The following is a 144,179-nucleotide window of genomic DNA, read 5'->3' on the forward strand; positions in this document are numbered from 1 at the left end:
CCAGAGGTGGTCATCTAATCTATGCAACAGCCGTCGTCACGCTTGCTTGCTCAGAGTTTACTGGTCAGCAATCTGAAAGCAGCATAATTGCTAATCCCATAGCAGACGACCCGAGCGCTCAAATTAAATCAATAATCAAAAATATACAATAAAATTCCATCAAGGCAATGGAACCACCCCGAAGCAGCCTTCAAGGTCTGAAAATCGGCATTGTTCTAAACGAGTGCTTTTCAACCTTTTTGAGCTCCATACGCACTTAAAAAAAATCATTCGCACCAGCCAGCCGGAATTTATTACATAAAAAGAAAATGAAGAAACTTATCACTTTTGTATTCGAAGAGCTTCTTGGAGGTACATAGCTTCATTATTTTACATTCAGCGTGTCGTATTATTGATTAATCAAGTAGGCCTACTAAAATCACTGCAGTAGAAAAATCACAGATATCGCACTCCCGTTGTTCCTGATTTCCTTCGAAGCTTGAATGGCGTACCCAAGAACAATATTCACTTGCAACAATATCACTTTTCCACAAAATCGACATGTTACGTCATCGCGATGTGAACGTGTTCGCATGTAGAACACACAAAAGAGTGATACTGCACTTGAATCGTAGCATCAATGTTGCGACTATCACCTTTGGTTCATTTTCTGACAACACCCCAAAAAGATGCTTCACCGTACTAAGGTATGTTAGCCGATTGGATGGAACGGTGGGCGTTAAAAACAGGAATGCATAGCTATGCAAACCCACCCAATCTGAGTAACTGATGACGGTTATTTATGGATAGGCTTAAGCTTCATTCACTTCTTATCTAATCTATGCAATACCCCAGGGGTGGGCAATTATTTACCTCCGCGGGCCAAATGAGAAAAATAGATACGTTGGCGGGCCGAGTGAAACAAATTAGCTTCTCCAGCGTATTTTAATTTTATTTCTAAATTACATTGTTAATAAATGCTGCTCAGTGAATGAGTTGATATTAGACAATGAGAGTGACAAAAATATCTATTAGCTATCAGGATTCGAAACAATGTTAAACATGATACATTTAGCTCTCTTTTTAACCCCCCATCCACGTTATTCTATTAAGAATCTCTAAAACAGTGGTTCTCAAACTTTTTTAGGCATGCCTCCATTTATGACAGTGAACAATTTCGCGCCCACTTATCATGATATCACAAAATATTAAAAAGTGCAACCAGAATGCTATCAATCCCAACGGATAGTTTGATTGCATGGAAGATTATGGCTGTTGATGAGAGAAGTGTGAAATATCAAACTCGGACAATACACAGAGCAACAGCTATATCCGGTGGTATATCGCGCATGGCGCGAATTTTGTTTTCGAAAAACTTCGCCTTCGCGCCTCCCTTTTGATGCTTTCACGTCTCCCAGTAACCCAATGTATTCACGTCTCCCAGTTCGAGAGTCACTGCACTGAAATGTACATGCAATAGTACAAAGCTTATATTCTTGGTCGCTACCTTCCGAGCAGTGTGCTGTGTGCAGGTTAATTAGCATTGATGTTGAGCGAAGCTTGCAGTTTTTCTGAACGTCGCCCTCCCGTGACCGAGAGTTTCGTGCTTTTGTCATAAGACCGACTTTAATTAAAATCCTTCATCTCGGCGACATGATCGACAGACACTGAAAGGATGGTTTTATCCCTGACTCCAGTATGCGAATATTTAGTACTTTAAATTCTAAAACTAAACCTTTGAATTTCAGATTTCGGCTTTCTTTTTTTTGGGCGTGCCCGTTAATCCTTTATGATCCTTTAGATATGATGACTGATGACTGATGAGTCACATAGTAATCTCAAGCACTGATTGACTTGTTTTACGAATTAGGGATTTGGAAACACCACGTCACAAATTGAAACACATACCGTATAATGTGTTTACTGTTTAGTCATTCAAAATGCAAGTTTTATGTTTTGAATTCCAAGCAACCTTTCGCGGGCCGCACAGAATAGCTTCGCGGGTCGCATTTGGCCCGCGGGCCGCACTTTGCCCAGGTCTGCAATACACAAATCACCATATTTTTCAGGAACAACGTGCGGCATCCTTGTGTTATCTATATAGGTCAACGTAGGCAATTCCAAACCTGGACAACAAAAGATGGAACCACCACTTCCCCAAATCTTCTGAAATTGTGTATATACATAGATGAGTTAATTTTGAACACAATAAACTTTATTTGAGGAAAATTGAACTCCGGGGTCAAAAGTTACGTCATTTTGAAAATTGACGATTTTCTGCTCTGTAGCATTCAGGTTTTATCAATGTAATATTCGAAAAGGTGTAAACAGATGTTGGATTGCAGTTGAGATTTGGCACTCAGTTTTCTGAATAACTAGTCTAATGGTCTATATTCCCATGTGGTATTAAATGCCATCCGGTGTAGGGTGAAAGCTTAAATTGAGGTGAAACATGATCGATGGTCTGAAATCGGTCAAGCGTTACACAATTTAGAAAGCGAATTGTTCAAAACCCTATAAAAATATTCAGGCGAGTAGGGTATCATATGAAAGCTGGCTTCAAGGAAAATTATTCATAGCTGTTTCATTTTGGTTTTTGACTGTAAGGTGGTAAAATTGCAGTCTAAAGAGTGCACTGCCTTTGTACATGGAGATGCGTAAGTTTGGAATATGGTAGACAGATGGTTCCCATACTTTTTGACTCAACGCAAGTTATTTAGCTCAACTTATATTCATCACTCTCCCTACCGGGGTAGTAATTGTTGGTAACCGAGTAGAAGTAACGCCGTAGTTTCAACTTGAGTACAAGTATAACTAATGACTTCCAAGACATTATGACAACCTCACGCTTAGAGGGGATGAAATCATGCCCCAAATCTACTTTCTAGTTTACAAAATCCCAAGTCTGACAAGAAAGTAGTGTCTAAAAAGTGTCAAGTAGCCTAAACACATAATGGCGCGAGTACTCAGGTAAAATCGTACTTAGGTAAAATCGTACTTCGTTGATGACCCCCTCTGTATATCGGTCCAACCAACTCAGAAACATCCCCTAAAAAAGACTAGCATTGTCTCTTTTTCATTGACTTCGTAATGTTCTGAACTAATTATTTGCTTCATTGAATTTAAAAATAAACCTGGACAGAAGTGGGATTTATTAATTTTTGATTTGCATTCAATACCCAGATCATAAGAAGTTGAAGAAAAATGCATGTCAATCTCATCAGCTTCAATAACTGCTGATACTTTATGCCCATGCCCAATGCCCATGTCTTTTCCTCTACCTCCATTGCCACTTGTCTAGACAGATTCCGTGCATCTACGGAATTGCGCTTTTTTGCTGAACGCAAAATGAAATATCATTTTCGAAGCGGACATCGGACTAGTCAGTGGTCAGATCACCTGCTGACATTTTCTGTTGGTATGAAACCACACTGCCTTTTACCGCACGGCCAAATTTTATGTAGTGATCAAGTGATCCTAATTGGGTTCAGGCTGAATTCTTGACTAGAACATCATCAATTTCTTATCTGCCCATGTTCGGCTCTCTTGGGATATTCCATCAGATCATCAATTCGTATACATGTGATAAAGCCATGTCTTGAAACCTAAGATATTTGCAATGTGCCACACAGTAAAGTAATCCAATCCAGGTAAGCAATCGAGTAATCCAGGCCTCGAGACAGTTTGTTGCATCATCACTTCGAGCTGATGCTCATTTTTCTTTGGGTAGTGGCACTTGGCAACATGACAGAATGATCAAGAACTTGTAATATAGGTATATAGGTCTAAATCAGGGGTGGGCAAACTTTTGAGCTCGCGGGCCGCATTCAACATCTGAATCCATTCGCGGGCCGCACTATATAAAATGGGATGAACCAAAACGCACTATTGGTATTTGATTATATAATGAGGACATGGAAATAATATATGTGCTTATTTAAAACATACCAAACATTGCTTTGATGATATCGTACACGCGTCAGAAAGATAGTGGCGAGATTTCATAGGCTGGTCGACCTCAATAACCAAAACTATAGAGATGAAAGTCGGTAGTCCCGATTCTTAGAACAGGATGGAAATTTAAATGTGTGAGCAGCGATCTGTTCATAGATTCACTAATTGCACTTTTGGTTCAGTTCCAGGACACATGATGCTCACAGAATCATAACCATGTTAGTTTCAAACACGCTTCTACTATGTGTTAGATAAAATATAAATGCCCCAATTCTACGCATACGAATCTACCTAAGACACGCCCGAATCGGTTTTTATACGCACATCACTGAAATAATCAAAACTGGATCGAGTGGCCAATCTGAAATCCCACTCGTAATCCGAATTATATCAATCTCGTTTAGGATTTCTGTGCAGTTTAGCAGTTAAAACCTTTCAAACTGTGTGGGCCTTGACATCGGGCTGTCGCGCCAGAAATTAAACAGAAAAAAATAATATAGGAAGTAGTTACCTTAGAACAGTAGCTCTCAAACTTTTTAAGACACGCTTTATGATGGTGAAATATTTCGCCCCCCCCTCATCGTCATATCACAAAACGCCACCAGATTGCTGGCAAACCTAATGGATAGTTTGATGGCATGGAATGTTACGACTATAGATGAGAGATTTTAAAATGTGAAATTTATACTAAATACAGAGCAACAATTATGAAATTGTCGGTAAATCGCGCGGAGCGCGAAAATTTTTTCAGTTGAGCTCAGCTTCGCGCCCCATTTCTGATGCTTTCTCGCCCCCCAGTTTGAGAATTATCATGGTGAAATATACTTAGAAATAGTTTAATCAAGTCCCTGCATTATTTCGATTCTTAGTAGGCATTTTATCAATATTTAAAAACAATCTTTAGACTCTCGCGGGCCGCACAGAACGGTGTTGCGGGCCGCATGCGGCCCGCGGGCCGTAGTTTGCCCACCCCTGGTCTAAATATTTTGAATTGGTCAACTGAGAAGCAATAGAACGTTTAATGTATATATTGTATGTAGCACATTGTAGCATGTATCACATCTATATATTGCAATCGATATCAATTATCAAGATATTGCAATGATTACCAACAACTATCACTACAATACAACTTAGTATACTATCCACACCTAACTTGATGCTGCAATAAATATCACGCAGTCGATCTCCTTCCATGTCGAATTATATGTCATAAAATCATAGTTGAATACCAAATAACGGCTAGAATATCGATCATTTTGACGCAAGGAGTCTACATAGTTCTTGAAGCAAAGACATCCAACACATTCGAATCTCTGCGCATTTACGTAACACTATTATGAAGCATTTACAACCCGAAAACAATATACTATATCCGAAATACCGGTACGGTACGTTACCCAGGAATATCTGCATTAGATTGACGAAATTATTCTAAATCCTCTCTGAAGGAGTGACATCTAGCACAGGTAAATCTCTGATCTCTGACGACAAATTTCAGAAACGTTGACAACCAGAAATCAACAGTAAACTATGCGATATTTAGCACTGAAGTAGGTGCACGAGAAAGTAGCGTGCTAACCAATTTCTGGTTGCTATGCGCTACGGGTCACGTGACCCAAGTCCGGCAAATAGCCTTATCACGTATTAACGAACGCATCGAGCAAGCCGCTTGACTTCCGTGGATACTTTCCACCTCCCCTTTCAGCGGCAGTTCGTATCACGCCTATATAGTGAGTGGTCATCTCATGACCAAAGAATGTGGAAGGACAAGAAGTGCGAGGTCTACATTCTATGGTCGTGACTGCAAACCTGGTCAGTGGTCACACAGTGCAATCATATACTGCGTTTCCATGCACGGCCGACGGGCTCGTTTTTCAGAGACTTGGCAGACGAACGAAAGAATTTTTGTTGCACAGCACACCCACATCGGCCGACTAGTAGGCTATCGAGTGAATACTAGGACTGGGCACAATGATTCGAGTACTCGAATCTGAATCGAGTATTAATTTTAATGATTCGAGTCGAGTAGTAGAAGACGATTTTTTCGAGTACTGAAACTATACGCTTCTCGCCATTGCAAGTTAATTTATCAACGAAAATTGTTATTTTGATATTATTTTCCACTTGAAACCTTGATTGGCCTATCGCAGCATACGAAAATATATATAGTACAAAGCTACGAACGTTCCTGGAAATAACACATTTCCGAAGTCATATTCATTTCACCATAGTGTCCTATATGGTGTCGACACAGGCAAATCTCACGCCTCAGTGAAATTGTAACACGTCACAATTTCCATTTGGCTACAGGCAATTTGTCGGTCATTTTTGACCGGCTTGCCGAGCATTAAATTTGGTAAAACGGGTATCAATCGAAAGCTGACTCTGCACTGATTACGAAAATATGTAGTATTTGCTATTCACGGCTGCATTTCGATTACTTATGTAGTCGGGTCGCATTCACATGCATAGTCGTACGAACTAGCTGAAGGCCAAATACCCACGTTGAACTGTCCATATCGATAATTGTCCAATGTCCATTGCCAGTAAACTCCGGACTAATCCAATGAATTTCCTTACTTTGACATTCAGAGCACTATCGGTAGAGTATCTGCTCTTTATTAAAAAAATATAACTCTGAATGTCAAAGTTGAGAAATTTATCAACGGGCGGGTAAACGGTGGGAGCAATATGTAGCTATTCTCATTAATTTATACCCAAGCAACAGCTCTTGGTTTCAAATAGGTTGTTGTAAATTAACATATAGTCTTCAGGGGTAGTGATGAATATAAGTTGAGCTTAACAAGGTGTGTTGAGTCAAAAAGTATGGGAACCATCGCTTTACCATATTCCAAACATAAGAACATCCATGTACAAATGCAGTGTACTCTTGAGATTGCGATTTCTCCACCTTACAGTCAAAAAACCAAAATGAAAAAGCTACGGAAAATTGTCTTTGTAACCAGCTTTCATATGATACCCTACTCGCCTGAATGTACTTATAAGGTTTATCTCAATTCGCAATCTAAATTGTGTAACGCTTGACCGATTTCAGACCATCGACCAAGTTTCGCCTCAATTTAACCTTTAACACTACACCGCATGGCATTCAATACCACATGGGAATACAGACCAATATACTAGCTACTCAGTAAACACAGTGCCAAATCTCAACTGTAATCCAACATCTGTTTACACCTTTTTGAATTTTACATTGATAAACCTGAATGCTGCAGAGCTGAAATGAGCAGAAAATCGTCAATTTTTCAAAATGAGATAACTTTGACCCCGGGTATCAATTTTCCTCAAATAAAATTTATTGTGTTCGAAATTAACTCATCTATGCATGTACCAAATTTCAGAAGATTTGGGAATGTGGTGGTTCCAACTTTTGTTGTCCAGGTTGGGAATGGCCCGAAGCCAACACGTCATCGCGGACGTTTCGCCCATCTCACCTAGTTCGGCCAAGTCACGGTTGGATTACACATGGTCATGGAAACACGGCCGACCTGTACAACGCATGCGTCATGGCCTTTCGGCCGTCAGTCGGCCGTGCATGGAAACGACGTAATAGTGTCCTATATGGTGTGGACTGTGGTTACAAGCACGGCTCACTGCGATTGGTCTACGTCACACTTTCCATTTGGCTAAGGGTACCTTGACGGTAATTTTTGACCGGCTTGCCGAGCAATAAATTTGATATAACGGGTATCAATCGAAAGCTACCGCGATACTGATCGCGAAAATATAAATTTTATTGTGCTCGTGGTCTTAGAACAGGGGTTGTCAGCCCTTTCTTGGCCGTGGCCCATTTTCCGGTTTGAAAATGTGCTGTGGCCCACCTCTAATCTTAAAGTCATAATCCTGCTCAATGCGTGGTAATCGACGGCGCCGATATGCCAATTTCTCTACAATATGCGCATTTTTTTCTTATTTACTGATGAAATTAAAATATAAACATGTCGAGGCATGAAGTCGCGAAATTTTTTTCAAGTTGAATGAATATCTTCCAACAAACGACCAACGAAATAATCTTGGGCCCCTTCTAGCTCCCCCGATTGGGGGTTTGGATTCGGCAGTTTCGGCTCTGGTAGATCATATGCTAAAACTTTATGATCGTCCGCTGCTCCATTCGCTTCGCGATCGCAATGATCGGATTCCAGCATACACTGTGTGATTGGGATTTTAGTTCCACTATTGAGGGGAATAGTATAATCATTCTGGGCCAGCTTCAAACAATTCATTGGTGAATGGGGTACTACAGAGGAGTGGAGAAAGATTTCCATATTATGCATGCTGTACAATGTCACGTACTGAACCAACTGAAGTTGCGATGTCGGAATATTCCATCCAGTGATACTATCAATTCATGTGACTCTTACATTATGTAGGCTACATTGATTTCCAAGCATGACATTTTAAACAGACTCCAAATATTATTGCGCTCCGCTGAATCCTCAATCCATTACTATTCGTTGCGGTGGTGCAGTACACCTCCACCAGAAGTTTCTAATAATTTGCAATTATGGCCATTTTTAACTTACAATAATACGACCTGCCGCAGTACAATAAATCTATACATCAATTACCCTTGCACACCCCTTTCAACGGCATACAACATTATGACCCTGCCGGAGTACTTGGTTACTTCAGCATTACCTTCTAGGTATTATATACGCGAAATTATTTTACTTGCTGTTAGCCATAGGTAGTCACAGCCAGTGGAAAAAGCCGCCGTTTCTGCCTCCCATTTTCGACTTGAAATGCTGACTCCATATGTACCACTACGTCTCATCAGAGTCGGATGAAAAGCTTTATGTAGCCTACGTATAATCAACTAATATGAATCTATTTTTTAGCGATTAACACAACAAATATTACTAACAAGTGATTTGTGGTACAGAACTTCAGAATAACGCGAAACAATAACTTCATATTGTTAATTTATTCGCTAAAAGCTTTTCGACTAACTCTCATCAGTAGCGAACGTTAGTGATGGGGTGAATCAAATTCGAAATGTAAGAACTATTTTGTCTGTATGACGTAATAATAACAAAAACAAACAACTAGTAGACGGGCTAGATACGGTAGTAACGGTACAAAACTAACGTTAACGAGTACATATTCGGTTATAAATAACCGAAAACACAACACATAACATTAATGAAATATTCCAAGAGTGTAGAGGCGTTCCTTCTGGCGACAGAGAATCGGCTTTCGTAGCTTTATGATCGTAGATTCCAGGACCTTTAAATGAAACAGAGAACGGCCACGAGCAAGTATAGAAAATTGACTGTCATTGTAATGATCAGCACATTCGCACGTCTCAGCGCTTGCAGCAAAGAATTCGCCAGCATGTCCCACGGCAAATTAGAATAAATAATGTTTCTCCAACTCCTTCATCGCAGTCTGTTGACACACTGCGTGATTATGATCAAGTTACTGCTTGTAATTCGGCTATTGGACAGCATCTCTTATCCCATCCAGAATGTGCTGATCATTACAATGACAGTCAATTTTCTATACTTGCTCGTGGCCGTTCTCTGTTTCATTTAAAGGTCCTGGAATCTACGATCATAAAGCTACGAAAGCCGATTCTCTGTCGCCAGAAGGAACGCCTCTACACTCTTGGAATATTTCATTAATGTTATGTGTTGTGTTTTCGGTTATTTATAACCGAATATGTACTCGTTAACGTTAGTTTTGTACCGTTACTACCGTATCTAGCCCGTCTACTAGTTGTTTGTTTTTGTTATTATTACGTCATACAGACAAAATAGTTCTTACATTTCGAATTTGATTCACCCCATCACTAACGTTCGCTACTGATGAGAGTTAGTCGAAAAGCTTTTAGCGAATAAATTAACAATATGAAGTTATTGTTTCGCGTTAAATATTACTAAACTTACATTATTTCTAAAATTTTCCAAATAGCTCTGTGGCCCACCTCAAATGCTCTTGTGGCCCACCAGTGGGCCATGGCCCACCTTTTGAGAACCCCTGTCTTAGAACCTCTCAAAATCAGCCTCGAATGTTGCATTGTAACGGAGTTCGGTATTGTGACGCAACCATGCCATTTGAGCAGCTCAGGAGCAAGTGCGCACGAGAGTGAGAGTGTGAATGCTCAATCGGTTGCGCAACAATGCGCCAATACGCTTGCAGTTTGCGCTGCTCCTACCTGCTCTCAGACGGCCTGGTTGCGTCACAATACCAAACTCCGTTACAATGCAACATATTTGAGGCAGATTGAGGGAGGTTCCAGGACCACGAGCTAAATAAATTTATATTTTTGCTATCAGTACCGCGGTAGCTTTCATTTGATACCCATTTTATCAAATTTCGCGCTCGGCAGGCCGTTCAAAAATGACCGTCGAATTGCCTTTTCTAGCCAAATGGAAAGTATGACGTACACCAATTTCACAGAGCCGTGACGTTTGCTTGTGTCCACTCCACACAGTCCACACCATATAGGACACTATGGTGCGATCATTGCGCGGAGCGATCATTGTTGAAATGCACCGCATTGTTTTGAGATTACTGACATGACTCTTGCGCATACTAAAAATATGATAAGTGTCATTTGACACAGACATTTGACAAGACTGTATAGATATTCTGTTTCAATTTAGCAACTTTGGATGCAGATTTAGCGACTATTTTTAGTCAGTTTGTTTCAAGATTTAGCGACATCTAGCGATTTTCAACACCAGTTTTAGCGATTTTTGTCCGCCCGGAGTTGGCAACAGCCGCAACACTGTTCAGTGTTCAGAAGGCTACATGTCGGCACTACTTGGCTATTGCCCCGTGGATATACTCAGATATCGCAGATATCGCAGATATCACTACTGTGGATCAGAGTTGGATCAATTACATTATTTCAGTTCAATTACAATTACAATTATAATTACTTTCATGAATGTTTCAATTACATTACAATTACAATTACTCCATGCTAGAAATATCAAATTACAATTACAATTACAATTACTCCTTGCATGCATCAATTACATTACAATTACAATTACAATTGCTGCTGTTGAACATTTAATTGAATAGTCATAAATTCAACCGTGGTCCTTGACAACCGTAGCGTCGTATTTAACAACAATTCAAGTCTAGTTCAGATTGTGTAGTAATAATTGCGTTGATGTGCGTACATAGTATGCTATGTAAGATGTCACTGTGACGTAATGTAAGCGTGTTTTGTATGCTAGGTAATTATGGCTCACGTAATTGGAAATGTAAAATGTTATTTACCTAATTTCCTATGGGTTAGGATTGAGGATAGGGTGCAGTATGTCGTTGAAAAAGTATTATAATATATGCATGTGTTGGATTTGCGTATATAGTATATAATTAAAGAAACAATATTATTTTTATCGAGGGACGTAGGAATTAGGATGAGGAGTAAAAACAAAACCGTGCTTTGTCAGATAAGACGTTATATAATATCCAGTGGTCTGGTTAGTTAGCCAGACGAAATAACGATGCATCATCGTGATCTGAAATCGTATTGTAGATTGCCAACCCACGGATAGATGAGCAATATGTGAGTCACGGATGAATGTACCGACAAACGTACTGAAAAGTCGGCTAAAACCAGCAAACTTTATAGTCCTAGAGCTGGCGATCCATGCGTCCAAATTTGATGCATCTGGTCTTCATCGTAAGCTATTGATGTACTAATTCCGAAAATACAAAATAAAATCTCGTCAGGGCAATGTAACTGCTCCAAAATAGCCGTTTAAGGCCGACTGTTCTGAAAAGTGAGAGCGCTGCAGCAGCATGACTACAACAATTACCAGTTACGCCCATAGCGATTGTTCAGAACAATGCCGATTCCCAGACTTTCACGACTATTTTGGGATGGTACCATTGCCTGGAAATATACTTTTATTGCGGAATCAGTGCGACACTAGCTTTCGATTACGACCATACATATCAAATTTCGACTCTTGGATCGCCAGCTATGGGACTATCAATTCTGCTGCTTTTAGCCGGCTCAGTGGTTCGCTTCTCGGCGTATTCAATCGTGAGCCACGTGTTGCGAATCCATCGGTTGGTTAGTAATTTAAAAATTGTATGGAATGGCAGCCGAGGCCAGCATAGCGGTAAAAATAAAAATAAACTCCGCCCGCAAGGGCGCGGTCAATGGCCTTCGCGAATGGATCCACAAAATTCCTTGTCGTTCGTTTAAAGAGAATGCATTATAAGTCAATTGTTTTATGTTGTGCTTGTCAGGTCTCAATAGCAATTTAATGTAATTGAAATTGTAATTGAGCAAAATTTTTGTCAAATTACAATTACAATTACAATTACACAAAATAAAAATGCTTCAATTACAATTACATTACAATTACATTGAAAAATGTAATTAATTACATTCAATTACAATTACAAATTACAATTGATCCAACTCCGCTGTGGATACACTCAGATATCGCAGATATCATTGTGGATATACTCAGATATCGCAGATATCAGCAAAAATCGCAGACATCGAGGTCATATAAAGGTCACGCTTCGTTTAGAGCGCAGATATCACGTCTTAAGCATGTCTAGGTAGATTCAGTGCGCAGATATCAGGTCCGGACCATGCCTGGGGGAATTTTGTGCGCAGACATCAGCTCTGGAGCATGTCCGGATACAAATAGTGCGCAGATATCAGGTCTGGACCATACCTGGGCTCTTTTGGTGCGCAGATATCAGCTCCGGAGCATGTCCGAATACTAATAGTGCGCAGATATCAGGTCTGAACCATACCTGGATTCTTTTGGTGCGCAGATATCAGGTCTGGACCATACCTGGATTCTTTTGGTGCACAGATATCAGCTCCGGAGCATGTCCGAATACAAATAGTGCGCAGATATCAGGTCTAGACCATACCTGGTGCTGTTTCCTGCATAGATATCAGGTCCGCAGCATGTCCGACGCCAAGCGATACGCAGATATCAGACCCGGAGTATGTCTGGATACAAATATTGCGCAGATGTCAGGTTTGGACCATGCCAGAGCGTATTTCTTTCGTCGATATCAACTCCACATCATGTCTGGATGGAAATGGTCAGGCCTGGTCACTGGTCAGAGCTGACCAGTAACAGACCACTTACAGTTATTTTGGAGTCCTCAGGCAGATTTTGCCTGCTTGCATCACTTAGGCTACTCAGCTGCAGGGGTGTCAAACTCAAGTTGTTTCGCGGGCCGCATTCAAACCTTCAGAACATAGGGGATTAGGGGTTCTATTCAAGCGACACGTTTAATCGCAAACAATGGAATTTGCAAAAATACAAATATTGACTGGTTGAATATAGTTACAAACTGCTAAAACAGGGGCTCTTACGACGATATAAGCATATTTCTATGATCCCCTTGTTTCAGTCGTAATCTGGCGTTAACTCTGCGTATGCGTTGGGAGGAATACAAGAGATTTAACTGTAGACGTGGCCGTTGGAATTCGGTTCATTTAAATCGCGATTCGTTTTCCTCTGGTGTTCGGGAACCTTTTAAGTCAGAAGTGATACAGTAGTGCTGCGAACGCAGATATTTGAATTACATTTTTGTTACTACTATATTCTCCATATATTCATGCATGCAACGATTTCACATTGGCGTTTTCGCTCCTGTGAATAACTAATTCTAGGTCAATTTTTCCATAAAACTCTGAACTCAGTGTTCTCCATTTTGGCTTCCCGGAATTGCGGGTCAATGTCACCGAATTTTTGCTAATACTGCTAGAGTGAAACCACAAAATAATAGTTAAAATGTGGCCTATGCACATATTTGACCTTTGTTGCATTGAGGGATTATTTAATAGAAGTTTCACGGACTAAAAATCTCAACATTTGTTAGAAATATGCGGGATAATACAAGAATTTTTCCATCAACTCGGAATTTTTTCGCAGGACGGATAAAATCGTCTGGTCGTATGTTTCACACCCCTGCTCTAGTGGTTATATATCTTTGTACTACATCCAATTTTACTTGACAAAATTTTAAGGAAATAATAATACTTTTTTACACTTTGGATTTTGTATAGTAGAGAGTAGTATTGACACATGTTTCTATCACGTTTATAAGAATAATTGTCATAGCCTCACACTCCTTGCGAAAAGAGTGTGTATTCACACCCGAAGGGCGGAGAAGAGTGGTACAAGAAAACATAACCTAACTAAGAATTATATAGCGGTCATAAATCCTACGTGCCTATACGTGCATACCATTATATGTTCAATGCTCATATAGGTGCTGATATCTGCGCACCATTTGTATCCGGACATGCTCCGGAGCTGATATCTGCACACCAAAAGAACTCGGGCATGGTCCAGACCTGATATCTGCACCCTATATTTGTATTCGGACATGCTCCGGAGCTGATATCTGCGCACCAAAAGAGCCCAGGTATGGTCCAGACCTGATATCTGCACCCTATTTGTATTCGGACATGCTCCGGAGCTGATATCTGCGCACCAAAAGAATCCAGGTATGGTCCATAGACCTGATATCTGCGCACTATTTGTATTCGGACATGCTCCGGAGCTGATATCTGCGCACCAAAAGAGTCCAGGTATGGTCCAGACCTGATATCTGCACCCTATTTGTATTCGGACATGCTCCGGAGCTGATATCTGCGCACCAAAAGAATCCAGGTATGGTCCAGACCTGATATCTGCGCACTATTTGTATCCAGACATGCTCCAGAGCTGATATCTGCGCACAAAATTCCCGCAGGCATGGTCCGGACCTGATATCTGCGCACTGAATCGACCTAGGAAAGGAAAGGAAAGGACGTAGTTTATTTTTGTCCTTGATGTTTTTGCGGCATATACACCGACTCATGATATACATACACACGATCTGCGCATATGCATACCATGAGTGCATGATGTGCATATGCCGCTGGACAAGGAAGTGCAGATATAGCCTTTACGACTTTCTAAGTCATGCACCACCCCTCCATGCTATCCCAGTAATGCATGAGCGCCAAGCAGGGTAGCCATGGATACCAGTGTTACTAATCAGGTCTTTGGTCTGACCCGGCCGGGAATCGAACCCACGACCTACCGATCAAGAAGCCGGACGCTTAACCATTACGCTATCTTGATCGGCGTGATATCTGCACTCTAAACGAAGCGTGACCTTTATATGACCTCGATGTCTGCGATTTTTGGTGATATCTGCGATATCTGAGTATATCCACAATGATATCTGCGATATCTGAGCATAGTCTTTATAAGACTTATAAAGGCTATGATCTGAGTATATCCACAGTAGTGATATCTACGATATCTGCGATACCTGCGATATCTGAGTATATCCACGGGGCCCTTGGCTATAAAGGCTATTTGACTAAAGTTGCTAGAATTTCGATGTCCATGTCGGAGAGTTATAGCATTTAGCAATGCCTGTGTAGGTGTGCATGCTACATAGCACACTAAAGGATTAATATCTGATAAGGTTGTCGCGACTATAGCATGTCTGTTTGTATCGCTGTGAGTATATAGCGTGAGGTGACAGGTGAGGAGATTCGAAATATACCTATAAATCGTATATCGAAGTTGTCCCAGACATGCGCATTAGTAGGAGATCACCCACCGCATAGTAGACGAGCTGCGAGCACATAAGTACAAAATCTGTATAAGGCAGGCGGCGATGCAAATTGGAGTTATAGGAAATTAATTACACTGGTCAGCACATATTTTTAGTCAGACAAAGTAAGAGTGGTTTTGAGGGTTCTGAAGAGCACTGATTCCGAATATGGCCTTGTTTTTTTCGAATTGGCTCTTGTTTTACAGATAACCCATGGGGCTATTTTGACCAAAATCTCCCATTTTCGCTGCATTGGACCATTGGGCTATAAAGTTTGGAAATTCAATCTACTTAGTTATCTTTACACACAGAAGACTATTTTAAATCGAAATATAGCAACAGTACTATATTTGGAGATATTAGATTTATCATAATTATAGACTTTCACGGATATCATGTACATAAATAAACTCCACTCGTGTATATACCGTAAGTATTCACTAGATACTCATTCAATCAGTTTTACGTCAACCACCTATTGTAAATTTGAAATAATCAGTTAGAATATAATAACATAATATATTTTGAAGCACAATTGTTTTTTTTGTACGATTTTCGCCTGTCAGCAATTTAGTGCAGTTTCTCGAAAGGTTCCAGCAATGGTCTGCCATAATATGTTCATCTCATCTGCCCTGATATCTTTCTTTTGTTGTTTTGATGTCTTGGTGGAACCTCTCCCCTTGCTAATCAACAAGATGATCAGGAAATATATGTCATGTCATATGTCAATATATGCCAATGTTTGTTCCAAGTTTTCCATATGCAGATTCGAATTTTCGGACCAACTGTTTGTAGTTGAGTGCTTTCTGATTATCTAAAAAGTTTTATTTACTACATCTTAGGAGAAATTCCATGCAGTGAGCTCCTTCCTAACATGAAATTGGAATCTTCCATCGGTTTTCGAATCCGAAATCTATCAAAGATTTAAGCTTCTCGTTTGTTAGGGTTTCTAGGTATACCGACTTTGTTGACTCGGCGTAAAATTATCCATTTACAAGTCGAAAGATATGAGACGCATATGAGTATTGTAGTTGAGCTGTTCAAGGTCAAAATTTATAGCTTTATACTCCTCTTTAATCTTGGTAGAACGAGCCATTGATACCAGAGAATATGTGTTTCCGTTGTGCAAAAGTACAATTTTTAGGCTAGACAAACTGCTTTATCGACAAACACATATTTCACGTCAGATCATGTTAATATTGATAGAATGACTGAGAACGACATGAGGGTTCTTCATAGTCAATTATCTATTTATGCGCAGTATAATATTGAAAAAAACTACAATTTTTTTCTTACCAAGTGAAATATTCGAGGGTAAATACAGTAATTGTGGGCTTTTTTATGGGTATAAATATCTTCTGAACAAGAGCCAATCTGGCAAAATTAATGTGATATTCGCAACCTCAAAAACCCCAGAAACGGCTCTCAGTTGTTCTGCCAAAAAAGTTTTTTCTCATTTTGTTGACTAGTGTCATTGGTAATATACAAGGCTGATGTATTAAAAAATTCGAAACTAATAAAGGCGCATGATGCAGCCTCCTCAAGGATACTGTTGAACACTCTGAACAGTATTTCCCATTTATGCAGGATCACACATGTAGGCCTATAAGCAAAAGTCCTATGTTGGGCGGTTTGGGTGATGGCCCAGTACGGAATTAGTATTGTATTGTTAAATATACAATTGTGATGTATAGGCCTACCGGTACTCATCATAATTGCCGGTTCGTCTGTCTTCTAGATGTGACAAGAATGAAATAATCTGTTTTAGGGATTTCGTGGTCAGTATGATATGTAAAATGTCCACATGTTGTGAAAGATTCTCTGTATTCAGCAGTTGGCGCCACCGGCCATGACCTCTGTATTTTTACATCATGGGCTACTGCATATACTGTATCAGATTTTCTGTTTTGTATTCTAATTTTGATCGTGAGATAATCTTCACTCATAATGCTAAGAAAACTTCTAGTGATATTTCATACAGTGCCAAAAGCTTTATATTCAATTATTAGTCGAGGGAAAGAACACATGTTGGCTACATCTTGAATAAACTGTCATTCTGATTTCGACACGGTTTAACAACTATACCTTATGGACTGTTTATTATGTGAAATTTAATCTGTTGGTAGGCTAATCATGCAATGTAGCACTGTGCAGGCAATCCCAGATCAGAGTACTGTAGTTAACTGAAAAATAGGCCCAAGGCCTGTACATGAAACAGACTCCCATTCATTACAAGAACAACAACGCATTTCTCAACTTATTCAAAGGTGTTATTGTTTACAATTGTTTACACTTCTCTGCTAGTTCATGAAGAGTGTCAGCCGAAAATAGTCAGGTGTATTTCAATACGAATATACAATTCAATTCAATTGTATATTCTAGGAGCATCTGGTATCCAAGATTCTAATGGTGAAGATTACGGCTTCGTGATCGGTAGGTCGTGGGTTCAATCCCTGGCCGCGTCAGACCAAAGACCTGATTTAGTAGCAATGATATTCATGATTTCCCCGCTTGGCGCCCAGCATGGGATAGCATGGAGGGGCGGTGCAAGACTTAGAAAGCCTTACAAGGCTATATCTGCACCTTCCTTGTCCAGTGGCAAATGCATATCATGCGCTCATGGTATTCATAGCCTATGCACTGATGGTGTGTATGCATAGCATGAGTCGATGTATGAGCATGAGTCCTTTCCAGTTTCCAAGGCCAGACATCGTTTTTGTTTAAGAATATTGACATAATTTCTTTCAACAACATTAACTTGCCTTTGCTGTTAATGTTCCTGATGTTAACATATATTTAATTAAACAATTATTTTTGTTAAATTGCTGGTTTTGAGAGTTGATTATAATTGTGCTACGTTCCAGTTCTAGATCTAGTTTTTGTTATAAAACACTTTCTAATCATAATGGCAAATATACCGGATGAAGAAGTCCACGATGAGGAGACCGTGTTGAAAATGCGACAAAACCAGGTGACTGACGAGTCCCTGGAAAGCACCCGTCGCATGGTCGGACTTATGGAGGAAACTCAAGACGCCGGAATTAGAACCCTTGTCATGTTGGATGAGCAAGGAGAACAACTGGACCGTATCGACGAGGGCATGGATCAGATCAACCAAGACATGAAACAAGCTGAGAAAAATTTGGAAGGGCTTGAGAAATGTTGCGGGTTATGCGTGTGCCCTTGGAATAAAGCTAAAAATTATGAAAAAGGTAACGATTACAAGAAAGCGTTCAGTAAAAAAGAAGATAATCGTGTTGTAAGCGACCAGCCGGGCGCGAGAGTACAAGACGAGCGTTCCGCGGCTCAAGTCGGCGGCGGATTCATCAAAAAGTATAACAAAGACGACGCAAGAGAAAACGAAATGGAAGAAAACTTAACCCAAGTGGCGGGAGTAATAGGCAACCTGAAACATATGGCGCTGGACATGGGTAACGAAATCTCGTCTCAAAACGCGCAGATTGATAGAATCAATTTGAAGGCGGATGCCAATAAAGGCAGGATTGATGTCGCTAACGAAAGGGCCGCGAAAATTTTGAAGGATTAAGCTCGGATGTAGGGATTCTGTAAAACTTTTGCTTCAACCACGATCGTAAGACGTGATAATATTATTAATCATAAAATAGCACAATTATAAACTGCCCTATGTTTTGCCTATGTAAAGTCCTCAGTATTTTCTGTAATTTTGCAATGTTTGTATAACTGTGACTAAATTTTACCAACAACTAACTTGCCATAATGTAACACGATAAAAACATGTAATGATATCAGTTTGCTGGCATACAATACATTCCGTTAGCGATAGGGCTGGCCACAATGATTTAAGTACTCGAATATGATCCAATATGTATTCTAATAATTAGAGTTTAGTGAAAGAAGATGATTTTCGAGTACTGAAAATTTAGGCTCCTTGCCACTAAGAGTTAATTTATCAACGAAAATTACAGTTTCGATCGTAATTTCCACTGTGGTAGCCTTGAAACCTTGAACGGTGATACAGCAGCATGCAAAACATGCAATACAAGTTGGTGTTGGTTAATTTTTTGTTTTGAGCACTCCATACATGATACATTGGCCTATGATATATTACCTAGTTCTGAGTGTGATATTATTCTTGTCACTGCTTGGTAAATGATTAGACATGCATTTCCGTGATCATCACAGTATTAGGTAGCTGGAATTGAAAATTGTAGGAACCCGTCATCCTGACGAGGTTACTTTCTATTTCTGCGTTTGGAATACTTCCAAACATAGATACTAGCAGCGTCACTGCGCGGATAAATTAATTGCTACAGTCAAACTTCATGGTGCTAAATGTCTATCTTGTAGCGACGTTCAAGTGAGGTCAAAATCAATTGGCTGGCATACATCCTGTTTGATGATAACCGTAGTCATTATTCATATATCATTCCACTGTTCACTGGTACTGTATTAGTAGTACACAAATTGTTATTTTACCTCAGACGCATTGCATTTCATGAGATTACGCAAATTATGTTTCTGTTTTTCTCCTGGTTTGAAAGAAAGTGGGAAAAGTCTAATTATGTATCATTGCATGGATATGTTACTTTCTGTATTTTCTATAACATTTTTAACATTGCATCTGTTAATGCTCGTATATTTACACTCTGTTTTGCTTTGCCTATGTTGGTGTTACCGTCACAAGATTGCAGATTGCAGTAATGATTTCGGATCTTCAAAATATGGCTTTGAAATGAGTCGAAGTATAGAAATATTGATTTGGTCAAGATTTGTGAGGCCACTGTGGCATTGTATTTCATTTGATCAATCAATGCATGCCTGCTGGTAACATTTTCTTATAGAACTTCCCAGTTGTCAATCATTTAATATAGATCTATAAATTATTTCCCTGCTGTCATCGCCGATATATGAAGTCTTTACATGTCTGTTGTTTCTTTTGTTAATATTAAATTATTCTCGTTCTTTGGATTTATACTTCAAATTAGGTAAACATGCTTGTGTGATAGTGTGTGTATTCACTAACGAGTAAATCTCTGTTTAAGGTAAATAGACAACTAAAGTCTGTATTGCGCATGTGAGGATACTGCGACTCGTAAAGGCTGTCTTGATGATTGCTGAAAAGTCAAGTTTCTTGCAATCCTAAGTGAAGGTCCTGTCTCGCGGGATATCTAAATGCAAAAAGTCTTTCCTTGTGCATGAATATTAAAGTAAGGTGGCTGTCGAAATGAATTGATTTATATTCACTTCTAGATAATTTCTACACTGTGGTTTTCATCGGGCTATTTCTAGGCACTCGAAGGAACCAAACTTGGTTCATTCAACTCCTTCAACGTAGATCTGTTAATCAATGCTGGATTTCTATTCGGGGTACCGGTACTCTCATTATTTTACCTGCTGATACACATCATCCATCATCATCATGCATATGTTATTTTGCTGTTGAATCTCTCCCTAATATATTCTATTTTGCCATTACCTTACAGAATTTTGCACCAGAATTATGAAGGGTATACGAGCCGGCTACTAGTAAGAAATAAACACATCTGGTCACTTTCATCAGTGCAGATGATAATGTTTGGAAGGCGGATTGTGGAATCGTAATTTCAACTGTTATTTCTTTGGATACAATTGAATAATGTATTCATATTGAAATTCTCCGGTTGATGATTACCCCTGGCGAGTGTCAGTCAGAAATAGTGGGGGAAATATTTCAATATCAATATATAATTCAATTGTGCACAAAAGATAACAGTTGAAATTGCGATTCCGCAAACATTTTCCCAAAAATTGCTCCTAACCAGTTGCTGACGATTGCTCTTCGCTAGTGTCAGCCGAATATGTTCGGGATTATTTCAGTGTGAATATCTTATTATTCAATTGCATGCTGTAGTTCTGTACATCCAAGAGTCTCTTCAACTGTTCTTCTTTTGCTGCACATGTGATTTCAGACTTCTCTATAGCCATACTTAGAATCCTTTCCTCCGTGAAGGTACAGTTTCTGCCGTATCGACACTAATTATAATCGGATAAAATATGGCGGACGATGATTTGCGTAACGAGCTCGCGGACTTGCAAATGCGAGGTAACCAGTTAACGGACGAATCCCTGGAAAGCACCCGTCGAATGGTTGGACTTATCGAGGACACTCAAGATGCCGGGATTAAAACACTTGTCATGTTGGACGAACAAGGCGAACAGCTGGACCGTATCGACGAGGGAATGGATCAAATCAACCAGGACATGAAACAAGCTGAGAAAAACTTGGAAGGGCTCGAAAAATGCTGCGGATTATGTGTGTGCCCTTGGAATAAGTCTGCAAATTACGAGGACAGCAGCGGTTATAAAAAAGCCTTCAGTAATAAAGACGGAAATCGAGTTGTAAGCGGTCAGCCCGGTGCGAGGGTACAAGATGACAGGACCAAGGCCCAAGTCGGAGGTGGATATATCAAGAAAATCAACGAAGATGACGCTAGAGAAGACGAAATGGAAGAAAATCTGACGCAAGTAGCCGGAGTACTCGGAAATCTAAAAAGCATGGCGTTGGACATGGGCAACGAAATCTCTACCCAAAACGATCAAATCGATCGCATCAACGTAAAGGCGGAGGCCAATAAGGGCAGGATTGATGCGGCGAACACTAGGGCTGCGAAAATTCTCAAGAGTTAGACTGATCATCGTTACTTGTCATACGATGAAAACCAATTAGCCTATACAATGTTATTGAAGAGCAGCTCACACCGTATTGCAACTGAGGAACGTAAATCATCCAAGTGTAGTTCAAACTGATCCAGTGTTTATGTAAAATAAGTGTACACGTTCTCAGTGGTTTCGGAAATTTTCTAATTCTTGCAAGTGATGCCCAAATTGTATAGTAACTTAAAATGGTGACGTAATGGTCATGAGTGCCTACTGCCCAGATATTCTGTATGCGGCACTCGGCACGCCTTCAATTTTGAGCAGAACGTGTTGGTATATTGTATGATTTAAAAATGTAATCACTATCTTTTAATTGACACGCAGATTTGGACATAATATATACAGGTATATACAATACATAGGGCATATTATGTGCGAACACCAATTGGAATTTGTTCAAATTTTGCAAATAGTAAAACCGCCAACAATACTTTTCTATATCTTGAATTGGTGAATGCATCAAATTTAATAAAAACAGTGCCTGAGCAAGTCGATGCAATATTGCAACCCATTGTGCTGATGTATGAAGACGAATGCTGATAGCGATTGATCCGTTTTCTTCAATAGCACTCATCAATGGTATGCTTCCTTTCCTACTATCCTTGCCCTGGTAGATATATATATATGTGCTCGCTAATAGGACTGAAGTAAAATGTTTCCCCTCTAATTACAATATCCTATGCTTGAATGGAGTTGGGGTATGCTGTGTTGTAGGAATTGGATAAGGTAACTTCAATTCTTTTACTGCACAACTGCGTCTCATACTTTTTATGCCTTCGTGTGCCTGACGACTATTTAGGTTGTTACATGATTTACATGGTTGTAAAATATTAGTCGCATCTTTGAACTCCAAGTGTCGCAAACAATGCATGTGTTTTTAGGATTACTGGTTTCTTCAAAAAAATTGAACAGGAAAACGAGTGGCTTATTGTTTGAATATTTTGCATGTGTGTTCATATCTTTTCACCTCTTGTTATTGCCTTACACGCCGCAGATGTCTTGTCTGATGCATGCCATATATTTGAGGGACAATTTGTTGCTGTGAGTTGCCAGCTCTAATTGTTACATTGTTGGTGACCACGTAAGCATAACCTCCTTCAAATAATATGCAATATAGTTTCATGTGTATGCAATATAATATAGCCTATACTACTGCTAATGTGATGCCGATTTCGATTCCAATGTAGGCATACTCGAACCATATTAGCATCACATGACTCATTACATGCCTTATTAATGTACAGATCGTATGTGCCTTATTCGATTGTTCTCTTTTGTTGACATTATCGTTCCTTTGACAACTTTTTAAAATTGAGTAAACATCCAGTGTGTATATTGACTAATTAGTAAATCTCTATTTCAAGATTATTTATGTAGTGAGATGTGCTTTGCCCACAGTGGAATTACAAACGATGAGGACTGTTTTGATGGTTGCCGAGAAGCCGTCGTTGGCCCAGTCTATTGCCAAAATCTTGTCTCACGGAAAATGCAGTTACAGGAAGGGAATTAGCGGATCCTGTCCTATTCATGAATATGAAGGTAAGATTATGAGATTTGTTGATATGAATATTTTTCAAGAATATTTGCATAATGTGGCTTAGGCTACCTTTGTCTACTGATCACAACTCAGACTAGGATATTTTCAGATTTTTGCTAATTAGAATTAGAGCTGCACATTTATTTTCCAGAATTAGAATTGAAGCTACATGTATTTTTCCAAATTATATCAGAATTTGAATTTCTGAACTCGCGAAAACTTGGGAATTGAATAAGTTCAGTTCATATGAAATCAGAGTTCAGGAAAATCAGAAATTGAATATGCTATTCAATTGTAAATTGAAGTTTTGCACCTCCAAGAAACTCATCAAAAACTAGAAATTAGATTAGAATTCGAGTTGAGAAACATTACACAAATTAGATTAGAATTAGATTGTCGGCATTTCACTGCAGTTAGCCTAACTAGAATAATCCAGTTGTCCAAGCCTGCAACTGTCACACTTTGCAGTGATTTCCTGTTTCAGTTGTAAAATTTCCGGATCCTGCATGGAATAAGCAGATTGATTTGTTAACGCAGTGAAAAATTGAACCTTATGTCTGATGATAGTACCTGTTCGTTAGGGCAAGATGCCGAGATTAAAACACTCGTGATGTTGGACGAAAAAGGCAAACAGCTGGACCGGATCGACAAAGGAATGGGTCTAGTCAACCAGGACATGAAACAAGCCGAGAAGAATTTGGAATGGCTCGAGAAATGTTGCGGATTATGTGTGTGCCCTTGGAATAAGTCTGCAAATTCCGAGGACAGCAGCGGTTATAAGAAAGCCTTCTGTGAAAAAGATGAAAATCGAGTTGTAAGAGGTCAGCCCGGTGCGAGGGTACAAGATGACAGGACTAAGGCTCAAGTCGGAGGTGGATATATCAAGAAAATCAACGAAGATGACCCTAGAGAAGAGGAAATGGAAGAGAACCTCACCCAAGTAGCTGGAGTGCTCGGCAATCTAAAAAGCATGGCATTAGACATGGGGAACGAAATCTCTACCCAATACGATCAAATCGATCGGATCAATGAAAAGGCCAATAAAGGCTGGATTCATGCGGCAAACACGCGGGCTGCAAAAATTCTCAAGAGTTAGACTGATCTCGTTAGTTGTCATACGATGAAAACCAATTATATACAATGTTATGGAAGTGCAGATTACAACTTATTGCAACCGGGGAACGTAAATTATAGTTCAAGCTGATCCAGTCTTTATATAAAAATAAGTGTGGACGATTCTAATTCTTGCAAGTGCTGCCCAAATTGTATGATAACTTGGAATGGTACCGTAATGGTCGTGAGTGCCTACTGACCGGGTATTCTGTATGCCAGGGGTGGCCAACCTTTTCAGCCAACGAGCCACAGGAGATTTACTAGCCACTGCGCAGGCCACTAGAATGTTGATGCCATTTTTAGTCGTCTGATAGGAGCGAACCGAATTAGGTAGCGGTAAAAATCGGACTTATATTGCTGCGCATCAATATCGATAACAATTATGTCATGAAGTGTGTGTACCTTGTGTAAGTACATGACCTAGCCGCGCCAAATTGATGAATGAATTCGGTCAATAATAATGTTAGTTGCATATATATGTGGGTCGCCTCTTTATAGCGCTGGCTCATTTGGCCAGGACAAGATTGATCGACGCTTGGACATATCAATATCGAATATTTCAGTAAACATGCGTCTATCGTTTTGTGTGAAGGTTTTATCGTCGATGATTTTTCTGCGAGTGCAGACGCGAAATCACATGCTGTACGACACGTTCACTCCTAATTGCGAGCATCCCAACAGCCCAAAGTTCGCGGTCAGGCTAATCAAATTTTCGGTTGGTCTTGAAGGTCACAATAAATTACCTGGGAAATTAGTTTTTTGATATTGTAACTAATTTCGAGATTATATCGTGGGCCACTCAAAACCTCTCGGGCTACATTCGGCCCGTGGGCCACGGGGTTGGCCGCCCCTGCTCTATGCCTTCAATTTTGCAGTGTGTGTTTTGAGTGGAACTTGTTGGTAACTAGTATGATTTCGTGTGTATACAATACATATATACTACTGCCTAGTTCGATTCCAGTGTAGGCATGCTCGTACCATATTAGCACCACATGACTCATTACATCCCTTATTAATATTCTATTGTTCTCTTTTATTGACATTAACGCTCCTTTAACAACTTTTTAAAATTAAGTAAACATCCAGTGTGTACATTGACTAATTAGTAAATCTCTATTTCCAAGGATATTCCAAGATTTTTTATGTAGTGTGATGTGCTTTGCCCACAGTGGAATTATAAACCATGAGGACTGTTTTGATGGTTGCCGAGAAGCCGTCTTTGGCCCAGTCTATTGCCAAAATCTTGTCTCACGGGAAATGCAGTTACAGGAAGGGAATTAGCGGGTCCTGTCCTATTCATGAATATGAAGGTAAGATTATGAAATTTGTTGATCTGAAGATTTTCAAGAATGTTTGCATATTAGGGCTTACCTTTGTCAGGTATCTTGCGCAGCGAGTAGTTCAACATAGAATGAAATTGATGATCGTGATATTTTTGTTATATTTGTATTTCTTCAATAAAATATTATTTCTTTTGTGCTAACTATGCCCGTCGTCCATGTTAGAGAGCACAGCGTTGTACTGACGCAGAGGTATCGAAACGTGGTTGTTATACTAATTTTGAAAAGTAGCCCGCGACCCATTTTGAGTTGGCAACCCCTGCTCTAAATTAACTTTACGTAAATACTTCTGAATCCATGGGGTAATTCAATTTGAGATTAATCAAAAGAGATTGGTGAATGGGTGTCTCTTTTTCAGATTCAGATTTTGCTGAAATTTGGCTTAAAACAAATATATTATAATAATAATAATAATATAATTTATAGAGCGCCGAATATAACAATATGTCATTACTACACTAGGGCGCTGTACATAAAAGGCAATAAAATGTAAAAGTAAACGATATGTATAAAAGACGAAGTGCATAGTTAGCTGTAGGGCGGAATGAACACTACTCTAGTTCGAACGCTCGTGTGAATAAAACGGTCTTGATTTTGCGTTTGAAAACAGGTGAAATATATATCTGAGTATACATCAATTTCTTTTAAATGAATTATAGAAGTAGTTTTCAAGTTATCGCATGATCAAAACAAGCTTTTTATGTTCATTAAACCGTGAAATTGAAGTATTTTTAGGCCGGTTTGAAATTTTCTGTAAATAATCTATTTTGATAATAGGGAGTTGTTCTCTTTGTTATGTTGTATAAATTGAGCTATTCTATCATGCAGGACAAACATTTACTGATTTTTGCTCGACATCCCAAAATGTAACTCATTACCCGCAGAAACCACTGAAGCATAACAACAGTATTTCAGCGATCTCTCTCATTTCTGTCTCCTTCAAAATTTTTGAAAATTGTGTCGTATGAAAGCTGTTACAACAAAGAGTTTCTAGAAAATGAGTTGCATGCTGGAGTTTGTCTCAAGGTAACACCGCAACTACCCAACTAGAATGTCAAACATAATTTTTCAGGAATATAACTACATTTTAATGACCTGAAATATACCTCGTTTTCACAACTTTGTAAGTAAATATTACATAAAAACTTATTTTCAAGGGAATTTATGTTACAACAGCATTATATCCAACCCTTTATAACTTTTTTCCAGTAGACAGAAATGAGAGGGAGACTCCTGAAATATTGTTATGCTTGAGTGATTTCCAGAAGCACCTTCTTTTAGCTTGAGCTACATTCTGGGCCGTGCACCAAAAATCATTGATTCCGTACTTGCATGATCGAATAGATCAATTTATGTAACATAAGAAAATGAACAACATTCTGAGGTCAAAGCAGCTCATTTACAGACAATTCCAAAAATGTGTAAAAACAGTGAACAGTCCGTCAATTTCTCGGTTGAACAAGCATGTAAAGCATGTTTTTCATCGTGCGGTAACTTGTGAACTACCTACTTAAGTAATTCATTTCAAATATATTGCGATTTAGCCGGATATACTTCATGATGTTTAGAGTCAAATTTCAGAAAAATCTGACACTGTGTAGAGACCAAATCCATTTTAGGTGGACCTCGCATGGAATTACCCGAGTGTCAGTCAGGTATATGAATATATAAGTAAATTGTGCACAAAAATCGCAATTGAAATTGCGATTCCTGAACCCATTTTCCAAAAATTATCTTCTTACCGTTTGCTGACGATTACCCCTGGCTAGTGTCATCCGATTGAATTCGGGTTTATTTTAACAATATATTATTCAATTGTATAGAAGCAATGACAGTTGAAATTGCGATTCCTCAGCGCTTTTTTCGCCCCCTTTTTCGAATATTAGCATATGCGCTAATGAAACGACAAGAGTTATTCATTTAATTCTTTACTAGTCGCTGACAACTAGGCCTACCCCACCGACAAGTGTCACCCGAAGATACTAGGGTTCATTTCAATATGAATATAATATTCGATTTGATGCTGAAGTTCTGTACGTCCAAGAGTCTCCTCAACTGTTAGTTTTTTACTGCACGTGTGATTTCAGTCTTCTCCATAGCCATACTTAGAGTCCTATCCTCTGCGAAGGTACAGTTTCTGGCGTATCAACAGTCCACTAATTATCATCGGATAAAAAATGGCGAACGGTGATTTGCATAACAAGCTCACGGACTTACAAATGCGAGGTAACCAGTTAACGAATGAAACTCTGGAAAGCACTCGTCGTATAAAGGATTGTCTGGACACGCAAGATGCCGGGGTTAAAACACTCGTCATGTTGGACGAACAAGGCGAACAGCTGGACCGTGAAAATCGTGTTTCAAGCGGTCAGCCCGGTGTGAGGGCAAAAGATGACAGGACTGAGGATGAGGATCAAGTTGGAGATGGATACATCAAGAGAATCAGAGAAGACGAAATGGAAGAAAAACTGACCCAATTAGGCGAAAAGGTCAGCAATCTAAAGAGCAATTTGGAAAACTTGTGCAACGAAATCTAGGCGGAGGCCAATAAAGGCAGGAGTGATGCGACGAACACGCGGGCTGGAAAATTCCAAAAGAGTTAGACGGATCTCGTTAGTTGTCATACGATGAAAGCCAATTTTACAATGTTATGGAAGTGCAGATTACAACATATTGCAACCGGGGAATGTAAATCATCAAATTATAGTTCAAACTGATCCAGTGTTCATGTAAAATAAATGTAGACAGTTGTCGGTAGTGTCAGAAATTTTCTAATTTTTGCAAGTGCTGCCCAAATTGTATAATAACTTAGAATGGCAGCATAATGGTCATAAGTGTCTACTGCCTAGATATTCTGTAGACAGTACTCCTTCAATTTCGCCGTGTATATTTCGAGTGGAACTTGTTGGTTAAATGTGTTCATACAAAATATAATCACTATTTTTGAATTGAGGCGCAGTTTAGGACATGATATACACTGGTGTATATATATTATGTGCGAACACTAATTGAAATTCGTTCAAAGTTTGCGAATAGTCACACTGCCAACAATAATTTTCTATATCTTGAATTCTTGAATGCACCAAATTTGTTACAAACAGTGCCTAGGCACCAGTCGATGCAACATGGCAGCCCATTGTGTTGAGAGGAGCACTGATAGTGATTAGCCCATTTTCGTCAATCGCACTCATTTATGGTATGCTTCCTACTATCCTTGCCCTTGCAGATATAGGCTATAAATATATATTATCGTAATATATAAATGTACTCCCTACCTACTAGGATTGGTTTGTTGAAGTCAAATATTTTCCCCCTAATTACAACATCGTCTGGTTGAATGGAGTTGGGGTATCCTGTGTTGTAGGGAATGGATATCTATCTTCGATCCTTTTACTGCATGATTTTCTCTCGTACTTTTTATGCCCTACTGTGCCTCATAGCTATTTGGCTGGCTTGTTTCATGATTTTCATTGATTGTAAAATGATAGCCGGATTTAGAAACTTCATGTGCCGCAAATAATGCACATGTTTTCAGGATTTGTGGTTTCTTCAAGATATAGTACAGGAAAGCGAGTGGCTTATTATTTGAATACTTTGCATGTGAGTTCATATCGTTTTATTTCTGGTTATTGCGTTATACGCCACAGATGCCTTCAATATCGAATGTCTGATGCTTGCCATATAATTGAGAGACAATTTCTTGTTGCGAACTACCAGCTCCATTTGTGAAAGTGGTTTGTGACCACATACGCATACCTCCTTCAAATGATATGCAATATAGTTTAGTGTGTATGCAATATAATATATAGTACTGCTAATGTGATGCCTGGTTCGATTCCGGTGTAGGCATACTCGTACCATTTTAGCATCACATGTCTCATTACATAGCTTATTGATGTTCAATTTCTCTCTTTTGTTGACGTTAACGCTCCTTTAACAACTTTTTAAAATTGAGTAAACATCTAGTGTGTATATTGACTAATTAATAAATCTCTATTTCAAGGATATTCCAAGATTATTTGTGTATGTGTGATGTGCTTTGTCCACAGTGAATTATAACCATGAGGACGGTTTTGATGGTTGCAGAGAAGCCGTCTTTTGCCCAGTCTATTGCCAAAATATTGTCTCAGATTTTTCAAGAATATTTGCACAATGTCGCTGCGGCTTACCTTTGTCGGAATTACAACTCGTTAGTTAGTTAGTAGTAGATTTTTCCAAGTTAGATTGGAATTAGAATTATAGCTACACATTCATTTCCCACATTCAACTAGAATTAGAATTGTAGCTACACGCTTCCTTCCAAATTATATTAGAATTAAGATTAGCGAATTCACGAAAACTTGGAAACTGAATCAGTTCAGTTCGTATGAAATCAGAGATCAGGAATTAGGTCAGGAAAACCAGAAATTAGAGTTTGTGTTGAGGAAAATTTCACAAATTAGATTAGAATTACATTACTGGCGTTTCACTGTAAATACAGTAGCCGAACTAGAGTATTTCAGTCACAGCAATTTCATGTCTCAGTTGTAAAATGTCCAGATCCTACATGGAATAAGCATATTGATTTGTAAAGGTAATGAAAAACTGAACGCTATATCCAATCTTTTGATTAAAGCTTGGCACAGTTGTTGGAGAACTCGGATCCAAATAGACGAATAGAGTATTTATTGCAATTGTATTTGTAGAGAGACGCTTTTTTAGAGTGCTTAAATTATGTTATTATCGAGAATTACCGTTTATTACCAACTACCAATTTATTCTTACCATGGAAGCTTCGTAACATCGATTGATTGTATCACGGTCATTCAAAACATGTAATGCAAAGCTACGCGTGTTGATAGAAATGACATGTCTATGAAGTCGCGATGAACCCACAACATTGCCACAAAGTGCAATAAAATAGGTATGGTCGGCAAGATACATGTTATCTTGATTGTGTTGTATAAATGGCATTATTGTTTTTTGCGTTGCCATGAAAGTTGTGTATTTCAACTTTCCAAATCATCTATGCAGTTATCATCTGGAATGCATTACTACAACATATCTGTGGATTGCCTTGAGCTACTTCATTACCTCTTGTCGTCATACCTCGGACAGACATTGCTTCATTGATTTTCCACCATCTTTTAATTTTTCTTTTTTTTCAATTTCGTTTTTTAACTAGCACTTGTTACAGCCAGACTGTGTAGAGGCAAGTGCATCTGTTGTGTGATCGGACTAGTTATGTATTTTGGTTGGATGAGAAATAAATTCTCTCTCTCTCTCTCTCTCTCTCTCTACTGATGATAGTACAAGATTCGTTACTCAAATAGTCATTACTTTCAGACAATTTTGACGGCGGTCGATGCAAATTCAAAGTCACCTCGGTGTGCGGGCACGTTATGTCGTTGGATTTCGAAGGGCGCTTCAACAACTGGGAAAAAGTGGACCCGGTCGAGCTCTTCAGCGCCCCGACTCTGAAGAAAGAAGCCAATCCCAAACTCAACATTGTGAAGTAAGTAAGAGCGTTCTACTCAGTCATAAATTTATTTGCTAAAAAAGGTGTGTTTGCTTAGGTTTTTGGAGAAGGAGGGGCGGGACGTGGACTACGTTGTTCTGTGGCTCGATTGCGATAAGGAAGGTGAAAACATCTGCTACGAAGTGCTTGGTATTGTTACGCCCGTTATGAATAAAAGTGTGAGGCCACTTTGATGTATATTAATTCATTCATATATTGCATGATACGTGCACAGGGTTGTGCAAAATAACTTTTTCCCAGATTCTGTAGATTCACTGATTAAATTTGGTTGGCTGAAAAACGCTACACACCAAATTTGGCTCGATGCCAACTTGTAGATGTGAACGCACATTTTGAATTTTTTTTCTTCATATTTTATGATAAATTCTAAATTTACAGACTCTTGTGCATTCACATCTACCGGTTGGTATCGAGCCAAGTTTGGTATTCAGCTTCTTTTTGGCAACCTAGCAAAATAATCAGTGAATTCTCGGAATCCGAAAAAAGAAGTTATTTTTGAACAACCCCGACGTACACGGCCAGAATATAACCCTTTCTTTACATTAACAGCCAAGTTCAGTAATGAAAACACTCTTGCATGTTCCCACTTGAACAATACAGAACTTAGCTTCCTGTCCGAATGAACACTTTGAAGCCGTCATTTGGTGCCCGTATTGCTATTATTTCCTTTCTTATGATTGCACACTTCCAATCCATGAATGTGATGACCTGAGAAACCCAATCGGGGGTATATTAAGTGAACTGGACACTACACCGTAGTGATGCAAATTTATGAACATTTGGTATGACAAAGTTGACACAAACATTTTACAGTTCTTTGTCAGAATATCTACACCAGGGCCATTCAACTAATTATCAGAAAGGTCTGGTCGCAAAAGTTGAAAATTTGTGTATGTAAATAATTTTCAGTCGTACAATGTATCACGGTATTCCTACATAGAAAATCCGCTAAAGTGGTACTGGCAAAAGCAACAAGTCTTAGCTAGTGGGAGACATTTTATCTTTCTTGCTACTTCTTTAAATCTTGGTTCTTCAACTTTTCTGAACATATCGGTCGCTGTGGAATCAGTAGCTTACGTCTGTTGATTTCAAAGTTTGCGACCATTTTTGAAATTATTAGAAAATCATGTTTTTGTAGCATTTTCGTAGTTTTTCGGTCAAATCTAAACCACGTTTATGTTTGTCACATTGTTTCAAAGTTTACCGTGGCTAAGGTATTGTCGAAATGTATAAAATGGACATAAGCTACTATGAGTCCAGAGCGATTGTATATTCTTATTGAAATCTGCAGTAACACAGCAATATGTTTCACGAGCTACCCTCGGTTAACAAAATGCTCGATATATTTTGATGTACCATGAATTATTGATTCCAGCAAGTCGATACACCGTAGAATCGTAGACGACCATCGTCGCCCCTTCAGGATGCCAATGTCGAAGTCTATTTCAGCGTAATAATTAGCAACCTTTATGCCGAGCCGTTTTTATTTCCTCTATGCAAGGTTGATTCCGGAGATTTGAAACTCCCGTTTTAATAATGAATGAGGTTGTCACACTTACGCTCGAAAAGCCGTATCAGAATTCACCGATGCGTAATTGAACGAAACCTTTTCGATTTTCAGGGCGGTCGGAAAAATGTATTCCGAGCCAAGTTCAGCGCTATCACAGATAAGGATATCCACAGCGCCATGCGTCAGTTGGGAGATCCAAACTACAACGAATCTCTTTGCGTCGATTCGAGACAGGAGCTTGATCTGAGGCTGGGATGCGCCTTCACACGGTTTCAAACTCGCTATTTCCAGGTGATTGCGTTATTATTAGAATTGAATAATATATTGATATTTAAAAACACTGGAATTTTCATGACGCCACACCAAGGTAGTCCGTGAACTACAAATCTGCAACTGTTGGACTGGGAATAAAATGGGAACTACTAAGAAGCAGTAGTCTAAAAAGTTATAATCACATGAGTAATTACTGCAAATAGGCAGAACCTACTTGAGTACTCTACACTCACTGGTGTCCAGAAGCAGCCTTTGGAGTTTGTTTCATGTCCAAGCATACAGCAATGACTACAAAGGCATTCAAATGAATGCGTTTAAGTTTTCAGACATAAGCTTCAAGCTAGATGCCGTATCTTTTGAATATCGGCGAATGTAATATACGATAAGCCAGTGGTTCTCATCCTTTCTGGCCTGGACTAGCGAACCTTCAATATAATCAAAATTAACCCAAATTGCAATGTTGACGAATGAATGCGGCTACAAATTATATTTGGAAACTTCATGTAATGCTGCCTTTTGATATTAGACGTGTTATATACATGGTTCTATTGAAGTTTTCGAGTGCAAGTGCTGATAAAACCGATAAGTTAATAAACGAAATGCGAATATGTTGTTTGTTAGTAATTCTGTAGTTAATGGACAAGCGTCCAGCCTCTTCCATTTTGGAATTGAGATATAAAAGTCTAATATATTTGGTAGACCGGCAGGAAACTCTAGTGATAGCATTAAGTCGTTTTGTTTGATTCAGGGAAAGTATGGAAATCTGGACAGCTCGCTTATCTCCTACGGACCTTGTCAGACACCTACCTTAGGATTTTGTGTCGACCGCCATGACAAGATTCAGTCTTTCAAACCCGAGAAGTACTGGGTTATGAACGTTGAGGTGAAAACGTCGTCTAGCGGATTGGTGAAGCTGGACTGGGCCAGGTGAGTTGCGTGAATGCGTGGTATTTGATTAATAAATTTAAAACTGAATAATATATTCGTATTGAAATGAACCCGCATATTATCGGCTGACACTCGACAGGGGCAATCGTCAGCAACTAGCAGAGAATGGGGATGATAATTGTATATCAAAATTCGTATCACAAAATATTACGTTACAAGGATGAAATTTCAAATAATCAGGGCGAAGAGAGCGCTGAAGCTCAATGCACTAATTACTTCAAATGTTTAAACATGTATTTTTCGAGCTACAAGAAAATTAATGCTAGCTACACGTCATGCAAAATAATTTTGTATTTCTGCAGCACGACTATTTCGTAGGCCTTCGTAATCATTGCGAGCCTCGATCACTAATTGATGGAAATTTCATCCATGAATATTTGTAGCATTGTGCAACTTATACAGCTAACCGCAGTTTCAAGGCTCCAACGGTTGAAATAGGGTATTGAGATGAAGTCTTTAGTTTTTAATATATTACTTTTTTTGTGAATGCGTGTATTTTCATCACTCGAAAAAATCTCTCTCGGCTCAAGATTCGAGTACTGGAATCGTTGTGTACAGCCCTATCCATAACATAAAGTGCATTTTCCCTTATGGAAAGTTGATGAATAATTCACAAATCCATCATGCCACCTTGATTTCAAATCTCCTAGATTGTGTAATACCGTACATTGATTCTCCAGTCGCTGGTAATGTTTGCAATATGTTTACTCGGACCGTTTTAGCTTGCAATTCTTTAATTGTGTTTCGCTATTTCAAATCATGCGGGCGAAACGAAATTGTGGTGTCATTTCGTGATTAAAATTTGAATTTCTAATGAAACGGTGCCTGCGATTCGACAGTTGGAATCAATATCGGGCCCCATGTTTTGCTTCCTTCTGGCGTGAGTAATAGCCAAGCGATTTTGATTAGTTTGTGATCTATTTTATTGATTTTCTCGATTGCGAGTGCATATGAGTCGGGGATGTGTCATTGGCAAGTATAGTGTGAAGCAGGGTCGTCAATAACTTATGCTTTTCCTTCCTGACCGATTTTTTGCATACCGGATATATTTTTCATATCCTGTCATCATCACTCTTGGGTGTTCACTGTTCAGGTAATATTGCAGAGTGGTAGCGATATGGCAGACTGATTGAATTTGCGTTAATACTTCAATCATAAGGTGAACTCCTGATACTGGCTTTAGGGATGGAGAGTATTAAAGTTTGACCTGAGAATTCGTGTATCACCTGTTAACAGTAGTAACGACCTGTAAAGTTCAAAAATGTATTTTTTGCAGACACAAGAAAAATGGACCCAATGGCAGTTCCACTGTTACACATCATCTGTTAAATTGTATTGAATGTTTATGATGATCACCAACTCAGAGAAATGTTATTTCAACGAACATAATTATGTAGCTTATTGCAAAACTAGCTTTGAATACAGAGATTCCCACGGAGGGCGAAGTAACGAGACTATATTTCTGTGGTTAAATTTACTCCGAGTGTGACGAATGGTGTGTACCGGTATTAGGGTTCTTCAAAAATACCTTTTTTCCGGATTCCAGAGATTCACTGATTAGGTTAAATTGTTAGGTTGCCTAAAAAAAACGCTGTACGCCAGATTTTGCTCAATTGCAACCAGTAGAAGCCGAGGCAGAGCCAATTGCAAATTTTGAATTTATTATGAAAATATAAAAATAATTATTTTCAAATTGTACTGTTAACCCAATATAATTGTTAAGTGGCCTAAAAGAACGATGTATAACAATTTTTGCTCACTTCCAACCGGTAAAAGCGAAGTTATTGCGGTTGAAAGTTTCGGATTTGTAAAAATTTGACAGTGGAAAATCCCAGAATTATGAATGAAAAACTCACATACCTTCGCTTCTACGAGTTGGAATTGCGTCAAATTTGTTTAGCATCGTTTTTGCAGACAGCTCAACAATTTCATGGCCCGGTTGACAGTAAAATTTGAAAATTTTTATTTTATAATGAATTCAAAAGTTTCAATTGGCTCTGCGTCAGCGTTTACTGGTTGGAATTGTACCAAATTTGGTGTGCAGCGTTTTTTTAGGCAACCCAACAATTTAATCAGTGAATCCCCGGTATCCGAAGAAAAAAAAAGTTTATTCTTGAACAACCCTAGTGTATATTTATGTAACAGTACCCGAAAATATTAACTCTCACCACTTTAATCGAATAATTATAATTGATTATTAACAATTGATACTCAACCCCGATTCTAGTACTCTAGTCTTAATTGGCTCGATATTCCACCAACATTTAGTCTTTTGACAACAGCATCACATGTAAAATCTCTTATACAGAGTGCGCCTTTTCGATCAAGACATCGCTCAGATGTTCTTGAATCTGGTGAAGGAGAATAACGTTGCCGCCGTGCAAAATGTCAAAACCAAAGAGAAGCACAAAGCCAAACCGCAGGCCTTGAACACCGTGGAACTGCTCAGAGTCGCGAGCGCGTCGCTCAATATAGGACCGCAACAGACCATGCACGTAAGGATATTTTCGCTCTTGGTGTGCAGATGGGAAGTGTGGCAGTGCATTAGTTTATATGTTGAAATGTCGCAGTATTGCGAGTTTGTGATAACGGTATGGTTAACCATGATGAAAATCCAATAATCAAATATCTTTTCTCGAGCTACAGTAACAGTGTTATTGTAATGATCGAGGTGTAGGGGAAATGAACACACAGACACATTGGATCCGGATGGTTTGGAGGTATATTCGAGAGCGGCTTTTCTTAATCTGGGGGGTCCGCAAACTAGTTTTAGGGGTCCATGAATGTTAAAACTGCACCGATGAAACCACATTGTCCTTTACAAGATATGTCGTTATCTTTTGGCTTGTGTACTTGTATTGTCTTATATTCATATGTCAGAATAGCAGCACGGACTTTATGAACACCAATAATTGTACTGCAACTGGAAATCAGGTTGTTTCTTCGTCACCGACTTCCCCAAATTTTGCGGTTTTGTCCACAGAACCAGCCAAAAGATTGAGTGGTCCACGCTAGCAAAAAGGTTAAGAACCCGTTTTCTAGAGGATATTCACAGATACTGAATATAGAGAATTGTTTGTATTGTGGTAATACGGCAGTAGATTGACAGAATTGAAATCTGGAGACCACAAGCTATATTGAAAAATTTTCAAATTCTTACCATTATCAAGCATTGACATTTGTTGGGTATATCTGTTCGTTCGATTTGCTGAACTGATCCTTAACAAATTCGAGTACATTTCACTGCCGAATTCTGTTTTAAAATGAAATTAGCGGGATTCACAATGTCAACTAATGAAAAACCATCCAAGTTAAGTTTATGCACCACTAAAAATGTCCTGGCGTACATTAGAATCTTTGGCTTGACCAATGTGGTGGGCTCGCGTCTTTAGTTGTGTTTTGCATTTCCTTTCATGGTTTGTAAGAGGAAATATGTTTGTGTGTGTGTGTTTATAATGCTTGTCACCCCCTAATAGGCTACCATTATTGCGGTTTGAATAGTGTAGTTAAATTTCCAGTTATTTTGCCCTTCATGCAAGGGACACTGTTCAAAAGAGGAAATGTGGTTTATGTAGCTTGCCAATATGACAGTGCGTACTAACCTTTCAATTGTAATAGAATTGTATTGGTGATACTCGTGTTCCATTTGAAGTGCCAATTGAAAATACAAATGAAGTAGCCTGTGTTCGACCAATGTTCCATTCAACAAAATATTCGATATACTGGCATTGATTTACAAACCCAACTACATCACATTGAGTCTTTTACTACAGTTTGGACTGAAAATGATTCACTAATTTGTAGCATATTGATCTAGTTGAATTTTTCAAAAGTTTTCCAGACTTTCCTTGATTTCCCAGTCAAATGTAGAAGTCGATTTCAATAAAGCCTTTATTAGTTGGATTTATGGAGTTTTTATGTTTGTGATGGTATACCTATAAACTTACAAGGTATTGTATCTTGTTTGCTATCAAAAATGCCAACTAAGAATAAGTACGGTATGCTAAGCAGAGAACGTAGCAATTGAATAACATATTCAACATATTGAAATGAACCCGAATATTTTCGGCTGACACTCGTCAGGGGTAAGCTAATCGTCAGCAACTAGTAGAGAATTGAAAAGGACATTGTGTATCAACAATCGTATCATCAAATATGGCGTCACCGGCATGGAAGTTAGAACAATTGAGGCGAATACATGTCTTGAGCTCAATCTTGTGTTTTTAAAATATACACAAACTGCTTATGTTGACACAAATTGCGATGTAGCAATTGATGGCGAAGCATACAGCGCTTCCAACTCTTCTTAGTATTAGTTTCCTCAAAATAGCCATAGATTTTGAACGTTACACATTTCGTAACGCCATTGAACAGTGTGAACACTTCTTCGTAGATTCACGCTGGGTTGTAATGACTGGAGTCGGACTTTATCATTGTCTCGAGTCATTGCGCATAACTTGGCCGAGTCATGTGACTCAAGACTTTCTTTACGACTTCAAGTTTCATGTATCAGGACTGATACTTGAAAAATAGGTCCAGAAACTATTTTATCTGTATGAATATTGAATAAATATGTTAAGAGTCAGAAAAGTGAGCATATTATGAATGCGAGGCGTTCGACATTACGCGGGAGTTTCACAGAAGTGATTTAAGATAACTTGAATTCGATTACGTACTGTGAACTGTATGACCTGGACTTGGACTCGAGTCTCAACACTATCACTCAGATTCGGTCCGTTGCTCTTGTACTCGAACGTGACCCGGGGGGGAATTGAGAATGACTTGATTTTAGTCGAGTCAAAAGCATAAAGTGAAATTGACTTGCGACTCGGGACCTTGTGACTTGGTAACACACTTATGTTATTTTATTGCTCTGTCCTAGATTGCGGAGCGGCTTTACACTCAGGGCTACATCAGTTACCCGCGTACCGAGACGACCCATTACCCGGAAAATTTCGATTTCAACGCCGCCTTGTCGCATCACAAAACCCATCGGATCTGGGGGCAGTACGTTCGCGGTCTTCTGGAAAACGGATTTTCGAAGCCCAGGAAAGGGACGGATGTGGGCGACCATCCGCCGATTACACCAATGAGAAGCGCCACTGAAAGTGATTTTGGTATGTGTGGCGCGGTGTGTGTTGGTAATAGTTTGGTAGCGTGTAAAGAATGGGTTCCTCATCAGTGTTGGACAATAAGAAATTTCAGCTTTTCTAAATTAGATTGGAATCAGAATTATAGTTACACTGTTTTTTTTTAAATAAAATTAGAACTAGAATTACTGAAGTCGCGAATACTTGGAATTGATTCAAGATCAGTTCGTATAAAATTAGAGCTTATTCTTATAAGCATGAGAATGGCAAATCTATGTACAGCAAGCTTGGCTCATTTCGCACACGCACCCTTTCCCAAGCGGTCAAGTTACCATAAGATAATGGTGTCCGATGTATCGCGCATAGTTGCTCATGATAAAGATATCTTTTATCTCGAAAGTGAAACTCCATGACTCATTTCAACTGGTCTGGAATTTGACATTTGTAAGGCGATTACGATTTCACTTTTGTCTTTTGTCTCTCTGATGGAAAATTATCTGTCGCTGTTATGTAAATATCATGCCGGTTTCCGGTAACTGAATGAAGCAAACTTGCTCAGGTATTCTTGGTTGCTGACATTGGTTGACAATGGCTATTTAATGAGAATGGTCTGTTGCTGTAGATTTGGATAGTCGTTGTAATGATTTTACCTTATTTATGGTCTGCCCTTAGTAGGTGTCCTGTTTTCCTAAGCATATCGCAAGTGTTTGAGTTGAAAACTTGTTAGGAAATATATTTTTACCGAAAATACCATAATGTTGCCAGTATCTCCTAAACCAGGGGTCGCCAACTCAAAACGGGTCGCGGGCCACTTTTCAAATTTCGTAGCGGCCGCGGGCCGCATGACTTCAATATCGATATAAAGTAGGCAACCACGTTTTAAAACTCTATGTCAGTACAACGCTGTGCTACCTAACATATTCGATGGGCATAGTGATCACAAAAGAAGTAACATTTTATTAAAGGAATAAAAATAGAACAGAATATCAACGTCATCAATTTCATTTTATTTTGAACTATCAGCTGTGCACGATAACTTGAAACGCTTTTGGGGGCTGGCGAGATACGTTACTAGATGAAAGACCATCTCCACGTAAAGCTTGATCTTGTGAAGAAGCCCTAAGCCAGTGGTTCTCAAACCTGTTTAGACATGTCCCGCTTTATGATACTGAAAATTGTCGTCCCCCCTTATTGTCACATAAAAAAATGCATCCATAAAGCTAGCAATCCGCCCCGACGGATAGTTTAATGGCATGAATGGTTATGAATGTTGATGAGAGAGTTCTATAATATGAATTCGGGACTGTACACAGAGCAATAAGTATAAGTATGGACCGGAGGTAAATCGCGCGGAGCGCGAAAAATTTTTCAGTTGACTGCAGCTCCGCGCCCCTTTCAGATGCTTTCACGCCCCCACAAGGGGACGCGCCCCACAGTTTCAGAATCACTGCCCTAAGCCGTTTTCTAAGCGTATCGGTCTTGGCAGTATTTCGGCCATTGCAGGTCAATTTCAGCATTTGCAAAATGTTTTCTTAGCTTTCTTCCGAAATCTCAAATCGAGCCGCGGGCCGCAAAATATGACCTCGTGGGCCGCATGCGGCCCGCGGGCCGCGTGTTGGTGACCCCTGTCCTAAACGGTCTTTGCCACAGCTAAACGAATACTCGCGTTTAATGTTACTGTGAGAGTCTTGTGCCGTAATTACCTTATGCATTTTACAGTGTGGTCTGAACTTCAAGATTCAAAGAGTTGTTCTTAATTTAACAAATTCAAAACTAGATTTAGTGTTATGTGAGCTGTGACGTTAGGGATATTCCGGTAATTTATTTCCCAACCATTCCGAGATACTTAGGATAAGATTCAAGGATAAAATGACGTGATCCATTTAAATATTTATAGCATACGTAATTGTCGTTGTACGCCGTTCTTCTAAATGACCTTTGCAATAATTAATTTGCAGACTACGATGGATGGAGATTGTACGATTACATCACGCGGCATTTCTTTGCAACGCTGAGCTCCGATTGCGTGTACTTGCGGACTGAGGTGTCGTTTGCGATAGGCTCGGAAACTTTTCTGTGTTGCGGAAACGCCCCGTTGAAACCTGGTTACACCGAGGTAAATAGGATTGTAAATTCTTGTCCGCGTGGCTATGATGCATTTCAAAACTTGATGTGGAAATTGTCCTCATACACAAATTTAGACGAACGATACTGACCCCATCATATGCTTCTCGTTCACGTTGAATACAAGTAGTGTATTCAATGCATGCTATTTGATGAAACTTGCTAGGTTGGTGAAAAACATATTTTTTATCAAATTCTACTGGCTATTTGATAAAGTTTCTAGGTTGGTTAAAAGAAACGCTACACGCCCTACACATACACACCAAATTTGGCTCAAGGGGGGAGCGGGAGACTACCCCTCGAATTTAGAAACAGTGAAATGTCTATAACATGAAAACTAACGTCGGAGCTATCTATCTGAAATTCAGGCACAAGGTGTTTTGGTGGACATTCTAATTTTGATAAAAATTTGGCGTTATATGGCCGACGATTTTTTGATTTGTATCGAATTTTGTGATTCTTCATATCAAAAGTTTTCAATAAATTTGTTCCCTAATGCTCTTTAGGGATTTAAATAGATCTAATGCACGGGATAGTACTTTTTTACAGCCCAACTAGGGGTAACATATGAAAATAAAATCTTTTTTTTTTTAAATTGTAAAAATGGCATTTTTGGACTTGATCGAACAAATACGAATGGACCCCTTCCCCATACCCCGAAAAAAAAAAGTACTATCCCGTTCAGCATGCCAAGATATGTCTATTCTCAAGTTGATTGGATGATTTTTTCCGCTTCAAAAATGGTTATCTGGATATCTGTGGTTGTACTTTGCTACTAATTTCAGAACTAGATTAGATTCATATTACCTTTTCTCTGGTTGTCAGCTATTGTCTCGTTTTGTTGACTTTGATATGATGGACGGTGGAAATTGCATTTTTAATCCATCCAGCTCCGAGGAGCCATTGCCGGATCTATCTCATATTCAAGTTAATGGGATTAGGGCCGCTTTCAATTATTCATGCATTCTGCATTTCTGTCGTGAAGAAACTGTATAGATGTGGCTTTCTTCTGTAATTAGTCGGATATTTTATCAATCCATTCCTTTCTGAGTAATGACTCTTGGAAGTTCTGTCGTCAATGGTGGTTGCTGTGTAGTGGGTAGCCTTCGTAGGGTTTAGGCTGATCTATGTAGGTACAACTGCGGTGGTAAGTCTGGATTGGACTGGGCTGGACTGTTTGTTGTTTCGAGACATTTGACTGTTGTCATTGAATGCCACTGCTATCATATATAGTGGTGATAAAACAAGCGTTTTTAGGACTTTAATAAGCTATCCGGGCCCTACGATAGGCCCCGAGCTATCCAAAGCACCAGACAACCCATACAACCCTGTAGATTACTAGTCGAGTTACTACTATTTCTAGGGCTGAGCACTATGATTCAATTTCTTCCAGTACTAAAATTATATGCTCCTTGCCACTAACAGAGTTCATTTATCAAGGAGAATTATAGTTTCGATACTATTTTCCACTGTGAGAGCCTTAAAACCTCAATCGGGCGCACCGCAGCATATGAAACATGTATTACAAAGCTATTCCTGTTAGTGGAAATGACTTAATGACTTATTTTTGATGCTGTGATCGGACCACCGCATTGTCACAAAGTGCAACGAAGTAAGAATGATCAAAAAGAGATCAAATTACTTTAATGTGGCATGTAACTGGAATTGTTTTCTTTGTTGTTGCTAAAAGGTACGTTATCGAACTACCCAAACCATCCATATTGTTATTTCGTCATACTGAATTCAGAATCGAATCTCTCGGGTACTCGATTTTGCCCAGCCATAACAATGTCCAAGATCGTACTGGCCACGTAAAAACTGGCTGCCAATCTCCATCTTTCTGTCAGATCATGCCAGGGCAGTCTATTGATGGGAGCCAGAACGTGCCGACATTCCAAGTTGGGGAGGAGTGTCCAATCGCCAAAGTTGAGCTGCAGGAAAAGCAAACAGGTTGGGCTAAATACGGGATGCATATTCCGTTTTAAAATCGGCATATAATGGAACAGAGTCCAACTGCGTTACACATATATGTAGTGTGGATAATCTTCCCAATTTACATTCTCAAAAATAAGATATGAAGCGATGTACCATGAAATTATTTTGAGTCGTTTTTGGTATGTTGATGCTCTATCTGAACACGGAAGTGATTGTGGATTTGCTTGGAATTGAATTCCTCCATCTTGGCAACCACGGAAAGTACGGTAGCTTATAGATTATGTGTTATTGTGGGACTGACGATTACCCTGACGAGTGTTAGCCGAAAATATTCGGGTTTATTTAACCCTTTGTAACCGGCCAGCCTGCCGACCAAAATTTTACTGCATCCACATAAAAAACGATAAAATGTCATCCATATGGCTTAAATCGACGCCCAATATATTGCCGTGAACCTGAAGTAGCCGCCTAGCGGTCTGAGATACTCTCACGGCTCAGACGCCAGAGGGAATAGCGTTATGCGAGAAAATGTTCTCGATTTCTTGAAAATGAAATGCAATTTTGTTCTTCTATATCTCCTGACGTCATACCTAGGCCCTCTCTTAGTATATGACCACCTGATTGCCTTCCGCATGAATCTCTACGTTCCAACGAGACATTACAGGCTACTATAGCGCTTCATAGCCCAGCGCTATGATCTTGGAAAGGTAGAGATGATAAGCACAATCACGCGGCCGCCGCCGATGAGTAATCGATTACGTAATCTCGTATTCTCGCTGAAGGCAACGCGGGTCCATTTCTACATAATATAGTAACTGCCTCGGCAATTTTGCCGTTAGTATACATCTCCATGCTATTGAAGTGTTATCAACCCCAGTTGCTTGTTATATGTAACTTGCAACTGCAAGGGATCCGTAAGTATACACATATTGACTTATTCGACACTGTCCGGTGCCCATATACGCTCGGGAAGTCATTCCACGCGGTACATTGCTTTATTTTGCATCAATTTGAACTGTATTCTACACGGCTAATGTTCCATGAATGATCAACAGTAGTCATAGAAGCCAACAGTAACTTCGTTTGCCATCTGAAACAGATATATAACTGCCTCTATATGATGTTGTTATCACAGGCTCGGGCACAAAAATAGCCCAACTCGCACGCTCATTTGTGCGGTGTTAGGGCTGGTGTCGGCTTTCTTATACAAAACTAAGCTCCATGATAGGGATATTGATGAATATGCCAGGATAATGGCTAACCATATGTATAGTTTGCTATTGCCTAAAGCAATTCTACATCTGTTTGAAACCCCAACGAGTCAGGTCATCTTATGCAGCCATGATTTTTACGAAATAAGGTATGGTTCTTTCACGTCAATTTGAAACATCTTCTACGTGCTAATCTTCGACATAAGGACTGTCATAGAATAGTATGACCAACAAGTCATAGAAGATAACTGTAATAGGGTATATGACGTCTAGAACGGGAGATACAATGGTTTATATTTCAGGCGATCACTCACGCTAACATCATTACAAATTCCATCTTGCGGGAAACATTTTTCGTGTTCAATCTGCATTTCAAGCAGGATATACATTGCAACATTAGGTTATACATGGTCTGATGTATGCGTATTTATAAGAGCTATGCATACAAACCGATTGTAATCGTTTATGACCAATACAGGTCTAGCTATCTTGGATTAAATATCGACTCCGCTGCGTTAAACAGTCGCGGTCTAGTATACTAGACTGCCGGTCGCAAAGGGTTAAATACGTATGTATTATTCAAACATTTATTGTAGGGATTAGAGAATTTATCTGTTATTACAATCGATACACTTGTATTGTAAATACTATCACATCTCACAAAGCATGACGGCATGTGTAGAACATATTTAACATATTTCCCTCTGCAATAAGCAAAGTCGGATGCAGGAAATTGCCAAAACCATGAGCAACACTTACGTCATCCTAGAGACTAGAGCTAATCTATTACAATGTTACATCTGAATTGCAAAATTCAAGAAGTTGGACGCTTGTTCGTTAATTAGAGAAATGAAACGTCCAATCAATTGGAATGTATTTTTCTGCATTGTCTTGTATTTTTCATGATCTACTTTGGACTTACAGTACGTCACAATTCTGGAATTGTTGTGCCATACTGTTTAAAAGTAACCCACGATTTGTTTAATGTCAGTTATGTGTGAAAGCTAAGAAGATTTTGGTACTGAATCGTTGAATTTCAACAGTACAGTTTAGCGAGATTATGGCATTATAATAACTAGGCTAGCTAACTGCAAAGTTTCATTTCTTTCGAAGGAAACCGAACTATCAATGTCAAGTTATTGGTTGTTAACAGGACTTTTCCATGCAAAAACATCAATAGAATCACACATAACTCGGGCAATATCAAGACGGGGACAGCAACTTAGTCATTAAACTATACATTGGGTTTATTTTTATTTTTGAAGGTTCTGTGGTCTGCAGATTTGAAATTTTACAGGCCCCAAAAATAAAAAATTTGTGCATATCATGGCTCTAGGCAAAGTTGAACAGTTATTATTGGGCATATTTCAGGTCCGCCGGATTACCTGACCGAGAGCGAAGTGATAACGTTGATGGAAAAGCACGGCATCGGTACAGACGCCAGCATACCGACTCATATCAACAATATCTGTCAAAGGAATTACGTTTATGTCTCCTCCGGAAGGCGTCTGGTTCCTTCACCTCTTGGTAATAATCTACTTTGTTTCTTCGTTTGTTGGGCTATCGAGTTGTTTACGCCTGAGCGTTATGCATTTCCTTGATGGATGTGAGCAGAGATTCCTAAACTTGACGCTATCGGACACCAAGGGACGATTTTGATTTTGAAGATTGTGGAAATACTCGTGGGGCAATATAAGGGGCACTGAAGAAGAATGTTGTAGCAGACTAGCAGTATTCTATTGTAAATTAAATCTTCACATTTTGCATCCTATAACGTGCGAAACATGATGACTTTGAGCGATATATTTCCACGTATTCATTGGTGATTATGATTAGTGTATAACGTAACTTAAGTTCTTCATCCCCTAACAGCACACAGTTGCATTTACCATAGTTATAAAGACTAGGTGTTTTCTGAACAAGATAATCTTACAAGACGCAGCATTTCCAAATCTGAGAATTTGACCCATTACATATTTTGAAACCGAGAGGAAAATTTCAGTACTAGTGGCATTGTAGACCCCCTACTTTGAAGCTTTGGGACACACTAAGAGTTAATAACGTTATAGGCAGGTGTTACTAACGAAGCACTTTACTTTTTGAGGTACTCAAGTAAGTCTCGTCTACTTTCTCGTGTGGTCAGCTGTCTTGACTACTTTCACTTCTACTTGAAACTAGTTTTGTCGTGGAATTTTTATATCTACCTTTAATTGAGTTGAAATTGGTCACAATACTTGTACTTGAGTTGAAGCTGGCTACTTTGACCATCTCTGGTTATTGGACGCTTCAGTTGTGTGGTTTCATTATGACATCGAGAATTGCAGCTATCCTTGGAGTTCACTTTACGTAGACAAATTCAATTGGCATGGATGCCAAGTACTACAGATAGCTAATTTGAAAAGTGGCTTAGTCACTTGGACAATGGACAATGGACACTTGCCAGTTGATGCAAATTCCTCATGGCCCGATGACTATTCTCACCAGCAATTTACGATTCATATCATCGATGATGATGATTCACAAGCATTATTCATTGTGCAGGCACTTCCTTGCAGGACTGCACTATTGCAGATCGGGTGACTGGTTTGGATCCATGTAGGGAATTGCTGTCAGTAAAAGATTCATAATAAGAAAATTTGAAACTGTTCTTGTATAAAAGCCCAATTAAAATTATTCAGAGTATCGGTGGCCAATGCATATTATAAGTCGTGATGTGTCACAATTGTATATCACTCTCTGGCTAGGCGTTGTTTTCATAACATTCGTGATGCAATTGTTGAGACGCATTAATAACTGGAGCTTGGCTGACCCTTGTAAATTTTGCCGAAAAAATATGCCTAGTTTAGGTTGCTGCACACGCCGTGAGTCGAGGTGTTGGAAATATTCATCTTCGATCCCAGCCTGGAATCATTTCAATCGATACTCCACTGGGTCTAGTGCAGGGGTTTCCAAGCTGTGGTGCACATACCACTAGCAAATTGGGACAACTATATAATTCTAGTCTTTTTACACTAATTAGAGGGAAATGCCGGTATTCCAATTCTAATCTAATTTTAATTACTAGTTTTCTAGTTACCTGTCCACTTGTGGCACGAGAAGGATTTTCGGGTGGTACGCGAGTAGCTTCCGTTTTTGACACAAAAACCTGAATTCACGACTTTTTATTTTGTTTATGTGGGGTCGAATAATAATATATTCATATTGAAATAAACCCCAAAAATTTTCGGCTGACACGCGTCAGCGGTGATTGTCAAAATCTAGTAGAGAATTGGGAAGAACATGGTATATCAACAATCGCATCACAATGTGCAATGTTGTTTTCAACTCTCTAATACCAGTTGCCGGCGATTGGCCCAGACGAGTGTCAGCCGAAAATGTTGGGGTTTCTGAAATTTCAAATTTTCAGCAACCTGATAGGTCCGTGCGTTTTCAGGTATCGTGCTGGTCCACGGTTACAAAAAGATAGACGGAGACTTGGTGCTACCAACTATGAGAGCAGCCGTCGAAGAGCAATTGAATCTGATCGCTGCAGGTATGGCCTTTGATAGTTTAAGCTTTTTAAACTACTTTTAGCTTTTTGTGGCTTTTGAATACCGAGTTCTGGGACAGTTTTTATGCAAATCAGGGTTGTAGCCAAGTCACAAGGTTCCTAGTCATAAGTCAATCTCACTTTCATAGTTTCGACTAGAGTCGAATCGAGTCATTTTCAATTCACCACAGTGTCAAGTCCAAGTCAGCTAGTAGAGGGTCGAGTCCGATTCATAGTGTTTTGACTCGAGTCCCGAGTACAAGTCATTATGTTCAGTTTTCAGTTCAACCTACTTTTTCAACTTTGCTCGAGTGATATAGAATTGCTTGCGTACTGTACACGGTTTCTGGCACTATTTTCAAGTATCAGTCTGACTGATAGACGAAACACCAATAATGCGGTAACTTTACTATGACTCGAGTACAAGTCAAGTCAATATAAAAATTGACTCGAGTCGAGACATTTTACGCATTTGAAAAAATGACTCGAGTCAAGTCAAGTCACCAAAAAATCGGTTTTGCCCAGTTTTGGATATTATGCAATGGAACTTGATTTTCACTCATGCAACTACATGTTACTTTTGTGTTAATTGTTTTTATTGTGTCGTTCTGACTTTGTTTTGTTCTCTCTCCAGGCAAAGCCGAGTACGGGGAGGTTCTGAAGCACGCCATCAACATTTTTCGGCAAAAATTCCAGTTCTTTGTTGAGCAAATCGCAGGCATGGATCAACTGTTTGAAGTTTCTTTTTCGCCGCTGTCTGAAACCGGGAAGCCACTGTCAAGGTCGGTTGCGGCGTAGTGACAATTGGAATATCCTGGAATGTGATTGTCCCGATATGTCAATACCGAGAATGTAACTTTTATTCGACCACAAATAAAATAATTCCATTTCCACACCGCATTAAATGCAATTTGGCATCTTTCAAGCATTATGTCCATTATGGCTGTTCAAAAATAGCTTTTTTCATATTTTTGGTGGCTACACACCAATTTTGACTCAATTCCAACCTGTAGAAGCATTGCTATAATTAAGAGGAAGAAGTTTCAGGTTTGTTGAAAAATTGAAATTTTACTGGCTAGACCATGGAATTCGTTGTTAAGCTAAAATAAACAGTGGAAGCGAAGTTACTGCACTAAAAAGTTTTAATAGTATTTACGGTCACCAATTATGCAGTATCGATCTACTCACCATAAACACAATTTTATCAAATCCAAAATTTTCTACTGCGATAACCTAGCTTCCATTGGTTGGAATCGCGCCAAATTTTGTCTACATCGTTTTTCTGGGCAACCCAACAATTCCATGAGGGTAGACAGAAAACTTTTCTATAATATACCCAAAACTTTCATCTGTTGGTTGGAATTCAGCCAAATTTGGTGTACAAAGCTTTTTTTAGCAAACTTAACAATTTTATCAAGTTGTCAGGGAAATTTGAAAATTTGAACCGCCCTAATGACCAAACCTAGTGTTGGAGCTCAGGAGCTCCTATTTCTAAAGATTAAAATGAAGATGCTCCAGTTAAACCTTAAACTTGCGTGGTTGAACTTGTGAGCAGCCCGTAAGTCGGCGATCCGCACGTTATTAACAGTAGCGTCTTTCAGGTGTGGAAAGTGTCGTCGCTTTATGAAGCACATATCCGCGGCGCCGCCCCGGCTGCACTGCAACACCTGCGACGACACCTACAATCTGCCGCCGAAAACAAATGTGAAATTGTACCAGGAATTGAAGTGCCCGTTGGACGATTTCGAACTGCTGCTTTGCTCGACGGGTGGGGCTTTTGACTTTGGAATTTGATTGTTTTGCAAACTTTCCTTTACCCACCTCAAAAAATATTCAAGTGGAGGCAGTCTAAAATCATAACTACTCGAGTACGTGGTAAGAGTAGGCAAAATCTGCTTGAGTACTCCCCAAAAATTTGATGAACTGTAAGAGTGAGCATGAGACTTTGGGTGAGTATTCCAGTGTCACTCGTTATGACTTTAACAGTGTGAATGGTGTGGAGAGTTCAAATATATCACATTTATGCGACCATAAAGAATATAATTCCTGTTTTACATCGAATTTAAGATAATTTGGTATCTTTTCGACCGTACCTATTTCATCGCGCTTTGTGACAATGTTGTGGTTCGATCACGAATTTCCAGGTATGTCATTTCCAGTAACGTGTGCAGCATTGTTCGACATGTTTCTTAGGCTGCGATACGACCAATAGGGCTCTTCAAAAATGACTTTTTTTCTCAAATCGTACTGGCTACTTGATAAAATTGTTAGGTTACCTAATTCAAGCCTACACACCAAATTTGGTTCAATTCCAGCCAGTAACCGCTTTGCTACAGGAGAAGAAAGTTTCTATTTATTATATAATAATAAATAAATTTGAAAATTTTCTGTTCACCCCATGAAAGTGTTAGGCTGTCTATAGAAACGATGCTCACCAAATTTGGTTCAATTCCAACCAGTGGAAGCGGAGTTCTTGCCGGCGAAAAATTTGGATTTGAATAATATAGTATTTACGGTGAGCACAACTATAATAAATAAACAAAGAATTGGTCACCGTAAATACTATATTATTCAAATCCAAATTTTTCGACGGCAAGAACTCCGCTTCCACTGGTTGGAATTGAACCAAATTTGGTGAGCATCGTTTCTATAGACAGCCTAACACTTTCACGGGGTGAACAGAAAATTTTCAAATTTTTTATTATTTATTTTTATATAATAAATATAAACTTTCTTCTCCTGTAGCAAAGCGGTTACTAGCTGGAATTGAACCAAATTTGGTGTGTAGGCTTGAATTAGGTAACCTAACAATTTTATCAAGTAGCCAGTACGATTTGAGAAAAAAGGTCATTTTTGAAGAGCCCTAACGACCAAGCAAGGTTTCAAGGCTTTTACAGTGCGAAATGCTATCGAAACTATAATTTTTGTTGGTAAATTAACTCTTAGTGGGCAAGGAGCTTATCATTTTAGTATCAGTAACTTGACTCGGTAGGATTAATATTCGATTCAGATTCAAGTACTCAAATGATTGTGCCCAACCTTAGTGATAATGACTCGGCTGACTCAAATCACAGTATCACTTACTTTCAAGGAACTCAAGCGAAGACCTACTCGCTGTGCCCGTACTGTTTCAATCACCCCCCGTTTCGCGACATGAAAAAAGCCTCCGGCTGCAACGCTTGTACGCACCCGGCGTGCGTTCACTCTATGCTGTCTCTCGGCGTTACCGCGTGCACGGAATGCGAAACCGGGGTCATGGTGCTGGACCCCACTTCACGCCCGAAATGGAAATTGTGTTGCAATAACAGTCGGTGTGCTGCCGTGATAGCGCTTTTCAAGAACGCGCACAAGGTACGTACTCGAATCGGCGTGGAAAGTTTAGATTAAGTATCTCTACTTTGAAGGCATAAGTCAGTTTGATCGAATTTTGGCTTGAGTCCAGATATTGAACATCAGATTTTCAAAGTCACTCGACTCGAGTCTACTCCATCTCAAATTTTCCGATTTCAAGTCAATATTTTTGGTTTGTGTTGTTATATTTTAATGTGCATACTTGATGGAGACTCTCAGAACTTCGATATACTATTTATATGCGAAGAGCTTCTTGGCGGTACAGAACTTCAACATACAATTGAATGGTGTATTCATATTGAAATGAACCCGGATATTGTTGGCTGACACTCGTCAGGGGCAATCGTCAGCGACTAGTAGATATTTGAAAAGAACTTTGTATATCAAGAATCGTATCACCGAATATGACTTCACTGGCATGAAAATGCGAAAATTGGCAAACTGACAGAACGGATGTGCATATGCATATCCATAATTGCATGTACGCTAGACCTAGCCAAATTAGTCAGCCTTGGTGCCATGCCAATTCTACTGCAACTACTTGTGTGAGATAAGTCACGTCAGTTATTTTTGTAAATTGTTGAGAATACAACCGAAGAAATGATGCCCGAGTAAGGAGTCAGTGTTCCAGGCCTGGTTTTGCCTAAAAAACTGGAAGTCGTTAAGTAGAAGTAGTAGTCTTAAATCATGAAAACTCGATGAAGTAGCGCAAGTCTTGAGCATTTGACTGGGACTTGCTGCATACAAATCAGTACACGTTACATCAGTCATAGTGAGACGATATTTTGTTCAGGTGCGGGTTGCGGACTCCAAGTGCGGCCATTGTAATTCCTTCGAGATGGTCGTGGATTTTCATAAAGACACGACTCCGTTGGAAAACGGTGAAACAAAGCACACCGGTATGTGCTCGTTGAATTATTTCCTTGTGTAAAAGTGGAGCTGATGTTTTTTACCTGCTGCCTCCTACATCAGTGTTTAAGGGTGCTTTTAGGATGATCGTTAGTAGATTTAAATAACAGTAGTTCTGGTTTGCAAGACTGGACGAGTACCGGTACTCAAATTTATTGTAGTGACGAAATGAGGTACGATTTTACGAGCAGTGAAATTATGCCCTCCCCGTTGCCTAGGGTTGTCATATTTCGAGATTCGGAAAAAAGGACACTTTTCAAAAATTCTGAAAAATGCGGCACTGGAGAAGAAAACTCAACTTGTCGACCGATAGTACTGTGTGTACTAAAAAATATACAAAAAAGGTCATCACTTTGGCTAGACTCCCGAATTTTTTACGGTAATGTGTGGCGTCGGCTAGAAAAATAAAGAAAAGGTCATTAGTTCGGCTGCACGCCTGTTTTACCCGATTTTTTTTTTTTGGAAGTTTGACGTTCGCTGCGTCGGGTCGAGCTTTTGATCGCATTTTAACATCTTCTCTATATAAAGAAGACAAATTACCAAAAGAGAGTACATTTAGGCGTCCGAGGACACTTTCAGTTCATTGAAAAAAGAGGACGGATCCTCTTGAAAGAGGATGTACGGTAACCCTACCGTTGCCATAAAGAGTTGTTAATCAACTCGAATAACAGTATCGGTAATTTTTTTCCAAACCTGGACCTCTTAAAGTTACGATATTTTAAGATCTGAAAGCTCTAGTGACGGTATTTTCGCGATAGTTTTGTGGTGTTGACTAAAAAAAGGTGATTTTGATCGACTGCCGCTATTCTACAATTCTGCCCGGAAGTCTGCTTTTTTATGGCATTTTTAATACTTTTTCTGTAAAAGAGGACGTTTAGGCGTCCTCTCAAAAGAGGACAAAGCCTCTTAAAAGATGACGTAGGGTAACCCTACTTGAAACCATAGTAGCATCTGAAACATGTCATAGTAATCTACTCACGTTTGTAAAATTGACATATTGGTGAAGTCTTAATCAAAATTGATGTGAAGATGCACTCTGCAATATGAATTGCCCGCTTTTGATGAACCACTGCTACTTTCTTTTCTATATCGATCAATCCATTTCTCCCTTGTCAGGTTGCATTTTCTGCGACGAAATACTCTCCGGTTTGATTCAGGAGAAGAGGGCCAGGACCATGGCCAAGACGTCGGGCGGCCGCGGTCGAGGCAGGGGCAGGGGAAGGGGGCGAGGCAGAGGGAAACCGCGTCAGCCGAAAGACAAAATGTCGCTGCTTGCCGCGTACTTCGTTTGACGCGGAAATGTTTGTTGTCAATTGATGTGCCAATCGTAGTTTTGCGGGCCGATGGTTGGTTACAAATTCTTTATAGAATGTCTCTCGTGTTCAGTCGTGTAGGTTCGTGCTTGGTAGATAGCGGAGATTAGCAGTGGACAGCTAAATAATATTCAGCTTTATATTAGATTAGGTTAGAATTAGGATTATAGCGAGTTTTCTTCAAATTACCTTATATTTAGAACAGGGGTCACGAACACGCGGGCCACGAGGTCATATTTTGTGGCCCGCGACCTGGTTCGAAACTTCAGAAGAACGATTTTGAAACGCTGAAATTTATTTCAGTATAAACATATTGTTGTTGTTGTTGTTCAAAATATGCTATTATCATGTGCCCATTATCAATATTCCTCTCTTAGCTGATACGGCTTCTATGGAGGTAGAATTTACTGATGTGATGAGCAATTAGCATGTTGTCTTGACGTGCAATGGCCCATCACCGACCGAGCGAGATAGTGTAATGGTTATGCGTCCGGCTTCTCGATCGGTAGGTCGTGGGTTCGATCCCCGGCCGGGTCATACCAAAGACTCGAAAAATGGTATCCGCAGCTATCCTGCTAGGCGCTCAGCAATCACGGATAGCATGGAGGAGAAAAAACGGGGGCGCAGACTAGATGACCTCATAGGGCCGTATCATAACTCCGTCGCCAAAGCATCTCGATGGTGCAGGCGAGAAAGAATATCATATCTCTCTCTCTCACTGCCAAGACCGCGGCGCTTAAGAAAACGACATCGGGCTCCCCGAAAGACGAGGAGATAGTTTTCCAGCCAGTACCGTGTCTAGAGAGAGAGAGATATTGGATTTTCTTTCGCCTGCACCATCGAGATGCGATACGGCCATCTAGTCTGCACCCCCGGTTTTTTCTCCTCCATGCTATCCATGATTGCTGAGCGCCTAGCAGGATAGCCGCGGATACCAGTTTTCGAGTCTTTGGTCTGACCCGGCCGGGGATCGAACCCACGACCTACCGATCGAGAAGCCGGACGCACAACCATTACACTATCTCGCTCGGTAACCCCAATATCGATTCTTTAGTCCAGGCGTGGATAATCTGCGGCAGTAGAAGGAAAGTTACGCGGCCGTCGACACTTATTTCGAGCAGAATGTTTTGGCGGCCGTCAATATGCAAATTGAATGATCGAATTCACTCCCTAATTATTGTGAGGTTTCAATTATTCTTATTATCGCTACACGCGATTCAATACGAGTTGATTTTTGATTTCAATATTGTAGTGTCCTTCGTAATTTTAGCCCCACAGAACAGATGCGAACAGCAGAGGAATATGATGCGCCCCATGAAGAAATACCAATTTGTAATCGTGTTCTCTCCATCGCGAAGGAAATTTGTTTCTGGTAGGCCTACGTCTGACACCCCCGCATCAATTCCACCGGTCAATTTGATCACATGGGCGGAGAAAGGATAAATATTTGATACTAATATTAATGTCTAATTTCACCCCGGGATATGAAGACATTTTCGTGCTCGGAGCGCGTCGCCCCAGCTAGAGGCCACAGCGTTGTATTGACGTAGAGCTATCAAAACATGGTTGTTAAACTGCGTTGCCTATTTTTATATCGATATTGAAATCATGCGGCTCGCGGCCTCGACGAATTTGGAAAAGTGGCCCGCGACCCGTTTTGAGTTGGCGACCCCTAATTTAGAGTTATTGAATTCGCGGAAATTTAATCAAGTAGGGCCTACACTTCATATCAAATTCGAGTTCATTCAAATACGCACGAGACTGGCGAATGTCTGTACGCCAAACTTGGCTTCTGTACAGTAGGGTTGGTCAAAATTAGAGCCCGACCGATTATCGGCTTGCCGATAATATCGAGTCGATATCACGCTTGGAGAGAAATATCGGTATCGGCCATTGAAGGTAAAAAAATATCGGCCATTTTCGTGACGTCACAACATGGTGGCAGGGAGTCAGAGAAGTCGATAGAAGACGTGAGGACGGTAAATTATAAAAATAAATGGCCAAGCTGCATATAATGCATACTGCATACAGGCAGTAGGCGTGCCTATCTGAAAAATATTTTAGATAACTAGCCACCGTTATGCCCCACTGACTTCGTGGGAATCCCCCTGCAGTAATCGATCACCATGAAGACAGAGAGCAGCTGGATGGATAGTTGTCTGCAGAAGATTTCAATCAGTAAGAAAAATGAGAACTTCAATCATGCTGGACTGACCCTCGTGATGATAGAGAAAAGCGTCGCGTCGGAATGTTTCTCTGAAGATAGTGCTATTGGTTCGGTATCAAGACCAACAGAGCTATTTATACCAGTAATGTATGAAGTTCGTCTGACTGAGGCCTGCGGGGCCACCATGATAGGAAATATGCGAGCATAGAGGGAAAGAAAATCAAGCAAACGTGGAGTAAAGCCAATAATTGATACGAAAATATTTGATTCCATGCTGACATTGGCCAACTATTATTGATCAATTGATTGTTGAAATGCTGGTCATGGTCAAGGCCTAAGGGCAAGGGGATGGGTGGAGCAGTTGCAGATGTGGACAATTTGAGTTGATTTGGTCATCCTCTTTCAGCTATTTGTTAATGGTGTGCTGAAGGCTCCAGGTGCACTGCCAGAAGAATATCAATATTTAGTGAAACCTTGAAGGAAAGATCCCCTGCAAGGGAACGGTGGAACCGAAGTGAAGACAGATTTCCAATTCTTGCTGTGCCACTAACTATGGTACCAAGTGGAAGACTGTGTTTAGTACTATATACATCATTTATGGAAGACCACAGAAGTTCACTCCTTGGAGAAAGGGCCGAGAAATTGTGCTTTGTGAACTGTAATCTGCAACTGCTGGATTGGTGCTTTTTTGATATATTTTTATAGCCCCTAAATCATTTATTTCATGTTCAAGCATATCAATGGCTTTAAAGTTGTTGAAATAAATGCTCTGAGGTGTTAAATATGGGCCTTGAGCTAGATTCCACATATTTTGAATATCGGCTGAATATATCGGCGTTATCGGTGGAGGTACTGGATATCGGTGTTATCGGTATCGGCTCAGAAATCCAATATCGGTCGGGCTCTAGTCAAAATCAACTTTTTCTCCGGATCTCAGGGATTCATTGATTAAATTGTTAGGTTGCCTAAAAAAAACGCTGCACACCAAATTTGGCTCAAATTCCAACCAGTATACACCGACGCAAAGCCAATTGCAATTATTTTATGAAATAAAATTTCGAATTTAACTGTCAACCCCATAAAATAGTTTAGCTGTCTACAAAAACGGAGCAAAACAAATTTTACGCAATTCCAACCCGTGGAAGCTAAATTAATTGAGTTTTTCATTCATAATTCTGAGATTTTCCACCGTATATGCTATTTTTGCAAATCCAAAACTTTCAGCTGCAATAATAACTTCGTTTATACGTATACGGGTTAGAATTGCGTCAAATTTGTTTTTCATCGTTTTGTACAGAGCTCAAAAATGTCATGGGATTGACAGAAAAAGTTGAAAAATTTATTTTATATTTTTTATAGCAAATTTAAAAATTTCAATTGGCTCTGCCTCGGCTTATACTGGTTGGAATTGAGCCAAATTTCGTGTGCAGCGTTTTTTTTTAGGCAACCCAACAATTTAATCAGTGAATCCCCGGGATCCGGGAAAAAAACTATTTTTGAACAACCAGTCCTGTCGCATTTTCAGGGAAACCAGAAATTGGATTAGAAGTAAAATAAGAGCATGGGAACATTTTCAAAAATTAGAATTCGATCCATCTATAATCCAAGTCTTGTGATGAGCATGGATTTGAAAAAAGCAGTAGTAGCTAGATGATTCGGATCGGGTATGGACTCAAGAGCATTTTGAAGCAGGATTTGGTGTTGGAGGTGAAATTTCAAATACTTTTCCACTTTCATGGCTCTTGTGGACAAAAGTCAATCATCACCGGATTTCACAGACACAAGACAAAATTCGTTCTAGATTTGGGCTTAGATTTGTGTCTCAAATCCGACACAGAGTTTGGATTGAAAAATATTAAATCCCTTCATCTCTGGTTATTGAGACATAGGCTACAGTATAGGTATATGGTTTTATATGGTTATATAGTTTTCCCAGGCTACTTATAAGCCTTCTCCCATAAATCTAAAACAGATCGATAATATAGATGGCAAGGTACCAGACTTGAACAAACTACTGGATTTTTAAAAAGCGCAACTACAATTACTCAAAGGAGTCAATCCGGGTTCGCATATTACCCGACTGCCGGATTTGGCAGGATTGTAAATTTCTAGTGCATGAATGTGACTATATTTTCCTGTACCAGGGATCATTAACAAAGTACTACTTTTTTTTCAAGTAGGCATGAATCCAGTTGTCTTCTCTGTCCCTTATAAACTTTAACCTCACCAAATACGGCATTCTTGGCAGATTGAAACAACTGTACTATAACATCGCGACATTAAAGTGCTGCTACTTTACGGCTTTTACCAAGCTGGATAATGCGAGTTTGCGACCGCCAGTTTGAGGTCCCCCTGCCCTAATCAAACCGCCATCCTAACCTAGTGCCAATCCTAATCCCCAATCCAACCGAAGCCAACATGTAATTTGCTATTTACATACAGAACTGAATTGCAAATCTCACTTTATTCAATATGATCATAATCAACTTGGAGGTATTTTTAACGCCTATGATGGTAATGGTAATCCATGAAAGTTTGTGCCCTCCTCTGGTGCTTCATCTGCGTCAGGAGCATCGGAAAAATCAGTTTCAACTCTCCCGAATTTCAACCAAGGAAACAATCTCTCTCTCCAATTCACGGTTGCAGATATTATGCACAGAGAATTGGAAATTAGATTTATCTCATTGGGCAGGCGACTATGGAAGTGTGAAGAAAGACATATCGTTATGATATCAGTTAACAAGCATATTGCCGTGATTAGGGACACTCTTTTCATCATCGGCGCGTACTTGGAAGCGACTGCGCTGTTAGAGGAGATGTATTTCACTAACGGATGTAGAAACAAAATCATGAGGGATATTTGACTTAAGCAAGGATAGCATATTAATACTATCATAGCGTACTTTTGCCAGCACGTGTCATCGCAAAAGCTTGACATCAAAAGAAGTATGGATGCAATGGCCATTGCTACTCCTACAAATATGATGAGCGCTAGCAGGTATTTGCTGGCGAATCTCGTGTATTTGTTTGTCAGATGACGTAACGCTGTGTTATTGAATAGGCTCCGTTGTCTAACCCATAACACACAATACACCATTATCAGCGTGGCTGCGTACACAACCATGATGATATAAAGCAGAAGTAAATCCACAGCACGACTAGGAGCGCGGTTAAGAACGTAAGCAACTCTGGCTAAATCTACTGACACTTCCACAAGCTGAATTGATGTAGTTGCGAGCAACAATTGTGACAATTTCTTCCCCGCTTCTTTACTTGTGCCATCGCTGCTCGTGCATCGGTGTGCGCTGCAGTAGTACAGGAGTTGAGTAACGAAGAGATATGTAGCAAAACCCACCACTAATATTTGAGCACCGAATCTAATCATTGCATCCATTTCTCCGGATCTTTGTTGAGGAAATTAACAGTAACTCCACGCTACCGCCGAAAATTGATCAGTATTTCTATTCCCGAGCTCCAAAAGCTTATAAAGTATGCGTGTAATACCTACGAATCGTAGTGTAGTCAAGCTGGATTTCATCGGTTTGCTATAGGATTAAGTCCACGTTGAAATTAAATCCGGTGATCAGTGAAGGTTTTGTGTAAACATCCAGATTAGAGTCGCGTTACATAAACGCTATTTATTATTCGCGCAGGGTACATTTCATTGGTAGGGCTACGGGCACAATGATTCGAGTATCAATTCTAATGATTTTAGTCAACTATAGTAAAAATGATTTATTCAAGTAATGAAATTTTACGTTCCGTCACTAAAAGTTAATTTAACAACGAAAATTATAGTTCGGTTCGGTTTATTAGCAACTCTTATCAATTCAATACACCACAAAATTGCGATACAATGAAGAGATAGGAAGGTGTCGAAACGACTTGAAGTAGTCTTTGAAATCAGACACCCACATTGGCCTAGCCGATGTAAAGGTATGCACTTACACACTGAATGATGGTATTAGTATCGATAGTAGGGTGATTTCTAGGGATGGTGTGAACCTCTGAAAGGTTCAGGTTCGTGTGAACGCGAACCTTATTGAAAGGTTCTGTGTGAACACGAACGTGAACCTCGTGACGTCATATTGCTAATTCCAACCCTATCTTCCAATGAAGTGATAGCCTATATTAATGTACACGATACCTAGCGAAGACTCGGTCCACATAATGCCACAATGCTGAAGTACATATCGGCGTTTTAAACGTCGCTAAATGTATCAACAGCGGTAATCAAAGGATATAATAATTGCGTAAAATCAATACATTCCGTCGCTTTGCCAACAATTTCGACGAGGACTTATATATATTACCAAGGAATATAAGCTTACGCCTTAACGGTCTTAGCCACACCGAACAGTGTGTTCGTAGTCCGAGTATTGCTACATTGATATTGAGCAGAGTGTACAACGGGTTTCAATACTCGCTACCGATACCACAAACAACAACAAGTTATGCAGCAGTAGCAAGCACCTTAATCGCACGGATTTGGATTTAATGATGCAGTAAAGATATGAAGTCAAGATTGACCCAGTACGCCCGTTCGATTTTTTACATTAGAAGACGATATCAATATCATTGATTGGTTGAACAAGCATCATTCGCTGACTACGTATATCGCTCGTGATCTTGTGTGATTGCGGGTCAAGCTCACAGCAGATAGTCAATAAATATTCACAAACGGAAAGCTGGTTATTCCGAGAAAATTTTTGCAACAAAGCAACTAAAACTTTTAAGGTTGTCAAGGTGCATGGTGCATGCTCGTTAAGCGTTGATTTTTTATGCTGCCAGCACCATGCATGGAGTGGCCCGCAGTTGAAATGCAATAAATTTGAGCCAAAGATCTTATAATGGAGTGAAAATTACAATTTACCAAAAGGTTCACAGTGCAGAACCTACCAAGGTTCTGTTGTGAACACGAACCTCTAAATTTGCGAGGTTCACACACAGAACGCGAACGTGAACCTCACGTTCACACCATCCCTAGTGATTTCCAATGTGGTAGCTTTGAAAACCTAATTGGTCGTATCATAGCATAGAATATATTATTTTTACAATGCTTTTTATAAATTACATCATTATTATAAAGCTACAAAGTACATTTGCGGTGTACAACGGGTCATATATTCTTTGAGGTAACATAAAAGGAACATAAATGTGAAAATCGGACTCCGACGTACTGAGCGGCAGTGTTGGTTTTGAATAAAAAACTCAAAGTATGCCCCATTGGGTCGTTCGGGAGAGCTTGAACGGCAATTTTTTAAAAATCAACTCACCAATACTATACGTTTTAAAACGGGTAATGATGGAAGTCAAATCGGAAAAATTACCTTTTTTTAGTTAACCTAATAGTTTTCCAAGTTACCCGAATTCTTGTCCGCTAATACATTTTAAAACTTATAAAATGTGTCCTCAAAATATGGTAACCCTCGAACTAGATTACAATATATGTCACGAGCTCCACATTGTGTTATAATAGGGTTACCATATTTTCGAATCGAGAAAGGAAGACACTTCTTTCAAATCATTAAAGTTAGTTTACCGAAATTGAAAACGGCTGATTTTGAAATATTTACTGGAAATCCGGATGTGTTGCCTAGAAAAATAAGGTCATTTTTCAGATTTGACTCCCGAAATACCCGCTTTCACCTTATATTCTCACTGGTGACTGAATAAAATAAAATGAAAAAAGGTCATTTTTCAGATTTGACCCGTCGTCTATCTTTTAGGCCAAATTTAACGTCTTTCGTAGTCTTTTGGGGCGTTTTAGACTGAAAAGGAGGACATTAGGCGACGGGAGGACATTTCTTCAAAAAGGATGACAAATCCTCCTAAAGGAAGACGTATGGTAACCCCATGTTATAATCATGACTGTAGAGCCCGATCGATTATCGGTTCCCCGATATTATCGAGTCGATATCACACTTTGAATGAAATATCGGTATTTTGGCCGGGTTAAAATATCGGCAATTTTCGTGACTTCACAACGTGGTAGTAGGCGCGAGTCGGAGTACTATATAACATGCGACGCCTAAACTGGGAATACTGATCGATTTCTTATAGCTTACAAGCAATAATGGTCAAAGTAGTCATCGTTTTTACTCAAGTAGAAGTAGAAGTGTAGATTACCAAGTAAGCAAAAAGTAAACATTCCTGGCCTAGTTTTGCCTGAAAACTTTGAACTGTTATAAGTAGAGGAGTAATTTGTGCATGGATGGCAAAACCTACTTGAGTACTTCGGTTGCAGACGACCTCTGCTTCCAGGTGTTCAGGTGCAGTCTTTCTAGTTTATTTCGGGTCGAAGCACAGCGACGGCTGTAAAGATGTTCGTATAAATGCTCTGAAGTTTTGGAAATGCAAATCAAGCTAGATGCTATATCTTTTGAATATCGACCGAATATATCGGGATTATCGGTGAAAGTGCTATAGTTATCGATTTCATCGGTATCGGTTCAAAAATCCGATATCGGTATGGCTTTTATCATAACCTTAGTGATCGTATTTTGTTCATCTAATTGAGACAAAACAGTTTTAAATTCAATGGATTTTTGGTTTCATTTATAAGAACAGCCGAGAGCCATGTCCTATAACTTCTACATGGGCATCATTAGAACGTTTCAATTTTTGTGATATGCATTTGCCGTATTTTTGCTTGTTTGTGTGTCTGCGGTCAGTAAGCGTTACGACACAGTGAAGACCAACGTGATTTTTACGACAACGCAACTGCTCTCTGCAACACGTAAAGACCCGCTTCCTGCTCTTCAACAAGTACGAATTGTGATTGTGGCTACGTGGGAAGAACATCAAGGCGTTTGCAGGAACGCATACAGCAGCATGTCCCTAGATATATTTTAACACGCGCATCACGCTCGGAGGAAAGCTCACCCTTGATTCATCACCTGAAGCTTGATGCAGAGCAGTCAAAGGCCATAAATTCTGCCATTGGCAAACATTTGTTGGATAATCCCGTTTGTTCGAAATATTATCGCAACGACAGATTTCGCGTTGTCGGAAGGGACCGTTCACACTTTCATTCATGTTGATGACGTCATATTTTGTGATACGATTGTTGATATACAATGTTCTTGCCAATTCTCTACTAGTTGCTGACGATTACCCCTGCTGCCGAGTGTCAGACGAAAATATTCGGGTTCATTTCAATATGACTATACTATTAAATTGTTTGTTTGTGTGTGTGTGTGTGTGTGAAATTCGTGGTGTTTTTCGACATCGATGGTCGTTTACACCAGGTCGATTTTCTTCATTTTGATTCCGCAACCGCCGACTTATAGCACGGCCCACCTCTAAGCTTCTTCAAGACACCGCTTACACAGATCAGATGGCGAGGAGGAGCCAACATAAACCTCCAACAGGCTGTTGTGGAGTCGCTTTGCTGTACTTGACACCAAGTTCGCAACTGGCGATTATGCGCAAGAGCTAAATTTCAGAGGTGGTCAGTAACGAAGTACTTCTACTTTTTCGAAGTACTCAAGTAGTTTTCCTCTACTTCTGGTACTTACTCAAGTGGGTCTTTTTTTCGCTACTTCTACTTCTACTCCGTAATATTTTGTGAACCACTTACTTACTTTTCGCTATTTTCAGTTTGTCAAGTAGAAGTAGTTTAATCCCCCAATAAGAAAGATAGCCTAAGGAATTTCGGGGCTGTTTTCACGTAGTACCAACATCTAATTTTCATAAAAGTCATGTAATACCCAGAAATTTCGTTGCGCTTCGCGCACAGTAGATATGGAGTGACAGATATGTTTTAACCAAAGTATCGCTGAATATAATTTAGATACCGGGTTGCGTGGTTCCATTCACACCGCATTGTTCGCCCATATCTATTATTTCATCACAGTAAGTATGGCCCCCATAATGTTTGAAACTACCGTTTCGCAATCTAGCAATTACCTATTATACCTAGCAGCCCATGACGTGTCCTAACATATTTTCCGCTTTCTAAAAGTGGTATTTGAATTTTTCTTTCAAGTACTAGTATTATACGTGGAGTTCTAATTACAGTTTCAGTTCTTTCGTCTGGAGAACATACATGTTAAAGTATAAAAGCAAGTGTAGTAATGGCTTATTTTTTCCGAAAATAAAGCTACAAACACTATATGGCATTTTTACGATCCGCCATATTTTTAATTAACGTGTACTAATCGCGCATCAGAAGTGGTCAAAGTAGTCAAGAAAGCTACTCAAGTAGAAGTAGTGTCGAAAAAATCTGCTCAAGTACGAGTAGAAGTACTTTTTTCATAACCAACCTAAAACCACTTGAAGTAGAAGTAGAATTGACCGACTTTAAATCTACTCAAGTAAGTAAGTAGTTGTGAAAACGATCGTAAATAGTTCGCATGGACTGTCAAAAGCTGCAAATGGAGCTATGCGGAAGGTGTAGAGCAGGGGTGTCAAACTCAAGTTGTGTCGCGGGCCGGATTAAGACCTTCAAATCGATCGCGGGCCGGACCAGTCATATTTTTCCAAAATGTTAAATCGAAATCCGTGCCCGTGTTGTCCACTTGAATACTCAATTATACAGCGATCTATTCTGTCAACACCTTTATTCGAAAACAATGGAATTGGCAAAATCGCGATGATTGGTCGGTCGAATGCCGTTATATAAATTGCTAAAACAGTGACTGTGACGACGATCTGCGTTGACATATTGCCATGATGGCTTTGTTTTAGTCGTAATCTGGCAATAGTCCTGTATATGCGATATGAGGAATACACGAGATTTAACTGTAAACACAGACGTTTAAATTTGGTTCATTGGCCAGATGCGGCCCGCGGGCCGGATGTTTGACACCCCTGGTGTAGAGAGCTTGATTCATATTGATGCATCCCAGGAGGTGTCAACTTTGGACAGAATAAGCAGTCGTCCACATCATAGGATGTAAATGATAGTATTGATATGGAAATGCGATATTAATCCTTTGTTTACTCGAACACGCCGTTTTAGAAAATATCATGGCATGGTACCCTGCCCCATATTACGTCGTTAACAATTTGCGCGATTAGTATACGTTAATTAAAAATATGGCAGATCGTAAAAATAGCATATAGTGTATAGCTTTATTTTCGGAAAATATAAGGTATTACTATACTTGCTTTTATACTTCAACATGTATGTTCTCCAGACAAAAGAACTGAAGCTATAATTAGATCTCAACGTATATTACTCGTAATTGAAAGAAAAATACAAATACTACAGTAAAAAGCGGAAAATATATTTCATGTCTTTTGTACAGAAAGTTTCAACGGTGGTCTGCTAAAATATCAGGTCTAACGTTGAAAAAAGGTCAAAGTCCACTTTTCCAGATTAGGACACGTCGTGGGCTGCCAGTTATAATAGGTAATTGTTAGATTGCGAAACGGTAGTTTCAAACGTTATGGGGGGCCTCACTTACTGTGATGAAATATTTAATATAGGCGACAATGCAGTGTGAACGGAACTACGCACCCAGTATCTAAATTATATTCAGCGATACTTTCGGTAAAACGTATTTATCACTCCACATCTGTCGTGCGCGACGCGCAACGAAAATTATTGGGTATTACATGACTTTTATGAAAATTAAATGTTGGTACTACGTGAAAACAACCTCGAAATTCCTTAGGCTAACTTTCTTATTGGGGTATTGAACTACTTCTGACAAACTGAAAATAGCGAAAAGTATGTCAGTAGTTCACAAAATATTACGAAGTAGAAGTAGCGAAAAAAGATCTACTTGAATAACTACCAGAAGTAGAGGAAAACTACTTGAGTACTTCGAAAAAGTAGAAGTACTTCGTTACTGACCACCTCTGGTTAAAGTCGTATCCGACACAACTTCTCCGTATTGCTCTTGGACTGAACTAGGGGCTTATAATATGGGGACGGGCACCATGACATGATATTCTCTAAAACGGGGTGTTCGAGTAAACAAAGGAGTAGTATCTCATTTCCACATCAAAAATATCATTTACATCCTATGATGTGGCTGCTTATTACTATCGTTTTCACAACAACTACTTACTTATTTGAGTAGATTTAAAGTCAGTCAATTCTACTTCTACTTCAAGTAGTTTTAGGTTCCATATGTCAGAAGTACTTCTACTCGTACTTGAGTAGATTTTTTTCGTCGCTACTTCTACTTCTACTTGAGTAGCTTTCTTGACTACTTTGACCACCTCTGCTAAATTTCCACTATACAATCTCTTCTGTGCGCGTGGACAATCAGTACGTTTAATCGCAAATTAGTATCCGCAAGGTAGCGCGCATCGTCAAAGACAATATTATGCCTTTTTTGTTGTACTACGTTTTGTCAGTTCTAAGACGACCGCTTCAGTCACACTTGAACAAGGCCCGCGAAGAGCGATATGGGAATGCAGGTTATCTTGTTGCAACTGCTCTTGTGCGCTGTCCTAGCGCAGGGGCAAATTTGCCAAACGTCGGCGATATGTATGGTAGGGAAGATCTGGACTCCGATGTTCAAAGTCGTCCCGCAGAGAAGCGATTTTTTCCCCAAGGTATATGTTGTTGCAATTTCCTTGGAAACTATAAACTTTAACTTGTATATGATGTATTTAGCTCACTTCTTCAGTGACAAGCACAGGTAAGCTACTGTTAGATATACGTTTGTCAAACTATAAGTTTATTATGTATTTACTTTTGTTTAGGCTCTTCCTCGGGCTCAACAGACCGTAAGTGATTACGATAGCTACGCCGCGTGTCTATTTCTACGCGAAATTTTACCAAAACGCATTTCAGCATGCGTCAGACCTACTACGAATTGTGAAGTTGCAGTAGGGGGTGGATATCGTTACGAGTTCGTTTCTGAATTGTCAACATGGAATGCGGCCAACGAAGTTTGCGAATCCCGGGGTGCATCGTTGCCGCAAGCAGCTTTTCAAGGCAACAGTGCGGCGTTTTCGTAAGTGATTCAATTTGCACATCAATTGTGTGTGGCACAATTGTACGCGAATTAGTGTAGTTTGATGTGAAACACGTTTCAGAGCTTTAAAATCGGTGATGGACTGCAGAGGCGACTATCAAGGCTACTGGGTACCGGCCTCTGACAGAATGAACGAAGGACAGTGGAAATGGCGAAGCGGGCAGCCCTTAACCAACCAAGACAAGCAAAACTGGCAAGGCGGTCAGCCCGATAATTCGGGAGAGCAGGATTGCGCTTATGCTGGTCGCTGGAGCGGTTACAAATGGGATGATGGCGACTGCGCTGGCTTTTGGTCCGTTGTTTGTGAAAGCAATATTTAATTGCATTTTGATCAAATACACTACATTTCACGCAATAACGATTCCAGAAGTAATGTGTGTCGGGTGTTTGAGATTTAAAATAATATTGTGTTTCGGATTGGCGTGTGCGAATGTACTATCAGTATAGGAAGCGCGTTGGTTGAAACTTTCTAGTCTCGCAAAAAATTGCCTGACTTTAGTTTTTGTGATGGGAAGAAAGTAGGCGCGCTGCCTCAAAACAAGTATTTTGGCATGACATTTTGATATCTTCGTAACTCTGGGCTAATTAGCCTAAAGGCAATTTGACTATCAACAAGTTTGCAGCTTCAATTTGAGAGTGGACGGTGTTCAATCAAGCAGTACGGAGCGTACAGGAAGTTTACTGTTCTTCGATCTTACAGTATATGAGTGTGTCAGGATGAAGAGCTTGTGCGTATTTTTCCTGGTTATTGGTGCTGTTTCGCTATGTGAAGGCCAAACAAATTGTCGTGTGGCCGCATCATGCATGAGAGGTGAAAGGTCACTCGTAGGACTGCGACGCCTCCCCGTAGTTGCTGCCGCTCCGATGTCGGTGAGTGTTAGAGATATGTGTTTACAACGTACGTCAGGTTTCTAGAAAATGAATAAACTATTATAATGGATGCAAATCATTACAGGCTGCTCCGAAGCCAATGATCATGCCTGTCATGACTTTTCAGAGTAAGTGCCCATGAAAAGGCATTGGTTCTTCGGAACTTATAACAGAAAAGGTTCCTTTTTGTTTTGCAGAGGATTCAACAGCTTCACAAAGTAAGTGATCAGCAGTTTTTACTGGGATACATCTAGAACAGGTAGCACTATATTCAAATATCCACGAGTGCCAACCACATTCTTATACTGTAGCTCAGTGATCTGGGCTTCGTATAAATGATGGGGACACAGCAGTCGAGTCGAACAAAATCAAGCCAAGAGTGTCGCCCAACAACTTGCATAGGTAGACTATTTAAATAAGGTGTACTCTTCGACTTATTGATTGCGTAGATTGCAAAGCCCCGGGCTGGATCATTGGAGTCAACGGGTATCAGTATAAAATAGTGTCCAGCTTAGCAACATGGGAAGAAGCGAGAGACATATGTCGCGCGGTGGGCGGGAGCTTGCCCCGAAAAGCCTTTGACACGCCTGATTCATACGAGTAAGATACATTATGTATTTTAATACGCGAATTCTTATGCTTAGTGTATGTCATGTCATTAAGTCGGAATCTCTTTCTTACGTCAGGTTTCTCCTCGCACTCATGAAAAGCAATGGCGATAAGCCGGGATTTTGGCTGCCATTGTCTGACAGAGCTGTAGAACAACAATGGAGATGGGATGATAACACACCGGTCAACACCAATCAATATTGGGGTTGGAATCAACCGGACGGCTCAGGAGATTGCGGGTGGGTTGCGAGAGATCAAGGGTACAAATGGGATGATGGCGCATGCTCCTCTACGTTCACTGCTCTGTGCGAGAGAAAAGTTTAAATATATTTCGATCTTATGAAAGATTGTTGACACTGGATGTCGGGCTCTCCTGTTTCGTGAATGATACGTATGAGTAAATGGAAACGCAGTTACACACGCGGTATATTGCACCAGCTATATAACTTGAAAAGTGAACCTAGTCCTAGTCCCATTCAGAAGGCTGAAGAAGGTGACCGCAAAATATCGCTCTGATTGTATACGACGAGATGATTCATACAGATTGGATGGGGCTTAATTCTGATTCGGCATAACACACAACACAATCATAGAAGATGTGTTGATGTTGCAGAGATAATGGATTCAGTTTAGCTAAAGGATCATTCATCATATAAGACATCAGTGGTTTTTGACGTAGTAATTCAGAGTTAATAGGCCTATGATCTTTGCGTACAAAAATATATGAAATATTTCACGATATTTGATGCAATAATGCATAGCAAGGGGAGAATATACTTTTAACATTGCAGCTATTGTGGGAAGCAGTAGTCAATCCGTCATTATCCATAACTATCTGGGACGTCTGGAACAAATATATGTTTTCGAACTTGGCCACTACTCGGCCACTTTTCTTATATTTGGCTTTAAACTCGAAGTAATTTCGACAAGCCTTGAAACTCACTACTTGTAGGCCAACTTGAGTATAAATTTACGACCTATCAAACGCAGCTAGAAGTAACTGTTACGGCCGACAATCCTGAGCCTTGCTGATTGGATTTTGAGTGGAATGATAAGCTCCGAGTATTTGTCCAAACGACGCCATAACTACACGAATGACATCGACAGTTCGAATATGTACAAGTACATTGTACATTTCTACGTCCAATAGGAAAATAATAACAGTTATATGTCATCAATAATACATCAATATTAAATCAATAATAAGTCTGAGGTAAGATCTGGTTTCGTGTGACATGGGTGTATATTCACACCCGTACATCAGGGGTGGTAAACGCTGCTGGAAATGCACAGTGCACAGTGCACACCCTTTTCACTGAGAGTGTCTGATACGGCCAATCGACGTTTCAAAGGCTGCAACGGGGAAGAAGGTATTCGAATTCGAAACTACATCCATGACTATTACTATACTTGACTCGAATCATTACAATCATTGATATTAAACTCGGATTCAATTACTCGAATCGTTTTGCTCAACACCATCATTAAGTGAGCAGAGAAGCTTCGCGTATACAATACACCTATAGTCACGACGCCACACATACTGAAGTAAAAGTAGAATAAGCGCGTAGCCTATAAGATTCATATTACGGCAAATTGCCATTGGGGATGTTCATTATTCATGGCACTGTATCTCAGGCTAAATAATTTGCAATATCAGAGCAAAAGCTGTTTGTCAAAATATGCCATTACGATTTTGGGTGGTAGCTTTATGAACTTTCTGGGAGCACAATAGCGCTAGGGTTACCATATTTTGGGATCCGCAAAGTAGGACACTTTCACAAATCACGAAAGTTAGATTACCGGACTAGGATACTCCCTATTCTAAGTTTTTTTACGGGTAATCCTGTTCGCGTCAGTTATGGCGTTTTTTAGTTGTGTCTTTCCATCAGCCTAGCTGTCAAAGCTATGACAGAGGATCAATTCCCAAAAAGGAGGACGTATGGTAACCCTATCCTTAAAGGAGAACATATAGTAACCCTAAATAACGCAGACGCAGTCAGTGATATGATATAATTCTGCAGTGGCCTATTGCGTTAATTGCCTATATCGGGTCTAATTTAGCTCGTATTATCAGAAATTCAGCACAATTTAGAGAAGGGCCATTCTGCAAACAGGTGTACGTACCAGTTAGCGCTCATCGCCAATAATATCTTATTTTATCTCGAATAACACCAAACTTTACAACATAGTATAATTGTGGTTGCAATTTCGAATCGTGTTACCGTAAGCCTACATTATGTCTTGCCGATCGACGAAAACGTCTATGCAGTGGTTTTTAATCCTTTCTAGAAAATGAAAGTTTTTATGTCGTGCAAGTAGATTTGCTATTTGCACACCGCAGTTTCATTATCAAAACACGAATCAAATGTCACAATTTACGCGCGCTAAATGCTAATCAGCAATCCAGAATGTCAAGATTACAGGCACGTCCACCGCCTATGGGCACGACATAAATAAAAGAACTTTTACACAACCTGATTGGCTGCTTATACCGAATAATGATGCTCTGCAGAATCAATTGATGCTGCGGAAAATAACATTCCGCTAACGGCGGATAATAATTCACGCTTGGCTCGTCGATATAGCTTTTTACGAGATTTTCTTCGGAAGCAAAATGATCATGAGGTGGTTGGGCTTAGCTGCTTTCGTGTTTTCTATCAGTCTGTCAGTTGGTCAGGAAACTTGTGAAGTTCCGGTGACTTGCCAAAACTCGGATGGAAGCACCAATGTTAAGACCGTGGTGTTGCCAACGTTCAAAGACATAAGGGTGAGTGTCGAGTATAACGTACGATTAGTAATAATTTAGTGATAACATATAATTGTGACATTTTTGACTACCAATGCTAAAAAAAAGTATGTTATAGGAGTATCGACTATGACAATTTTTATATCTGTTTGAACAGACGTGGAGACAGGAAGGTGCAAACGCCAAGAAGGAACAAGACAAAGGTAGATAATATATAGTAGATATATAATCTGTTTGTGAGATTTCAAATCCAAGCCTAAATCCCGGGTATAATATATTTCAGCGCAGAGTCAAGGAGGCGGATCATCCACATCTCGTAAGGTCGAAATGAATGGCATTTATCAATTGATATTGCAGTCCTGTGTGTATTTGTTATCGAAGATTGCGACGAACCGGGATGGCTCACTGGACAGGGCGGCGAATGTCAATATAAAGTGATTGAAGCTACATTGAGTTGGGAAGACGCCAGAAAATCATGTATGCAGAAAGGGGCGGACTTGGCATACCGCTGCATCACCCAGGGAGACAATTTCAGGTAAGCGTCTTATGTTGTTTGCTACGCAGCACGCACCTTCTCTACTTCATTATAAATGCATGCAGATATCTTACTGATCGGCTAAAGGGGAGAAATATGAGAGGATTTTGGATCGGATTGAGCGATAGCGCGAAGGAGAAAACCTGGAAATGGTTGGACGGAAGTTCTGCGACGAATGCGAAATGGGGAAACAATCAGCCAGACGACCAGGACGGCAACCAAGACTGTGGTTGGATATCCCCGGGCATGGGTTACAATGTTGACGACGGGGATTGCGCCGCTCAGTTTTTCCCTCTTTGTGAAAGAATGATTTGAATGTTTCAATGAAATCGCTTGTAAAGTCGCAAATATTACAGTTTTGTTTGAAGTTGAAACATGTACCATATGCTAGCAGCAATGTTGCGCTGAAGCTAGTTCAGCATGTTAGTCACATTAGCACACAAACTTGAATCGAAAGTAGCTGAAGAGAGGTTAAAAGCGCGAAGTTATTTTTGGGTTAGTGACAGTGCTGGCTGCTTTGCGTATATAAATAAGGTAGAGACAGAAATGAGACGGAGAGATGCTTGATTTAGGCGTGCTATAAATGAAAACAAGGGTCACTTCAGAATACAGTCGGTTATCAAGACGTTCCTCGAATGCAGCAGAGGTGGTCAAAGTAGTCAAGGAAGCTACTCAAGTAGAAGTAGCGACGAAAAAAAAATCTACTCAAGTACAAGTACTTCTTACATAAGCAACCTAAAACTACTTGAAGTAGAATTGACTGACTTTAAATCTACTCAAGTAAGTAAGTAGTTGTGAAAACGGTCTTAGTTTGTTCGCATGGACTGTCAAAAGCTGCAAATGGAGCTTTGCGGAAGGTATAGAGAGCTTGATTCATATTGATGCATCCGAGGAGGTGTCAATTTTTGACTGAATAAGCAGTCGTCCACGATATGGGATGTAAATGATAATATTGATAGGGAAATGCGATACTAATCCTTTGTTTACTAGAACGCCCAATTTAAAGAATATCATGACATGGCGCCCTCCCCCATATTATAAGGCACCTATTTCAGTCGAAGATCAATACGGAGAAGCTTTGTCGGATACTTTTTTACCACTTTGGGCGATTAGTATACGTTAATTAAAAATATGGCAGTTCGTAAAAATGCCACATGGTGTATAGCTATATTTTCGGAAAATATAGGTTATTTCTACACTTGCTTTTATACTGCAACATGTATGTTCTTCAGACAAAAGAACTGAAACTATAAATAGGACTCAATGTATATTACTCGTAATTGAAAGAAAAATACAAATACTACTTCTAAAATTCGGAAAATATATTTCATGTCTTTTGTGCAGAAAGTTTCAACGGTGGTCTGCTAAAACAGGTCCAATGTTAAAAAAAGTCAAAGTCCACTTTTCCAGATTAGGACACGACATGGGCTGCTAGGTATGACAGGTAATGCCAGATTGCGAAACGGTTGTTTCAAATGTTACGGGGGCCATACTTACTGTGATGAAATATTTGATATAGGCGACGATGCTGTGTGAACGGCACCACGCAACCCGGTGTTTACATATATTCAGTGATACTTTCGTTCAAACATATTTGTCACTACATATCTACTGTACGCGAAGCGCAACGAAAATTCTGGGTATTACATGACTTTTATGCAAATGAAATGTTGGCACTACGTGAAAACAGCCCCGAAATTCCTTCGGCTATTTCTTATTGTAGTATTCCTTCTACTTGACAAACTGAAAATAGCGAAAAGTAAGTAAGTAGTTCACAAAATATTACGAAGTATAAGTAGAAGTTGCGAAAAAAATCTACTTGAGTAAGTACCAGAAGTAGAGGAAAACTACTTGAGTACTTCGAAAAAGTAGAATTACTTCGTTACTGACCACCTCTTCATGCAGTTGATTGACAATCTATTACTGATGATTAAATGGTCTGAGACGAATATATGGTGGCTTTCATTTTATTACAGCAATGCTAGTAAATTACTTGGGATGTCGACGGCATGATGTTTTTGCGTTTTGCTGTCCAGTGACCAGAAATGATGTGCATGGTAAGACGAAAATGCATTCAAATCAACAGTAATGATGAAAAAGATTACGATTTTTAGGAGATCAGGAGCTTAGCCGTGCCTTATTTGCTAAGTTTCCAACTGTTTTGTTCTGCAGACTATAGCCCGCATGTGATAAATCGACCACGGCCCACCAAAGGGAGCAGAATGCTTTTATCATCCTTTTATTAAAATTTTTGTCAAATCAAATACACCACACGATTGCGATATAATGAAAAGAATCAGTCACCCACTATGACTTATAAAGCATGCGTTCAGAATAGAATATAGGCTGTACAAATATATCAATGATGTGTCATTTATATTTGAAGAAATATCGTATATCTATATCAACGACAGCCCCGAGTTTGATCATCTGCAGATAAGTGAAGGCGCCATCTATGGTTAAGAGAAAAGACTGAAGATCAAATTAATTTCTTGCGTTCTCAACACGGGACACAGAGTAGGAAGTTTCCTTCAGTCACCGAGAACATACTTCTTCTCATTGTTGTTTTGTGGAAGAAAATGTCCTGCGCAATTCTGGAAGTCATTACTCCAGTCGAATTAGAATAATTTCGTGATATTAACAAAGCAGAAGTATAGCTATTTCAAAAATCTACCAGAACACTTCGAGTGAAAGTGACAACATAAGATATGAGAATGTAGCCTACTCAAGTAGTTTAAAAGTAGAATTTGAAAGTAGGCACCTTCGGCACCTTCCTGTACTTTCATTGCGTCGTAGTCTCGTGGTGCATGAGATGAAGATATTATTAATAAAATGAATTGAATGTCGGTATGGCGTGGTTTTACCAGCGTGTACTCAAAGGTGGTGTGGACACTCGGAAAATCACGTGACTGTCACGCCCAGATACCTTTGATGACTTTGTTATTGTCGATCCGTCTTCAACAGTAATTAAAGGCAAAGTCGCTATTGCTCTTCGTTGATTTTAACTATTTTCCATATCGAGTTGGGTGACAGAATTTCGTATGGTATATTTTGATGCTGTCATCTTGCGCTGTACCAAGTTTCAAGACTATGGCTTTATGACTAGCGTAGTAATTTCGCTGTCAAGTCGAGTATCTAGTAAATCAGCGCGTATCGATATATTGTCGACTTTGATAACGAAATTACTACGCTAATCATTGAGCAACGATACTAAAACCTACTGCGAAGCTGCATAACACAACCAAGATATACCATGTCGAATTTCGTCATCCATATCGGTATGAAACACTTTCAAAATTCAAATATACCAATATCAAATTTTTGCGAAAATTCATTTATGCGGTAGGCGCAATGCCAAACCAGCACACGCAGACCCTGGATACTCGAATTTGATAACGTACTTACCAGTGTTGGGATCAAGTCACTACCTTCGAGTCACGAGTCATCTCGAGTCATTGCACATTTTGACTCGAGTCAAGTCAAATCAATCGATTTTCAAAGGTGACTCGAGTCAAGTCAAGTCACTCGTTTTTTGGAGGTGACTCGAGTCAAGTCAAGTCAAGTCAAGTCAAGTCACGAGTCAAGTCACAATTCAAGTCAAATTGAATTTTCGAAGTATGAGTGATGCTTCAAATTCATCATGTTTTACTAGCTGTGTTAAAGAGATCAATTGGTCATTTATCTTGAATCAAATAACGAATATAAAGTTAAATATACATGCAAAAATGCGTTGTATCGCTCACGCACACGTAGAACTGCTAATAGAATATGTCAGTAACTGTATAGCTACATCAGGGGTGTCAAACATACGACCCGCCAAATAATTTCATTCGGCCCGCGAAGAAATTCCAAGTATATGTTGTAAATTGCGTAATTTTATCCAACACATCTCTCGAATTTGTAGTAATAAGAAATACTACTAATAAATATTTCCTTCAAGATAGCAAATTTCGATTATGTTCATTGTTCATAGGCCACATTATAACCACCCGAAAGCGGAGTTGTGATTGTAGTCATCCTCAGGAGAAGGTCGTTGACATTAACACCCAATTCCGAGAATGCGAAAAAGTGTATATATTGAGTTAAGAGTTAGTAATATTTTGGAATCATTTGACTGGTGCGGCCCGCGAGTGATCTAAATATTTGAATTCGACCCGCGACGTCAGTAGAGTTTGACAACACTGAGCTACGTGCTACATTCTCTTATTATGCCAGCCAAAATAGAGGATCGAATACGAAGCCTCGACAAGATAAAAGAAATTGATATCGTAAAATACACTAGCCATCTATAGACATCCGTGAGGATATAAATGCATAGAATATATTTGTTCGATTTAATTCATACAAGAGGGTGGGTAAAGGTGATCACCGTGTAATGTACGGACAGAGTCGTCCAATAAACAGCTATACGTTGCTATTAAATTAATCTGCTACTACGACAACGCAAAGTGTGATCATTTCGTTTGCGGTCAGTGTATTTGTGATGTAGCAATGTAGGATCGGTGAAACGTACAACCAGTAAATGACTGGTTGCTCTCACAAGTTACAACGGCGTATCGTGAATAATCCGAACGTGCACAAAATACATTGATTTAGTCGACACCGTTTACTTGATGACTTGAAATTGACTCGTAAATTTTGCTCCGAGTCACGAGTCAATCCACATTTTTGAAGCGCCGAGTCAAGTCAAGCCAAGTCATTTTAGCAAAGTGACTCGAGTCAAGTCAAGTCATTCGAAAAAGTTGACTCGAGTCTGACTCGAGTCAAGTCATGACTCGAGTCATTCCAACACTGGTACTTACTACTGTAATTATAGAGGTTCACCCTTGGTACAGTATTAGATTCCTTCATCAAGATATACGATACGAAATTTTATTATCCATAGCCGTATAAAATACATCTAAATTGTATACATACCAATACTGGCTTTTGCAATAAAATCTGCTATGCGGCAGGCTGAATGCCAAATCAGCGCGCACCCCGACATACGCGACTTTGATAACGAAATTGCTACCGTAATAATTGAGTCACAGCCTTAAAACTCGATACAGTGCTAGATGTCTCCATCAGAATATATAATACGATATTTTGTTATCCACCGCGGAATAAAACACATTCAAATCCTACATATAGCATTATAGCAATTTCGGCTTTTGTGAAAAATCTGCCATGCAGTAGGCTATGCGGGTCAGCGATGTAGGCCTACTTGATATACTCGACTAGGATAACGAAATTACTATCCTGATCACCGAGTTACACCCTCAAAAATTGGTTCAGTGTAAGATGCAATCATCTGACCTTCAGCATACCGCATAACTGATTTTTCACGAAAAACAGCATTGGTATGTGTAGATTTTGATTGTGTTCTATACGGCGATGGATAGCAAAATTTCGTACTACATATCTTCATGATGGCATCTAACACTGTACGAAGTTTTAAGGCTGTGACCTAATAATTACAGTAGTAAGTACGTTATCAAAGTCGAGTATCAAGGGTTCGCGTGCGCTGATGTCGTAATGAGCCTACCGCTTAATGGAATTTTCGCAAAATTGGATATTGGTATATGTGAGTTTTGAAAGTGCTGGATGACGAAATTTGGCACGGTATATCTTGGTTGTGTTATGCAGCTTCGTAGTAAGTTTCAGTATCGTCACTTAATGATTAGCATAATAATTCCGTTATCAAAGTCGACAATATATCGGTGCGAGCTGATTTACTAGATACTCGACTTCGACAGCGAAATTACTACGCTAGTCATAAAGCCATAGTCTTGAAACATGGTACAGCGCAAGATGACTGCATCAAAATATACCATACGAAATTCTGTCACCCAACTCGATATGGAACATAGTTATAATCAACGAAGAGCAATAGCGACTTTGCCTTTAATTACTGTTGCAGACTTGCAAAACTGGAGGAAAATCCTGAAAATGGTAAATTTTCCCTACTTCGTAGTCGGTTGACTAAAAAAAGGTCAACTTTCCGGCTCAACTCCCGAATTACAGTTTTTCTTTCACATTATCCGTCGGTTGACTAAAAAAAGGTCAACTCTCCGGCTCAGCTACCGAAATGCTCGCCGGAGCGTTACTTCAGTGCTGATATACTTTATCTCAGTCCCTATATTTAACTATTATTTCAAAAAAAAAGAAAAAGAGGACAAAATCTCAAGATAGAGGACATTTGGGCTTCCTCGGAGGATACTTTCAAAAAAGAGGACAAATCCTAACTCTAGTTTCAACACCTTCCTATCTTTTCGTTGTATCGCAATTTTGTGGTGTTTTGAAATGATACTGATATCGTATTTTGTTTTCTTTATTTCGTTGCTCGTTGATGTGCTACTCGACTGAGAGAAGAAATTGATTCATATATAGACTGCTCCTTGTCGCTTCGACACCTTCCTGTCTTTTCATTGTATCGCATTTTTTTTTGTGGTGTATTGAACTGATAAAATTGCTAATAAACCAATGATGATGATGATGATGATGATATACTGCCAAATATGCTTGGCAGCTTGGGTGACTACGGTCTAGAAGACTTCGGTCTCACAGTCTATACTGTGTAGAATATAGTTAGGAAAATATAAAAAGCATGTACCATTGGACGTGATTGTTTGTGGACATTGACTATACACTATTTCATTATAGGACACTATGATTTCATGGTTGCGAAAAAATTCTCTCTCTGGTTCAGCTATTTCGCTAGAGATAGTTCATAATTGAAGATACGTTTGGGGAAACCACCGAGATTTCAACTTTCAAAACATGTCGATGTCGGCTGCAGAGCAGTGGCTCGTGATTATTTGGTATTGGTCGATACGGTAGGGCTCTATTCCACACTTTGTTGTTAAGCCGCGTTCTTTTAATCTGACCAGTACAAAGCGTTACAAGATTGCGATACCATGAAAAGATAGCAGGAATCGTAACGGCTTGGTGGGTGAACTATAAATCGCCGATGAGATGAGCATTGACTCATTGTGCTATACCGTAGTCCTTGACTTGATACACCTTTACTTCACATATCCGTCGTCAAAGCACCTCACTGCTGCAGATCAAGATTTCATCATTTCCTACGTTGCTTATGGTAGCGTATATGAAGGAGTGATACCAACGAAGTTTAGTCTTGATGTACTGAATGACAGCTGAACAACTGCTCTGATTGCATATCCAATGTCAGTCACCATCACCAACCCTAATTTTGCAATCAACTCTCGATAAGTGATGTTTAATTACGTTTTGGAAGACTTCATTTCACCACCAGAACTATCTGTCAAGTTTTCACGTGCCATTTTTCGATCTGATGAATGGCAATTTCAGGTTTACACTTGCCGAAATGCCCATACTGCCAACCCATTCTATATCAAATGCTCCAGCAGATCTGATTTATAGCCTATCAAATATGAAGATCACGGGGATTTACAGAGAAAGACAACAACTATAATCCATATACAGGTCGATGCAATAGCTTTTCGTATCAATAGTAAGCACGACCAAAACATTTGGATCCATCTATGAAATCAAACTCCCTATTTTTCAATAAATGTATATATCCCTGACTCAGCGTTGTGCCTAACTGATATGGTAAAGCTGAAGCCGTATCTTTATAATCATGTGTATAATTGTGACACTGTAGTCTCGTGATATGGCAGTGGCTGGCACCTAAACAATGGCCAAGACCTTGGCTTTTTACTCCATAATAGATATGCAATATTTCTTCATTATAGGTATATCGTAGTGAAAAAGTTCCACATTGGCATCATGGATATTCGTACGGCCAGGTTGGATACTGAATTCAGTCATAGTCTGACTGAGATGAAGCCGTACGTTCTCCGTTTACCGCACAAGACCGAGAGACAGAGATGTGCTCTGTGGATCAAGAAACTTAGTGAGCCTCCGCTTACGTCGGATAATCGTAGAAATCGCGATTTGCACTCGAAATTACTGCTTCATATGCTAAAACGTGGTGTGTTGGACGGTCCATTTGTGGTAAACCCCGAAGAAGGTCCATTGAAAACACTTCCAACTTATATGTCGGTATTTTTTGAGAATCCCTCATCAGATGGGAACTACGAAGGAGAATTACGCGGTAGAAAAGCAGAATCGCCGAAAAATGGTTTGCCAGACTGGGTTTCACAAGAGTTGGATAGTACTGCATTTGCTTCTACCGGGATGAAAGAAAATCTCGATCCAAACGTGGATGATAGAAACATGTCTCCTGACATGCAGCAAATGAACTTATCCAGATCCGATAGTCACATCAATTTCGGACGTAGCGCCAGCGATCAAAACCTATGCAGGAACTGGAACCGCCACCCAAACGAAAGGAGTTCCGGTTTCAGAGACGAGACCAGTCTTATAAGAATGCACGAAAAAGAAATGGAAATGAACACCAAAGTAATGCAAGCTCAATTTCACGAGGAAAAGTTGAAGCTTCAACATAAGCACGATAAAGCGGTCCAAAAAATCTTGGACAGAAAAAACGGTGAAATTGAAGACCTGAAGCAGCATTACAGAAGTAAAGAGAAAGATTTTGAAGATGCTGTATCAAAGTCGGACAAAAGATCTCAAGGATTAATAAAAGAGTTGCAAATACTGCGTGAAACCAAAGAAAAGCAAATCGAAGAATTAAAAATCGTTATCGAAGAGACATCTCAAGCCACGAAAGCAGAGTATGAATCGAAATTAGAGGAAGCAGTAGGAAATTTCGAACGTGACAAATACGAGTTACAAAAAACGCACACTAAAAACATTCAGGAACTGTTGGACGACACTAATCAGCGTCTCATGAGAATGGAAGACGAATACAACGCACAAGGCACTGCGACTAAGATGGTAACAAGCGAGTTGGAAGTCCGCGTGTCGCAATTAACGCAAGAAACAGAATCGTTGTCTATGGCAAAGCATTCGCTTCAAAATGATAAGGATCACACTGAAAGATTGCTGGAAAATGCGAAAAAAGACATCAGCAAATTGGAAGAGAAATGCAAAGCCTTGGAAAAAGAAATAAAGGCAGACCGCGAAGACCATGACTTACAAATGAAGTCTGTACTCAGTAAACACGCGGCTAACGCCGAGTTTATGAAAGAAGAAAACACGCATTACATCACCAAAGCTCAGGAGACGGCGAGAGATTTGGAAAATCAAATCCAAAGCTTAAAACACGCACTACAAGACAGCGAACAACAGCGTATGAGAGAGATTAGAGAAAGGGAATCGTTACACCAGCAAGACATCACCAGCGTGCAGAGACTACACGAGAAACAAATACATCAGCTGCAGTGCGAGTGGGATAACGAAAAAGCGCATCACGCTAAAGAAATCAGGAGCTTAGAGAATATCGTTCACGAACGTGATGAACAAATAGCCAAACTAAACACGCAAATGAAACAGAGCGCGGAGGAAGCGGAAAAAGCTCTCGACAATTATAAGCAACACATGAGCGATTCTCAGAAGAAGATTTTCGACGAAATGCAGACTCAGATTAACCGAGTCACCGCAGACATGGAGGAAAGCCGTAAACAAAAAGAGAAAGTGAAACAAGAATATGAGAGAGCGATCGAGGACTTAAACTTGAAACATCACGACGAGATCAATGAGATGCGCCTGAAATGTGAACAAGATAAGGGTATGATTACAAGACAAGCAATCGCGGATCGTGACCAGCTTACGCAGACTCACGAAAGACAGCTTGACGATATGGAACAAAAAATGAAGAATGCGGTCGAGGAGAAAGAGAATGTTGAAGAAGAAAGGAAAAAGCAGCATCGTGAAGATATAATGTCGATGGAAACACAAATCAGAGAGCTTCGTGAAGAATTAGTGTCCGCGAACGCGCTACGGCGTAAACAATTGGTCGAGCTTGGATTGCTAAGAGAAGAGGAGAGACAGAAAGCAGCCCGTGAACATGATGCCGTGGTCAATAAATTAGAAGCAGAAATGGATAGACAGAGGCTAACTATGCATCAACAGCACGCAGCCGAATTGCATAAACAATCCATAAAAACGAAGACACGTTTGGAAGCCCTGGAAAAAGATTATCAACAACGTCTGGAGCGGGCGTACGATCGTATCGGTGAGCTGCAGCAGAAAGAGAATAACTTACGAGACGAGTTGAACAAGACACACGCAGATACCGAGCATCAACTGACTGAATATAATGCAAGAAAAGACGAGGATGCGAAAAAACTGCGGTTTCAATTTGATAGCAAAAACGCTGTGCTGGCGGCCGAGCTGGAATCGGCAAGGGAGAAATTACATTCCGTCCAAAGACAATTCCAAAAAGTCGAATTCGACTTGAAAGACAAAGTCACAAAAGTCCGTATGGAATACGAGGAGAGAATCAAAGGGATGTTACCGGCAGCCTTGAAAAAGGATATGGAAGACACGATCGGTTGTCTGAGATCGCAAGTGTCGTCCTTGCAGCAAAGGATCTCGATACTTCAGGAAGAGGTGGATGAGAATCAGCAATTTTTCGAACCGCTGTCGAAAAGATCCGGGCTGACTACCACCGAGCTATCATGACCTGTGATTAGTTTTTTGTATTTTAGTGTGGCTGGTTTTGGAATGTTATATTAGTGATACACAGAATATATATATCTTAGCATTGTAGTGGATGATGTTTGCAGATGTGTATGATAGCAGTTTTGAGTGGTGAGTAGACTTCAACCATTTGATATTAATATAATAAGAGGTAGCCGTCACTAGTTGTAACACATTTAATTTTTACCTTGGTATAAGTAGAGATGTCCAGCTATGTAAAAGAGTAAGTAGGCCTACTCATTTTGCCAAGTCAAGTACAGGTAGAAGTAGTTCCACTCAAGGTAGTGTGAGCAGGCAAAATCTACTTAAAAAACTCTGAATATAATATTCTTCTAGATGTTCTTTATTCCAATCACAAGAAATCACGCCATTGCAAGTGAAACGGAAAGAAAGAATATGATCTGGAAAAATGATGAAAGCTCTATATAGTGAATAAAATTTCATTTAGCGGTGGTGTGCATTAACTGTGGTCTATAGTTCCGACTTTTTCTTCTCATCAAACTTTAGAGATGCGCTATTGATACAATATCTTTGTCCAGTCGGATTAGGCCCATCATCGAAGACATGTCCCAGGTGACTTCCACACTGCAAGATAATTTTCTAATTAGCAAGCTGATCAAGTGAACACCGAACATCAGTATCTGTCCATGTTTGAAATATTTATAAATATCAGCCCTTTTGTACTCTCAGCATTGGTTGCGATTCTAACCAATTTATCTGGTAAAGCTGTATCGACCAAGCGATTGATCAATCAATCATGGATTTTATGGATTTTTATCCGCTCGAAGACACACAACTAACAATGCGATACACACAACATAATGTGATGTAATGATCAAGTAACCATCGCTAGTAGTGTCAGTAGAAGATTTCTACCCCAGTACAAGTAGAAATAGGGATTTGCAAGAAAGTAAAAGTAGCCTAGTTTTGATAAAAAAAAACTGAAAACTGTGAAGTAGGTACACATTTAAGCAGTCTAAAATTATACTTATAACCACTTAAGTACTGAAATTAGGCATTGAGAGCCATATTCTAGATTAGGGGTCAGCAATGCCGTGCCCACACCACAGGACCCAGGTAGCCCGCAAGGACCAGATGAATCGTCCGCGGCCCTGTTCTAAAAATAGATGGAGTAACAGCCCTTACCAGTGAGCTTTTACATAATGAGATTGATATATTTAGCTGTCACTGTGTAAATCACAATAACATGTAACATGGTTACTCCAGCCACTTACCCACATCAATATTGTTGTGTTTTTGGGCTGTAACTCATTTTGTGTTCACAATAGAGAAAACCTTCTTAAGACGGATAGAAACATGTTTTGTCAGCTTTTGAGCTATATACCATGACTCTAGGACCAGTGGTTATTGAGATGGGCAATTTTACCCCCTCTCGCGCAGAAATTGGGGGGGGGGGGCTTGCTGGTTGGAAAATGGGGGAATCCCCTAAAACCAATTTTCATCAAAGTTTTAGGTCATTTGTCGAGATTTAAGAACCCCCTTTTTTTGTTTAAAAAAAATGTTATCTTCACTCCATCCTATTAGGCAGACCACCTCTTGGGTGTCCAAACGACCAAGTGCAGTCTCCCATTCTGTCATCCACCTCGGACTAATGCCCGCATTAATGATGTATTCTGATTAGGTTGAAAAAAGCGGTATTATGCAGCGCTTTAATGAATGATGAGATTTTTAGCAAAAAACACTTCCATTTAATACTCCCTCTAAAGAGAAAATGTCGAGGGGTGTCTTTAATTTGTACATGTCGCCAATGCTGACATTGACTTTTTACACCCAATTCCGAGACGGCAAAAATGTGCATATAGATTTCAAAGTTTACGGAAAAATTGATCAAAAACTACACCGTCAGTGATGCGAAAACGCCAATGCGAAACCCTTATATGCAGGTTACATGGAGTTACACAGAAATACGATTGGAGTATCTGTGGTCGCACAACTGCATCACTTCTGACTGAGCAGGTCTCCGGCCTTGAGAAGTCCGTGTCGCGATACCATAATATGAAGCATATTCTAACGTGCGCGTTTGCAATTATATCTTTTTTTCTTCCTGACAACGCATGCACAGGGTTCAGGCCTGTATACGACTAAAAGGGTCAATGTTTTATCGGTTTAAAACTGTATTCGGTCGCCCAATCATCGTATTATTACCGATTTCTGTTTACTAAGAAAGGTGAAGCTAGAATAGAACTCCTACGATCAGTAATATATAATATAATATGCTACTGTCTATATAGGCTTGATAATAAAGTATTGATAGGGAAAACAAGGGGATGAGTTTTTGGATTTTGGAATCGTTTGACTGGTGCGGCCCGCGAGCGATTTGCAGGTATGAATCCTGCCCACGACATCAGTTGAGTTTGACACTCCTGATGTAGATCTTTCAAACTATGAAATTTCAGAATCATGCTTCAGGCAGCAATTATGTATATGTAGGCCTACATCAACTGACCTTTTTACACGTTACTTCAACCCTTTTCATTCCATGGCTTGTATCAGTATGCTTTTGAACCGCTTCAGAGTTCATGACCTCATAAAACGACGGCCAGCCTGATCCAGAGTCAAATTTATGATCCGATCTACAATACCACAAACTTTAAGATCTAAATTTCAACTGCATAATATTTGGTGCTCACTTGAAGAGATTTTCGCCACACACAACACAGCTGTAAATGCCCGTATTCTTGTTGTAAGTTAATTCTCCGGTAAATGCTCTATTCAAAAAGATAAGGCTGTGATTATTATTAATGTCAATACCAAACATGAAAAGAGTCATACCTTTCAGTACCTTTTTCTTGAGTTACATGATATTGCATGGGAGTCAGTCTCTTTCTTAACTCTTCCTCAGAAAATTTGACTTCAGCAGAAGAGGCTTGATATGCAAATAAAATCAAAATGTAGCCCACAATATCCATAACTGCTATATAATTCTATGTCATATTTTTGATGAAATATCTGCTAGGGTAATATAAAATTAACTCAATGTGAAGTCGCACTTCATGTAGTAGCCAGTTTAATATAGTAGATATATAATACTTACGAGCTGTGGTACCGGTAGATGTACTGGTTGTATTAGACATTGCAGATCCCATTGAAACGAAAAATGAGCGATTAGAAGAGATGCAATAGCGAGTAGGCGACACCGACCGAATAATTAACCGTGACGACCACGAAAAACTTGCTCTGAAGACTTTAGCGAACATTTAATAGCGACGTCAGTTATGTAATTGCAATTGAAGCGCTGGCATATGATGATGTTAATTTTTTATTTTCGCTGCTTGGATTGCATAATGTTTTTCTTGGAGCTACGAGCTAGGGAAGTGAGACGGACAGAAGGGCTTCAACGATGAAACGGGCTCGACGGCATTGTTTTGATTTCGTTCCTGATGATTGCAAAACCGGATTTCGGATATGGATTCGGATTTTTTACGAGACTTTTGACCATTTTCAAGCCAGACTTGATTGGATTTAGATTTGGACTGGAAGCGGCAATTCGGCAGCGACACTTTTGCTCTCCGGCTCGTTCACTGAGCTAGATGTCTTAATCTAAGTTCAAACCACAACAATTTGCAACGTTGTAAATTGCTATGGTCAAAAGCTCGTTTGTCATCGAATACGCAGAGCTGCATAAATAGAGTGGCAGGAGCTTTCTATTTTCAAATCTAAATCCTGTTCCAGATATTAGATTCAAGTCCAAATCTAATCCGGATGTGTCTGATTTCGAAAACTACTCCAAGTTTCGACACCTTCCTATCTTTTAGTTGTATAGCAATCTTAGGTGAGGTTTTTAATAATATACTATAGCCTTCATATAAAGGCTATGAATATACTGAAATGAATATCCGGGCCCAAATTAGGCAATGACTGAATTTAGCTCAAAAGAAGCACGGAAATTAATTGTTACGAAAAATGTTTACGTCTGTCTGTTTGTTCTGTATTTCGGTTGAATTAAAATGAAGACTCCCGCCCTCTCTCTCTCTTTCTCTCCGTATCCGAATCCAGCGTCGCAATAATCATTTCGTCCACTCCAAACTAACGAAATGATCCGCTGGGGCCGATAAATCCGGTAAACATTGTTATCTTTAGACATTGCGGTAAAAACAGTGCTAAAATTCGACGTTTGAAACAATTTTCTCTAAGCTAAAAGTAAGTACCGAACCGGATCATGATCTGGTTACATTACAAATCGCTGTTATTATATTTGATTGACAGCTGTCACTAGACGTTTCAGTGATTGCCCTGTCCACAGAGATGAGCATGGATTAGGATTAGGTTTTGAAAAAACAGGATTTGTGAAATTTTGTCGGATTTGGATTGGATTTGGATTAGACATTTTTTTCAGAACGGATTAGGATTTGGATTGGATTTACCTATTTTCTGGGAGATTGAAATATCGTGTGGCGAATGGCGACAAACTATATTCAGATCAGTTATTAATGTAATTATGGTTACTAGGTTACCTTGAATCAATGGAATCGTTGGTTGTGAAAGAAAATTTTCGAATCATTCCATTGCATAAATTAGTTTTTTTTCTGAATTTCCAGTTGGAATCGGATTAGGATTGGACTTGGACTTGAATGTGAAAAAGTTATGGATTAGGTTTTGGATTTGGATTTGAAGGTTCGGATTTGGATTGGATTAGGACATAGAAATTTCAAATCCGCTCATCTCTGCCTGTCCACTGTCCAGTAATATACTGTCAGCAAGCAAGTAACTGGTACCGTTGGCTATGACCTTTCTACCGCCCTACCGGCTGTGTTGCAAATAGTATTATATACTCCCAGCCGCGTTTATCCTTACCTACATTGCGGAGTGATTTTGTGTGGAATTATATACGCAGAAATGTGGATTGCACATCAACGACATGCAACAGCAACCGATTCGTCCTCGAAACTCACTCATTTTCGATCTCCTGTTTTTCAAATGTCGTTCGAAGCGGAAAATACGCAAGGCGAGTGGGCGAGGGGACGTTGTCGTATCCATGACAGCCGGAGAGAAATTAGTGATTGGTAATTATGTGAATACTGGTGTAATCAGATTCTCCATCGGACCATCAACAAGCTCAAGCTGGAGTCTTATAAGTGAGTTTGATATTTCGGTCGCTCCATCAAATCTTCATTTTCATGCTTAATTTAATCTTGAATTATGTTGGTAGTGGGGTTGCACCAACTTTGACTGCATTTCTTTTATTTAGGACCACCCTTTGACCCTGTCCATTGCTGTTCAATATTAAGACAGATTTATCAATTATCACCACATATTGCAACTTTGATGTAAAAATTGAATCATTTTGTCTCTGACATGTTTGGTCGTATTATTATGGCTTTACCAGATTTCTCTAGACAGCTACCATTATTGATAAATGATAGTTTCATGACATAGCCTATAAATATTCGAGTTTTTAGCTTTGTATAGGGTCTAGAAATAATGACTATACACCTGCAGTATCCCCATGTGAATAATATTTGCATTGTATTGATAAACATATGTATTGATAAACCATATGATTGCCTAATTGACCATAATATACATTTCCTTCACAATTATTTCATAACTTGTATTGTAAAATATGCATAAGCCAGCATTTTAGCTGTGGTAGAATAATCTCTTTATCTGAGATGGTTTGGAGATCACTATTAAGTGGATAACATATTCGGTAAACTTAGACTTTCATTGCAAATGTAAACGCTGTTTGATAGCCGTATTTCAGCACTCAATGTGCATCAACTATTGTCGTGCTTGGGGTTTTCATATCTTATTATGAATATATCAATAAAATGTACGTATGTTGAAGTTAGAATTTGCTGTAAAATTCTGTTTCATTGAACTTTGTAACAAAGGTAATTCAGTCATAATCTTGGTGACAGTATCATACTATCAATATCGACTTGATTAATTTCTGGTTTAGAAACGGGCTAATAAATACATTTATTTTTGACTTCTTATCCTGGTGATTAATACTGACTTGAGTAATACTCACTACTTGCTTGATGATTCAACTTAGGAAACTTTATTGGTCAATGGAGTATCATATTGAGATACCACTTCTTTTTGTTGTTCTCTTTGAATGTTTCAGTTTTTTCCGTATGATAACCGTCTCACTTTAATTAATTCACGAGGAATTCCGTGAATATTTTATTAATAATTATATCGCGGTGATCGATAATTTTGAGTAATCTGGCCAGCTTTCAAAATTCCTATGCATTTAGTAGTTATAGTCTTGTTTGTTATGCTTCAGGAACAAAATATCATCGAATATATACTTCCGACAATAGTGATACTTTCAGTCAAGATTTTAGCCAATACAAGCTGTGTAAAAATTTGTGCAATGAAAATTGATATATTGGGTTGGGATACCATATGTCCTGGCTTTCTGCACAATTGACGCGAAGGTTTCCGAGGGAACTGGTTTTTAGAAGCACGAAAAATTACCTTTTTTCAAGTCGAGCCATGACTGATAAACCATTTTTAGCAGAGATCTCCCATTTCAATGTCTGCTAATATCACTTGTAAAAAGCGTATCCTTCTCAGATCTCTAAACATGTTAGCCCTAATCTTGGGCATCTGGAACCAAAGATCAGAGATATGGGACCCTTCTTCTGTTATTGATGTTTTTCAACGATTATGTTAGAAATTTGTCTCTTGAAAGAATCAATTGTGTAATCTTAGAAATTGTAATAAATGTGAAAAGTACCTAATTTTGTTTTCTAGATGGATGAAGATACTTAATGAATCTGATCATTTCGAAGTAAAGGTAAGACAGACCTTGATTTTCATGTTCATCGAACCACAATGTAGGCAAATATCTTGCTGAAAATACTTGACAGTCGTTCCATCCTTTTCCATGTGTATGTGTATTGTGTATATGCAGTCAGTAATTCATTTAGTTTTAGAGACTTTTGATTAGGTCAGGTGGGAAACTTTTGGCCCATTGGCGTTTTTAATGTGATCATCATCACAAATTTGATGAAGTAGACAACATAAGTTATAAATAGACACAGGCCCACGTACAAAATGTCATATAAAATTAGAAGTAGGGAAGCAAGCTCACCAACATGTGCAGCCTCTGTATAGGCTAGCCGTCACAAATGAAAAGAAAATAATTCTGCACTGGTTACAATTATTCCACTCTTTGAAATTATATCTGTACTTGAATTATTATGTGGAATGGGAAAAGTGGACCACCCAAAATGGTATTGAGTCCATGCAACCTGCACTTTAGTTGATTGAACTAAGCTGAGTGTTGGTTCTTGAGTTTGAGAGCTCAGTGGTGGTTTAAAAAGATTGTGACACTGTAATTTAATATATTGTGGGGATTTCAGACAATATCCCTTTAGCCTCGGGGTAACTAAACGTAAAATCTATCATGATTGTGGTGATAAAAGTTTTGATAATCTGATATTCTGATTATTGCTGAACTCTTCCCACTATTTCATGCTGTAATCTATGGATATTGTGGTTTATTCGGCCATATTATTTAACCATTATGACTCTCCATAGGCTGGAAATGAGTCACCTGATGATATATCTAATCTGTTTTGTCATTCTCCATTTACCATTCTTCTTGTGATATCATCTTGTAACTAGATTTGTGAAGCAAGACATTTTATTATTGTTGAGGAAATGTCTTCTAGCTGCAGTTTAGTGATGATGAATTGAGATGCAGTTTCGAGCAGATGTGTAATTTAGATCTGTTTAATGACCTCGGCGTGTAGCCATATGTACTACATATAGATTTCTAGGATCTTGCTTCCAATTGTAATCAATAATTCATGACTATGCTTGGCTGCTAAAAATCTATTCTTTGTAGTTCATTCTTACCACTGAAACGAGATATTTGTGCTGTTATTCTAATCTCTTCTTATGCATAGACTGCAACAGTTGCTTTTTAGTCAGTCCGTTAGTTTTAGCAGTGCATATGGTGTGCTTACCGGCTTTAGGAAGTAACGAGAAGAGGCATTTCCTGATAGTTTGCATCGCAATTTTTTTGCTGGTAGATGGCGTGTTTGCTGCATTTCTTACGCGGCCCAGTTTGAGTTATGGCACGTCTTCATTCAGGAAATAATCGCGTTTCTCATGCAGACGCAGTCGCTTTCATTGTCATCAAAGCTGGCGAGCTGCAAGATGTGACTTTTCAGCAGAAAGATCCTGTATCACCAGTATCGGATATGGCTTTGAGTATCTTGGCTTTACATGACTGGCAATGTAGTATGTGAGACAATATTTATGTAACATATGAGGTCATTAGCGCAAATATTTATGTTTATTAATAATAGTAAGTCGTTTTCGGACATTTCTGCAAGATAACCTTAGGGTATGTTTTGAAGGAAATTCCATGTTGGGAAATTGCTGAGTTTTGTATGAGCAATAATGTAAAATAGTAGGCTATTGTTTGGTAATATGCTGCTCAGTGTTACTTAGTTACCAGTTTCGTGTAGGTGGAGGGCTATACTCTGTTGGAAAACATACAGTTCTCATGTTTAGATAGAGGTGGTATCACAACAAAATAGCATGATCCGGTGTGTTATTATAACATTCCTGAATCTTTGGTAAGATTAGTAAGTAAGCACCGTGTTCTTCATTCATGGATGGTAGGCTGTCAATATGCTGACAGGTTTCGTGAAGGAAGATCAAAGTGACTTTGACACAGAGGTTTTTGTCTCATTTATTACTGCCTTGAGATGAGAGATGGTATTCGACTCAGTAATTAGAGAAGCATGTGCGTTATTTTGAAAACCGTTTAATTATACGTTGATAAGAGGCAGAGTACTGTCTATGTTGTAATTATGGTGGTTATGAAGCTCGAGGAACTGTAGCAGTGTGTTTATCTATTTCAAGGTACCATTCTGAGTTATTGCGGTATGCATGGGAGATATTTATAGTGCTGTTTAATAGTAGATTTGAATTTGAGAAAATTCACACCTATCCAGAGATGCTTTATTCATAACATGTGTTAAGGATTCTGTTGGTGTGTCAGCGTGCTAGTCTCCAGGGAAAACAGTGCATAACTAACAGTAGGTACCTTATAGACAGAAGTATCATTGATACATTGCAGATTAGTCTATACTGCAGTATATATTTGAGACTGCTGGCTCAACTTTTCACTGGACATAGTAAATTAGGCCAAATCATAATAAGAATAGGTTAATTGCAGGCTGTTACAGGGAAAAAGTAGGTCAGTGCCATGCTGAGAGATGTAAATGGCCAGTTGGTGCGACATGAGTATTGCTGTCTCTTGAGAATTTGTCTGATCATGTCTTTTTAGTAGGGCAATGCATAATTTTGATATTTATGTCGAATTTCACATAGCATAGTCGTGTTAGATATCTATCTGGGGAAGGATAACACAATGAGCCTTAGTAATATCTTATTCAAGCAGCTTATATGTATTCTGAATACGCTTATGCAAGGATGCACTAGCACAGCTTCCCTAGCATTTCAATCTCATCTTGATTGACAATAGTTTATTGTAACATATGTTGAATGGTGCTACTGCTGCCTGCTTCAAGGTAATACATCTAATCACATCTATTACCAACAGACTTGTGGACAATGTTGCCATGCAATTAGATGTCTTTTTATGAGATAGAGATACACTAATTAGATGGTCATCTAAAGTGAATGAGTCTGCGGGAAGCTGGCCAGTGCAAATGTGAAAATGCATCGGAGAGTCAAGAAAGTAGAGAGGGCGTTGTCGCTGAAAAACAGAAAGAAAGTGTCGTTATCTGAGGAGATACCGCTGCCACGGCCGCAATTCGAATTTGAAGATACTCTGGGTAAGGGCACAGATGAATGTAATGCAAAATTTCAAAAATATTATCTGAAATCTGGATGCAGTACATATTCTCAGTGTATCGATTTGTGTTTTTTAGTAGGATATACTGATTATTATTCAAATTTGGGAAATTGTATAAATTTCCTATCAAATATTCATCTGATCTGGTGAACTGAATTTGTTGGTAAGATTTTTGTAATCTATCTGCAGTGATATTGCCCAATCAACAGTCCCGATATTTTTTCAGAAGTATACATTTGCAATGATTGCTAATTGTAAACTTACGCTAAATTATCATAAGGCTATGTTTACTGGATATTCCAGCCTAGTGCTGCACTGCTTTAATCACAGATATTCCCAGGTTTTTGCAAAATAGATTCCTTGAAGATATCCATATGTTTACATTTAAAACATCGCAACTTTGGCCTTGGCATTTCCGGAGTGTTTGAGGAATATTCTATTGTACTATGGCTCGAACAAATGTATTGTTGGCCGCTCCTATTGTTATTATTTTCTCGTAACATTTCAAGACACAATGCTCTGCAGTGCTCTGCCTTTCTCATGGCCAACAACAGACCTGTTTTTAAACTGGCTGGAGTCACGTTAGCTCTCAATTACCTGGTAGAATGACATGATGTTAATTACAGCTCATTTGGTAATGATTTCCATGCATATTTGTTGGTCCGAGTGCAGAGCGCTGAGATTGCGGGGCCCTTTTCCACTAAGACTTGTATTGTCAACGGTAATTATAGTTGGATAATAGTTAATAGACTAGGATTATAATTATAGCTACACAGTTTTTTTTTTTCAAGTAGGATTAGAATTAGAAGCATGACTCAAGTTCGGTTCGTGTCAAATCAGAGGTCGTACTCTAAGAAAGAGACTGCCAAGTGTCTGTATGGCAAGCTTGGCTCAATCCACCCCAATATAGAGTTTCCTTGTATTTTTTAAGGAAAACAGGAAATTAAAATTGAAGCATATGAACATTTCACAAATTAGATTAGATCGGGTACTAGATTTTGCCCAGCCCTGCATATTTGTCGTCGATTTTCATTTCTCAAGCTCACCCATTTCGCAGTCAGCCAGCTCCGGGCTTCTGACGTTCTTTCCAACTGCTATGACGAGTACGTCGTCACTCAAGACGGGGAGTTTAGAATCGACCAATCTCCAAAGAGGTCGGTTATCAGGAAACATCCGTTTCATTTCGACGGCAATCTGATGCCGGTGTGGCAAGCTTATTACAGTCTTGACAAGAGAGCGTCTGGAAGTGTACTACTCGGTAGACTCATGGTAAGTTTGTAAAAATGAATGGCTTCCTATCAAATGAGGTCACAGGAAATTGAAGTGTTAGTAGGCTTCTTTACACTTAGTAAAAATACAGATCCAATTCATCAAGGCATCAAGTCTGTTGAGAATTTTGCTTCTTTGATCTGTGGGTGTAAGTGCGATCTTCACATCCTAAATTCATACAGTTTAGCAGGGTTGTAGCGAAGTAAAAAGGTTCCGAGTCACAAGTCAATCTCACTTTTATAGTTTTGGCTGAGTCAAATCAAGTCACTTTAAGTTCACCACGAGTCGATCGGTAGGTCGTGGGTTCGATCCCCGGCCGGGTCAGACCAAAGACCTGATTGGTAACACTGGTATCCATGTCTTCCCTGCTTGGCGCTCATGCATTACTGGGATAGCATGGAGGGGTGGTGCATGACTTAGAATGCCGTAATAGGCTATATCTGCACCTTCCTTGTCCTGCGGCATATGCACATCATGCACTCATGATACGCATATGCGCAGATCGTGTGTATGTATATCATGAGTCGGTCTATATGCCGCAAAAACATCAAGGACAAAAAATAAACTACGTCCTTTCCTTACTACGTGTTTGGGACGCTGTCATAAGTTTAAACTTCTTTATTTCCAGACTCTCACCACACTTATCGGGGATCTCCTGAATCCGAGGAATCTCACTGAAAAATCAATACACGCTCGATTTATCGGGACTTCTCACGTGCCTTTTAACGAATTCAAATCATTTATAGAGGTATGTGTATTATAGAGTGTTTTGATCAATAATGCGATGTATTTATATTCCCAGGTAGCTGAACAATGTTATTTTGTAGGTATAGATATTTGATGACATTGATACAATTGTTGATACACAAAGTTATTTCCAATTCTCTTGTAGTTGCTGACGATTACCCCTGACGAGTGTCAGCCGAAAATATGCAAGTTTATTTCAACATGACTGTAGTAGGCCTATTCAATTGTATATTGAAGTTCTGTACCTCCAAGAGTCTTTCTATAGATTTAACCATAATCCTATTTGAGAAGGGCCTTCCAGTGCTATCATTTCAGCAAGTTTTCTTACATACGGTTTGTAGAAATATACAATGTTGTGGTTGTGATTGCAATATTGTAGCTCTAATATTGGTGTTTTTCTTGTGTATTTCTGGAGATTTGCTGCATCATGTGTTGTTGTTTATTTTTAGCGAGCTGTGTCACAGAATATATTGTCATCGATTATTGATTGGAAGCGCGTACGGGCAGTGTGCTGGTCGCAATGCGAAAGTTGGCATTTACAGGTATGACGGATTTTTTGGTCATTACTAAATAGAGGTTTTCGTATGCGGAAATGAAAATTTCAACCTTTACACCCACTGTAATCATGCCATGCAAATGAGAGATCTGAATCTGAACGCCGTATATTTTGTATTGTTGCATAATGCACACGGAAGCAAGCCAAATCATTGCACTCTTGAAAGAATTTGCTACATATGTAACTCTGAAACTTGCTATGGATATTGGGGTCTCTTCAAATCGTAGATATTATAAAACTGACAAATATGTCTATTCTGAGGCGAGGTGAAAAAATTGATGAAATAGCTGTAGCCTGTCTATTGATATATTTCAGTATGACGTCACTGGAGATTGTTAACCTGATTTTCATCACGAAAATACATGTTTTTGATGCACTCCGCTGAAATTCCCAATCTGAAATCATTTTATGAGCTTGAAGCTATTAATTGGCATGCCTAGACTGTTGATTTTGAATGTGGACCACATATTACACTGGTCAACAAATTTTTTTTCGTTTCGAGTTGCATGAGATTTTTTAACTGATTCTACACAATTTTAGGATGCTGATTTCAAATCTGCAATCAGTTTCTTTATGAATGCTCTAGTTTTCATGCATTCGACAATTTAATTTTTTTTCGTTTGTGGCACATATTTAGTGCATAAATCTGATCTGCATCGAACACTTTTTATCTATCCAGCCCTTTTTCTTTTTGTATACATCATCTGAACCATTGTGAACATTTGCTAGTCATTGCTGACTGACTTGCACATGGTGGAGGAGTATTTTTGCAGGCCTGCTTGCTCAACAGCATGTTTTACTGCTACTCAGTTAGGCTATATGTGTGTGCGTTGTCCCTGTACTATGGTACAGTACCAGTGTTTCAGATAGAAACTTTCAGCTCTTTTAAGTTGTAGCCTACTGCTGTTTATGGGCATTTGAAGAAGTTAGGCAACTTGATTATAGTGAGGTATTGCGGATAGATGCTGTAGGATATTCTATAAGCTCTATTTAACACTCGTCTGCTGGTAGCCTTAATTAGAACCATGGTTTTTTATTCTTTTTGGTTGTGTTAAGCACATAGATATCACCAGACTTTCTTTCGATTCTGAACTTTTTTCAGATTTGGTCATGGCTTCTTCTAGTAGATTTTAATGCAAAAATAAACCTGATTCATTTTGTTATATCTGTGGTGTGTACACGCTTTCTCGTCAAAGACGAAATATAACATCGTTCGTGAAGCGTGCGTACAGAGCTTACTTTGGCATCCATCTTGGCAATCAAGATAAGAAATGGTCTCCACATGTTGTGAGCCATAACTGCGAAGAAATGCTCAGAGACTGGACAAAAGGAAAGCGGAAGAGTCTGCCTTTTGGCATTCCAATGGTGTGGCGTGAACCCCAAGATCACACGACTGACTGCTACTTTTGCATGGTAAAGACAAAAGGTGTTGGCAGGAAGAGCCGACAAATGCTTTCTTATCCAAGTATACCATCAGCTATACGACCTGTTCCGCACTCTGATAGATTCCCTCCTCCAGTCTTTAGTGGTTTTACATTTTCTGAAGATGAGGAAACTGAATCGCAAAGGGAAGAGGTTATGGAAATGGAGTATAAAAGAACAGATTATACAGGATCTGAATCTGAACACTCTTCTTGTGAAACCAGAGTAGCTGTTCAGCAGTTTAATCAATCAGAACTGAATGACTTAGTACGTGATTTAGATTTGTCCAAGCAAGCAGCTGAGCTCTTAGCCTCCAGACTCGAGGACAACAGGTTCTGGATCAATCTGTAAAGGTATCCTTTTTCGAAAAAGAGAAGAACTCTTTCTTCCCTATTTTTCAGAGGAAAATAAGCTGGTATTTTGCAACGATATACCTGGTCTTCTCGGACAATTGGGTATCTCCTCGTATGATCCAGGAGAATGGCGATTGTTTTTGGACAGTTCCAAGCGCATCCTCAAGTGTGTCCTTTTACACAATGGAAATGTTTATGGAGCTGTTCCAGTTGGTCACTCCACTGTCTTGAAGGAACGGCATGATGACATTAAAACTGTTATGGGTTCGCTCAGATATCATGAGCACAACTGGATCATTTGTGTTGACCTCAAAATGGTTAGTTTTCTGCTAGGTCAGCAAAAAGGATACACTAAATTTCCATGTTATCTATGCATGTGGGACAGCAGAGCACGTGAAAAACATTGGACACAGAAGGAGTGGCCCTTACGCGAAACATTTCAAGCTGGCATGCCTAATGTAACACACAACCCAATCGTAAGCAGAGACAAAATTGTTTTTCCGCCCCTGCACATCAAACTAGGTCTCATGACACAGTTTGTTAAAGCTCTAAATCCTGACAATGAATCCTTTCTTCATCTTCTTCATACTTTCCCTGCTTTGTCATATGATAAAATTAAAGCAGGAGTGTTTAATGGACCACAGATTTTTTGCATCTTTCCATCGATAGCTTTAAGTTTATACTGTGGATTGTCATCATTCTTTTCAATGTCATTTTGCAACAAAAATTCGCTTATTACATGTATTTTACCAGCAAAAATGTTCTTTGTTACATTTTTTCAAACATTTGGTGCCTAATTGTCTGTAAATACAATTTCTAGTGGTAACACAATAATTTCTGGGAACCTATTATTGTTTTGAGGTTGGTTATTCGACTATAAGCAAGAACGTCATTTGACAAATCATGTAATTTTTCAGAAAATTTGAATTTAGTAAAAATAAAATAAAATATCTCGATTTGCAAAAATCTAGACCTTGCAGAAAAAAACTAAGGTCAGATTCGGATTCAGCGCCCCCAAATTAGGTAAGAACAAGTGTTGGTAGAAATGCAACAAAATTTTTGTTGACCAGTGTTATTAATGGAACAACTTGCCAAGACAAAACGGTGTAGGCTACCAGTATAGAAATTGTTGGTATCAAATTCGGTTTTGGCTGCGGCTCACGATTTGGTTAGGAATATCAACGATAATTTTGATGCTTGAAGTTGGATTAAAATATGTCGGCATAGTTTGGCTTGTTCTCCCGGAAACATTTCCGTCATGACTAATCAAAAATTATTCAGTAATCAATACTAAATATCACGTGTTTTTTTGGTATCAAGTTGACTGTTACAATGTATATTTTTTTCCAATTGCTACGAACTCTGAAAACCAATATTTTGTTTAGTCAATTCCCTTTGACTTACCCGGAAATGGAGACATGACGCAGGATCTTTACCACTCGTTATATTGGCTGTGGTGTACGTTCAATCAGGTAGCTGAAACTGACACCTATCCGCCTAGCGCAGATTATGAAGAGGTAAGTGTTGGTTTGGCGTGCATATCTTAATTGCTTGCATGCCGGAAAACCTTTTTCAATGTGAAGGGTTAACAAAAGGGTTGTTGAAAAATAATGGGGTTGACAACAAAATTTGAAAACTAAATTTCTAATTTTTTTTTCATAAATTAAAAATTTCCAAAATATTTGGTACCAAGTTGACCATGGATTCTGGAAACGTATAAATTCATTGTTCTGCTGCAGATCGAACTTCTGCTTCGAAAATTGTTTTCGAGTCTCGGTATTCTGTGGGAGGACTTCGATGATAATGCGTCGTCAAGTTCATCTTCTATTTCGTCTCACAACGTCCAGAATGGGCACACAGGTCGGGGCAGCCTCAAATCTTCTGACGGGCTCGGGTCCAGTTTAACAAGGTAAGTCAATCTATTGATCAGTTTGAAGTAAAATTAAATGAGTATAGACTCTATACTAGGGTTGTCCATAATTTGGAAAATCTCAAAATTTATGCGTATCCATGTCTCATTCTACAGATTATAGTTAAAAAAACGTCAATAGACCTGCAATAAGCTCACAGGAACATCGTTAACATTTGTCTAAATGCGTTCGAAAGTAGCTGCCGTAGAGTGGGCGTGTCAGCGACCATAGAACGGCAAGCAGACTAGTAATCACGAAATCATGGCGTTTTATTGGCTAATCTGCTATGCTTCAATGATCACGGCGTTGGCGGCTTGTCGATCTGCTGGTCAAGGAGTCGGCTAACGGCGGTGATTCTGTAAGCGCATTGTAGATTGGTCCGCAAATAATGATTTAGGATTAATTCAGAACATGTTGAGTTACGAAATACATGATGAACAAAGAACAGCTGCTTCACAATCGCTTCAAATACATGACTGGATGGCTTATTGTGAAGGTAACCGTTGTGGCCCGTACGCATTTATTTCATTCATGGAAAGATATTGGAAAGGCGCTTATGCAAGTGGCAAACGAATTTCTAGTTTCAGAGAGGATGTACCATCATTGAATACAAATATAAAACTTGACATTGACACTACTTTGTCTGATCTTATTAGGCTGTTGTCGTGGTATATAATTGAAGTCTTGAATGCTGTAAGGGCTGAATTAATCTGTCATTTATGCTTGGCACTTGTCAGATTACTGCAGCATAATGAATCATACCCGCAATGCCGCGCATGAGGTCTATAGACGAGCACAGACTATGCTGGCAGGACCAGCAAAAAGACAGTTTGCTTGCATTGCCTAGCATGTCCTTGAAGAATCTTAGATCATTACCGGCTGCATCACAACTAATGCTTGAATGAAACCAGACATGGACATAAAAAGGATGTATTAAAGCGGTATGGTAGTTAATCTTCTTCATAAATCCAATGTAAGCTACCTGGTCGGCCCAAATATCTTCTGAGCATACAGGATTGTGTCCAGAATCCATCTCACATGGCATGCTGCACCAGTTTGGCGATGTGTAAAATGCCTTACCTGCACCCAGAAAAGCAGGACCACTTGGCGTAATCTCAGGCATATCAGGTAGATATTTTCGGGATCTATACTTAGTTCTATAAGTTAACAATCATTCGCTGTTTCATCTCCGTCATGCTTGCAAGAGGCTATTGTTGCGCTAAATCTATCGGTGCCTAGTTCTAACATTAAAACATTCAATGACCAGATGTCTCATTTTATTATCAAATCATCAACGTACAATAATGCGCTTACAGAATCATTGCCGTTATCGAACGTCTTGAACTAGTAGAAGCACATAATCAGCAAGCCGCTGTGATAGTGATCATTCAAGCATAGCTGATTATCCAATCAAGAGACGTGATTTCGTGATTACTAGTCTTCTCGCCGTTCTATGGTCGCTAACACGCCCACTCTATGGCAGCTACTTTCAAACACATTTAGACAAATGTTAACGACTTTTCTATGAGCTTATTGCAGGTTCATCGACGTTTTTATCAATTATCTACAGAATGAGACATGGATACGCATATTTTTTGAGATTTTCCTAATTATGGACAACCCTACTCTATACTGATAAACTAGCATAGGAGTGTAGCCAGGGTTGTGATGACTTGAATTCCAATCTTTCTTTGTCATATGACTTGACACATTCTATACCACGTATTCAAGTGAATAATTGTTATTGAAAAATAGGCCCAGAAACTGTCTTTTATCTGTTTGAATAAACATGTTTAGAGTGATAAGAATGAGTATATTATGTATCTGAGGCCTTCGATATCACCTACGAATTTCACGGAAGTGAGTTGAATCTGGTTAGTTAGAATTAGTGGTGTATTGAAATGACTCGAATTGACTCGAGTCAAATTTTTTTAATTCAAATTGACTTGTGACTCGGAATCTTGTGACTTGTTTACAACCCTGTGTGCAACATGCGACGAAGTGGACCCCATTTTTTATTCAAACTTGACATTCATTTAGAAAAAAAATCTATGCACACGCTGACGCGCAATTTACTATTGAAGCGAAAGTTGGCTTGATGTTCTTACTCGGAAAATATCCAAAAATTACCTAAAATTGAGTTGCGGCTATTTTTGACCTACCTTCACATGTAAAATTGTCAGTAATCGATAAGCATTTTATTTCTGCCTATAAATTGTTATCATATAAATTAAAAGATTGCTGGAATTCCATAACAACTAAAAACAGCCCTCTGTGACATATTTAATAGAAAACTACAACATTTAAAAATGCTACGCGAACCCACTGGTTGGGAAGCGCTGATATAGGCTACGTCTTTTTCTCACATTGTAATTCTCACTATGGTGAAATTTTTTAGTTTTCAACTGTAACAATTTGCGAACAAAGATTCCATTTTAATACGTTACATGCCTGTATTATAGAAAATCATCATGTATCAACTATTGTTTATGATCAATTAATAATCACATCACACACAAGTTACAATCGCAAGTATTGTGTTTCTGAACTGCTCATTAAATTGTTCATTTGTTCTCATTGACATTTATAACCAGCTCCGTTATTGCATAACACCAATTCATCGATCTACCATATATTACTTTATTCGTGATCATTATTTCGCTTTTTGATTGTTCTTCAACTATTTGCTAGAGCATCAACAATAAGGAAAAACTCCTTTGTAAGGTAACGTTATGTTTCTAGACGGTAGTTTTTGCCAATTTTGTTGACTGTGGATGATTCTTTCCGAAGCATGATATCATGAGTTTAATGTGTAGGCTTTTGTCTGATACGCATTATGATTGAATACAAATCAACCGAAATCAATACAATCAAATTGCTAGTCATGGCTTGTGGTATGCCTGATCTCATTCCTGCGATTATCATATTGTTTGTGCCCACGTCAATTTTTAGTTCAATATATTGAAGTAAGAATATGTCCTTACAACCTTACTCCATTGGTAATGTGTGCCGAATCTTGATAATCATAATCATTATTTTCATTTGTGCAAGTCACACAATGCACAATTTGATGTACAAAACACAACGCATTGCAACGCGTTGAACGCAATGTAATGAATATATAGGAGTCCTGATGTCAAAGCGACCAAGTATTATCTCTCAATCTAACACAGACCCCTAACACAGTGGGCCTATTTCATTTTGAACTTTTGGCTGTCATTCCATATCCATCCGATTGTCCCTCTTTCATAAAGTTATTTTTCACTGTTTGATATAATGATAGTGTTTTTAATGCGCTAGAATCGTACTTGTAGCCAATTTAATGCATGGTGCCGTAGCTAATTGCAGATATCCCGAGCACACAATTGTTTTTGTGGATTGCCGGAAAGCCTATATGCTTGCGCATTTTTTCAAAGATTTTACCTTATCTAGACATACAATACTTTTATTCAAGTATCACAGGGACTTTGACCAGTGACCACCCATGTTCTGTTCACAGGTTACTCGAAGACGGCAACACAACTGATGACGAGGAAAATGGTCCGGCGACCGCCGAGACGTTATTGGTTACGTTCCAACAGCTGTTGTCGATTCTCTCCGATATGTTGGGAACCGACACCGTCGTTTCTCCGTCCTTTAACCGAGCCGTCACGCAGGTCTACCTCAGCGAAGTTGAGGAGATTGTCAAGACGGTAACTCTTTCCCATTGTCGATCAGGTTGTATCTGTGATTTCTGTATGCGAGTTCATGCTGCCATTGTATGTTCCTCGCTATTGAAATGATGAGCCTTGCAGCAATTCGTACCAAGATTATGTTTTTCTATGTTGATATCTTCTGCGTGCTTTACATATGAGTATGCGACATAATGAAAAACGACAGTTGGGCATAGGACACTTTAGCATGCGTCACTTCGGCATGTGACTTTATAACTAACCTTAACCCCAACCATTATCGTAACCTAACCCTAAATCCAACTCTGACCCAACCTTAACGCGAATTTTTACCCACATGGTCATGTCTCGCATGCCCAATTACCGCATACTGATGTGTCGGTGTCGCATCACATGTCATTATGTCGCATGTTCATTAGGGCTGTTCAAAAATAACTATTTTTTCAAATTTTACTGGCTACTTGATGCAATTTGGATTTATAACTTGATAGTATATTCGTTATCACATTGCTATTATAAAGCATGAACTTGTGGTAATGACTTTTCTTGACTTCTTCAGGGGTGGATGTATTTGAAAAAGCCTGGCACGGACACGTGGAGAAAGCGTTGGACCGTACTTCGCCGGCAATGCCTCGAGTTTTATTCCGATCAACTGTGCGACCCTATGAAGTATCAGATCGTGCTGAATAACAGAATGCATATCGAGGTAACTAGGGCGGGTTATCAGTAAGGGCTACGTAATATCGACTATCTAACTGATTCAATTTCAAATCGAGGTTTCACCTTTGAGTCGAGCAGAATAATATGCATTTTGATGTCATACATGTTGGCAGTTACAATTACTGAAACCATTATTTTCATATTTATTAACCTCATCTACACCTATAGCCTTTTTTTTGCTACAGAAAATGTTGTTTCAATGAACATGAACTGAACATGCGTAGTTTTCTATACTGTGTTAACGCCAATCTTGGTTTCGGAGCTTTGACAGTTGAAAAAAGAGTCGAAATGATAATTCCCGCTGATAAAATAGTTCCTTGTCACGAGTTTGGTACTCGGAAAGCCAGGCTTATATTCAGGGTTGCCGTACCATTCATAAGATAAGTCCTTACTTTGAAGGGTGATGTCATAAACTGCATTTTCCTTATTTATAAGATTTTTCCTTACATTTGACTGGTGTCGTTGGTTAGACTTAAGCACTGGGCAAAAGTGATTCCTTTTTTTAGTCATCCGTTTGTGAAGTTTTTCGACTGTCCTTGGTTTTTGATCCATGCCAATAGCAACTCTGCGTATACTACAAGACGTCGCTGCGTAGTGAAAGCTCACTTTTTTCAGAGTCTGCCGGCGTTGTCGTCTCACAAGCATCGTTTCAGGCTTGTCGAGAGAGAGGGCGACTTCAATATCGCGTGGGAAGCCGAGATGAGCTGCATGGATTCGCAGCACGCCCATTCCTGGATGCTCGTTATCAATTTATCAATCAAGATTAATCCCACAGGTAATAACTCAATTGCAGTACATTAGTACAATTCTACTCAAGTCAAAATTAGAGTATTGTCATGCATAAATAGAAGTAGCAATTCCAAGTTAGTAAAAAATCCTGCTTGAGTGCTAAGAAATAATACAACTAATTTGATTCTTACCATCTCTGCAAGGTAATAATAGTTTAATCAGGCAAAACGTTTCAGTAATAGGATTTGTTGCTGACCACTTCTGTACTTAGGAAGCAGTGTAGGTATGCAAAACCTGCTTTAGTCCTACGAAAAAGTAGTACTTCTTGTCTGGAGCGCATTTCGCTGCGGTTGACACTTTGTGATATTTTTATTTTGGATGTATAATTTTTTTGTTTCATTCAGGTCTCAGCGCCAAGAGAGTGGAACTCGCGGAACGCAAGCTCGAACGTCACAGGCGTCGCGAAAGCGAATTCAGCGCCATCGAAAAACGCCGGGAAGCCAAGAAAACGCGGAAAAAACTAGATGACGTCAAGGAGGTGAGTTACAATTACCAAGCTCTCTTTGCAACGTAGCGCTAACTTGTCTGTGTGACGCAGAGATGGGCCGTGATGCAAGATAAGCTGCAGGAGAGGGCCGCGGCCAGGGAACGTGCGATGGAGACTGTGCTGAAAATGGATGAAATTTACGATAAACTGCAGTCGGTCACCAAGAAGCAGTCGCTCATCAGAAAGACGAATTTCAGAATAAGGTAGAAACTCTTAAAAGTCTAAGCTTCATGTGTGCTTTATAACAGCGGTTCCCAACATGTTTTTGAGACCACCCATATAAAAATAATTCAGATCGGCCAAATTTTGCAACCCAAACAAACAAATGTAATGTTTCTACCAACCAAATTCATGCGCAATTTTGATGTAAATTGAGTTTGAGCATGGAGTGACATTTCTTTTTCAAGTTTTGTGATCTCTTCATCTTTTCAATTATATTTATTGTTATTTTTTCACCTTGGATACAAATGCCCATATGTTGTGTGCCACTGTCTTGTTTAGTGCTTTGAAATTATTTTAGTTTTTGAAACTACTTCGCGAAGCGCTTTTGACATGTCTTGGAAAGAGCCACCACAGTTCGCAGTTGAGTAGAAATGCGTTGTGTTACATCTGCTCGTACTTGAGTAGCAACACCGACCACTTTAACCAGCTCTGACTCCCTGCCAGCCAAGTTTATTCGGTCTCAAAAGTTTTTTTGTGTGTATTCGTTGCCCATCGTCATGCTGTTATTATTATTTATTCATGATGCGGTGTTAAAATGTTTGTTCCGGCATTTCAGGAGCGCGTTTCCCAGCATGTCGAGCGACAGCGGCGTGGAGATGACTAAAGACGAGAGAGACTTGTTGAAAACGAGAGACGAAAAGCTGCAGGAGCAGGAAGAAAAAATGGAGAAACTGGAGGAGGAAAAGAGAGCTCTACAGCAACAGCTAGTGGTCAGTGTGGATTTTTTCAAATACGAAATTTTGTACTCTGATAACTTGGCTTCTGCCGGTTGGAATTGAGCGAGATTTGTTATGCATCGTTTTTTAGACAGCTTGACAATTTCATGTGGTCGACAGTAAAATTTGTAAAGTTTTAAAAACATTTTCTAAAATTTTTTCAACTCTCATAGTCTCGCTGCTACAGTTTGGAATTGACCCAAATTTGATGTGCAGCATTTGTTTTTCAGCCAACTAACAATTTTGTGGAATAGCCTGCAAAATTTGAAGAAAAAAGTTACTTTAGAACAACTCTACTGACCAGTAACAAGACATATTTAGTCGAACACTTCATCAAAATTTTTGATATTCGCAGGAACTGCAAGCATCGGCGATTTTATCGGACGACACTGACAAGACCCTAATACTAGTGTACGGACCTGAAAACGACTTGGACAACGAACGAAACGTACGTATATCAACACAGTAGCGGTCAAACTATTTCATGATTAAATCTATTTCCAGCCGCTGTCCAAGGCCCGAGCAAACAGCCTAGCTCCCGCATACTACCCGTCGAGACACTTCGCAAAGAAGCGCACCAACACGTACAACAGCCCTTACGTGTCGAGGAAAAACGGCCACGTTCCCGCCATCTCCATATCGACGTCAGCGCTGGCTGGCAGCCCGTCTTCCATATCTAGTTTAAGCTCTTTGAAACTCAGCACCGCGCATTCGCAATCGCACCCTGAACTTCACAACGGACAAAACGGCGGGAATATGAATAGTAGTCGGCACGATAGCACTTTGACAGACAGTCCTAGATCTTTGAAAAGCGGCGTGGGTCATCATTCTGATCAGATCGACGTGACTTTGACTTGTTCGTCTGTAGATTCGGAGGGGTCTTCTGTTGCTAGCCGTGAGAAGCTAGTATGATACCGTCGATATGACCCGCCACTGCGTGGTACGAATATTGTTCACAGTGTTTTAGTATAGGTAACTGACTTACGGATAGATTCGCAACTCGTGACTAGGGCTGCTCAAAATAGAGTACCTCTGAATTTGAACAAAAAATCACAGATTTTCAACTTTCAAGTGCAATTTTGGGATAGTTGCAGTGCCCTGACAAGATTACAATACATATTTTCGTAATCGGTGCGACAGCAGTTTTTGTTCAGTTTTAATATACCATATTTAATAAATTTTGCGTTTTGCAACCTACGAAGCTACGTGAAATTTATGGTTATCTCTGATTGTCCAACCGTGCAGTCACGTGTTTTGCGTCTATCCGTAGTTTAGTTATCTATGGTCTCGGCGAGGTCTTGAATTCTGTAATTTTGATTTCCACACCGCGTTTGCTATTTGTGAGTAACAGCTACCTGTTGAATGTCGGTGACGTAGTAAAAATCACCTGTAACGCGAGGCTATTTTCGGTTTTACGACTTTTCTATTTTTGGGATTTGTATCTTATTCTTATCCGTTCAATTTCAGTAATAAAATGTGCTGCACCGAGGTACGAGTTTATTAGCGACCACACGCACGGATGTGGTGTTTACGGAATGGCGTTCCTGCCCGTGTTTAGGGTGGTTTAGGTGAGGACCAAGTCGATGTGAACTAGGCCTACCATATTCCCAGCACCTAGACAATTGGACTAACTTTTTCCAATAAGGAATGACCATTTTTATAGGGTCCGTGAAATTTGTTCACCCGAAGTACCATGGATATTAGATACAACCGTCAAGATGCTCGACACTGATCCAACTTGTTATAGGACTGTTGAGTTCGCTCTTGGACCAGATAAATTTGCAACAGATGTTCGTATGTCAAAAGGTCCAGATTAGGGTTAGTTCGGATACCAATAATTTTCACTATCCGGATAACGGATATATCCGTATATTTGGAAATTAGCTAACCGGATAATAACTGCTAAGTGAGAAAATCGATTTCACGAGGTCTGCATGAAAAATGGATCGCAAAATCATTACACAGTGTTGTTGTAGATTTATACGTACACGCGCAGTACGAGCGAATACGAGAAAAATCACGCAAATTTAATGTTCAATGCTTCTGCAACGCCCGCCTTATAAAGCACACTGCATCAATTGTGGCATCCTGTAGCCGGGACCGGAGTTTTGTAACAAAGAGTCCACATGTAGTGAATGCTCATTCTGCTACCACAAAATGGGCTGAATATAGTAAGCAGCGCTTCCTTTTTGCCCATTCTTCTGTTTAGGTGTCCAGTACTAGAAGGACGAGTAGCCGATACTGGAATTTATGCCGATATGATAGCTCGTTTCAATTCCTTCTTGAGAAATTCACGTGATCAGGCGCGTAGCCAGCCGAAAAATAGGGGGGTGTTTTGAATAATATGAGGTGGTTTCGATTTTTTTGAATTAAGTCTCAGCGGAAATCAAGTACGCTTACACGCACGAACATGTTTGCGAAATGAGTACATTCGATGTCATTCAGTTTCGCGATGTCGCTCATCAATCACAATCGCTCCAAGCCACCAAGAGATAGGAGCCAACGCATGCCAGGCCCGAGACGCGATTGTTACGCCAGCGATGATCGTGCCATGCCTATTGCATTGCAGATGCGATTGTGTAGGCCAGCGATAATATCGTAAGCACAAAGCCGATGCAGATGCGATTCTGCAGGCCAGTGACGGTATTGTATCCACAGGGTCTATTGCAGATGCGATTCTTCAAGCCAGTGGAACTATACGCTTGTTGAAGACTCGATAAATCAGGCCAAAAACGATAGCCGCGCTCGCGGCAATCAAAGGCCTAATTTGGCGATCTTCTCGGAAGGAGATTGCGTCGCGTGTGCACAGGCGTATCTCGCTAATTGGCAACACGCTTTTCGCTAATTGACCGCGCGCAACACTGATAATACGACTTATTCAAACTTACTAAAAAGTGTAAAACGCATTATCAACGATACTATTTTATCCGGTTAACCGGCAGAATTATATCAGGATATCAGATAATGAAAAAACCTGCGGTTAACCGGTTATCCGGTTAACCGTTATCCGGTTAATCTAACCCTAGTCCAGATGTTAGAGAGAACGACAAACAATCGAGAAGGGAGGACAATTTGTTGAAAACCGTTTTTAAGCCAACTATTCAGCAGTCTTTCATGGCTGCAGAATTTTATTGAGATTGACTAGAACGTCTCTCCTGAATGTATTGTTGAAAGTATAAGCGACTAAACTCGAAGTATGAAAAAGAGGAGATTTGAGCATTGTAGAGCGTCATCGGAGGACCATTCACTTGGCTTGACAAAAGAGGACAAACGGTAGGCCTATGTAAACTACTATTTCCCGTTTGCATATAGGGTTATGTAGGCCTATATTGTATATGTCATTCGGTTAGCACTTCAGGCGTCTGGCTGAATGAACGGCTGTCTGCGGCCCGGCACGACATGAAGGAACTGGGGGCTTCAGGCATGATGCGCGCTCTTTAATAAGGAGGGACAGGCTATAATTTATGCCTAGCTATAACGTAGATTTGTAGAATATATAGCAGAACTAGCAACATGAAAGAAACGTTGAAGTTTATTCATATCCGGATGTGGTAAAGGGTTTCGAGGTTTTCCGCTCATAAATATAATCTTAATGTCGTGCTAAAAGTCAGCTACCATAATAAGCAAAATCGGCCTTGTGTAAATGACCATGATTCGAACTACCAAAAATACCAACAACACTGATATTCAATTCTATAGCGGGACAGACGCTAGGTCATAGATATCTGTGCTGGATCGACAAATAGATCATAAAATTACTATTCGCGTTTTGCTTGTGTGGGAAATTATCGTGACCCAGTGCTCCGCAACCTTTGACTTATGACATGCTTTATAAACTGACTCCTAAACTAAAAACATTTGGAGTAAACAAACATGATTTATTACGATGAGATATTGTATCGCTGAATTTGACTCATCAGTGCTCGAGAAGAGAAACTGCAAGATTAAAATGTGTGAAGGTGAGCCCAGCCAAAAAGTCGTAACAAAGACTGAAGATTACGGACGCACGAAAAACGAGAGTGAGCGAAGGCGCGAGAGCGCGAGAACGGACGACGTCCGTAATATGACAAGAAAAGATCGCAAAGAAATGAAATTAATGAAATCACCGTGCTGGGCGCGAATGACCTTGTAGGCGATAAGTGCCAATGTTGTGAATAAAACAAACAAGCAAACAAACAAATGAGTTCTGTAGGTATGGTCTAAACCTGCCTTCGAAAGTGATATGCCGGTTGTGTTGGGTGCATTATCTGGATCATTATATCTTGTTCTGGTTGTGCTCTTCAAGGATTGATCCATAAGATATTGAAAATTCCAGCTAGCTGAAAATTTTTACGTGTTCATCTTGATGCAAACTAAGTACTGAAAACGCACTGACTAGCACGTACTGCAAAACGTCATTTGTGCCGTTAAGTGTGTCAAAAATGAAAAACAACCATTCTGAGATTTGGACTTGGTAATTATCTCGCTGTCTTCTCGAGTGTAAAAAGTGTATTCAAATCTTTGAGTTACACGATGAATAATAACCTTGCGATTGCGGCACGCCGGGTTAAACTATAATATGAACAATTGAGCAAGTGCTTTATGCACGTATGCAATGCTCGAACGGAACTCATGTTCTATCGTACCACATACTGACGAAAATATGTAATTAAGTAATCACTCAAACAAAAATTCACCGACGTATTTCAAGGACGTGCCTCTGAAACGTGTGCCCCACTCGTCACTAACGATGGACTATACCTAGCAAGCTTCAGTTAATTTACTGATGATGGATACCAACCAGTTACCGCGAGATCGACCACTTGTAGTTCAGTAAAGTCGAATCACGATTTTCGGTCAAAAATATAAAACTGGGTCGCGCCATACCCGATTTATCGTAGCCTTATATGGGGAACTCATTGACTATAAAGCCAATTAACATCGAATGTTTGTATTTCGGGGATACTATTGCAGTCACGAAGTTACGTGTAGAATTCTTAATGTTTTGTTATTTCAACAGCTCTCCATAACATACATGCATCGTGGAGGTTCACACACGTAACGTTCGCCTTGAAGAATTTTGTTATGTTTTCGGTGTTGATTCGTCTTACCTCAGTATTTAAATGCAGATATAGATTCCATTTTGTCCCTGTTTAAATGGATAATATTTATTGTATATATCCATTCCGATCAGTTGCAAACAGCAAATTAAAAGCAACATCATGATTTAACTCTCATGTTGAAGTAAATATATTCATGGGTGTATACCGTATAAACAAACGTGCGATATGGGTGACAGAACTGTTTGAGTCGACGTTTCCGAATGGGACAATCCGCATTGCGCATGTATATTTAATTACATGACATTAACATCGATCAAAAGGAGATGTAATTTTCGGAGGTTTCCGTCGATTAGCTTGATAGTCAATAATTTGATCGTTTCAAAAACACCACAAGATTGCTGTACAATGAAAAGATAGGAAGGTGTCGAAACGACGTGGAGTGAACACACACCCACCTTCCTGGGCCTATGGGAAGGCGAATTTCGATTTGTGTTTGGAGATCATAATCGTAATCAGCGATTCTGCTATTTTCATCGGCTTAAGCGATACGGTGGACGATTCGATGCAATCGACAGATAGGATGTCGAAACGAAGGTGTACACTGTCCACTGTACATACACTGTACATAGTACAGTGTACAGTAGGCCTACATTAATTGAACAATAACCATCTCGGCCTACCGATATGGCCCGACATTTCCTCTCTTACACTTTCCTGTTCTCAAATTCTCTCATATTCGATAGGATAAGAGAGAACCCGAGACTAATGTTCTAAGACACGGGTTCCCAACCTTTTTATGGTCGTGATCCCAAAATTCGATTTGAAAATGTTTCGCGACCCACCTCTCAATCTGGCGTGTTTATTATCTAGATCAGTGGTTCTCAACTGCCGGTCCGCGGACCGGTGCCGGTCCGCGACGACATTCCGGCCGGTCCGCAAGGCATATTACAATTTTATACCTTGATTTCAAGATGCAATGTTGAAGGCTCGTCCATTGATAAAATAAATAAAACATCAACTTTTAAAATAATTCAGAACTTCATGAGGTAACACTAGGACAGGAAACATATTCAATTTGACTTAAAGTTCAAGACATGTCATTTGACGACATGTGAGCGAGAAGTACAGAGCAGATACGAGCTAACTCGTCGCTAAACAGCGCAGTCTGCGTGATCATTCGTTTTCGATTCATTCATTTTATGCAGGACCGTAACTGGGGCACCAAAACCCAATTGGAGAGGGGCCGATTGAAAAGAGCCCAAAATTATTTTGCAAATGAATATAAATCATAGTGTATTTTTCTGAAACTTTTCCCAACATTTTTCAATTTCTTTTCGCGCTTTGCGCGATTTAGTATCACTGAATGTCTTGCTTATATTAGGTGCCCTTCTCCGAGAAATACGCATGGTTTATAGAAATAGGCATTTCGGCGTCAGCCATTACCATGCCACGACGTATCAACCCATAATGAAGTTTAGGCTAACATGGGACTCCAAAAGGTGTGCCAAAAATTCGGCAGCGAGAAAACCGATTCAATCATGAATGATCAATAATTTTCACTATTGGCGCGATTAAGCTGGATAAACTCTCTGCTTACACTGAGTAGAATGATTGTGCTCACAAGTAGGTACAGATGAAAACATCCACGCAACTGTAGGGTCTGGGGGCGAAGCCCCGGAAGTTGGGATTATCGCACTGTGGGGCCCAAGATCAACGTTTTTTGGGGTGGGCTAACGAAGTGCTTTTGCGGCCCGGATTTGCGGACGGCCGGTATAGTTTGCTGCAAGGTTTTTTCTTGCGGAAGCATTGTATTCGTAGTTGCCAGAGTAGCCTATGCGTCTGGTGGCAGTAGGCAATGAGCAAGGTAGCACGACAAGGTGCTTTGGTTCGACTTGGTTCGAGTTGGCGGGGTCGGTTAAACCCACGGCCTTCGATGCAAAAGACTGTAAACGACTCTCGGCGGTAGCACGTTCATCTGGATAAGGCAATTTTACCTCGACTCTGCAGACTGACCATCATAAAATCACATGGATGCCATCATGAAGATAATCAATTACGATCAAAACCCTCTAAATGTCACTCCCTAGCACCATATAATTGCAAAAAACGGCTGCATACTTTACATTTTGGCTTCATTTCAATTTTCAAAGTTCACCGGTCCGCCAGACATTTTTTGAAATTTTACCGGTCCGCGAGGTGAAAAAGGTTGAGAATCACTGATCTAGATAACGGTCAACACCTTGGCCCGAACCTACACCAGACCAATGTAGGAAGCTGGCGACTGTGTGCGCGGTAGGGCGGAGCATGGACCGTAGCGGGATCGGATTTCGGGCCGGATTTTTTAATTTTGGGCCGGAGTCGGTTCGGAGCCGAATCAGTACTTTTTCTGATACGGCCGCAGTCGGATCAGAGCCGGATTAGTACTTTTTTCCAAGAATATGACAGCCTCACCCTCTTCCACCCTCGAATCAATAGTTAAAGTGAAACGTTCATGGAAATAAACCACATGTCAACTCCAAGTTGGCATAATTACTTCAGATAAAGATTGGGTTTGATCTGTGAGTTTTTAATTTCCTGTTTGCACTGTTTCAATCTGTATTCGTTACCATTCTGTGAGTTGGCACGGCCCATTTCTAGGCTTTTTCTAAGGTACCGCTTACGCGGATGAGATGGCGAGATGGAGCCTAGATAAACCTCCAACATTTAGGTAGGAATTCTGGAGTCGACCTCAGTCGGACTCGAACCCACAACCCATTAGTGTTGTAGCTGTGGATTATGCCAACACGCTAACTCGCCACTGCGCGATTTGAGGGGTGTAGTAAGTGGAATATTTCTATTGAATGCGCGGATGAGAAATTGAACATGGGTTGTACAGCGGTGTCGCCACACGCATTATATTGACCGGATAATCAATTAGCCCAGTTCATTGAAAACCAGATGTTTGAATACAGTAGCCTACTGCATATACCCATTACGTATTCTCGGAGGTACATATATATAGGAGAATTCCCTTGAAGGAGTATATGAAACGATCAATGCAACGCGTAACCATCCCGTAGAGATACGAAGCAATGCATTAAATGTGTTCAAGTTCGTGTTCATAGGCGTCTAATAGAGTGGAACACGTGTGGAAGGTATAGATGCAGTACATGGATATCATTTCGATTAGGTAATAAAACATGTGATCCGGTAAGGGACGCGTCTTTACGCGAAATATCACATTACCAACATTTCTGTTCTCTTTCATTTAGTAAAATAGTGTGTCAGTTCTTGCTGCATGGTGTAGTACGGTAAATGAAGAATTACCGTACTATTTTAACCCTACATCAGTGTTGAATCCTTTGCTTTTAAGATACTGTACAATACAACTAACCTGAAGGTATAACTCTTGCACTTTCTGCCATCGATTCCAATGCCAACTACTGCGGGTGTCCGTCTACTTTGTACATGTGGACTATGTCGGCTATGTCAACTATGTTGGCTATGTCGACTATGTCGAATATGTCTGCTATGTCGGCTATGGCGCAGCTATGCAGTATAACGTAGCTGCAATTCATTCATTAATTACGCAACCGTATTTGTGATGCGTTGTCCTGCCTTTACGCATGGTCATGTAACGAACAACAATTGATGTTCCTGTTAATCTGGACAAAGCCATTCCTGCGGTCAATAGTGAACGGAACTAAAGTGACCGAGATATGCGGAGTCGACTGAAAGTTGTTTGATCATGTATCGAAAGTTTTTAGAGCGACACAATACAGGCAAGTCGATAATCACTGCGCCCTGCGGGTATGCAGGGATTGCAGGGTTGACCAAACGTCCACGTCACTGCTGAGCTAAACCAATTATAATGTCGGCTTTTGCCTTCTGATACGCGCTCAACTGGTGTTGAATGTGTTGATACAATACTTCTGAATAACAGCATTCTTGTGGTTATCTGCCACTACAAGTGATTGTCTACACGCGACTTCGAGAGCAAGCAGACGTCCAGATGCAACGTTGACCCCTGAGTATGTGTTGTGAATTTGGTTGAACACCCCCGGATTGCAAATCAGATATCACCGCTCCTTAACCCCCTTCTACCCCTGGCAAAACGTTTTTGTTTCATTGCAAGCCACTATACACTATCTTGTAAACTTTTTGTGTTGATCTAGTTTATTGGCAGTCCGATATATGTTATGTAGGCCTACTTTATGTCAGATTCACATTTTTGTGGGAATTCTAGGGCAGAAACAATCAGTGAAAACAATCGTACAAGGCAATTTCTCTTCAAATTATGGTACTTCGATGTGGTGCGATATGCGCTTAAAACTTCATCGTCCTCGCAGTATATGTGTTTGTTTGTTTGTTTGTTTGTGGTATTCATGGTGTTTGTCGACTACTATGGTCATTTACAACAGGCCAATTTCTTCATTTTCCCGTAGCTGCCGACTTGTAGCACGGCCCGCTGCTAGGCTTATGTAAGACAACGCTTACACATTTGTTTGAATGAGTGATCACAACTTGCGTTCGTTTCGCGTCACAGAATGATTAGTCTATATTCGTTGTTTGATTGATTGTCTGTTTAGTTAGTGAACTGAAAGTTGCCAAACAATGAATATCTGCGGAGAACGTTGTCGAGTGTCGACGATATCGATTAATTGCACCTTGTACGAATTGCCACCATAATATATTGTGAAGTAGCCAGGAATGTCCCTGGTATCGCTTAAGGCCGTCAGGATACTTTAGTCTAGTGGTGTGTCTGTGTTAGTCCGGAGCGGATCGACAAATACTCTTGTCCGACTCCGACCCTGTTTTTCAATTCACTGGTCCGGCTCCGAGCGTATCAGGAAAAGTGCTGATCCGGCCAAAAGTGAAAAAGTCCAACCGGATATCCAATCCGGCTCCGGTCCATGCTCCATCCACCCTACACGGTACGGTGGTTCCGTGAATTTATAAATACGGCTCGTTTATTTTCGCACTGGCTTTGGCGGTTACTTCGGGTGAGGTTGGTCGCTAGTCATTTAGTTACAAAATTCATGCTTATCAATAAAAAGTATAGCCGGATCAAAAAAGTACTGATCCTGCTCCGGCCGTATCAGAAAAAGTACTGGTCCGGATCCAGCCAAAATTGAACAAATCCAGCCGGATATCCAACCCGCCTCCGGACCCTGCTCCACACTGGTCTGTGTAGCCCGCGATATCAGTATTTCGGCGCCAGCCATCTCCGAGCCATGACACAATAAAAGATATAAAACGTCAGTAAACCTGCGACTTTGCAAGTAAGCTCCCAGACTGATTGTCGATTACGAAACCTTGGCGCAATATGAATGAAACCTTCGATATTGATATGTCCAAGCGCCGAATACTGCTGTCCTTGAAATTTGGGCGTTACAGTACAAATGCGACCGCACTATCTGCAATTACAAATAATATTTGTTGTTGTTTGCGGTGTTGATGGTGTTTGTCGACTACTATGGTCATTTACACCAGGTTAATTTTCTTCATTTTTATTCCGTAGCTGCCGACTTGTAGTACGGCCCACTTCTAGATAAACCACCAACACTCGGATAGAAATTCTGGAGTCGACCGAGATAAACCAATAATAATATTTGATCGAAGGAATTCGTTTGCTGCCAAATAGTTTCGTCCTTTTCACGACCAGAACATGACTGCACACTGCACAGTAGCACACTGATTTTCCATGACATAAATATATGAGCAATTCTGGTTCATAGTAAGATAGGTCTGGCGTTCATTGTTACCTAATCCGTCTCATGTAGGACGACTAAAAAAAGGTAATCAATATTCCAGTGGCCCGCGCAATGGTTTACAAAACGCATGTGGCGCTTTGCCCCAACAGGTTGACCACCCCTGTACTATACGAACTAGTGAGCATGTTCGACATTTATTGTCTTGAGAGATTATTTTCGTGTATATTCCGAGCCGGACGACATCGAAATCGGACCCGGCCCGCTGGTCGTATGTTTGACACTCTTGGCCTAGTGCCTACTGCCTAGACGTGATGCGGGCCCGTCGTTAAATTCAGACATGCTCGAGTGTGTCGCATGCCGAAATATCGCATTCTTAAGTGTCATACGTGCTGAAATATCGCATGCTATTGATTGTGTCGCATGCTTATTTGTCCACGGGCCGTTCTCGATACGTCGACGTGACGTTCTCACGTACCGTATATACTGGAACGCACGGTCGCAGCGTTGATAAAATCTATACACGAGGGATCGAAACAAACATAGCCGTGAAAATCAGTCGGTATGACGCATCAATATCTGACGAGTACGTTTTGCTGACTCAAACGCTGCAGAGATTTCTAAGTGTGATTTTAGTCATCCATGGTGTTATCATTGAATCTGCGAGATAGCGATCGCTGATTTAGCTACACACAAATGAATGCGAAAATCTCTGTGATTACTGCCAGTCAGATATCGGCCACCATCAAAATAGAAGATTGTGATTGATTGCTGCCTTTGACCGCGTTAGTCAGCACGATCGGTCAGAACCGAGCAATTCATTTCCAATATTCACATCGGACTAGGCTATTCATCCCGAACAATGATTGATAGTACCAAAGAATATAGATGAACTAGTTATCTATAATTCAAGGCCGGTGATTATCACATTTCAGAGGCCGACACCATACTACTGTCTCTATTATTTCAGTTTTGATGGCGATCCAAGACAGTCGCGAATGATATTTCGCTCTAATGTTTCCATCCAATAAACTAACCAGCTTTTCTTGCACAGTATCAGTACATCAATTCAACCACAAGACTGCCACTGCCAAAACCACTGCCAACGCCACAAGACTGCGGTATAATGAAGAGATAAGTCGATGTTGAAACGACTCGGAATCGTCTTTGAAATCAGACACCCACCTGGGCCTAGGCGATGTAAATAAGAGTCATGCACTGCACACTGCACAGCAGCCTGGATGGAAACAAATAAGGGATAACATAAAATGACTAGTGATGAGAATGAATGAGGCATGTGTTGATTGACGAGCTTGATATGTCAGATGGAGGTCCGGTATTCTTGAGGGCTGACTAGTAGCCTACTGGAGGCGCACTATATATTTTGAGAGTCTGTGTTCACTGTTGTGTGACCACGCTAGATCTGGTTAATTTGACGCATATATTTCCATATTGGTAATTAACCAAGCCGCAACGTAACGGTTTAGTAATAGCATTGAAGTAGGGTTGCGTCGTACGCCCCGGTTGCATTGAAAGTAGGCTTACCATATTCTGGAAATATGAAAAGAGGACACTTTTTCATAATTTTCAGACTTACAATATCGAAGGAAAATCCTGAAAAAATGATAAATTTTTCGCACCTCGTGGTCGGTTGACTAAAATAAATAAAAAATTAGGTCAACTTTCCGGCTCAGCTCACGAAATAGCTGTCGGAGCGTTACTACAGTGCTGATTTAATATGTCTCAGTCGAATTTTGCCCTATATTTAACCGAAATTCTCAAAAAAAGAGGACCTAATCTCAAAAAAGAGGACATTTGGGCATCCTCCGAGGACACTTTCAAAAACGTCAAAAAAGAGGACAAATCCTCTTAAAAAAAGTACGTATGGTAATCCTAATTTAAAGCAACAGGTGTTTTAAGCAGTGTTTAACACATGTCGTTTCATATATAACAACATTGTTTTGTTTTAAAAGTCGTATAATTATACCATAATATTGCAGCGAGCAATAAGTTCATATTGTCAAATATATTCCACTCAAAGCATTTACTGACGTTCGCTCCTGATGAGAGTCTGTCGAAAAGCTTCGAGTGGAATAAATTTGGCAATATGAACGTATTGTTTGCTGCAATATTGAAGTTCTGCAATTCTAATAGCATAAATATGCCATATTCGTGTAAATAGTCTCGGAAAAACATGCAGCATGAGCCTTGGGACGACTTGCACTAGTTATCGTCAACGTATGCGATATGGAATGGTTGGATTGGAACCCTCGAAATTGGTTCAACAGTTATAGCACGTATAGTTATATATAACTGGAACGGAATGGATGTTCTGATTATGATGGCCGCCGACCGTAAATATGCTGCAAAAATGCAACCCTAGTTCTAAGTCCTCACAAATAAAGGTGATATAATCTCCATGTAAGCAGTATGAACACAACCTTGGGGGAATTGTGCTTAAAACTCAATCGACGTCATCGCTGCTAACATTGTAAACGCCTAAGAACCGCCATTTTCTCGCCGATCTTTTGAATATTGCATTATACAGAGTCATGCAAGTTCACAATTGTTGTATGTTGCTATTCATCTTTCCCCATATAGACAGCGTTTGAATTTCATTCATTTTTCAAGTTATGAAGATTATGAACTGCGGTGTGAATAATTATGAACGCATTGTCAATGGAGCGCACAGCAACAAAAACTCACTGATAAACTGCAAAGCTTGCATTTGAAAATTTGATCCCTGCTTCTAATTTATATTGATATTTATAACAATTGATCGATATGATTATTGCGGGATCTTTTTCAACGGCCGCACGTAGCATAGAACTATTTTAGTGTATAATCTTAGTGCTTCGGATACATTCAAACGTTAAACACGCACGGGATGATTCCATATTCCTTGTTATAGGCCTATTTAGTAAGCGCCTTACGCTAATTTACGCCAGAATAAGAATTCTGATCGCGTAATGTGTTTTTGTATATTTTGCGATGATGTAACAATATCGCTTGGAATGCGGTTTGTAGACCGGTGCTCCTTTCTGTGTTGTTTTATGACCCATACACCAGTCTTTGGAATGGATAATAATGGACTCGCCGTGTGTATCAGAATCCGGCTTTATTTTAGTAGGTTTGACTAATAGCACGTAGTGCACTGCTACAAAATTAAGTTATCGAATTTAAATCGACGCGTTAACGATTTTCGTTTTCTTCATTCTTCTTACTTCCGGCGATTAAAAGGCTGCATTCTTCTATATTTGTAGTCATATAGCTTCATTCAAACCATTTTCTACTCACGGTAATAATTATGATTCATTTCGATCCATGATACAACGCCATTTTTTCGCAAACTGAACATTGCATTATTAATTTTTGCACCGGGTCTTCTAATGCAAAAGTTATATGTATTAGTAATATCTGAGGTATTACAGCTGTATATCATCTTTCATCCACGATATGCAGTCCAAATCAGACTATTCGCAATGCAGTGAGATGCAATAAAGAATTGGATTCAATCTTTTTCTGCAAATTTCAAAGACACCGGTTTATGATAAAGTATATATTGTATATTTAAAACAGTTTCATTTCATTCCTCACATTAATTTGTCTGCCTTCAACCCGAAACCCAGAAAGGGATAATGATTACTCGTTATCAAGTCATCTTCACAATGTACAGAATATTATACTGTACAGTGTACAAACATGACATGATCGTATCTTCATACGGATATATAATCACGGTTATATACTCTTGAGAGTTCCAAACATCGGTAGCAGTAAATATCGGGTACAATTGACTGTGAGCTCGTGGGTATTTGTGTTTAGATGAACGCAGAGTCATTTCTCATGAATAATCTTATATCAATCGTCGGTTCAGGGTACGTTTGACAGCTACAGGATTTATACACATCTATCGAATGTCGAGTGAATGTCGGCTCTAATCGCACCTCAAGAGAAAAGGGTGCTGAGTCATGGTAACGTTGGTGATCGATTACGCATATTAGCTTTTTTAACCTTTGAAGATGAAGACTCATTTCCCTGCAATGGTGTTATCCTCATTCCATGCTTATCATAATAATTCAACATATATGATGAGCTCCGACGAATAGTTCAGCTATACTAGAATGTGTATTACATTATCTTCCAACCCTGCATTCAATTCCTAGGATGTCTTTACTTACAAATATATAGCTATTAATACATTTAGCTTGGATACCGAGCAAATGAAGTCGTTTTTTGAAAACCTGATTCCACCAAGTCGCGCCACTCGTGACATTCTATATGACTTGACTCAAGTCATATATTTTAATATATTTTCTCGTCTGTCCCATATAGTCTCTCACTCTCATATCACACTGGTGTAGACACGCGATAACCCTACAGTCGTTGTATAACAAAGGAAGTTTCAGGGTTACTAACACACAGCATGAGCTGTTGAGCAAGATTTTGTGCATTAACAGGTTTATCAATTTTCATCGGCGTGCCATAGTAACCAACGAACGTGATAGGGTTTGTTAAAATTCGCGCAATAATTTGTACTGAATAAATCAGTGTTTTCTCTTTTTAAAAACACACTGGAATGATATATCGGCCTTATAAACCTATCTGTGGTGGCAGTATGATTTTCAAACTCCGTAAGCAGAATGCTAGTGGCTGGGTGTACCGATACCGGTGCCGCCAAGCTTACGGCGTGGGTACCACTATGCTACGTTTCGGGGTTGATAATTCGCAGATGATGCATATTCCATCATATCCATCGTGAAATCCCTGAAATAATCGAATCAAAATGTATATATGAAACAATGAAAGCAATGTATTATCCAGCAATTATAAATGGCAGAAATAACAATATAATAATAATACTAAAACTAATAATAAAACGCTTGAAAATTATGACTTGGATTCGGACTAGGACCTGGCCTCTCGCATCGTGACTTGATTCGGTGACAAAATGAAAATGACTCGACTTGACTCGAGACAAGTGTGAACATCAGAGAATGACATGTTACTCGGAACCGGTCTTGACTTAGTTATGACTCTGTCGATTCCATATCTGCGGTGACCTAACAATTGTAGCAACGCGTCACCAATGTTGCAGGCCTCTGGTACAAGACACCTTATTCCAGGTGCATTTCGCAATCAGCGGTATAATTCGATATGAATACTCATTTTTTCCATCCTTTTATCGGAGCATTTTGTATTGTTATTATTTTGTGAGTTGACTAACGCCATCTTTGCTTAATTGAGCCTAACGAGCTCATTATTGCAGCAACATCGTCTGAACGGGAAAAACAAATGACTCAAATTATAATCTTCACAAGTCGTAAGATGTAAGGATAGCCAGACGTTCGTCGGTCATGAAGGCGTTCTTCAGCGATGGCGTAATGTGCGATCCCACACCGCGCTGCGCGTAAACACAATAATTTGCTGTGATTTAGTGGAGTACCCTAAATACACTGGCACGGCCAGCTCATTGCCAATCTAATCGCACATTTGTATGGAATACAGCCACCAAAATTGTCTGGTACGAATTCTACCACATCGTGGCCGGGGATTCCAATTTCTTTCAAACTTTCTGATTGCAAATATAATGTTTCAAAGTATGCGTGCATAAGTATTATCTGTTGCTAATAATTTGTTTATTCCGACCTAAAAACGGTTAGTGAAAACACTTTGATTGAAAAGCTACACGCGTAACTCGATTCCCCGTATACCGGTAATGGTAAGTCGACGATGGTTGGTGATTTTTCGAATCGCAATAAGCGGCTTGATTATTCCGAACACAGATCGTGGCCCTCGAAAATTCGACTGCATGCGGTCTGGGTCCCAGGGATTGGACCACCCAGATCTATGAACTTACCGTACCGTTACTGCGTACGTTTTCCCCAGCAATATATTACCAGTTTTCGAAGCGCATTCACTCGCGTGGTATCTGGCGACAACAATGTACGCATTATATATATATATTATATATATATAGTCCTTCAACATGACATTTATAATACTACTTTCACTATTTGAAAAGATTCCTTAATTAATTAACATAATTCACCGCCCTTATCATGCCCTCTTTACTGTGGCCAGTAAGCGTATGTGTTCTTGAATGTTTCAGAGCATCTTCTTTAAAGCACCAGTCGCCAGCTAATAATTAATCAGTCACCAGCACCATTCTATTTTGAAGAAATATCGCATCTCCCGAATGTTCGGTTCGTAGTAATGATTACTAATTTAGCAATCACCAGCTTCTGTGACCCGCGTGAAACCGAGTTCGTCTCGCGGTTTAAAAATAGCACTGACTTGCATTCGCTATTCTGTAGTCAAACTGACGCATACGTTGCGGTTGCACATGACGTATTTATATCACGATGTGACTGTGTGCATCCAGTCGGTTACCAACCTTTCTAAATACACCCATTTGCAGACAATTCGAGTAGTCAGCTGTTCAAGGAAAACAAGTCTCACCGAAGACAAGATCTGTAGAAAAGATAAGAAGATTCACATCAACCACATGAAAGTGGCGGCGCCTGAATGATTGTAACGAAGCATAGTGTCGCATTCATTTTCAGACATTTAACCCCTGCATGGGTCAGTCGATGTGATACGAAGTTTTCGAACAAGTAACAATCGTGCTCTAAACAGATTTAAGATGCTGTGCTACCGAATAACACGTGTTCTCTTAACCTTTTTCTTTAGAGTCTCGATTGACCTTGAAACACCTGATGGTTTAATCTTCTTTACCATGACTATTATGCATCTGCAATGCTGTTAGTTACAATGCAATTTTGACACATAATGTCTTTTAGGAGATTTCACTTTGAACATAGCTTTTTTGATTCGATTGCAGAAAATGTATCAGTTAGGACCTTTGACTCTTCGAGACACACGTTTAATTCCATGTTACATTTTAGTATGCGGTGTTATCGAAGTATTTTGTATAACTGTTCCCAGGATATCGGCGATGGTCCTTGATGCTAACGCTCGTTCCGCTAAATTCGCACATCGCGTTCGATACAATCAGGCATTGTCGGAAGCCCCATTACGCGCTTGTGAAATGAGTAGGGTGTTTGATTAGTACTGGCATTGCAAGATGATCCTCAAGAGGCTTAAGTCTGGTGTCGACAATCTCGACACCCTATCTCTTGTAAACAAGTGTCGGTCAACATTCGCTCCAAGTTTAGAAATTGTCAGGGCACGTTTTCAATGTTTACCTTGCAGTATACTGGGAATTTAAAAATGTGCACCCACTTAATCCAAGAAATCTCGCTGGATTTCGTAATCTCGTGCATTCGGTTTTGCAGAAAAAACGTGCGATCTCGCCACTATAGCTATTAACCATAGACGTGAAACATATATATCGCATTACGATTCCATGTCACATTACGATTCCAACTGCATTATATGTGACCGTTCGATAACATCAACTATCCTCGTATTACATTACAGGAGCTTGCGCGACAGCGTATACGTTCATGTGGTGGTATATAACGTGTACGCTGCTAATAGTGTTGACCTGGAAATAATTTCGAATGATTTCACAGCCGCGCGAGATATTATAAGTTATTTTGGAGTAATATAATTAAAGTTCATAACAGTTGATTTCATAGTAAAATATACTTATATCGGCAGTTAAGTAGACCTATGTCTCCAATACCGAGTTGGTACACTAGAAAACTTTCAGCTTTTCCAAATTTAATTGTTATGATTATAATTACTGAATTCGTGAAAACTAGGAAAGTGAATTGAAATGCGTAATACAACGAAAAGCAAGTCCGGTTCATATCAAATCAGACTCATATTCATGAGAATGGCAAATGTCTGTACACTTGTACAGCAAGCTTGGCTCGTTCTGCACTACACAGTTCTCCTGTAGCTTTTTCCGGGATCTATAAATTAGATTAGAATTGATATTAAAGCGTAGAAACACTTTAAAAATTAGATCAGAATTACCGGCATTTGTAATCAGCAAACTATAATTATTTAGGTGTCCAAATCTGTACTTCAATATATTAATAGTCTCAAAACGTTTCAACCATACTATTCGTTCATCCCGTATAGTAATCCTGTCTACAATTTATTTCGGATCAACGCCCTCGCTGTAGTTATTAATAGAAAATGCAATTGCATCCGGATCGTTGCAGTATTTGGGAAAACGTGTCGGTTAAATGCACGAAACGTGAGAATTACTCGGCTGATTAACCTTAACCTTCAGCTGTCAACCGATTAGTATTATGCTACGCGATACTCATCACCGTCGTCCAAGTCGATGTACTGTCTATCCCCGGTCACTTTTCCGCAGATCTGGAGATAACATCTCTGAGATTCATGACTCGATCAACCGTCTTTCTTGAAAATCAAATACTATTTGTCACTAAAATAAATCATCTGCACCAGGGATATCTAGATATCCCTGATATACACACACCGTAGCATTGAGGAGAGAATTGTAAGTTTTCTGTGAGTTCGTTTGTCTCGAGAGAGCATCGCATCTCATTATACCCCTGTTCTTGGTCGTACCGGCCTCGTTACAGCACATATGCGATCACTAGATTGATACAAAGATAATCGAAGGACTCTGCAGAACCGACACTGCATAGAAAGCGCTGTCGTTTAGCATCGCGCGCACACCAAACAATATGGTACAGTCAGGAATCAACTGCTTCGAAACAGACGTATAGTACCGATGTGGCTGGGCATTACGATCAAGTAATCGAATCCGAATGGGGTATCAGTTTCGATGATTAGATTCGAGTATGGTAGTGAGAATCGATGCTTTCGAATATCGAAATCATACAACAATTGCTACAAAGACACATTTTTGAAGTCAATCGGGGCCTACGAAATCGTAGGCCCGAGTCAACGTTTCGATACTTTCTTCTCGCTGTCCGGACCGTGAACTCGCGATTGCTATACTGTTTGAGTTGAGAGCAGTGCAGTTTCTATGATCGACGCAATGAAGTATTTTTTGTATATAGTTCGAGTTCAGTCGAAGCTGACGCGTCAGATTCAAGGATGGTGAACTTGACAGTACTTTCGTTTCTAGCAACACACCACGGCCATGAGTAGGGTTGCATATAAGACAAAAATCAATTTAAAACAAAGATGTTTTCAACTCCACAGAATGATCGTATAAAGTGGGTAATGCGGGAGTTGCGAGAGCTGTTTTCAATTTCGGTAAACTAACTTTTTATGATTTTTAAAAAGTTTCCTCCTTTCCAGATTCCAAACTGTGGTACCTATAGTATAAGTCGACTGCATATTGGTTGCAAATCGTCCTATAGGCATACTACATGTTTTTTCGAAAGTATTTACACAATTATGGCATAATTATACGCTTGAAAAAACACAATTTTATTTTTCAAAAAGGAATTTTTTAAAACATTATTTGTTTTAAATGCAACCCCAGCCCTAAGACGCCCTTCTGAAAATTTGAATTGGACCTCGTCTGCATTATATTTTGATCCGTCTCTTTTGTTGGAACGCCGTTTCCTTATGAAGTGGAAATAAAATAGTATAGTATACAGTACATCCATTTAATAATATACTCTTATTGAAATAAACCGGAATATTTTCGGCTGACAATTCGTATATCGACAGCGGTATATCACCAAATATGAAGGGCATAAAAATCGGATGATCGAATATAGCTAGGGTCAAAATTTGGGCGGATCGTATGTAGGTATTTTTGAGGAATATGGTCTATTTTGTATGACGTGACGTCACGAGTCCATTGTGATGCGATGAAAATACGAATCGCGATGCCCGGGTTGAAATTTCACGGGGGTCTACGCCTGTGATATATACCCAAACTGCCGGGTATATGTGTATTATACGGATCTGTTGACTCGCGTGACCTCTTTTTACACTACACAACCCTCATTTTGCAACGAAATTGTCGATATCGTATATGGCAATTGAGTTTACCTCCTGGGTTCCCAATCTCGCATGATTCAGGTCAACTCACGAATGTATAATTCATCGGAATTTGATCGACCCTAGAGAGCTACTTCATACAACCAGAAATCCATCATGCGCGCGACAGTAATATGCGGCTTTAGAGTCTGAAATGAACGACCTCAATAGCTCTAATACAAGATAATTAATCGCGATACCCATACCATCAAAATTGATTTCAGCCACACTTACCCCATTTTTCACATTCGGCTTTGAATTTCGGTCGTTAGACACATTACGAAACTATTCAGATCGGAAAAAGAGATCCTTCAACAACTATATATGCCTCGGTCATAAAATTAAATTCACAGAGATGATCCGATATATCGTAGATGGTAGTTTCTTTTATCGACTGTGCAACAGTTAACTTGCTCGTCTGTTGGTTATTGGACTGACGTATACCAATGAAAATTAGCAGGGAAACGGTTTTGTCACCCCGACTGTAGCATATCGTTGTCTGTATACGGGAAGTATACTATTCATCATCAAAAACGGTTTCGAAGTATGGTTAGGTTTGGGCGTGCCACATCCGTTACACATTCAAAGTTCCCAATGACATAATCATGGATTCTTTTTCTTATCAATCATGCATGCTTTGGTGAAGAATTAACACACAATTTAGATTCGCGAATCAAGAAGTTGCGCCATTCTACCACAAATTTCCAGTTGAAATGTCTTGAAACCTAATGTTTATGTATCGCAAACCCGTCACTAAATACATACTGTAAAAGTAAAGTTGACATGCCTCTAAAACTGTTGTGGCTTCTAAAATAATTCATCAAATATATCTCTTCTAGGGTTACAATATAGGCCTATAGTATTCACAGAGGTTTGACCACCTCTGAGTATTCATCGTGATACAGCATCATCTAATTGGTTGGCATGGCTGCATTAGCGGTTACGGTAAAGCACAGGAGAAATGGTCTAGCTAGACCCCCGTCTTAAGTAAACAAAGTATCTAAAATATTCAGTGATCAATAATCATCTTCGGCTGTTCCTGACTATATTACGTCTCGCAGGTGTAGTGTATGGGTGTCGTATCTCAACAAATCAATGAAGATTTCCTAATACGATAAACTCATGTCACTATGGTTGTTGGCGTCAATTCATTGCGTAATCATATATTTTGTCCTATGCTTGTGTTACCGTGCAAAAATAATATTCGATGTTCTTTCAATTCTCTACTAGATTCTGACGATTACCCCTGAGAGTTTCAGTCGAAAATATTCGGTTTTATTTCAATGTGAATGTATTATTCAATTGTATATTGAAGCTCTGTACCTCCAAGAAGCTCTTCAAAAATATAATTATTATTCATGTTACAAAACATTCCGAAAGATCTGTCTTGGCAACCGAATTGTCGACAGAATGTGCCATCTTTCGATTCATGAAGTTTTAAATACTTGTACGTGTGCTGAATGAATCCTATATATATATATAAGTAACAGAGAAATTCTGCATGTGATAGAAAGTAAATATAACATAGTTAAAATCATATATTTACATTTAGCTTCAAACCCAACAGCTAATGAAAAGATGTTAGATGCTTGCGTTGCGTAGCATATACAATACATCATATTCGTTGACAAGCGACAAATTAAAATCGGATGGTCAGGATGTTTTAAATATGTCTAAACGTGGTTCTTTACATCCTTGGTTTTGATATACATTTTGTCCATTGTTTGAGAGTAACTTATCTTCCAGTATCTAGAATAGCTTGTCTTCGTCAAATTTCCACAGGAAACTTTTTATAAACCTCGGAATCCATTGAATAATTCGAAAAATAATCAATGTACCGTCTGTTGCAATTACACAGTAGTATGTATTTGCGATAGTATTCGTATACAAAATTCGATTTTACCGTTGATCGCGAACCGCGAACCGCAGAGACCAGTAGCCATAGACGAGAAATGTCTGAAGAAAAAAAAATACAAAATATCTAGGGGATATTTTTTCGTTTCTGAATGATAAGAGAAAATACAAGAATCGTTCGGGAAAAAATATGCACGAATTTCGCATAAATTCAGCTTCGCTTGGTTTGGTGAGTTACAACCAGCAGGCTGTCTCGTGCTGGAACGATTTCAAGCATTTGTATATATATATGTTCATATACGTATGAAATATATATGCGCTTCACATTTAATGGTAGTGATTTATCCAGTATAGAATAGTTCACGAATTTTATATAGTCTCTCCGTTCTGTTTTCAAACGATATGTTCATTACGATTTAGAAACTCGAAAATTCTTACATTATTCATTCACAATATAAACACCATGATGGGCAATATTATCAACGCTATCATCTTGATGGGAATGCTACTGTGTTGCGCTACGTCATCGCCAGTTCCCCGAAAAACGAACGATCTGACATTCACCACAGGAAATGAAGATATTCTTTCACGGTAAGCTTTGTCAACTCTACGCGCTGAATTATTCAACTAATAAAACTTATTTTTATTATCTATAGCGACCGGAGGTCACCGAACGCCGATATCGGATTCACCCACGCGCGGATGCGAGGGAGACAAGAACTGCTTCGTCGTCTTCTCTTGGCAGCGTTGCTTGAAAGAGTGAAGGGAAAGAGATCTGGTCATCAATATGGCAGCGACATCGACTACCAACGGATTGCCGGTAAGTGTTAAACACATAGGCTATACATTATATATATATATATTGATACAGGCAGCATATACTTGGACAATTAGATAATTCCTGTTGTCTCATAAGACAATAATTAATGTGCCGTTAATCTAATTCTAATTTAATGGCTGAAATGTTTCTATTATCTAATTTTAATTTTGTTCTAATTTCTGGGTTATCTTGAAATGATACAGAAGAACTATAGTGCGAAACAAGCGAAGCTTTGTGTACAGACATTTGCCGTTCTTGTGCTTATGATGAGAATCAAACTATGATTTGATGTTAACTTCACTTGTTTTTTGTTTGTAATACGGACTTAATTTCAATCACCTTGTTTTTTTTCGAATTCACTAATTCTAGCCATATCCTGATTTAGAAAAATATGTGTAGCTATAATTCCAACTCTAATCAAATTTTATTCGTTCAGGTATCATATTGAGAAACGAGCGCTCGAAACGACCTTGGTACGTGTCTGACATGAAAAGAGACGTTATGCCCGAGAACGGTGAGTTATCATAACATTTAGCTGAAGCATTTCCATTCTTATGTTCTTATGATTTTGCAGAAAATCGTTTGCAAACGCAATTTGGAGTGGACTTAACATTCAGAAGTCCGGCTGAACTCACAGAGTCGGATGCTTTCGTTGAAGGATTACCTTTTTCCTCGTTGCTAAGTGCGAAGCAATCATCGTTTGGGGAACAGGTGGAAGATCAAGGGCCTGTAGATGAGAGCATAGATCTCAGGCAATTCCTCGCCGCATAAGTTGTTCTCGCAGACTTTTTTCATAAAACCCCAATTCAGACGATTCTATATATTCCTATTTATGACTGTAATGTACTGAATTTTTGTTACGTTTCTTGCTCACTGTGTTTTAAAATTTTCTTGTTCTATCTAAGAAAAACTGTTTTCGCCGGTTATTTTCTACTATTTTGTGTTAGCTGTTTTGTGACGCATAGGCCTATATATTTTATTTGTCTGTCTTTGTATTTATGATGTCACCATATAATATACGAATTATTGCAAGATTCGTATGTTTGTAGATGCTGAGGCCAGATATATGTAGCCTATAGCTTACATATTTACACGACCAGGCGATGACGTCAAAACAAATCAAAAATTTAAGTGGGCAGCCGTCTTTTGGCCCCTGGCATAGAACTGTCGATTTATTGTCTTCTGGCTGCATAGTAACCAGCGGTCGCACGGTTACTGAGTCCATAATGTCTTGCCGGCGTTTGTTAAGTAACGGTCATCATCTCGCTATTAGCAAAAATGATATTGGCTATTATTAATTATAAAGGTGTGACTTTTGCTCGTGACTTTTACTACATCCTATTGCTGCATAATACGCAATGAATGCCGTTAAGAACACGTTAAAGGGATTCGCACCTGTTTTGGCACTTGATCAGATGATATCAAGCATCGCAGATGAGCCTATACGTTTGGAATAAGGTTAAAATATTAATGAGTACATGTTTTCTATGAGTATAGCCCGCCAATGATTAGAATATAAGCTTCAAATAACGCCGTGTAGTGCAGCTATAATGCTGGGAGCACTAATCATGCAATCTTTATTAAATTAAGCTTCCGTGAATAACTACTCAAGTGGGAATGTTTCAGATTTTATCAGCTAAAACGTTGTCAAACGTTTAGGATTTCTTTTGCTAGATCGTTGACAACTGGGCATCATTATCATTATATTAATATATTTTTTATTAAATCAATACACCACACGATTGCGATATAATGAAAAGATAGGCGGGTGCCGCAACGACTTGGAGTAGGCTATTCCGTTAATCAGACACCCATATTGGCCTATATAGCATGTATACGAGACATGCACATTGCACACCGGATACAAGAAAGGATAACATAAAAGTAAGCAACAGAAATGAAAGCTGCATGTGTCGGTAGGCGAGGTCGATATGTCAGATTGTCGTCCGGTAATCTTGAGGGCCCTAGCCCTATAGTTGCCGTAGATGCCTATATACTTCATGTTATGTCTTGAAGACATCATTCTGCAGACATCATTTACTGCGGTCTCAATATATTTAAATTCCAGCTCGCAATTTCCTTGAGCCTGTAGCATATCAGGTTGTTAAGTTTCCAGAATGTTCTTTCATGTTTTGATATTGTGCAGCAAGGCAGTTACGATAAATCATATAAGCTACATTTTTCTTCAAGTTTGATTCAAGAAGTGAAATATTTTACAGCATATATAGAGAGCAAAAATTTTCCACTTTTCGTATTTCAGATTGCTTTCAATACGTCATCATGGAGGAGTTCAAATTAAAATTAGGTATTTCCAAATCCAAACCGCTTACCCGCATTTGCTATAGGCTACATTCGCTACATGATCTCGATCTTACATTTTAACCGGACTGGAATCCGGCATGTTTTTCTGAAACACGATTGGATACGATTGGTATACTTGTCACTGAGCTATATAAACATCGACTGCCGGATCCGGAATTGTAGTTCGTTTGTCTTCTTTATTGGACTTAGCGGTGCATCACAGCTTTTTAGCATAGCAATGATCAATAGTCGCCAGATTATATTCATTTCATCTCATCAATACACACACAATAGACAATGCGATAAGACACAACGTGATGTAATGAACAGATAGAAGGGTGTCGAACGAACAGCGGTGCTCTTAAACTGGCATCCACCTCGATTTAGTATAGTGCCGATGTTACAATATTTTTGATGTTAATCTCTATTCCGCGGCTCTTTCTTGCACTTTCCATTCCTTGTGAGTGTGTTCTCTTCTTTCATCGGGTCTTTTTTGTCGCTGTTGGATCAGCGATGCGGGGGAAGAGGAGCCCGAGCCGCCCGCGTAGCAGGCGCCTATCGTCACCACTAAGCTAACTTCCCTACAATTCCATGGCATGGTCTCAATTAGAGTTCCATATTTCGGTGATAATTTATTATCTATAGAGACTGAATATGATTCTTCCAGGATTCCCCGAGATATTTGGCATTTTCTGTGTTGTAAACGGGCTGACCAGCGATGTTAACGGTTAGGTTATTTTTTGAATTTACTATCAGCAATTGGGATTTCGAGGCGTTTATGCTACGGTTATTTTGGGCCGTCCACTCGTTCACTTTGGTCAGTTGGTCACTAGTCAGGGCTAGGGTTAGTTCGGATATCCATAATTTTCACTATCCGGATAACGGATATATCCGAACATTTGGAATTTAGTAAACCGGTTAACCGGATAGTGAATCCTAAGTGAGATAATCGATTTCACGAGGTCTGCATGAAAAATGGATCGCAAAATCATTACATAGTGTAATTGCAGCTCCCTCCTTATAAAGCACATCGCATCAATAGTGGCATCCTGTAGCCGGAACCGGAGTTTTGTAACAAAGAGTCCACACGTATTTAAGGCTCTTTCTGCTTCCACAAAATGGGCTGAATTATAATAAGCAACGCTTCCTTTTTGCCCATTCTTCTGTTTAGGTGTCCACTACTGGAAGGACGAGGAGTAGCTGATACCGGAATCATGATAGCTCGCTCTAATTCCTCCATGAGAAATTCACATCTGGCCCGTAGCCAGCCGAAAAATAAGGGGGTGTTTTAAATAAAACGAGGTGGTTTCGATTTTTTTCGAATTTAGTATCAGCGGAAATCAATTACGCTTGCACGCACGAGCAACGAACATATTTCCGGAATGCGAACATTCGATGTCATTCAGTTTCGCAATGTCACTCATTAATCACAATCGCTGATCATAATAATCTCAGCGGCATATTGTCTCCAAGCCAGCAAGAGATATGAGCCAACGCATGCCAGGCCCAAGACTATGGTTACGCCAGCGATGATATCGTTCGTACCATGCCTGTTGCAGATGCGATTCGGCAGGCCAGAGATAATATCGTGAGCACCAAGCCAATGCAGAATTGCAGATGCGATTATGTAGGTCAGTGATGGTATAATGTCCACATAGCCTATTGCAGATGTGATTCTGACAGCGGAACTAGGCTTGTTGAAGACTCAAAAAATCAGGCCAGCAACGATAGCCGAGTTCGCGGCGGTCAACGACCTAATTTGGCGATTTTCTCAGCGGGAGATTGCTTCGCGTTACACAGTGCATTGACGTTCCCGCTAATTGGCGACACGCTTCTCGCTAATTGGCCGCGCGAAACACTCATAATACGACTTATTGAAGCTTCCTACAAGTTTAAAACACATTATTAACGATACTATTTTATCCGGTTAACCGGCGGATTTATATCCGGATATCGGATAATAAAAAAACATGCGGTTAACCGTTATCCGGATAATCCAACCCTAGTCAGGGCATCCAGCTCTGCCGTCGAAGATGCGGAAGAGAGGAGGTGAGTATCGTCAGCGAACAAAGTGGTGTTCAATGAGGAGGTATCAAAAATGTCGTTGACATATAAGGTGAAGAGGACAGGCCGGAGGTTTATCTGGGTTCCTCTTCCCCCGCCGTTGCCGTTCTTACGGCGATAAAAACGCCCAGAAAAAGACCCGACGAAAGAAAGCGCTCACAAGGAATGGAAAGAACTAGTAGAAAGGGGCGCGGCTTCAAAAAGATCAACATCGAAAAGAACTGTGACATCGGGCACAGTGGTAGAGTAAAGGATCGCTATTGATGCGTGTCGTTCGACATCCTCCATCCCTTTTATCTGTTCAAGATATCGCATTGTGTCTTATCGCATTGTAAATTTGTGTGTGACTTGTTCAGATGAAAAATATAACTAAACGATTGTATTATAGATTACTAACCTCCGTAGGCTGTACTTTGTTTATATAGCTCAGTGTTTGTATGTACTTTAATTTATTTTCGGTAGTTCCCCTTTCATTGATACAATTATATTCGGCCTTCGCAGCACAGTTGAGTGACTTTGCTTCGCAGCTGATTGAGCTGAATCCAGTTGCCGATTGCCTTTGCCGGACTCGCGGACTGCATGTAACGATGACTGAAGCCATTAAAGCAGAAGATTCCGTTACTGTAAGAAAACTTGTGAGCGAAACAGAAGCCTTTCTGTTTGATTGCGATGGTGTTCTATGGGGATCTGGCAAAATTTACCCGGGAGTTTCCGATACGTTAAATAAGTTACAGAGCCAAGGGAAAAAGATAATATACGTCACAAACAACAGTACAAAATCACGACTCCAGTATCTGGAGAAAATTAGAGGTTACGGCCTGCAAGCAAAAATCAACGAAGTCTACTGTACTGCATACACGTGCGCAAAATATCTACAACACAAAGTAGGTCAAGATGAAGAAGTTTATGTGGTCGGAAATCCGTCCATTGGAACTGAATTGGACAAAGTCGGTGTTAATCACTTTGGTATTGGCCCTGATGATACAATCAAAAATGCGAACGAAGCTCACAAACTGGTGGATCCGCTCAAGAAGAATGTGAAAGCCGTCATTGTAGGATTTGATGATTACTTCAATTATTCAAAGATTACGAAAGTGAGTTGTAAAACATTTGTAACCCTAACTCAATATTTAAACCTATCATCTGGAATCATTACCATCACATATCCGTGAATTGCCTTATAATAGATTCTAAAAAGCCCTACCTGATCACCTCTTGTCATTACACTAACACTGTTGCCCTACCTCGCCCAGACATTGCTTCATTGATCATTTGCTACTATCGTTGAATTTTTCTTCTATTTTATTTTTTTAACTACTGCAACATTTTTTACAGCCAGACTGTTCAGAGTCAAGTGTACCTGTTTGATGCTGGTGTGATCAGACTAGATGACCTTCACGGTCTTATCGATCATTCCTATCTAATAATACCGAATACTGTGCATGCATATTTTCTGTACCACCACCACTGCCGTGTGTTATGTATTTTGGTTGGATGAAAATAAAGACTCTCTCTCTCACTCTCTCTCTTTATGAAATTATCCGATTGAGTCATTGTTGATGTCGGCAATAACAGTTTAATTACTGTGTTATATGAGTCTTCTGTCATCTACTATGCAATCTTTTCCCGACATTAGTTCTTACTTGCTGGTATGAAATTTTTGATCCAAGTAAACCAGACTTATATACAAACTACTGGATTTTGAAAAGGCTCTCTAGAACTAAATATAGAACTAAAACGACCTTTGAAAATCCGCAACTGATTAACTAAAGCACCACCAACTACAACAATCTATAATTGATTTGATATACCTGCCTATAGATACTTTGGCCTCTCCAGCTCTTGGTCTTGGGCATTGTCTTTTTTTGTCACAATAAATCTGTTTGATGTTCTGGCCCTGCCTTCAATACTTAACATTCAGTAGGAAATGACATACAAACTTGATGGATTTTAACCTTTAATGGAACTCAAAATGATTGTATTTTTTAGGCAATTTCCTACCTCGCAAACCCAGAAACAATATTCGTCGCAACGAATATGGATTCAAATTTTCCAGTAACAAATTCAGAATATATGATGCCCGGTACAGGTGCACTGATCACAGCGGTAGCATTTGCAGCAGGAAGACAACCAGATGTTATCTGTGGAAAGCCCGACTCAGTGATGATGGATTACGTAAAGGTAGGAATTCGTTTTTGGTGTTTCTCTGTCTTCGTTGAAGTTTTTCATTAATATGTGTCATGCTGTATCAAAAGCGAAACAGTAGCTATTCCGGCATATGTGTATTTTATTTACTACCATAGGGCAGGGTTGTAAGCAATCACAAGGTTCCGAGTCACAAGTCAATCTCACTTTGATAGTTTGACTCGAGTCAAGTCGAGTCATTGTCAATTCAGCACCGAGTCAAGTCCGAGTCCAAGTCACGAAGTGTGTTGTCGAGTCGGAGTCATAGCGTTTTGACTCGAGTCCGAGTCCAAGTCATTGTGTTGACTGTTCAGTTCCTAGTTAATGTCATGTGGAATCCAATTTTTACAACTCTGCTCTGTGATATCGAATGCTTCGCATTCATAGGGACTAATTTTCCTTGCTTGGGTAGCATTTCCAAGTACCAGTACTGATAGACGAAATAATAATAGTGTGATAACTTCACTATTCTTCAAAATTACAATGACATGCCTGTCTTGGTAGACCCAGTCTCGAGTCATATGACTTGGTCCGAGACATGCGCAATAACTCGAGTACAAGTCGAGTCAATACACAAATTCACTCGAGTCATTACTCATTTTTAAGAAAATGACTCCAGTCAAGTCGAGTCACCAAAAAATCGCGACTCATTACAACCCTGCCATACGGTACCAATCATAGTCAGACTTGCCCAATCACTATTGTCTTAGCTGGACTGTCAGCCAAATATATTGCTGTGGAGAATGGCTGGAGTAATTGTACTAAGTGCCTCTGGAAGGTACAGAACTTCAACACACAGTTAAATATGAATATATCATTCAATTATTGGACTGGGAAATGTTGAGTACCTGAGTGATTTGAATCAGAGTCGATTACCGCTTATTATGATGTCAGAATAGAGGGTTACCGTATGCCGTCCCGAATTTGTCGTCCTTTTTCAGGAAATCGAAGCAGAGGACGCCTAAATATCCTCCTTTTGGGAATTCATCCTCCTTTATAGCATTGGCAGCCACGCTAATGCACATTGCACAGGCACAACTAAAAACACGTCATAAATGACGCGAAATCTGTAATGGGGATGTTCGAGCGGGTGTTTAGGGAGTGGTCAATACCACAGCAGTACAACAGCAGTACTATCATAAAGTGGGTGATTAGGGAGTCAAGTCGGAAAAATTACTCTTTTTCGTTTTAGTCAACACAACAGGATTTCCCGTAAGAATTTTACAATCCTTTTGTGATTTGTATAATGTGTCCTCCTTCCCGGATCCCAAAATAGGGTAACTCTACATAACAGTAATAGTGATTTAAAGTTCCAATATGCATGTTTTGTGGCAACATGGAAAATGATGCCATTAGTGCGCTATCCAAACAAACTTTGTACTTGTGAACCATGACTATTTTGTTGCGCTTCATGACCATTGTGATGGTCAATCACTACTTACCGCAACCGCCGTCGCAGTATTTTCGTATAGCGTACTTGCACAACGCGATTTTTGGTGCTAAGAAACGGGCAATCGTGATTTTGAAGCTCCAACAGCCGAAATGAAGTATCGGAATCAATATTTTTAGTTGTTAAAATATTACTTTGGTGGTGTGAAAGTGTATATTTTCATAACTAGAAAAAAATTGGCTTGGATCATTAGTACTAATTACCAATGACACTAATTTGTTGCTAAATATCAAAGGACAAAACTAGACAACGTCCTATTACTATATTCCAATAAAGCATGGTACAAGTAAAAGCGGTATACCATAACCTGTAGTTCCATTTTATTTCATCTTGGTGTGTTGTAGCTCGTCATCATGATATGTTAAATGAATGAAAGTGTCTAATCAGTATCTGTATATTTTTATTTCAGGAAGAATGTGAATTTGATCAGTCACATGCAGTAATGGTCGGTGATAGGCTTGACACGGACATTCAATTTGGGAACAAAAATGGTTTGAAGACTCTCCTGGTTCTAAGTGGCGTCACAAGTACAAAGACACTTGAAGATGTGTTTCGTAACAATGACAAAGAAAAGCAACCAACCTATTATGCCAAATCCCTCTCTGAATTCGGTCAATATCTTTAGTGTTTCAAATGCGACGCGTAGTTTGTTTTACATGTAAGGTGCATTGCATGATAAGAAATTGTAGATTTTTTCCACCATCTATCGGCATTGTAATCGCGCATTGCTGCATGTCTATTATTGTGCCAAATTTAAGATCCAAAATTGATAATATATATTTCTATTATATTGATATGTGTGGAAACAACTTATATTAATTATTTGCACTTCGGGAACTTCATGTATACTTGATTTCAGTAACCTTTTTATCAGTTTGAGCACTCACAAGATAACAAAATTACAAAAGAATAAAAGAAGAGGTCGAAATTACTGGTTGAAGAATATTATTGATGTGCATTGTGCAATTATAGTGAAATCAGAACAAATACATGCATATTGCATACATACTGTACCATCAAATCAGCGCCACAACTATTCCAGTGAAGATAGTAAAGCAGTGGTTCCCAACCTTTTTCATCTCGTGCCTCCCTTGGCCGAAATTTCAGCCAAAATTCCCCCCTTAGGATAAATCTGCCCAATGATTAAAAATGGTCATTTTTACCGCGCAAACATCTGTTGACTGAAAGAATAAGACGGATGGTACCGAGTGTTTGTTTCTAGCAGTGCTGTAATAACACTTTGTAGACCGCCAAAAACCATGGTCTTGGTCCCAATCACACAAATTCTGGAAGGCTTGACTCAACAAACCCACACGCTTCCATTTGTGTTTTCGGCTTACCATGCACCAATCGCTAATATGACTGCTTTTAGAAAGTCAGTATCCATAAATTTACTGGTCTCGAGATTTTTTTCTCAAGTTTGCGTATGCATTTGGCCAACAATAGTGGTACTTTCATTTCATATATAGCAGAGTTGACCAGATTCTAGTTTGACTCGAGTCACCATTTTCTGATAACTCGACTTGACTCGAGTCATTTTCTCAAAATACGGAAACGACTCGACTCGTCTCGATACAATCTGGGTATTGACTCGACTTGGACTCGAGTCATTGTTCATGACTCGAACCAAGCCATATGATTCAAGACTATAAAACGGCCAAGACCGACATTTCATTGTAATTTCGAAGAACAGTAAAGTGACCACCCTGTTGGAATTTCGTCTATTGATCCTGCGTACCTGACAATGCGACAAAAAACTGCTCAAAGTGAGGAAAATTAGTATGTCATAAATCCAAATCATTCAATATCACCAAACAGTGTTGACTTGAGTGTGACTTGAACTCGTACTCGACTCATAATACCATGACTCGGACTCGACCGTCTTTTCGGTGACTTGGACTCAGACTTGACTCAATGGTGAATTGAAAATGACTCGACTTGACTCGAGTCAAAACTATGAAAGTGATATATTGACTTGTGGCTCGGAGCCTCGTGACTCGGTTACAACCCTGATATATAACATACACGTGATCAGATTCCCTGCTGGAGCTCTTTGCAATTTAGGACACCCATTACGTTTCGGCAACATTGCACCAAGTTTACCATGTCTATTTTCGATCGGGTTCACTAAAAATAAAGCAACGCTAGCGATCTCTTTGACTTGAATCGATGACGTTGGAATATTTAGTCACTGTCTGAAAATGTTTACTTACAAATATAAGATAAATACTTACACAAGAGGCTTTGTTGTGACAGATTCGGCACGACATTTACTCGCTTAGGAAATATTTGATTGAGAGGCCGTCGCTGGCCTACAAAATTGTCTTGCGAACTGCAGCACATCTGAACGAGTTAAAAAAGGGGTGGGGGGATTTGTATGTGAAAAATAAATTTCAAATAGCATTTGAACATACTTTCAGCAAACAAAGAAACAGCCATAATAAGGAGCATACGTTGGAATATAACTGGTTGATTACGTGACAGTTCGAACATGAACAATTTGGGAAATTCGTTACAATTCTAAAGTCGAATTCCTCCCTAAAAATTGAAAAATTCCCCCCAAGGGAGGAATTCCTCCCCGGTTGGGAAACACTGGCCTAGGCCAAGGTGGGTGTCCGATTCCATAGACAACTCCTAGTCGCTTCGACATCTTCCTTTCTTTTCATCGTATCGCATTTTTGTTGTGTATTGAACTGATAAAATTGCTATAATAAACCAATGATGATGATACTTAATCTTATTTTAAAGGCTTAGTGAAGCGAGTCCGGACGAACAGGAAATGTTCTACGAGCAACAGCGCCTGAATCATCCAATTGGGAGGATTGGAACCGTGGAAGAAATTGCGAGTGCGATATTGTTTTTGACATCAGAAGAGTCAGCTTGGACGACAGGAAATTGTTTCGTGGTGGATGGTGGAAGGTCACTCGTAGTGAGATAAATCCAGCCGCCGCCAATATAACAATATCGTCATAGATTTTGACTCGCAAATTCCAACTATCATCCCTCATAATCGCGTAAGCACTCACAGCAGAAATCGGGGCTTCGCTCAAATGTGTGTGATATATATTATGTTATTATAGTTAATCCACACTTCTAATGAAAGAAGTCAGAATAAAGCAAACATGTCGTTTTGATGTCGACACCTACGTGCATCAGTTGCAGAGGTGGTCGAAGTAGTCATCGTCGCTACTCAAGTAGACGTATAAGTAACGCCGGTATTTCTACTCAAGTAGAAGTAGGAATAGTGGTTCACAAGTAAGTAGGTATTTTGCGCATATTTTTGCCTACAAAACTGAAAACTGTCAAGTAGAAGTAGTCAAAAATCATAACTACTTAGAAAGTAGTGTGAGTAGGCAAAATCTACTTAAGTACTTCAAAAAGTAGAAGTACTTCGTTACTGACCACCTCTGATCAGTTGATAAGCAATTTGCCGAAGAAATGGCCGTATTATTCCAACATAGTGGCATCATATAAATTATAACAACGCATACATTCGGCTGTATTGCGCGAATTTGCTCGTATTACTAACACCCGTATACATCGACTTCCCCTGGACGGTTGTACTATAGAATGTAATTGGTGGATAATCCGATGATTATCAACGAAAAACTGAAATAACTCCGCTTCTACTAGTTGGAATTGAGTCAAATTTGTTTTGCATCGTCTTCGAAGACAGCTCAACAATTTCATGGGGTTGGCGCAAAAATTTGATTTTTTTTTCAATTTTTCCTAATAAATTAGAAGAGCTTCTTGGAGGTACAGAACTTCAATATACAATTAAATAGTATATTCATATTGAAATGAACCCGAATATTTTCGGCTGACACTCGTCAGGGGTAATCGTCAGCAACTAGTAGAGAATTGGAAAGAACATTGTATATCAACAATCGTATCACAAAATATGACGTCACCAGCATGAAATTTCGAATGAGAGAGCGTTCAATGTACTATTTTTAGGTGATACACGAACTCCTTTTGTTGGCAGAGTTTTGGTTGATGTATTTTGATAAAAGTTGATTCCAAGGCACACAAATGGAATTGTGAACGGCCTCGACCTACGATTCGAAATCGGTCGTCTCGATAATTATTCGCACAAATCGGATTATCTAACAGATGTTTGCCGATGGCAGAATTAATGGCTTTTGATCGATCAGCATCAATCTTAAGTGGATGAGTTAAGGGTGAGCTTTTCACATCGCGTGACGCACGTGTTCTGATAAATCTGGGGACATGTTGGTTTATGCGGTCCTGCAGACGTCTTGACGTTCTTCCCACGTAGCCACAATCACAGTGGCACCTATATTCGTACACTACATTACTTTGTTGAAGTGCAGGAAGCACGTCTTTGCGTGTTGAAGGGAGCAGTTGTGTTGTTGTAAAAATCACATTGGTTTTGACTGTATCGTAACATTTACCGACAGCAGAAATCAATTGTTTTTCGAAGCGGGTGGAAATGGGGCCAATCCAAGGTAGATGGATATAAACATCTTTTATTGTTCGTGCGGTGGGCTCTGTTCGTTTTTCCGCGTTGAATTGTGTTAATTTCCTCTCCATGCCGCGGCTGATGACGTGTTCAGGGTAACCGTTATCAAGTAAGATTTTTCGGATGCAGTCAAGTTCTAAACTCAGTTTGTTACCCGAACATATCATCAACGCTCTATGCACGAGTGTGCCTATGAGGTTAATTTTTCTGCGTCGAGGACTGAATGAATTCCAGCGAAGGTATTGGCCTGTGAATGTCGGTTTTCTGAAAACAGACGTTTCAAATTTGTTGGTATTGCGCTTTTCAACTAATACGTCCAGAAATGATAATGAGTTATTGCGTTCTTTTTCTATTGTGAATTGCAAGGCCGGGTGAAGCGAGTTTAAGCGAATGAGAAATTGGTCACACTCCGATTCATTCCTGAAAATGACAAATGTATCATCTACGTATCGGCGGTACAATAGTGGTTTGGCGGACTCACGCTGGGACAGAAGCTCGCCCTCGTAATACCCTACGAAAATGTTGGCCAAAATAGGTCCCAGGGGACTACCCATGGCTAAGCCGTCAATTTGGCGAAACATGACCTCGTTAAAGCTAAATTCCACGGAGCCAGTTGCCGCTTGTAAAAGTTCAACAAAGACGTTACGCGGGATTGATGGTGGTGGTAGCTTACCACCGTACAGCGCGTTGGCACAAATATCAATAGTCTCATGCAGCGGAACGTTCGTAAAAAGACTAGAGATATCAAATGAGCTCAGAAACACGTCTGGATTCGGCAAATCCAGGTTTCGTATTTCACCAGCGAACGTGAACGAATCGCGAACACATTCCGCGCCGTACAATTCCCGAACCGGTTCCAAAATGTCAATAAGCCATTTTGCCAGCTGATGGTGAGCAGACCCGATCATGGAAAGTATAGGTCTCACTGGGACACTGCCCGGTCGACAAGGCGGACTTCCTGATGAACAAAGAGTGTTTCCTAGCCATCAAAGCATTGCGATCCAACCCTGAAATTCACATCACCAAACCAGACAAAGGATCCGGTGTTGTCATTCTGAACAAAGCTGACTACATTTCGAAAATGGAATCAATATTGCATGACAAAACCAAATTTATCACGCTTGGTTCGGTTTCGGAATTTGATAATACACCTAAAATTGAAAGACGACTGACCAACCGTTTGCTGACATTGAAGAAAAACGGTGTCCTAACGGCAGAAACATACAGCGCCATCAGACCGACGGGATCGCAAAGACCACGCATGTACGGACTGCCAAAAACTCACAAAGACAATGTCCCAGTGAGACCTATACTTTCCATGATCGGGTCTGCTCACCATCAGCTGGCAAAATGGCTTATTGACATTTTGGAACCGGTTCGGGAATTGTACGGCGCGGAATGTGTTCGCGATTCGTTCACGTTCGCTGGTGAAATACGAAACCTGGATTTGCCGAATCCAGACGTGTTTCTGAGCTCATTTGATATCTCTAGTCTTTTTACGAACGTTCCGCTGCATGAGACTATTGATATTTGTGCCAACGCGCTGTACGGTGGTAAGCTACCACCACCATCAATCCCGCGTAACGTCTTTGTTGAACTTTTACAAGCGGCAACTGGCTCCGTGGAATTTAGCTTTAACGAGGTCATGTTTCGCCAAATTGACGGCTTAGCCATGGGTAGTCCCCTGGGACCTATTTTGGCCAACATTTTCGTAGGGTATTACGAGGGCGAGCTTCTGTCCCAGCGTGAGTCCGCCAAACCACTATTGTACCGCCGATACGTAGATGATACATTTGTCATTTTCAGGAATGAATCGGAGTGTGACCAATTTCTCATTCGCTTAAACTCGCTTCACCCGGCCTTGCAATTCACAATAGAAAAAGAACGCAATAACTCATTATCATTTCTGGACGTATTAGTTGAAAAGCGCAATACCAACAAATTTGAAACGTCTGTTTTCAGAAAACCGACATTCACAGGCCAATACCTTCGCTGGAATTCATTCAGTCCTCGACGCAGAAAAATTAACCTCATAGGCACACTCGTGCATAGAGCGTTGATGATATGTTCGGGTAACAAACTGAGTTTAGAACTTGACTGCATCCGAAAAATCTTACTTGATAACGGTTACCCTGAACACGTCATCAGCCGCGGCATGGAGAGGAAATTAACACAATTCAACGCGGAAAAACGAACAGAGCCCACCGCACGAACAATAAAAGATGTTTATATCCATCTACCTTGGATTGGCCCCATTTCCACCCGCTTCGAAAAACAATTGATTTCTGCTGTCGGTAAATGTTACGATACAGTCAAAACCAATGTGATTTTTACAACAACACAACTGCTCCCTTCAACACGCAAAGACGTGCTTCCTGCACTTCAACAAAGTAATGTAGTGTACGAATATAGGTGCCACTGTGATTGTGGCTACGTGGGAAGAACGTCAAGACGTCTGCAGGACCGCATAAACCAACATGTCCCCAGATTTATCAGAACACGTGCGTCACGCGATGTGAAAAGCTCACCCTTAACTCATCCACTTAAGATTGATGCTGATCGATCAAAAGCCATTAATTCTGCCATCGGCAAACATCTGTTAGATAATCCGATTTGTGCGAATAATTATCGAGACGACCGATTTCGAATCGTAGGTCGAGGCCGTTCACAATTCCATTTGTGTGCCTTGGAATCAACTTTTATCAAAATACATCAACCAAAACTCTGCCAACAAAAGGAGTTCGTGTATCACCTAAAAATAGTACATTGAACGCTCTCTCATTCGAAATTTCATGCTGGTGACGTCATATTTTGTGATACGATTGTTGATATACAATGTTCTTTCCAATTCTCTACTAGTTGCTGACGATTACCCCTGACGAGTGTCAGCCGAAAATATTCGGGTTCATTTCAATATGAATATACTATTTAATTGTATAATAAATTAGAAATTTCAATAGGATCTGCGGAGTTCCATACTTGTTAGAATCAGGGATATCTTGGTTAGAATTTAACTAAATTTGGTGTGCAGTGATTTTTAGGGTAATCTGAATATTTAATTAGTGAGAGAGAGAGATGATATTCTTTTTCGCCTGCACCATCGAGATGCTTTGACGACGGAGTTGCGATACGGCCCCATGAGGTCATCTAGTCTGCGCCCCAGTTTTTTTTTCTCCTCCTTGCTATCCGTGATTGCTGAGCGCCTAGCAGGATAGCTGCGGATACCATTTTTCGAGTCTTTGGTATGACCCGGCCGGGAATCGAACCCACGACCTACCGCTCGAGAAGCCGGACGAAAATAGTTATTTTTGAACAGCCCTAGTGCACGTGCAATGTGCTTGTGCAATGTGCATGCCTCTTACAAGCACAACACGATATTCCCTCTTTACCGGAGTTGTAGGT

At 39.7% G+C, this 144,179-nt stretch overlaps 10 protein-coding genes and 1 pseudogene across 13 annotated transcripts; 10 read left to right on the forward strand and 1 right to left on the reverse strand.

Moving 5' to 3' along the window:
- Window positions 1–18,310: 18,310 nt before the first annotated feature.
- On the forward strand, window positions 18,311–21,453 carry LOC145446892 (synaptosomal-associated protein 25 pseudogene; annotated as a pseudogene).
- On the forward strand, window positions 21,395–23,565 carry LOC145446893 (synaptosomal-associated protein 25-A-like). Its single transcript, XM_080325264.1, has one exon. It carries the CDS (start codon window positions 21,538–21,540, stop codon window positions 22,168–22,170), a length of 633 nt encoding a protein of 210 aa, XP_080181390.1. The 5' UTR covers window positions 21,395–21,537; the 3' UTR covers window positions 22,171–23,565.
- A 46-nt stretch (window positions 23,566–23,611) lies between these two features.
- On the forward strand, window positions 23,612–53,958 carry LOC145446887 (DNA topoisomerase 3-beta-1-like). Of its 2 annotated transcripts, none has more exons than XM_080325260.1 (16): window positions 23,612–23,739; window positions 31,516–31,684; window positions 31,746–31,866; window positions 33,330–33,509; window positions 34,240–34,418; window positions 36,748–36,934; window positions 39,322–39,556; window positions 41,488–41,645; window positions 43,501–43,603; window positions 46,171–46,326; window positions 48,233–48,331; window positions 48,963–49,110; window positions 49,930–50,096; window positions 51,420–51,679; window positions 52,473–52,578; window positions 53,705–53,958. In XM_080325260.1, the coding sequence occupies exons 1-16, from the start codon at window positions 23,613–23,615 to the stop codon at window positions 53,878–53,880; spliced, it is 2,571 nt and encodes an 856-aa protein (XP_080181386.1). In that variant the 5' UTR covers window position 23,612; the 3' UTR covers window positions 53,881–53,958. The 2 variants fall into 2 exon arrangements, with proteins under 2 accessions (XP_080181386.1, XP_080181385.1); XM_080325259.1 differs by lacking the exon at window positions 23,612–23,739 and adding an exon at window positions 24,829–26,160.
- Window positions 26,167–31,101, forward strand: LOC145446894 (synaptosomal-associated protein 25-B-like). The gene has a single exon (XM_080325265.1). It carries the CDS (start codon window positions 28,368–28,370, stop codon window positions 28,725–28,727), a length of 360 nt encoding a protein of 119 aa, XP_080181391.1. The 5' UTR covers window positions 26,167–28,367; the 3' UTR covers window positions 28,728–31,101.
- A 12,425-nt stretch (window positions 53,959–66,383) lies between the features above and the next one.
- On the forward strand, window positions 66,384–67,366 carry LOC145446862 (uncharacterized). The gene is made up of 5 exons (XM_080325233.1): window positions 66,384–66,583; window positions 66,645–66,669; window positions 66,734–66,757; window positions 66,825–66,987; window positions 67,070–67,366. Exons 1-5 carry the CDS (start codon window positions 66,434–66,436, stop codon window positions 67,326–67,328), a joined length of 621 nt encoding a protein of 206 aa, XP_080181359.1. The 5' UTR covers window positions 66,384–66,433; the 3' UTR covers window positions 67,329–67,366.
- Window positions 67,367–67,628: 262 nt separating this feature from the next.
- Window positions 67,629–72,145, forward strand: LOC145446745 (uncharacterized). The gene is made up of 10 exons (XM_080325100.1): window positions 67,629–67,878; window positions 67,964–68,006; window positions 68,076–68,096; window positions 68,328–68,478; window positions 68,565–68,808; window positions 71,039–71,257; window positions 71,394–71,439; window positions 71,520–71,552; window positions 71,618–71,771; window positions 71,837–72,145. The coding sequence occupies exons 1-10, from the start codon at window positions 67,726–67,728 to the stop codon at window positions 72,084–72,086; spliced, it is 1,314 nt and encodes a 437-aa protein (XP_080181226.1). The 5' UTR covers window positions 67,629–67,725; the 3' UTR covers window positions 72,087–72,145.
- A 7,347-nt stretch (window positions 72,146–79,492) lies between these two features.
- On the forward strand, window positions 79,493–82,376 carry LOC145447367 (centrosomal protein of 112 kDa-like). Its single transcript, XM_080325787.1, has one exon. The coding sequence runs from the start codon at window positions 79,527–79,529 to the stop codon at window positions 82,287–82,289; it is 2,763 nt and encodes a 920-aa protein (XP_080181913.1). The 5' UTR covers window positions 79,493–79,526; the 3' UTR covers window positions 82,290–82,376.
- A 253-nt stretch (window positions 82,377–82,629) lies between these two features.
- Window positions 82,630–85,878, reverse strand: LOC145447369 (peptide methionine sulfoxide reductase MsrB-like). Its single transcript, XM_080325791.1, has 5 exons — window positions 85,363–85,878; window positions 85,101–85,194; window positions 84,959–85,036; window positions 84,775–84,901; window positions 82,630–82,892 (listed from the first exon to the last, which is right to left on the reverse strand). The coding sequence occupies exons 1-5, from the start codon at window positions 85,523–85,525 to the stop codon at window positions 82,779–82,781; spliced, it is 576 nt and encodes a 191-aa protein (XP_080181917.1). The 5' UTR covers window positions 85,526–85,878; the 3' UTR covers window positions 82,630–82,778.
- A 1,010-nt stretch (window positions 85,879–86,888) lies between these two features.
- LOC145447368 (uncharacterized) lies at window positions 86,889–106,468 on the forward strand. Of its 3 annotated transcripts, XM_080325790.1 has the most exons (16): window positions 86,889–87,403; window positions 89,034–89,076; window positions 93,176–93,387; window positions 94,016–94,135; window positions 94,584–94,676; window positions 97,851–97,982; window positions 98,205–98,374; window positions 101,067–101,099; window positions 101,875–102,067; window positions 102,606–102,752; window positions 103,382–103,541; window positions 103,900–104,033; window positions 104,094–104,245; window positions 104,821–104,974; window positions 105,336–105,428; window positions 105,485–106,468. In XM_080325790.1, the coding sequence occupies exons 3-16, from the start codon at window positions 93,316–93,318 to the stop codon at window positions 105,890–105,892; spliced, it is 2,061 nt and encodes a 686-aa protein (XP_080181916.1). In that variant the 5' UTR covers window positions 86,889–87,403; window positions 89,034–89,076; window positions 93,176–93,315; the 3' UTR covers window positions 105,893–106,468. The 3 variants fall into 3 exon arrangements, with proteins under 3 accessions (XP_080181916.1, XP_080181914.1, XP_080181915.1); XM_080325788.1 differs by lacking the exons at window positions 86,889–87,403; window positions 89,034–89,076 and adding an exon at window positions 89,118–92,098; XM_080325789.1 differs by lacking the exons at window positions 86,889–87,403; window positions 89,034–89,076; window positions 101,067–101,099 and adding an exon at window positions 89,123–92,098.
- A 21,388-nt stretch (window positions 106,469–127,856) lies between these two features.
- Window positions 127,857–129,329, forward strand: LOC145447279 (uncharacterized). Its single transcript, XM_080325697.1, has 4 exons — window positions 127,857–128,066; window positions 128,132–128,295; window positions 128,732–128,809; window positions 128,870–129,329. The coding sequence occupies exons 1-4, from the start codon at window positions 127,939–127,941 to the stop codon at window positions 129,064–129,066; spliced, it is 567 nt and encodes a 188-aa protein (XP_080181823.1). The 5' UTR covers window positions 127,857–127,938; the 3' UTR covers window positions 129,067–129,329.
- A 3,852-nt stretch (window positions 129,330–133,181) lies between these two features.
- On the forward strand, window positions 133,182–137,220 carry LOC145447170 (glycerol-3-phosphate phosphatase-like). Its single transcript, XM_080325582.1, has 3 exons — window positions 133,182–133,754; window positions 134,650–134,841; window positions 136,704–137,220. The coding sequence occupies exons 1-3, from the start codon at window positions 133,248–133,250 to the stop codon at window positions 136,917–136,919; spliced, it is 915 nt and encodes a 304-aa protein (XP_080181708.1). The 5' UTR covers window positions 133,182–133,247; the 3' UTR covers window positions 136,920–137,220.
- The last annotated feature ends 6,959 nt before the right edge of the window (window positions 137,221–144,179 follow it).

The sequence above is a fragment of the Botryllus schlosseri genome, chromosome 9 (genome assembly GCF_051294905.1).
Source record: "Botryllus schlosseri isolate E-star chromosome 9, Bs_hap1, whole genome shotgun sequence".
Lineage (NCBI taxonomy): Eukaryota > Metazoa > Chordata > Ascidiacea > Stolidobranchia > Styelidae > Botryllus > Botryllus schlosseri.

Coding starts and splice junctions, on each gene's coding strand:
- LOC145446893 (XM_080325264.1), top strand. CDS start 21,538: ATGGCGGACGATGATTTGCGTAACGAGCTCGCGGACTTGCAAATGCGA.
- LOC145446887 (XM_080325260.1), top strand. CDS start 23,613: ATGAGGACTGTTTTGATGGTTGCCGAGAAGCCGTCGTTGGCCCAGTCT. Junction 33,510..34,239: donor TTCAAACTCGCTATTTCCAG/GTGATTGCGTTA, acceptor TGTTTGATTCAG/GGAAAGTATGGAAATCTGGA. Junction 36,935..39,321: donor GACCGCAACAGACCATGCAC/GTAAGGATATTT, acceptor GCTCTGTCCTAG/ATTGCGGAGCGGCTTTACAC.
- LOC145446894 (XM_080325265.1), top strand. CDS start 28,368: ATGGCGAACGGTGATTTGCATAACAAGCTCACGGACTTACAAATGCGA.
- LOC145446862 (XM_080325233.1), top strand. CDS start 66,434: ATGGGAATGCAGGTTATCTTGTTGCAACTGCTCTTGTGCGCTGTCCTA. Junction 66,670..66,733: donor TTCTTCAGTGACAAGCACAG/GTAAGCTACTGT, acceptor ACTTTTGTTTAG/GCTCTTCCTCGGGCTCAACA. Junction 66,988..67,069: donor GGCAACAGTGCGGCGTTTTC/GTAAGTGATTCA, acceptor AACACGTTTCAG/AGCTTTAAAATCGGTGATGG.
- LOC145446745 (XM_080325100.1), top strand. CDS start 67,726: ATGAAGAGCTTGTGCGTATTTTTCCTGGTTATTGGTGCTGTTTCGCTA. Junction 68,479..68,564: donor GACACGCCTGATTCATACGA/GTAAGATACATT, acceptor TTCTTACGTCAG/GTTTCTCCTCGCACTCATGA. Junction 71,553..71,617: donor AGGCGGATCATCCACATCTC/GTAAGGTCGAAA, acceptor TTGTTATCGAAG/ATTGCGACGAACCGGGATGG.
- LOC145447367 (XM_080325787.1), top strand. CDS start 79,527: ATGGATATTCGTACGGCCAGGTTGGATACTGAATTCAGTCATAGTCTG.
- LOC145447369 (XM_080325791.1), bottom strand. CDS start 85,525: ATGTTCGCTAAAGTCTTCAGAGCAAGTTTTTCGTGGTCGTCACGGTTA. Junction 84,902..84,958: donor TGTGGCGAAAATCTCTTCAA/GTGAGCACCAAA, acceptor GTGGTATTGTAG/ATCGGATCATAAATTTGACT. Junction 82,893..84,774: donor TTGAAGTAACGTGTAAAAAG/GTCAGTTGATGT, acceptor ATTATCTTGCAG/TGTGGAAGTCACCTGGGACA.
- LOC145447368 (XM_080325788.1), top strand. CDS start 91,981: ATGCATCGGAGAGTCAAGAAAGTAGAGAGGGCGTTGTCGCTGAAAAAC. Junction 93,388..94,015: donor TACTACTCGGTAGACTCATG/GTAAGTTTGTAA, acceptor CTTTATTTCCAG/ACTCTCACCACACTTATCGG. Junction 103,542..103,899: donor AATCAAGATTAATCCCACAG/GTAATAACTCAA, acceptor TGTTTCATTCAG/GTCTCAGCGCCAAGAGAGTG.
- LOC145447279 (XM_080325697.1), top strand. CDS start 127,939: ATGATGGGCAATATTATCAACGCTATCATCTTGATGGGAATGCTACTG. Junction 128,296..128,731: donor CGACTACCAACGGATTGCCG/GTAAGTGTTAAA, acceptor TTATTCGTTCAG/GTATCATATTGAGAAACGAG. Junction 128,810..128,869: donor AGACGTTATGCCCGAGAACG/GTGAGTTATCAT, acceptor ATGATTTTGCAG/AAAATCGTTTGCAAACGCAA.
- LOC145447170 (XM_080325582.1), top strand. CDS start 133,248: ATGACTGAAGCCATTAAAGCAGAAGATTCCGTTACTGTAAGAAAACTT. Junction 133,755..134,649: donor ATTATTCAAAGATTACGAAA/GTGAGTTGTAAA, acceptor TGTATTTTTTAG/GCAATTTCCTACCTCGCAAA. Junction 134,842..136,703: donor TGATGATGGATTACGTAAAG/GTAGGAATTCGT, acceptor TTTTTATTTCAG/GAAGAATGTGAATTTGATCA.